This window comes from Dryobates pubescens, chromosome 3 (genome assembly GCF_014839835.1).
Source record: "Dryobates pubescens isolate bDryPub1 chromosome 3, bDryPub1.pri, whole genome shotgun sequence".
In the NCBI taxonomy this organism is placed as follows: domain Eukaryota; kingdom Metazoa; phylum Chordata; class Aves; order Piciformes; family Picidae; genus Dryobates; species Dryobates pubescens.
Genome location: NC_071614.1, coordinates 34,407,183 through 34,524,827, shown reverse-complemented (window position 1 = coordinate 34,524,827; position 117,645 = coordinate 34,407,183). Strand labels below are relative to the sequence as shown.

General features: G+C 38.2%; 2 protein-coding genes across 2 annotated transcripts; one reads left to right on the top strand and one right to left on the bottom strand.

Annotated features, from left to right (window-relative positions):
* Window positions 1-4,659: 4,659 nt before the first annotated feature.
* On the top strand, window positions 4,660-30,343 carry GFRAL (GDNF family receptor alpha like). The gene is made up of 10 exons (XM_054179945.1): window positions 4,660-4,689; window positions 7,865-7,999; window positions 13,683-13,841; window positions 14,738-15,202; window positions 15,890-15,946; window positions 16,666-16,993; window positions 19,335-19,594; window positions 22,458-22,556; window positions 29,040-29,121; window positions 30,087-30,343. Exons 1-10 carry the CDS (start codon window positions 4,668-4,670, stop codon window positions 30,172-30,174), a joined length of 1,695 nt encoding a protein of 564 aa, XP_054035920.1. The 5' UTR covers window positions 4,660-4,667; the 3' UTR covers window positions 30,175-30,343.
* Window positions 30,344-38,322: 7,979 nt separating this feature from the next.
* Window positions 38,323-108,509, bottom strand: HMGCLL1 (3-hydroxymethyl-3-methylglutaryl-CoA lyase like 1). Its single transcript, XM_054179944.1, has 9 exons — window positions 108,322-108,509; window positions 86,478-86,555; window positions 85,450-85,557; window positions 80,914-81,009; window positions 78,954-79,102; window positions 70,486-70,549; window positions 66,309-66,497; window positions 42,944-43,069; window positions 38,323-38,858 (listed from the first exon to the last, which is right to left on the bottom strand). The coding sequence occupies exons 1-9, from the start codon at window positions 108,436-108,438 to the stop codon at window positions 38,745-38,747; spliced, it is 1,041 nt and encodes a 346-aa protein (XP_054035919.1). The 5' UTR covers window positions 108,439-108,509; the 3' UTR covers window positions 38,323-38,744.
* Window positions 108,510-117,645: the final 9,136 nt, after the last annotated feature.

The window sequence follows — 117,645 nt, the reverse complement described above, 5'->3', positions numbered from 1 at the left end:
GAATCACTTTGCACTACTTTTTCTGTTAATTCAGCACAGTAAATACTACTACATTCGGTATGGAACTTTCACTTCAGATTGATTTGAGGACATTGCAGGTTAACTTTCTAAGCACAGGCATTCTTCTAAGACCAGAACCTGAAGTGCTGCAAGCCACACATATTTCCATAAGATTACACTAAAGAGTGTAATTTTTTTTTTTCTTCTTCAGATCTGGGTGCCTAAAAAGCAACACTTAAAACTTATGTAACGCTCACAGGTGCTATAAGCTCAGAATTCCAACTCAGGCCAGAATTCCTACTCAGAAATAGCATGTGTTAGCACCCCTGAACGACAGGCTATTTTAGCTTTTGTAACTCATATTAGTTCATAATGTTTGCGAGTGTTACTCCAGAGAATCTCTGGGAATCTTTGCAGTAGAAAACATTGGTTATCTTGCTTGCTTTCACAATTCCTCTCTCTCAGCTGCCACTTAATACTAGTGACACCAACAGTTAACAGATTTATATGCCAAGAAAACACAGATTTTTCAACAATTAGAATGTTTCTCTTTGGAAATTATAGAGGTGATAGCTCATGGGAGCAATACTCATACACCCACTTACCCATTTTCCATTTATGGGGTAAGCTCCCTGGCCTGGGGCTTCCTATCATGCATTGTAATTATTCTTCTCAAACCTTTAAGACGGTGCATCATTGGAGACTTAGTGTGATAGCCTACTGGTTAGAAAGATTGTAACCTATAACCTAAATTACAACCTCCCTGGGGCACGATTCTTGTATTTCAATGAAGATTTTTCACAAGGAAGGATAAGATGGAAGGGAGGACTTGTTTTTCAGTAAAAAACATTTCACAAAGAACACATTCTCACATGTGCAAGTGTTTCTGAAAAGCCAGTTATTCACAGACGAGTTGTTCTTTCATTAACCTATGTAAATACTTTTCCTAGGTTTCACGTTGACCTAATGCTAGGAGATGTACTATCATGACAGCTGTAGTTTTATGAAGTGCTTAATTACTTTATGGTTTTAGACTTCCCCAGTAGTTGTTTCACTTGACATCATTGCAATCACTTTGAGTTCACACTAGTGTAAAGTGAGAGGGAAAAACATAATTTCATTTGTTTGTGTATTAAAGGTTTCTTTTTGTATTAAAATAGGAAAAGGACAGTATACTTTTTCTATTCAAAAAGACTAGGGAGAAAAACCTAAATGAAAAGAATGTTTAAATGTCAAAAAAAAAAAAAATCATAGAAAATCTTATATTCCTATGTGTAAACTTAGTCTTTGAGTATAGCTATTACATCATCATTATTTCAAGAAATTATTTTACTTTGTCTCTTCAAAGAAAATCCAAATAACTGTGTGCAGCAATATTTGATAGCTGTTGCATCTCTTTTCCCAGTAGCAGGCTATTTTTGCTCTTTAGCCACAGAAAATACAGTATTCGTAAACTGTGTGACAAGTTACAGTTTTTCTACATAATTTGAAATGATTGCACAAGCAGCTGCTGAACTAAAGTGTTACAGAAGTGAGGGAATGGAATTTGACAAGTCTTCTAATTTTTTCTTTTGCTATAAGTGTACAAAAATTCAAAAAAGTTAAAAACTAGTATAGGACTCTGGCTGAAAAATAATGATCAGTAATCATTTAATTGTGCTATAAAATGTTGCCTCAACCCACTGCTGAAAAATGTTGATTATATCAAAATTTTGTAAATCTATACTTCCATTTCAGAAACTGTATTTTCACTTTTTCTTGAGCAGAGGGGAAGAAGGTAGCCAGCTAAGACAACTGTGTCACTATAAATGGGGAGTATGCATACTTTTCAAGCATAAAAGTTCACGGGGGACTGTGGAAAACCTCCAATATTTTCATGCTCTGTCAGATGTATTGCCCAGATCCCTGTGAGACAAATGATGGGTGCTGGTGGTAGCATGGAAAAAGCAGAAGTAGCATCTTTCTAAAAGGGGTTGAATACCACCTGCCAACTCACATTGCCTTCTTTTTGCTGCTACCTTAATACTAGTGGGATAAATGGTGTTAGTTAGTCTAAGGTGAGAAAAATCACTAAAGGTCACTGGTAGTTTTTGGTTCTTGCAGTCTTCAGTGACATGTTAGAAATGAAGGGTCTAGCCTTAATTTTCTCTTTTCTGAGAAAAAAAAATATCTCTTTTATCTTTTCTTATTTTCACTTAGATCCTGAACATTCTTAGATTTAACTCAACAGTAGTTTTTCCATGGAGGTTATAAATAAAAGAGGATAAAATCATCGAGAAATTATTCTGGGTTTTTCTCTGGCCAGACTTCTGTTGTATAAATAGCAAATCTTTGAGACATAAGTTACATGATCAGGCCTTATCTAAGATTTAAAATTCTATGAGCAGGTAGAAAATGTTAACTAATTCTTGCCAGCAAATATGGTTATCAAGCTAAAGATTTGCTAAATATGGTTATCAAATTATAGATTTCATTATTTTTATGGAAGAATTTTCGTTCCAAAGTTTCTGAGGTTTTGAAATAAGTATTTTTGATGAAAATATTCAAATGCCTTTTTTTAACATTATTTTTTATTTTTACAATATATGCAAAGTACCTGGGCTTTTTTCTTCTTTGGCTCAGACATATTTTCAGGCATAATTTCATCAGAAAATCTTCACAGGCATTTAAAATCTGTTGTCTACCTGTGTAAAGTAGCGGCGGAGTTTTTGCCAGTTCTAGGACCATATTTGGACACATTTGAAACTTTATTCAACAGGGTAAGATACTGAGAGCCATATGGATTTTAATGCCTTTTGTATGTGACAGAAATTAAAGCATCTTAAAGAAGCTTCCAAGTTTATTATCTATCAAAAAATGTCAAGCAAGGAATAAACATTTCTTATCCACTCTATAAATATTGAAAATTATCTGAAAGCTGAGCTTTAATTAGGTTTTGTTGCCTCAAGCTGTTTTGGTATTCTAATATTTCCTCTAGCTACTAAGGAGCATAGAAGTGGATTTCTCAAGTTTTCAGGGGGTTTTGCTTGGTCATAGCATCATTGGACACACTGGAGTTTAAATCACAGCACATTTGTCCCTGTATGCATAATTTTTTGTGAACAGCTTCACAATCCTGGAGGTCTGACATCCTGATCTCCTTCTCCTTTCCTGTTGTCACTCTAGTGACAAGCTTGTGCCATGCAGTCACAATGACTGCAAGATAATTTCTCCCCCTCTCCACCTCCTAAAAGACAATTTTAATTTTTCTCCTTTTTCTACTGGACTGCATAGAGGGTACCATCTCATTATTTGATAGTAGCAAAACTGATGCATGTCATTATTCTGGAGAGTGCTTTATAAGAAAGAGAGGGCACTAAACATTAGCTTTACTCAGCCCTCTCTGTGAGATGCGTCGCAATGTGCTGCTGCACATTACAATGGATTAATGCCAAAGTAAATTTAGTCTTCTAAAATTTGTCTCACAGCTAAAATTATATTACTCTTTCAGTCTATTTCTTTTACCTTAAAATAAGACTTTTTTTTTTTTTCCCCCCCTGGAAGTTGAATATATTGGATGAAACAATATTTTCTTTTATTTGCACACACAATACCAAAAAGACCCAAACCAACCAACCAAAAACAACCAAAAAAACCACCACCCAAAACAAAACAAAAATCCCAAAAAAGACTGTACTTAGCAACATTGGCATTAAGAGTTTAAATAAAGGCTGCAATAAATTAATTAAGTTAAAAATTGATTTATTTTTTTTAAGTATTTTCTGGATCTGAAAAAGAAGGCAAAATCTGCATTTGAGTACTATGTTGCTAATAGGGACAGGATTTTACCCTATCTCTTCTAGCTATGCTGGAAGTGCAGTGATGTCTTTTTGTTTTCAGTCTTCAAGGACCAAATACAACTAAAAGTGTTTTGTATGGAATAAAACACTTGTGAACATAAGGCTCAGGAGTAGCATGGGGAAATCAATAAGGATCTGTTGTTTACTCCTCCTTCCAGTGCAAAACCAAAGGGCATCCAGTGAAGCTAGCAGGTGTATGATTGTATGCTTTATGCTTCATTTGTTTTTTTATTAAGTACCAGACTGAGCTGATGATTTTTGTATGGCAAACTGTTTTTCAATATATGTTAGGGAATCTCCTGAAGTTAGATCTATAGTCCAATAAGGGTCTAGATTATTTCTTTGTTCCTTTGATCTGCTGCCCGACATGTCCCATAGCTCCTCTCTCTCCTTAATAGATCATGATCCCGTTCTATATCTGACTTACTGTTAGTTTGTCTGGATATCAAGCGGGAACTGAATGTAGGGGTAATGCCAGATCCCGTGGAAATTGCGTAAGAACGTTTCATCTAGACACAGTCCAGCTTGGTGAGTATGGCAAAAGGAGAAGTGAGAGGACAAGGAGTAACAACAGCAGCGAAAGACGCTCCCAGGGCTGAGGGTGAGGCGGAAAACTTCAGCCGACGCTCCGGACCGAGAAAGGAGAGCGGGGAGGGGTGACAGAGCTGCCCTGTCCGCCCTTTGCCGGGCGGGGCGGGGGCCCGGCGGACGCCCGGCCGCGGGCGGGGCGCTGTCCCCGCGGTGGGTGCTGAAGGGGCGGTGCCGCTCCGGCACCTGCCGCCCAGCGCGACTCGCTGGTCTCGGAGCTTCGGCAGCCCGCAGTCGGCCATGGCAGCGCTCCTCTGCCTCGGTAAGTGCCGCGGGAAGAGGGGAGGGAGACAGCCCCCAGCCCGGCCAGGACTCTCGTTTCTCTCCGCGCTCTTCCCTTGACGGGTTCCCCGTACAGCTCCCTCTCTAAGCTGCGTCTCCTAGGGAGCGTCAAGTGGGGGGGACCAGGTAGTTGTCGGGGGTTTGTACTAACCTGCGGTGCTGAGGCCCTGTGGCTTGGCTCACCCGTCTCCAACCAGGCTCCGGCCGGTGTCTGAAGCGGGAGTTAGGGCAGGGTAGTAGGGACGGCACTAGCAAGAAGTTGACCAGACGAGGAGACACACGGGATGCCCTGTAAATAACAGCCACTTGTTTGCTGAGTGGAGAGCATTTCATGCTGGCAGCGCTACAAAAAGGGCTATTAACATTTCCCTTTTTGTCTAAGTGGAGAAAAAGGGGAAATCAACAAAGCCAGCACAGAAGGAATTAGTAGAAGAGAATACATTGGGACAAGTGTATTTCAATTGCTTTTTTTCTTCTTTTCATCTCTCTACATATTGTATACATCTTGATCTCTAGCATCCCACTTCTCTAAACTCATATCCCACTGTAGAAAACATTCTGTAGGTATTTCTGCCCTAGGTTTTGTTACAATGAAGTTGTCCTTTAACACTTTTGAAATATATTCAAGTTACATTCAACTATAGTTTGCTTTTTGCCTTTGGAGATGGCTATCTTGGGGCTCTTACACTTGGTCAGAAACCATAGCTTGGTTCCCTGTTGTTCTTGGTTACCTGACAGTTAACAATTCTGCAGTCTTGGCAGATTAATTCCTCCATCACTTAGTTCTCTGCAAAATGGAGGTGGTAAAATGTTCCTCCCCAGTGAGCCAATAGATGTCTGTATAAAAAATACAAACATTTGGAGAAATCTAAATTCATATAAAATTGAATCCCTCTAAAAGTTTTAGGTACAAACTAACCCTGAACTCTTCAAGATAGGCAGTAGTGGCTGAGTGCTTCAAACACAAGAGTAAATAACTAAAGTGAATGACTAATGTAATAAACATTAACTTAAGCAATTGTATCAGCTACAGTGCACCAAATTCTGAAATCATATAGACCAATTTGTTTCATGTAGGCTTGCCACAGTGTCCTCTCTGTACTGCTGCAGAAAAAAAGACTCACCATAATATGGCATTGGAGCTTTAGAAGCCCTTTCTTAGACTGAATTAACTTCAATCACAGATTATGCCAGTCTTTGCAAAAGCACCTCCTCTTTTTGTGGTCAAGATAGGTTCAGAGTAAACACACTCTGAAATAATCCTACCAAAGGAGCAGGAGCTGCTGATCCTCTGCTCACTTAGGTCTACTTTGTCTATTCATTTTCAGCCATAGTTCTGAAAAGTTGTTTTAATGGGAGGAAAACAGTGCAGGGGCATTGTGCTTTAAACCCTAGTAAGATATGTAAATCTTCCATCATGTTAGACCTATAAAATAAGTAAATGGTCCTCCCCAAAACACCTTTTCATAATAAAGTCCCTGGGTGTGTTGTATTGCCTTATATACATACACACCCCTTTTCACCTGTAAGGTATTTGGCACCTTTTTTCTCTATCTCAATAAACAGTGAGTAATTTCACAATTACAAATAACAAACAACCTTTTGGGGACAGTCTCAGGACTAAAATGTTACAAGCATCCAAAATTGCCCTTACGTCTGCCCAGCTAGACATTCCTCAAAGACCAGTAGCAGGATCCATTTGTATCAATCAGCCTTCCAGAGTGACTGACAGACACGGCCTGAAAGAGTGTATCAAGCTGGAAATTATTGAGGTTATAACCAACCCTGCACAGATCAAGGAACTGTCAGGAATAAGCACAGTTGAGGAAGGACTGGCACCATCTATACTAAGCATATGTAGCCTTTTACACATCTCAGACACACTAGATGCTATTGTATCTCTTGGTTATAAAGTACTCAGCATTGCTTCATCTTTATCAACATGCAACCAGAAAGTGTTTGCTACAACAGCACTGTTATATCACAGGTAAGCATCATTTGCAGAAGTGAAATCACCCTAAACAGGGTAGTACCTCTAAAAGGTAGATTCTCTTCAAGATTATTGAGAGTCTTATTTGATATTTCATTTCTTATTTCTCAAAATGTGTCATTTGAAACATACCATTTCTCTGGATATGGTCTAGACAAGTCCTGAGAGAATATTTCATGCTTCTTGTAGATGATGTTTAAGGAATTAAACAGTGCTGGCAGTTCCTCAAATTCTATATGAACTTCCCTGAACATAAGTGAAAATAGGAGACTTGGTCTATGAGATGCTATGTCCTTCAATATATAAAGGAAATACTAGCATTAGGTGTTCAGCAGCTAGCTTGATAAGGCCTGAAATCATGTGTCTGAAACTTAATTTTAAAGAAAATTGAGACACATGGTTATCAATTAGAAGTTGTGTTACACTGGGAATGCTGATGAAAGAGCAAAACCCCAAATGATTTCTTTTTTAGCAGAGATTTCAGTTTTTCTACTGCTAAACCAGAGGTGGTGATGATTTAAAATTCTTTACCTTGAAACATCCATATCATTGTTCAGTTTCAGAACATTTTTATGCAATTAAATTGGTCCTTGGGTCCAAGAGAAGCAGGTAAAGACATAAATGTGGTAGTTGTTGCCAAGAGCAACGCATCAGTGAAGTAAAAACAAAGAAAGTGAAGAGTACTGTAATATGAAATAAAATCTCATCTATTATCTAACATTTGAGTAGCTGTCAAATCTCTTTCTCACAGTCTATTCAGAGGAATTCCTGTGTAGTTTCTAGCTTGACAAAGTTGCAGCCCAAATAAAATGCTCTTTTCTCTGAATTTTATGGTGTCTGTCTTTCTTAAATTTATTAAGGGTCTCAGAACTGCAATCATTTCTATGTATCTATGAACGGATGTCGTAGATAAGTACGGTTGACATAATCCTTGGGCAGAACCAATACAAAATATATCTCAAGGCAATTTCACAAATTTAAAACTCAGTTTTAAATTTTAAGTGTTGAAATGGAAGAAGTTTTATTCTGTTAAAATGTAACTTCATAGAAAATTTGAATCTATAGATAAATCACAGTAAATTATATTGCTGTAATCTAAATGTTAATGGAAAAGTATAGTACAATATCTGTTCTATTAGATGGTCATCATATTCTGTTTTTACAGTGTTGCTCATGTACTTCACAAGTATATCTACTGCCCAGACAACTGACTGTCTGAACTTAAGGCAACAATGTATAAATGCTGCAAATGGATGTGAAAGTGTCTGGAATGTTGTTGAAGATGTCTGCAATATTTCAGGTAATTCTTTATGGTGCTCACAGCTTTGTTTAGGGTTGCTGAACAGTTGCATACTCATAGTTTATCATAATGTTGTCATGGTAAGTGAATCAAGACAGCGGGTTTTCAAACCACAAATGATAGCAAGACAGTAAACTTCTGAAATCCTTGACAGTGGCCAATAATATTTTCAGTAACAGTCCTTTCAGTAAGGTAATAAAAAATTATGAACTCTGAACAGAGTCAGAATCTGAACCAACTCAAGAAGCCTGAATTCAGAAGGAATTGTGCTCTTGTGGGATCTTGTTAAATAAAACCAGCATACAGCTGTAAAAATGTTCCAACTTCGCTTTCCATAATTTGGAACTGTTGATTTGCCCCTGTCTTGAAGGCTAGGTTGGATGGGACTTCAACATCATCTAGAGGAAGCCATTCCTGCACATGGCAGCTTTGCAGTCTGTCTGACCCAGTCCAGACCAAGTGCTATGCAAAAGTGCAACAATATAAACACAGTCATTGCCCATCAGCTTATTCCATACATTGGTCCTGTTCATGAGTGCAGCTGAGCATATTTTGTTTCATAACTGTCATGTCTAGCAAATTAATTGTATAAGGCAGGTCATTGGGAATCTGAGGTATCTATATCTCCATGGAAAACTGCCTTCTCCTTATTTTGATATAATTTAAACAACACTAGCTGTGTCCTGATGCCAAAATCTGAGCCTCGATTGCATCAGAGTTGATGAAGTGAATGTCCCTCTATCTGTCTTGCCATCAGGACCCAGTCTGCCATTTGGTCTGCATGAGAAGCAAGGCATTAGGAGATGCTGCCTGACTTCATCCTTAATAGTCCATTACTAGAACACTCATCTGCAGTTTAAGTCACCTGAATGACTCTGTCTCTTCATTTGTTGCATAGATTTGAACCAAAGTGCCCCAGGTCACAAGGATAATTGCAGAAAATTCTTTGAGGGTTTCTTTTTCGTGTGTCCTGTTCCAGATATGTATCTGCTGTGCATAGAGTGGCTGAATACTTTAAAGAATGGACAAAGTAAATGAAAAATACATGATAACCTAGTGGTTAAAGCACAGCCCACAAAGGAACTGGGTTTCAGTTCATGTTCTATCAACTTTTTAAATACTGTATATGAAGGGGTACAGTTTCAGAAAATATGACTGCTGTTTGGGGGTGGGGCTGGAGGGGGAGTAGAACAAAAAAAGTATGCAGTACTCTCAGATTCAGGATAGCAACTTAAAAATGAGGTCCCTGGAACCAAACCGCTTCCCCAAATCAGGAGCATTTGCTCCTCTTACATCATTCACAGAGGTATTAGCACCAAGACTACTTGATATAAAGACCAGGATTTGTACTGTAGCCTATTCTTCATCATATCTTCCAACCAGACAAAGTGGGCCAGAATGATTTCTGTAGTCTCCCTTTTGGATTTGTTGTGTTGTCCCATAACGTGTGATTTACCTCACTTACTGTCTTATGTGCTTATCCACAGTTATTAATGGTATTTGCAACTGGGTCAGATAAACCTGCTGCAGTTAAACTCTTCCTGGTTAGTTTTGTATATGTATGTTTCCTTGGGATAGTAGCCTTTGGAAACACTCTCCAGCACTGCAGAGCACTCAGATATTTTGTTCAGTCTAGGAGAAATCATTCTAAAGGTGGTTACCAAGTGCCAAGATTCCAGAGGATGTAAACCTTCAGTCAGACAGCTGATGGTACCTCTCTGAGAGCCCAAAAAGAGAGTGGCAGAAAATCTGCCAGCATAATTGTTAGTGAGAATAACATTATACTATCTGTTGAGTACTCTACATGTGCAATACTAAAAACTTCAGGGATGAGCTGTATGAATGAAAAAAGTTAAGTAGGAACATGTTAGCTGGAGGCAAAAGGCAATAGGGCAAATATTCCTTTTGATAGTTTCTTGATGAAAAACCTAATTACAAATAATAATTATACCCCTGCTGTAACCACCAAGTTAAATGGTTACATTATCAGGACCTCCATCTTTTGTTCTTTAGAGCAGGTCTAGGAGCACAGTCCAGATGACTGCATAAGTCCTCCTAGCTCAGTCAAACTGTCTATAACTGCTTCCCTGCTACTACAGCAGCATTTTTGTAGCCACAGTTTGTAGTCCTCTGAGTCCAAAGCTTCTTTTAACTGTGCTATTGAAAAAAGAAAGGGGGCCCTGAAAATATCTGAGTCACCTTCCAGATCAGAATGGAAAAATGATGGAATCGAAAGTTTTCTCTTTGAAAATGTCAGAAACATTTCATTACTGCAGAATAAGGATTTTAATATTTGGATTCTGCTGCTTTTCCCTTTCTTTAGTCACTGATTTCAGAGAAAAAAAGATAATTAGAAATTTAGGAGCTTTGTTTTAACCATGAATATACATTTTCTTAATTTTTCAGAGCTGGAAACAAAAAAAAAAAGAAAAAGGAAATCTCAGATCACTTTAATATTAAGGAATCACTCTTTGAATTATGTTTGGAAGAGTTTATTTTTCTTAGAATAAAAGAATCATTCAGGTAGGAAGGGATTTCTGAAGATTGAGTCCAAACCCCTTGATCAAGCCACAGTCAGCTGCACGCCATATTCCAGGATGGTGTCCAGTTGGATTTTGAACATATCCAGTGATGGATCTAACCTCTCTAGGGTTAGATCACTGTTAGATGGCTCTCATTAGAGCTATTTTTTCTAATACTTGAATGGAATTTCTTGTACTTCAGTTTGCAATGCTTCTCTTGTCCCTGGATACCACTGAGGAGTCTGTCCCTGCTTTATTCACCTCCCTCTCATTGGGTATTTATACACACAGATATGTCTATTGTTACACTCTTGAGTCTTCTCTGCTCCAGACTGAACAATCCCCACTCCCTCAGTCTCTCTTTGTAGAACAGATGCTCCAGTTCATTAATCATATATGTAGCACTTTACAGCAGCCACTTCAGTATGCCCATGTTCCTCTTGTCCTCAGGAGCCCAGCACTGGACATAGAAATCCAGAGGTCATCTCACTGGTATTAGAGGGGAAAACCCAGTACTTTCCTCTGCAGTGTTTAGATGCAAATCCTGCTGAGATGACTGAAGTGCTGACTGCAAGAACTGAGATTATTACCATGGGAGTGTCAGCTTCTGCTCTGTCACACTTCTATCAGTGTTTCCATGTACACAAACTATGTACATATAAATAAATCAGATTATTAATAATGTCTGACAAGCATTAGGTCAGAGTGTATTTTTGTAAATGCCTTGCAAGCATATGTCTACGCTAAAATATATTACCTAGAACTATCAATGGCAAAGTAAAAATAATTGAAAACCAGCAATAAAATATTTTCTACTGTTCATCACATCTGAACCAACACTGTGTACAAACAATACTGACAACAGGTTATTTCTACACAGCTTTCAAGAAGCCAGGCAAGGGAACCCCATGAATCTGATGTGCTTCCTTATTTTTCTGTGTCCTTTGTAGGTTCTTAGCCCCACAACCTACTTTCCACTCGGTAGTTGTCAGCTGCTGTAGTCACTGAACACAGCCCCTGTACCTGTCTCGTTAATGTTATGAAGACAGATCACTTAAGAGAGGCTGAGGTGCTGCATAACATATAGTGGGATTTGTGTTTCTTATTCTCCAACTTCTACGCACCTCCACCCTTAAGGTGTCCTCAGAACCTTGAAGAATACAGTCATAAGTATTGTAAATTAGCTCATTTTAACACAAAGCACTTCTAATTTTTCTTGCTCTTGTTCTACCCTTGAAATTTGTCCTTCTGAATTTTCCTCTGAAATTCTTTTATTATCCCTTACTCGCTTGATGAGGTATAGAGTAACATACATACCCAGCAACCTCCATAGACTTCCATAGTTCCTATATCTTTCCACCCTATTTTTTGTGGTTAGGTAATGTCCTGTGTCTGTGACCTTCAGTAGATCTCCTGAGCTCCTTGACTACTGGTAAAAAGAAAGAGATGAGGGGTAAGGGTCACAGCCATGCTCTTCTTCTAAACACCTAGATGGCGAGTTGGAGATGGGGTTAGAGAGGTACAGGGAAGCCCAGGTACCATTGCCTCCTCATTTGCTGATAGAAGATGTGAATTGGGAGCAGGCAATGAGAACTGCAGCTCTTGCTGGATGTCCACTTCTACCAGTGCACATTTTAATATATCCCCAAAGGCTCCCTAATCATCAACAGTAAGTGGATAAGGGCCATGACACTATTTGCAAAAGGATTTTGGAGTAGTACAATGGAGATGTGCGCTCTGGAATAACTAATACTCATTCCTTCAGGCACAGGCAAAATGTGCTGTTTCCGCTTGCAGACCTTCACCTAGGCTGCTTTCCCCTGCTATTTGTGTCAACAACACATAAACGACATTAAAACTCTAATCACGTTAAATCGTGTCCATAGTGGCAGTGACACATGGTTGCTAGCTTTGCACTTCTATTAGAGTGCACAGTTTCTGTTGCTTCACAGTAATCACCAGGGAAGCAGCAAAGCAGGAAGCCAGATATCACCTTTGACAGGGCAGAGACAATAGCATATGGGCTCAGTTGGATTAAAATTATCCTTGTGCTGCCCTATGACCAGTCTGGATCTTGCAAGCCACATGCTCCTTATCTTGCATACGGGGAGATACTTAGGAGATGAAGAGAGGAAATGTGGAGGCTTGGGGACCTGCCTGCCTTTTTTGACAAGGTCAACTATAGCTTTCACAAAATAAAGCTTTCTTAAATGGTATTAAGCTACTTCTTAATTAACTTTCTAAAGCACCATTAAGTAATGAAGTACTTCTAAAAACCTTTGGTCCATAAAGTAGAGGGTTGATTGATTTACCTTTGCAGTACATACTCTCTCTCTTTACTACACATACAAGGGAAGTATGACCTGACAGCCTCTGTGAGTGACTTTGTCACTGAGTCCAAGCACACACAGGCTTGAAATTGGACTGGCAAACTAAGGCTTCTGCACATATTAAATATTCACTCTTTAAAATATTAACTTTCCCTTAGTTTTTGTTATTGAAAAAACCTGCAAATCAGAATATTCTTGGACTACATTAAATCTGTTGTCATTGTCAAACATAGGCAATGAAGTTGTTCCATAGGTCTGAGGGGATATTCAAATGGACAGGCTCATGCTATCCTCACAGGAGTGAGGGATCTGAACCAGATCTGCCACCCTTCAGGATAGGGTTCATATCACCACTACTACAGGACTGTGCTTGTCCTCCTACATTCCGTCTCTTATGCAGTTACCTGCACCATGAACTCCTGTCCCTGTACCAGGCACCTTGTTCTACTCATGACCAGGTCTCGTGTCTCAGTGCCTCAGTTCAGGATGTGTCCCTCAACTCCTGTGCACCTATTTCATTTGGTCTCTGTGCCTCATCTACCTAGAATAAAAGGTATAAGTTTTATGTACTTTGGAAATGAGAACAGAGGCAGACATGCTGGCGATGGGTTAGATCAAATAAAAGAAGGCAATATTGTAGCCAAACTTTATTATATCACTCTGAGTATTATTTCAAATTTGTAAATTCTGACAGGTTTTCAAACTAAATAAAGTTCAAACCATCTTCTCTTGGCAAAGCATATTATTTTTGTGCTTCAATTGAATTGTTTTATGTAACCACATCCCTTAAGTATTCATAAACATTAACAACATTATCATTTTAATGGTGAGTTCTAGGTAATAGATGCAAGGCAGAAGATACTATTGGATGTAATAGGATCATCCAGGTCCTGGCTGAAAAATACCCAGAATTTAAAAACTGCATCTGCACTACAGATAATTTCTGTAGCATCACAACTTTTCTTGGGAAACAGTGCAGCTTTAATAAAGGTAACTAAATATGTTTTAATTATAAAGAGTAAAGAGAAATACATAATTTTGTAACTCTAATTTTAACTGGATTCAGGTTTCTTTGTATATTTCTCAAAGCTGATAATTCTCCCCCCCCCCAAAGAAAAAAGTTTTGTCTTCTCTGTGATACTCTCCAACGTGCATACAAGAGCAATGCCACATCCGCTTTAAAATAAACAAAGCCAGTAAATGCATGTGATAAGTTCAAACTTTCTAAAGCTCATGCTCAATCCAGTGGAAAGCAAGAATAAAAATGCAATGTGTATTGAGGGCTGCTTGTTGCCCAAGGAGCCCTGAGCACCACTGGATCTGTGTTACATAGAGAAAGCCATGTCCAGCCACCTAGTGCATGGAGTGTGAGCAACTGGGGGTGCACAGGTGTGCAGTTGTGTCACACAGTATTATAGGAACATCTTCACTACATGCGGGAGAGGTTACTGGGTATGATAAACACAGCTTCATAAAGCTGCACGTAACATATAAAATGTATCCTTTTAAAAATATATTGTAATCAATGGGCCCAGCTCCTTTAAGTTTATTTTTTATTATTTTGAGAACTTGTTTCCCTTCAGAAAGCCTGGCTCTGTAACTGAGCATTACTTGGTATATGAAAGGCTCATATGGAGTTGAGTTGTTGCATTATACAGCTACCAGGACACAGTAAGCATGAGGAAGATTCATTGGTTTGCAAGGCTCTGAAATTATTATGTATTAGCATACAGCTCAGAAGGAAAGTAAGGCTTTTTCATTTGTTTCATTGCATTAAGACAATTATCCTTTTCCTGAGTTTTTTTTTCCTGTTTTGAGCTGACCAGTGACAATGCTTCATCTTCCATTTGAGTTATATCTCTGCACCAAATATTCTGTTTGTACAGAATATTTGGATACTTCATCAAAATCAGATACTGGGCTGAGTTTCAGGCAACACAAAAACCCCAAGGACCAAGGACGCCCAGAAGAATTAGAGAATGACTGCAATATTGCAAAACAACGCTGTCAAGAGGACCCTTACTGCTCTGTAGTGTACAAGAGCTTCCAGAGAGCATGCCAGGTGGGCATGGCAAAATGCAGGCTCCCAATGGTCAACCAGGTGTGCTTGTCAGCGGGGAAAGAATTGAGCAAAACAGTTCTGGGAGAGTGCAAGTGCTCAGAGCCACTTCAGATGAAATGCATTAAAACATGGAAAGAAATATTTAACAACCCTTGTTTACAATACTCTCAAGAAAGTCAAGCTTCAGCAGCTAGTGAAAATTATGACAATGATCATGGTGGTGATGATGACAATGATGACGATGATGACAACAACAGTGATGATGATGAGGAGGAGGAGACCTACACAGGTTAGTCATATTCCAGTAGTCTGAATGCTTTCTTACATAACAATAGTGTGCAGAGGCCTGTGAAAGAGGTTTTCCTGGAAACAGGATAGTTTTAAGAGGCTTATTAAGTTGCAAATCAATAATCTAATAGCAAAGTGGTAGCCTGCGTACAAATACTATTGTCCTTCAGTGTGTTAATTTGATACAATCTGATTCAAATCAGTCCCTTTTAGTATTACACTGTAACAAGAAACATTATAAAACCAGCAATAATAATCTTCTAACAGCAAAAATTGTTTACCTGCCTTGACTTTTACAGTGACAGTTAGTTAAGCTTAGTTGAGCTTGAAAACTGTGCACCAATAAACATTGTAAGGCCTTTTATTTATTCACAAGACATTTGACTTTATTCTGTGCTGAGCAGCTCTAAAAACTATTCTTGCACTCATGCTATCTCTAATTATGCAGAAAATATGTGCAGACATTGATAAACTGTGCTTTTATCCCCAAAATTTGTGAATATATGCAAAATGGTGTTCGAGTTCATTAACAAGCTGACAGGTCAAGGTTATTTGTTTTATTGGTTTGGGTTTTTTTTACTACTGATACTACTTATCAGTAATGCAGACAATACTTTAAAGTTACAAACTAAACTAAGAGATGATTTATCACATGATTTATGCCTGTATCTGTATCATTTTGTTCTAGATAATATTAGTACAGAAACAAAAAAACAATGGAGTTTATCTACTCTCTCTAAAAAATGTAAGTCTGAATTTACTTATGAATCCTAATAACTGGTTTTACCTTTGTTTTCAGATCATGTGCAGTATGTTTTGACATTAAAAGGAATACTTTTCATTCCATACTGAAGAGAAGGGAGTCAATAGATCCAACATATTTTCTGTTAAGCTACTGATTAGATAAGAATAATAGTAAGAAAATATCAGGTAACAATACTGATTCTGTTAATTTTACAGAGGCAAATCCCATACACATTTTTAGGGACATAAACATCTAAAACTTCTGGAAGGTTTATAGCATAAGCTAGAAATATATAAACTAGCTTTAAAAACACGTAAATGCCATTTATATATATATTTTTTTTCTATTACTTAATATGTGGCCTATCATAAAACTGCATGTTACAGGTTGCAGCAGTTTCAGGTGTCCACTAACCACTAGTTTCCAAAATCTGTAACATAACATGAAAAAATTTCCATCTTGCCAGTTTTCACTTTCTTCTTTTTATCTGGCCAGGGTAGAACTTGTAAAAGGGCCACTTAAGAAGGCCAAGCCGTGGAAGGGAGAAATATGAAGATCACACAATAGGCTAAAAAGCGGCAAGGGTGAAAAGGCTGAATTCATGTTTTGGGGAGTCCAACCTGTTTCTAATGGCAGTGTTGCAGGCAGGTTGACTACTAATCATCACTTGAGAAAGGTTTTCTTGTCATGTTCATTTAAAAAACTGTTGCTCTTTCTAGCATACACAGCAAACAGAACCTGTCTGGATGTGAACAAGGAGTGTGTTGAAGATGAAGTTTGTAACAAACAATTGTCCCTGTACCTTAAGATTTGCTCAGTAAATAAGAAGTGCAACATGGAAGAATGTCAAGGAGCCATAAGGTTCTTTTATCAAAACATGCCTGTTGAGATTGCCCAAATGATGGCATTTTGTGATTGTATCCATCCTGATGAATCCTGCCATAGAGCCAAAGAACTTCTTCACGGCAAGCCCTGTGCTGTTACTGCAGTTCCAGCCCCATCATGTCTGAATGTAATTCACATGTGTGAAGAGAATGAATTGTGCAGGCAAGTAGATGCAACATTTGCCTAGTAATGGGCTTCTGAATAAGGTTTTTATCAAAGAATTGTTATATATATGCCATATAGTTCATCTATAGCAATTTTGTTTTTCTGGGCTGTTTCTGTTGTATATTATCACTGTTGTTTGATATCTTCACAGATGTTTGCATCAGCTGTGGTAATTCCATGAGTAAAGTGAAAAGTTTCATTTTCAGAAAGATCTAAAATCTTGTGTGGGCTTTCTGCCTCTTTCATGACTCAACACTATTTCTGCTGGACAAACTATGGCATTGTGTATTTCATTACCACTTTCTTCCAAAAGCACCTGCCAGTCTGCCCCTTCGCCCTCTAGCAGTTTGCATACATTGTGCAGACTGCACAAAGTTTGTTTGTTTAAAGTAATTACCTCTTCCATAGCAGAGTCTGACCTGTTGTACACAATGGCCATATAACTAACTTGGCCCCTTCAGAAAACTGTTGTCTTATTCTTTTCATCTCAAGCATACTGATACTTGAAAATAAGCTCCCCTGACACATGCACAGACCACCAAACTCACAAGGACACTAACAGAGTTTTCAGCTTTGATTTTATTTTAGAAAATACACAACAGGATTAGTCTGTATTCATAGTTCTACTTAACTGTCACCATTTGTGCATGGTCAGTTTTGCTTTTCAGGGTAGTCAGGAGTTCCCTTGTGGATTAGACCTGAACTTTACCTCAAAGCTTTGCTCAAATTAACTTTCAGTCAACAAACCAGGTGGCCAAGAGATGCTTGCTGTTCTGTGTAGGCTATTCAGACTGATGCCAGTGTGAATTGCCCCTTTTTATTTCAAGAACAATTGGGCTACAAATGTACGTGTGTGCATGTGCATGTGTACACATGTAATGTCATAAGCAAGACTTGCTGAATTATCCATTATTTTGGAAACAATCACATGTCCTGCCTCTGACGATAAGTGGATATAATTGGCAAAATTAGTCTGTGAATTAAGACTAGCCATATCTATAAATCAGGAGGTGAATAAAAAGAATTCCATTAGCACAGGGGTGGCATCTGCTTTGAAATTTTGTGCTTGTGCAATGAAAACATTTATTGTAAATGTCCTAGATGGCATTGTAACAGTCCATGTTTTTCCATGTGACGTGCTTGTTACAGCTACACAATATCAACAGTACATTGATAGCCTAATGTTATGATTAAGGAAACAATCATTTAGTATACTAATGTACAATATAGAATGAAATTTTACCCTTTTTTTATCCCTTAATATTTAATGCAAGTGATAGATTGTGTTTTAATTAATATTTAGAGATTCCTCAGTTAACTTTTAATAGATGTTTCTGTTGTCATATGTAGTTAAAAGCCAATTTCATTCTAAGAGCAAGTAAACTGAAATAATTTAAGGTTGTTGAGCTGGGAAACAAGTTATCTCTTCTTGTATCATTAATGTCTAAGATTAAGTGAATTACTTATAATTTTTTGTGAGCCTTGGACATTTTATATTTTGTTAGGGGGGAAGGAGGGATTGGTGTTGAATATAGATTATTTTATGTAAAATAATTTGAGTATTCATTCTTCCACCACACTGCACAGCAAACTGATCTACTGTTTTGGTTTTCTTGTGATGAGTGGCCTAATTTCACTATCTGTGTTTCTTCTCTGAAGGTCTGAGATAGGATCACAGGATATTAGGTGTTGGAAGGGACCTCCGGAGATCATCAAGGCCAACCCTCCTGCCAGGGCAAGACCACATAACCATATTATCTAGTGCAGGCCACACAGGAATGCATCCAGATGGGTCTTGAAAGTCTCCAGAGAGACTCCACAACCTCTCTGGGGAGCCTGTTCCAGTGCTTTCTGTCCTTTACAGAGAAGAAGTTCCTCCTTATGTTGAGGTGGAACCTCCTGTGCTGTAGCTTGTATCTATTGCCCTCAGAGTGCAATGGAGAAGAGCCTGTGCCCTCTCTCTTGATACCCATCCCTCAGATATTTATAAACATCTATTAAATCCCCTGTCAGTCTTCTCCAGACTAAAAAGACTGTTGATATTTACACTGAGTTTTGCTGGACCTTGGGAAAATCACCACAGGTGCTCATTAGAAATCCCCTTGCTTTTTCTCAAAAACTTTTTTAGTAAAACCAAGTTTATCCTCAAATAACAGTTTTGCAGATTTCACCAAGAGCGTAAATCAAGGCAGAGTTTAGGCCAGCTGTCACTGAATATTGTTATTTTTAAAGCTTAATTGGCACCTTTGGAATACACTTTCTTTTTCATGATGATCCTTAAATGTCTTCTTGTGGAGTTTTCAAGCTGTCACTGTGTACTTCTGTTTTTTTCTACCAGAAAAAAATACACAACTTTTCGGTCAAAGTGTTGGAGACATGTGACCAAAAAATGCTACGGTGATGAAGCCTGTCTTGAAACTTTGATCAAGGGTGACATGCCCTGTTCTGCAAACCCTGATTGCAAAGCAGCCTATATCAGCAACTGGGGCACGATGCTGCGTGTGGAGTGTACCTGTCAGAATTTACCTCCTGCAGAGCAGGCTTTGTGCGAGCTCTTCCATCACATGCTTCACAGCAAATCCTGCTTCAGCGACTTACGTGAGTAACACATAATACTTTATAGGACAATTAAGTTCAAAGAGTATTAAAATGGTGACATACACTATATCTTCGCTACTGCTGATTTTGGCAAGATTTCTATCTTTGGGCTTTTAATTGTAATTAAAAAATTCTCTCATTTGGGGAAGTACATTAGTAATAAATCAGTAGAATTGACTACATGTCTCATTAAATGAATTTTCTGAAATAACAGTAAAATAATAATTTTTGGAGCCTGCAATACTACACAGATCAGAAAAGTTCTAAAGCCTTCATGTCATTGTCTTAATGTTGTACTTTTGTACAGTGCTTTTACAAACACTATGATATATTATGTGAGGTTTTCTTTCTTTTATTCTTGGAGTCTACATGTCAGTATAGCTTACACACATTTAGCAACAGGCTTCATTCCACAGAAAAGAACTTTGATGATTTAAAGAAGACGCTGCTGTGAATAGAGACTTCAGGATTTGGGCTTTAGTGGAAACACTAGGATTAACTCAAATGAAATATATGTACTTTCTCAGAACTGACTTCATGTGTGAAGTCAGCTAATCATTTTTGTCAAATATAGAAGACCATTCCAAGCCTTTATGAGAGAATTAGTGCAGTGAATGGCAATACAGGAGCAAATATTAATGTTTAGTCTGAATCAAGAGTGTGCCCTTGAAGCAAATCCCCTGTTTGTCCCCACTGACTGGGGTGATACCACATGGTGGTTCCACATCACTGAGTAGTTCCTGGACTCCTGTAGCCTAAAGCTGAACTTGAAGGCACAGATGCCACCTCTAAAATGTTCCAGCTACATCCAGCCATCTGGTCCATGGAGCAGATTAAAGACCAAAGTACCCTCTTCCAATCTGTCACATTAGCTATTTTGCTATGTAAATCCTCTTAGGGTATGCTACTTGTCAATGCATCATACGTATGCCAGTCATCTTCTATATGTAATTACATATATTCTTAACCCAGCTTGGGAGAGGTAAATGTATCTAAAGGTTTCAATGAAAGCCAATGACTATTGCATCACCTCATCTTATAGACTGTCTTTCAAAAATATGTATTAACTGCAATCATGCATTTCATTGAATGAATTAGCTAATCTTTTAGTTTTAGCAGCCAAAATGTTACCACTGATATGGGTGTAATTTTTTCTTGTCACTCAAAGTCTACCCAGAAATTAAAATCACGTTGCTGAAACATCACCCTTAAGCTTAGTTTATCACTACTAAAATACAGGCTCTGAGAAAAGTTGAAGAATCATATGCCAAGTTCCCTGGAAAAGTAATACCATAACATGGCTTAGATTTGAGACTGCACTGTGGTGGTGTCCTGATGAACCTTTTTTTTTTTTTTTTTAAATGTCATGTTTTGTGCATCTAATGGTTCAGGTGAGTGATCACACCATTGTGTGACTTATTCTTTACCTATAAAGCAAAAAAAAATGATGCTCATGCGATAATAATCATATAATTGCTCATCAGCTTTTGCCACTTCATGAGGAAGTCTCAGGAGAAAATGCTTTTTATTTTGGAAACTTCCCCAACCTAAGCAGGATCAAAGAACAGAAGCTTGTTTGTCCTGTGGTTAAAGAAATTCCTGATAGTTAAGAAGAGTTTGGGGATGCAGGGCCTTCAGATGAGCAAAGGATTGGCTTATACTCCACAGAATATTTGCAGTCTTGTGAATCTTGCTTTTGTTTTTTCAGATGTCTAGTTCTCTTGCAGCTAAACTGAAAAGAGAGAGATTATGGGTCCAATTGTAAGGTGCCATGTTATTTGCATGGCAATTAAGACATACAGAGTGAGTGCTCTGTCAAAGACATCTTCCAGCCCCTCCTGCAAACTCATTCATCTGGCCTTGATGGGAATTCTGGACAACTTTCACTGTCACATTGATGATGACTTTTAACACTGAAATCTTTCTCAATAGGCAAATACCCAGGGCTAGTGAAAGGGACTTTTGTCTATAGAACCGGTGTAAACAGACCTTCAAGTGCTGTCTACATCACCACACCTTTCCACTCTTCTATGGCCATGCCTTGTTGCAAATGTTTGCTCTTGGTCCTGTACTCAGAGGAGTAAAGCTTGCTGTGGGCTCAGCAAAGACAAAAACTGTGAGAAACTGGCTGCTGTATGAGACGTGAGCACAGCATGAACCACTGCAATGCTAATGACAGAAAGTAAGAAGTTAAGTTTCCAAAATATTTTAACTCTATGTTGTACTTTTGGCATTCATAGAAACATAAAACTACAAGAAGATTTAGTCCATTGCTATTGAGATGACATTCCAAATTGTAAACCTCAGTCTCTGTCACATTGTTTTCATTCTTCTAGGGAATAAAAATTTCCCATCTGGCAGTTCATGTGAGTGACCATACATGTTCTTTAGTTGTCATTTCAACAGAAGATATATATTTTCAAATTAACAAAATTATGCCCACAAAAAGGGAAGTCTTTTGTGAAAGAATTGAGAACTAGCAATTCATTTGGAGGATAAGCTTTGTCTTCTGGAAATTTTCTCAAACTACTACCCATTTCTCATCACTTCCTTATTGGTTCAGTGGGCCCACTTCTTTTGGTGGAGCTATTTCTAAAACTGTTTCTGTGAAAAGAGATTTTAAGCTGTCTTGAGGCAGGGGATATTTTTAAAGCACACTTGTCTCCTGTAAACTACAGGGGATGTGTAACCAAGATGTCAAAGAGAACTTTCATTCACTCTGTTCATTGAATATCAGTAAAAATATTTTAAGAGTTGCCCTTCCAAATTCTGTGATTCCTATCAAAATACCAAACAGTAATATTCACTTAAATTATTATCTTAAAATAATATTTTTAATTGGCATTTACTTTCTAATATTCAGGTCAGATTTCCATTAAGAAGAAAGGTTTTCACTGGGTAAATACAGAAATGCCAGGAGAAAAGCTTTCCAGATCACAGTTCCATTCTTCTTCAATTAATGGTGAGTTTGGGCATGTCACTTTATGATTTTAATTGAAATGCTCTTGAGATTTCCCTCATCTGTGATAGAGAAGACTAAAGGTCAGGTCCTTTGAGTGATGGGCTCATGCAAGTGGGCTCCATTCAACATAATGTGGAAAAATCTCTCTGTTTATCTTAGCTTATATAACAAAATAAAGATAATGAGGCTGAATGAATTTCTGTGATAAGTGGTTTTGAAACTGATATCTTACAGTCACTATATTATAATTGGTAAAGTTAATCTATTAAGCCCATGAGAGCCTGACTCTTCATACAGTCATTAGAGACTAGTAGTGATAACATGTAATACAAATTACTAGTTTTGATGTCACACCTACTTCTCTCCTATCTTTCTTGCCTTTTTGTGTCATAGGAAGCCACAATATGTGGTCTGAGAAGGGGCTTGAGTTATACTTCATCAGGCTTTACCTTCTCATGCATTAGAAGGGGACACAATTGCAGATCATTATATCCTGTAGGCTGAAGACATACAGCTGGTTTAATTTCCATGCATTTGCAGTAGTAATTAAGTGACACAAAGGATATAGAATTAATATACAAATTTTCTTATGGTTGAAACCATGTTAATTTTGTATTTCCTTTTGAAGGAAACTCCCAGTTATGGAGTGAGAACACTAAAGCGCTTAATTCACCAATATCAATGCTAATGAGAATGATGTGTTCTATCTTGCGTGGGGTAGATCACAATACTCTCTGGATTACTTCCCAGAACTGTTCATACCCAACACCTTTTAAAAAAAAATTAAATCATGCTTTGAAAGCAGTACAAAATTAAGGGGTTTGTATCATCTCCATCCTTCAGCTACTGCTGAAGTGGGCAACCTTGGAAGTATTTAGCAGATCATCTTGGGGGCAATCACTGTGCACCTGAAGGATGGCCAAGGGATCAGGCCCAGCCAACATGGATTTAGGAAGGGCAGGTCCTGCCTGACCAACCTGATCTCCTTCTATGATCAGGTGACCCACCTGGTGCATGTGGGAAAGGCTGTTGATGTAGTCTGCCTGGACTTCAGCAAGGCCTTTGATACCGTTCCCCACAGCAAACTCCTGGCCAAGCAGGCAGCCCATGGCTTGGACAGCAGCACTCTGTGCTGGGTTAGGAACTGGCTGAAGGGCCATGCCCAGGGAGTGGCGGTGAATGGTGCCACATCCATCTGGAGGCCAGTCACTTGTGGTATCCCCCAGGGATCACTGCTGGGCCTCATCCTGTTCAGTATCTTTATTGATGATCTGGATGAGGGGATTGAGTCAGTCATCAGTAAATTTGTAGATGACACCAAGCTGGAAACAGATGTTGATCTGTTAGAGGGTAGAAGGGCCCTCCAGAGAGATCTTGACTGGCTGGACAGATGGGCAGTGTCCAACATGATGGCATTCAACAAGTCCAAGTGCCTGGTGCTGCACTTTGGCCACAACAACCCCATGAAGCACTACAGGCTGCGGTCGGAGTGGCTGGAGAGCTGCCAAACAGAAAGGGACCAGGGGTTACTGATTGACAGCTGGCTGAACATGAGCCAGCAGTGTGCCCAGGTGGCCAAGAAGGCCAATGGCATCCTGGCCTGTATCAAGAATAGTGTAGCCAGCAGGAGCAGGGAAGTCATTGTGCCCCTGTACTCAGCACTGGTTAGGGCACACCTTGAGTACTGTGTCCAGTTCTGGGCCCCTCAATTTAAGAAGGACATTGAGATTCACAGTATCACAGTACCACAGTATCACAGTATCACAGTTCTTGAATGTGTCCAGAGAAGGGCAATGAGGCTGGTGAGAGGCCTCGAGCACAAGCCCTATGAGGAGAGGCTGAGGGAGCTGGTGTTGTTTAGCCTGAAGAAGAGGAGGCTCAGGGGAGACGTTATTGCTGTCTACAACTACCTGAAGGATGGTTGTCGCCAAGAGGGGGTTGGTCTCTTCTCCCAGGCAATCAGCACCAGAACAAGAGGACACAGTTTCAAGCTGTGGCAGGGAAAGTTTAGGCTGGAGGTGAGGAGAAAGTTCTTCACAGAGAGAGCTGTTAGCCATTGGAATGGGCTGCCCAGGGAGGTGGTAGAGTCACCATCCCTGGAGGTGTTCAAAAGGGGATTGGATGTGGCACTTGGTGCCAAGGTTTAGTAGTCATGAGGTGCTGGGTGACAGGTTGGACTTGATGATCTTTGAGGTCTCTTCCAACCTTATTAATTCCATGATTCTATAAAAATAGATTGATGGGAAAGGGATTCCTGAGACCTGTTTATCTATAATCAAGTATTTGGGTGTAATTTTGGCATTAAGATTTCTTACCTAAGAATCCTGTATATCATCTAAGTGCTCTGTGTAGCCACACAAAGGAAGGTCCGGGACCATCAGAGGAAGATTAATCCCAGCTTTTCAAACTGTCTTCTCTATGTCTTGGAAGTGTGGATTTCTTTTTGCTGTGTACAGGGAAAGCCTGACTCTTTAGCTGGAATGACTCAAGCAGTTAAATATCACAAGTTACAATGCAAGAAATCTTGCTCTAGGTGAGAAAATGTAAAATGTGAGATATTTCACACCTGTGACTAGTTCTGACAGCATACCTTTCCCGCCGAGATTCAGATAAACATTTGCAAAATGCAGCCTGTAGCCTGCTAGTTCTGTTCCCACTGAAGTCTGAATACTTTCCAAAAACCTGTCCTTGAACTCTTAACAGAGTTTTGGATCGCCTTAGAAAAATAAAAAGAATGCTGACCAGCCTAAGCCATACAATAAAATATTCCATCTGTTGGATCTGTCATGTATACTAGTTGAGAACTGTAAGCTGTAAATGTCTCATAGGAAGCCAAGTCAAGGAGAAGACTCTTATTCAGGATATCTACCTGATGATAAAAACCATATTGCAAATTGTTTCATATATCCAGCTGCCAAAGATCTAACCTGGTATCCTGGATTTGTATGCTAGTAAATGTACATTTCTCAGGCTGCAAAGGGAGTTATCATCTTTACAAAATATTTATCTCTACTGAAACCAAATCCCAAGAAGAATCCCAGGGTGCAGAGGCAAAATGGCTAAGTTGTCAAATACAACCTTTTGTGTGTTTGAAGATATTAGCTTCTTGTCTATTTTCTGCTAGGAAAGGAGATAGATTTTGCTCATGTCCATACAGCAAAATCTCAGAAGAATCTTTTACTTAGCTTGTCTTTGAGCGATGCAAGGATGTCTTTCACCAATTCAAACCAATGACTGTCTCTAGATGAACATGCTTTCCAGAACCTGTATTTCTTCAACTGTTTCTTAATTTTATAATTAAAGAAAAAAACACCTTACTGTTTAAAAACCAGCAAGATTTCTCCATTCTATTCAGTGGCATTGGAAAGCATGAAATTGGATAAGATTTGTTTTAGTTAATGTTTTATAATAAACTTAAACATATATTCATACATAATGGCAAATAAATAAAACCCTGTTCAGTTGGAAGCATGTTGTTTCAGCTTGTGCTGTGAATACAGGATTGTTTAGAAATCTTAACTGGATTTACACTCATTCACACACCCAGTAGGGGACACGCCAACCCAGTTGTCCGTGGGCTGATAGAACCCTCTTAAAAAGACATGATGTAGGCAGAGTCCTAACCATATAAAAGTTAATGAGACTTTTGCTGTAAGCTTAGATGAAGCCAGAATTTAATGTTGTTTGGGAAATGACACCAAAAAGTGATAAATCAAACACAAATTCCCCAGACTGCCAAGTGCTGCTGCTGACTAACTAATTACACACTTTCAGCCTGATTTTGACTTTATCTTATGCAAATTATCTCCTTGATTCTACAGAGTCACATAATTTAAAGGATTGCTTCCCACACTTTAATTTGAAAACTGATTCATGTGTGAAGATAAGCATTTACTTTCATCAGCATCAGCTAAAGTGATTTTTGTCTGGAAGAGAAATCTAGAAATATGGAACTGTTACAATGTTCTTGGGAGAACTGCTGAAATTAATCTCATTTTGTCTTAAATTGGAGTATCACCACACTGAGAATCTAGATAAACAAGACACAGTTTATATATAATTACACCAGTTGTTGTGGGAACTGATATGAGTTCAGCTCCAGAAACGTTAATTAGTAAGGTATGAAACGTTGCCAACCCGGCTGTTTCACAAACATAGAAAAAAGCTTATGACAAACTGCATGGAACCAAGAAACCTCTGAGCACCATCCAGAATTGATCTGTTTGATAAATATTCACAGCCATTTCACCAGGTATACATAACCAAACAGATTTACATAGAAGTGTACTCCCACTAATTGTCCTGCTGCTGAGCCCACAGCTATCCTCTACCAAACTTCATCACTGGAAATGTCTGTGTGTCTATATAAACAGCTCCAGGTAGTGTTTCAGTGGAACCTGCAGCCACAGTCATTGCATCCCTGAGGGTCTGCAGCACATCCTAGGAAGGGAAAGACATGTACCTATCAAAAAACATGAACAACCCAACAACATTTTTAAAGGTAGATGATCAAGACATTCAAGTACTTAAACCAGAGAGAATACATAAATTGAAGAACTAGCCCTTCAGCCACAAAACTGTACCCTCTCCTAGCCTTACAAATTCCCTTAGTTCTCAGAGGCAGGAGAAAATGCATGTCCTCTAGCATGATCTCATCATTAAAATCTTTCTTGTGTTCCCCACAGAACTGAAAATGTTATAATCACCATTTCTTTTTAAAAATAAATATTTTGGCAAAATGCTGTTAGCCTGTTCTTAGCAATTCATGACTGTAGCTCCTAATAATTTTCCTAGGCTTGTGGTAAGTGATGTACTTAAAAACTCCCATCCATTTGCCTTAAATATGTGTGAACCTCACTTTCTGCTTCAAAAAACTAGGAAACTTTTACCCCTACAGCTGCTCTTCCAGTTGTAGAAAGTTTTTAAACATCACTGAGTGTACAATTAAGAGAAACTAAAAAGCCTAATTTTTCCCCCTAAAATTCATCATTGTAAAGAAATGTCATAACTTAAGAGGAGGGCAAACTGCTGATCTGTTGTTTAATGTATGACATAAACAGTCCTAAGACTGAGATGAACTTTGCCTCTCTTCCTTCAAAAAAATTCAGCACATTAAATATTTTTTGATATCTTTGTGCATTAAGTGGTATGTTCACACTTTGCAACTTGTGATAGTTCAAGCATTGCTTTCACTTTATCTTTTATTGGAAAACTTGACTTTTAGATAGCTTTTTGAGAAATAGTAGTAATAATAAAACCCAGGCCGCTCCAACCCCCTGCTAAGCTCCAGCCCACTGCTTGCCTCATTGTCGAATATATATTTACTCTCTCTTACTGGAGCTATTCCAGTATCCATATTGTCTGTGTTTGTGTTACAATATACACTACGTTTGTTGCATATGTGTAGCGTATACAGAAATGTCTCACTTAGGATCTCTGTGTCCATATGCACAAACACACAAAAACACACCACATATAATATATATACAATATATAATAACTTATAACTGAATCAAAGACAAAAATGTGGTCTTCTCACAGCCCAGCCAAGTGCCTGGTGATGACTCCATCCCTTCTTCATTGAGTATTTCACTGACAACATAAGCTGGAGTGCCTAGGGAACAGCTAAGGCTGTATTTTGCCATTTGAGTTCCTGTATAAACAAAACATTTAATTGTACAAACACAACCGAATCACTGCAACAGGAAAGTAACAGAAAGGTCTTGTGTTGGAGTCCTCTCCTTAAGTCATCTAACCCCCCCCATCCTAGGTTCAGGGCTTATGTTACACTCGAACTGAAAGTTTTTCTTCAGAGTATTTGAACAAAAATGATGGATTCATTCCTCCAGGAAAAAGAAGTTGATCTTTATTTGGAAAGCAAAAGTTGAAATAACTTCCTTTTTTTTTCTCGAGTTTGAATTTTTAGCATGCAAGTCACTTAATTGGCTTCTTGGTGAGAAGCCTAAGAGAAAAAGAAAACTTCATGGGCATGGGGCCCAGAAACAGTGTTATATCCCATTTTACATTAATTTTATTCTAGATCAAGTATTTCTGCACATTGAATTTATGTTACTGTGAAGAAGGAAAAGAGATCTAGCAAACAAGTAAGAATCAGGTCTTCTGTGTTATACAGACTAAAATGAACATCTTAAAATCTACGGGGAAAGTGCTCCAAAATATGAACCAGAGTAACAGTCTGTTGCAGTTCCCCTGGAATGGAATAGAGTAAAAGATAATGCTACACATATGCAGTGGTTTTTGGAACTGGTATTTACTAAAAGGAGTCTGAAGGTGATTTTTCACCAACTGGCAAGGAAGGAGTTATTCCTACCATCGGTCTTTTCCTTATTTTAATTATTGGGGTCAGAATTGATTGCTAATTTAGCTTGCATATGTTGCATTCTAATCCTGATCTCAAATCTTATTCTTATTACTGAAGAAGTAAAATCTTCAGATCTGTTTTCTTTTTTTTTTCACTTATAGGTGAAGCAGTCTACATTATTGCCTATTCCTCCTGCATAGTTCTCATCCTAGGAATAGTCCTGCTGACTCTCCTAAAGATCAGGTAATTTGACAGAGATATTAATCATTGATTCTAGGAAACTGGAAAAGCAGAAAATAAAATGGTTTGACTTAGTTAAGAGGTTGGTACTGCAGTTGTCTTTAAAAGCAGTCCAGCATGTCCCAGGGATGGAAAGAACTGACATTGCGGGTGTCAGCAAGAAACGGTGAAATATGATGCCTATCTACAATGCCCTCCATTCATGCAAAGATCCCAGGCTTCAGGAGGTTTCATTTCCTGTCCTGTGGCAGGGGAAGGTGAAATCTGAATTCAAAAATTCTGTGAGGCTACCTTCCTAGTCCTGTAGCAGGCAGAGGTAATGCAGAAAGGAAATGAGAATATTCAGCATTATAACATATTTAGAAACTGAACTGTGAATGCTGCTTTTGTAGTTAATATTCTTGCCAAACACCATTTCTGCTGATAGGATTCTGTAAACATTCCCACACACACAGTATGAGAAACTGCCCATACACCAGTGCTTGGTAAGAAAACAGAAATGTGCATTCACTTAGTCAAATGAACATGGCCTTTTCTTAAATGATGCATTTTCTTGGACCAAATTAAATGGCCAGATTTCAAGAATTACACTGTCAGATGATAGGTAACAGAACATGATGTAGCAGGAGCTATACATAGTGGGAGGGATATTGAGTCAAATTTCATTATTCAATTCAGAGGCAGATCAAAGAGAAATCATGCAAAAAAATGCAAAAGTATATATGGAAACAGAGGCTTTCTCTTTAGGTTTGTAGTTACAGGAATATCAGCATATAAATAAAACTCAGCTTTAAAGAACATAGTGGATGGAAGAAAGAACAGTACATTAATAATGATGAAGGGAATTATTTTATACCACAGTGTTCATCATAAAAAGAGAGGAATTTTGCCACTGATTTCAATTAAGCTGAAGTTCAAACCAAAAAGCTATATAGTTTGTTAAATACATGCACATTCTTTGTTTTCAGAGCCTGCAGAACAAAACACGAGTCAAGAAGTCCCTCACCAGACCATTCTTCTGAAACATTTATGGTCCGATATAAAAGCCACAGATGAACTACTCTGCTGCTCATGCTTTTTAAGGCTATTCTTGAAAGCCAGTCTGTTGTACACATGCCATAATAAAATACATATTAGAAAACATACTATAAATTATGGAATTTTATAGTTGAGCATACAAAAGATTTTTATATTTATTAACAGATCTTAAACCTTTCACAAGCTAAAAAAAACCAACCCACCAACAAAAAAACAAACAACAAAAAACCACCACTGTACTCCCTCTCTTTTGTGTAGATTTACAGATCTGTCCTGAGCTGCACATTTCCTCCATCGTTAGATGCACATGATAATGGTGCAAGTGCTATATCAGTATGAATCTGCCTAGCACAGCAGCCTTTAGAACTCACCCTTTTTGATCTGGATGCACCTGGAGGAAAGGGAAAAAAAATCCACCCAGAAACATTTTAGAGAGCTGTAAAAAAATCCATGTATGGTAATTTTTCATACTATGTTCCTAGGTGCCAAGTACCTGATGAGATGTTTGTAAGGCTGCACATGCAAGCAGACTATCTGTAGTTCGATGGGGGAACATTTGTGGGGTAGGAGGACATCAGGATTACAACACATTTCAGCAAAAAAGGGAATTAAACTTCAATTATCTGGGCTACTGCTTTGACCCCAGTAGCTTGTTGCTGAAAGTGTTTTTTCTTTCTCCTCTGACATGTTTCATATAAATGAGTAAGCCTTGCCAATTTGAATATAGTAATTTTATAAAGCATTTTGTGTTTTGGATGCCCAGTGGAGACAGCCACTTGCTTGGGGCTGAAGCAAAGTGCCTTCTCAAGAGAGAAATTATGACCCATCTCATCATCTGTGTTTCCTATTAATTGTCTCTGGGCAATACCTGAAGTGCCTAATTCTCCCTGTGCACTGTGCTGGGAATTAATGGTCCCTATAACACCACTCTGGATCCTACTTTCTGGCTCTGAGTTCTTCATTTCTCCCTGTAGACGAGTTGCTCTCTAGATTTAAGCTTCTGTTTACTAGCAATTAGTTGCCCTTGTTGAATCTTTGTAAAGATCTGGTTCTAGACAGCACATGATAATGGACTGGCATTTCTCAGACAGCTGTTACTGTAAAGAGCATATGGATTGCCTTGCCATGATAGCCTCTGATGAATTAATTTTATTTGTAATTTCAGTAATTTGAATTTTGTCTAAGTTTTCATTAAACTTAACTCACACAACAAATGATAACAAGAATGAAATACTCATTCTGCTGAATTCAGCTCCAGTTTTGACCCTGAATGATTCAGATCTAGGGCTAAAAATGTAGGATGTGATCAGAAGAGCAGGTATCTGTACTCTGCAGTATGACTTTTGCTTCTGGCTTTGGTAACTTGTGAAATCATTTAGTGTGACAGCAAAACCTTAGACGTGCAATTCTATCAAGGAGAGTTTTAGACATTTTAAACAACTATTACAAACATACATTCTCTTTTTCTTTCGGATCTGCATAAAACCAAAAATTCCTTCTTGTTTTGCAATCAAATGCTGTCTCCTTACTAAATTAGGCTTTGGACAAAAAGCCAAAACCAACCAAACAAAACAAATTAAAAAAAAATCATCAGAAAAGTATTAGTCTGTTAATCAAAACAATCTCCTTTATTAATCTATCAGTTTGTAGCATTTAGTTTACTTCCCAACATGTAGGTATTTTGAAAGCAGCATATTAATATTTTTCACCTTATAACTGTGATGATAAGAAGTTTCAAACTGAAAATACTGTTGAGAACGTGTTCTCTTCCATGTCAGGTAAAAATGTTTCTTTATAGAGGAAATATACACAGGAAGGAAACCCTTTACAGTATCACAGTATCACAGTATAACTAAGGTTGGAAGAGACCTCAAGGGTTGGCTTTCAGTCTGACTTCAAAAAACAGTGATGCAGTGCTGAACCTTCTGCATTACAAAATTGTAAGAGCTCCATTTATATTCAGATTTAACTAAGTCTCAGTAGTAAAAACATCTCTTGTAACTTTCTGTATTTTGGTTTTCTAATATATTTACATACTAGGAGCAATGCTTACATATGTGCTTAGACATACCTGTGTGTATATAAAATGTCTTTGAAACTGAAGGTGTGTGAGGTAGGCTGAAGTACAGCATGACATTTAGGGGCTATTGTGCTTCTGTCATATTACAGGCTCTCTGCACTACAGCTGACTTTAATGTTTAATGGAAAAGTACATTTCTTCCTTTATTTGTGTAAAATGCATTCTTTTCATTTCTATTTCTGAGTGACTCTGTATTCTGTCAATTGTATCTAGGTGTTAATTAAATAAAGGAATTTCTGCTGGAATGATCATTATTCAAGTGATCATGATTAGCCTCCAACTGCTTCATGAACAGTTCAGTGATGGAAGAATAAGTAGTACCTTTGTAAGAGCATTATCACTTATACCTTTTTCCCTGAAGTGAGACATCTGCACCTAATTTTCAGCTGAAGAAGATTGTCTATTGATGGCATGCAATTCCCAGGACATAGGTGATTTTAGGTAAGGAGATGGTGTTCATCCCCCTCCCATTGCAGCTAAGACGTCACAAAGTGAAGAAATGAAGACTGATCAAGCTAGAAGAAGCATAAATTTAGTCACATAGCAGTCTTATTTGAGAGGGAGAATACTGGATTCTGGCTTTTTATTTCAAGATTGGGTATGTAGTTTATGAAAAGGCTGTTTCAAATTAAATGTGTGAAGAGTTTTTGAGACAAGCATGCAGGACTAGCTGTTCCTTATGCAGTACTGAAGCTACAAGGCTGTAAGTCCAAGTCTACACGTCTGTCTTGCCACAGTGAGTCTTGAATTCCTTGAAGGGTAGATTCTGCTCAGCAATCTCACCTGTTTGTGAGGTGACAGAATGGGCTGCTTGGAGAGACAGATATGGACTCTGCCTTTTCAGGCTGTTGTGGTAATCGCATCCTGGTACTCTAAGGTAGATGTCACATCAAGTGAGTAACACAGAAGATGGATGGAAGCAGATCCAATACCATCCCCATGATAGTGCCTTAAAAGAGTAAGCATCATTGAGTTCTTTCAAAGAAATTACTGTGGGTTTCTTTCTACCAGGGAAAAATACAAACTGTTGGATTCAAGCTATGGAGGATAACTTAAGTTGAACCACTTCAGCTGTAGCATGGGGAAAAGAATTTTACTGTTGACCTTCCCAAGAAAGTTCCCTCATCAACACATTGATGTTTCAGACCACATGCTGAAGTCACTCATTGTGTAGGTGGGTCTTAGAAATCACTTAATCACAGCACAGATTTCTGCTCTGCAGTGGAACATCTGAATTTAGATAATGCCTCATTGAATTTTTTGACTCCTATCTCCATTCCTGGCTGTAGCTTTTAATGTTTAGTTAATGGAGGGAAGAAGTGTTTCCCTAGTAACTTAGAAGAGATTTGACAGCTATAAAAGCACACAAGAACAACCAATAAAAAGGTAATCCTAAAAAAATGCACTCCAAATGGATTACGAGCTACAAAGTCAACACAGGCGTACATGTCACAGTGACAGCTTGTATTTGCTAATGCCTATGTGCGAGCTGGTTAGTCAGAGCTGCTGAATCTGGCGTAATACATGAGCATATCAGTTTCAGTAAACACTGAGATAGATTTTATTTCAGCTTTAACACCACATTTTGCAAAATCACAACTGCATTTAACCAAGAGGGTACATGACAATTCCTTAACAAGCATATCATCTCCTTGACATCAATTTCAAAGGGCTACGTTGACTTTGGCTGTAGTCCTGCCTGCTGTGTTATTGAAGCAATGAAAATCAACACTGCCTTAGAGCAGGACCGTAGAGAAGAATAAAAAGTATAAGAACATTCACTGATCAGCAAGTCAAAAACTGAAAACCAAGTGCCTTTCATTCACTTCTCCAGACTGTTTCTTCTGTTTAGTCAATTCTCTGGACAATTTGTAACCAATAAAGAGAACTTAAGGAAACCTGAGAAATCACAGAAAAAATCAATGGCAAAGAATATTCATTTTCAAATGATATTTCCACCGCTTAGAAATAACTCTGAAAAAAAACCCCAACCACCCAGCAGATCTTATACATTCACACTAACTCTCTGGACAAATATAATTTCATTTCAACAGCACTGACCCCAAGCATAGGAATTTTACTTCACAGACTTGCAGTTTTCATTTTGTGACTCTGTATTACAATAATAAAACTTTTATGAACTCAAATGATGCTATTAAGAAAGGAAAATTAGCCAAAGCCTCTCTGGACTTATTCACAAAACCAGAATATTCACTTCTTATTTCCATAAACTCTGATTACACATGAAAATGAAGCATTAAAGTGCTGATCCAGAGCCAAGTTGCCCTAATACATAAAACTTTAAACTACAAAGTAAGCTGCTTCTGGAAGATACTAGTACTATCCATGTTTGGGATCCATGTCACTGCTGTCTTCTGAAAGGCTGTGAAGAACAATTATACCCATTCCAAATCCAACTGATCAATGCCTCAAAAAAAGCACATCAGCCATGCCTTTAGAACAGCATAATATCTTGACTGGCCAAAGAAGCCAGCATTTGACTTTTTAGCTATTGCAAACAACATGGGAAAAAGAAAAACTTCTGTGAAAGTATTAAAGAAAGTTCCAGCAGTATAAAGTTGGTCAGCTGTTGAACCTTTACAGGCTCATACACAGGCACAGACCAAAGACCATCCTGGAAACTCCAGATGGCATACTCCATGACCCTTTCATAAGTAAGATGATCTCCTGCTCTGTGAGATCTCAGCAATGACTTTGATACAGGAAGCTACAGAAGAAAGTCTCTAAATCATAGAAGTAAGTATCTTGCTATATCTAATTTGTCTCTGACAAGACTCAGTGAAGGCAATCAGTAACTACTGCTCTCCCACATGCTCTGAGTTTATGCTCTCCCCTTTTCAGCATTTACAGACAACCACCAGCAAAGAAGACAGGAAGACAGGGAGGCATCACCCCACATACCAACAGTCTGATGATGATATTCAGCACTCTGTTGATATACATATATAATTTTTATATTGACAGTGACAAGAACACCTGCTTAGGGAAGCCAGACACCTGGATGCATGCCTTCTGCAGCCAGGGGGTTACTTCAGGGTGAAGTGACAGCAATGTACTCAGTGGGAGACACTGATAGGGACTAAAAGAGCAGGCACCACTAGTGATGGTTCACTCTGAATATAAGCAAAAAGCTTTAGAAAGCCAGAAGCACTGGAGAGCAGCAGCACCATCCCATGACTGGCCATGTTAATGAAAGGATGAGTCTCAACTGCTTTATTATGTGTGGATTCAGATGCTGCCTATGTGATTGATGCATGCTTATAGCAGAGCTCCTGGATTAGCCCTTGATCTTAAGGGCAATATATGCCTAGTTTGTGAAGCAAATGATTACACACTAAAATGCTCTGCATAGTCAAAGTGATGCCAACCCAGGAAATCAAAGCAGCAGTACTTTATGTGCCTAACAAATTTTAGTAGCAAGAACATGAGATGTCTCAGGATCCTCAGTCATACTACAAGTAAAGGAGGATTTTATGGGGATTGTTCACCTGGACCCACAGACCTAAATTCATCCCAGGTGGCACTTTTGGCACATAAACATTGGTTTTTGTTGAACCTGGCTCTATATTTCCTCCTCCCTTATAACAATCCTGACAAACAATCTATTTGTCTGTGACCTCCACCCTGGATTACTATAACTCACTATGTGGTTGAAGCTGAACGTGAGGTTAAAGAACAGGTTCCAGATGTGACTGCTCATCTTTTCCAATGCTCACATCATTATAGAATAATAGACTTGTATTTAAGGCTCTCCATAAGATCCCAAGTAATTTCTAAACCAGACTCAAGGAAGGGAGGAATTTTAGGTTGTTCATCCTCATGATTTAATAGGTACACTGTTTCAATGCACAGGGAGAACTAAAAGCCTTAGAACTGCAAACCGGACAGCCCAGATGCTGAGAAATCTAGGAAGTACTATGCACAGGGGCCAGAGAGTAAGGGTCTCCTAGTGCCAAAGATAGCAATCCTTCATGGGACTTAGGAACACAGACATCTAGAAATTCCAAAGAACTGAGCAGACCCAGCTCTTTTATTCCATAGTCTATATTCTACATAGGTATATTTTGTAACAGAAAAGTTGTGATAGTAGTGAAACCACCTAGTTCTATCTAAGATGTTGTAGTTCGTGCACTTACAAAAAAGGTTGGCAGTATCAGTTCAGTTCCTAACATGGCTGACGTTTGAAGCCCTCACCATGATCTTCAAGGAAAAAGAAATTCACTGTTGCAGAGATCTTGTTTTTTCTTGCAATCTTTCTGGTCTCAGGAATTTTCAATTCCATCCTAGTCAGTGGCATAACTTCATCCAGATTTACTAGAAAGTGCATTCTTTTTTAGTTGTATTTATCAACAGCTGTTAGATCCATTGATTAGGATGCCAAAAAAGTGCATTTGAATCTCCCTAGGCTAAGTAGCAAGCTAATCTCAGATAAATTGTTTAGTCCAATAGTCAGGCTAATATTGAAAAGGTGGTTTGCATCACAAATATTTTTTTTTCAAGGAGAAGCTCAGTCTTGCTTATGTCATTTAAACATGCTCAAAGGATCTTGGGTAGAAGAAAATTCATCAGGAGAACTGCATACTTCAGCTTAAAATTATCAAATGCTGTGCCTACACAAAATCAAGCTAAAGAGGAAATTGTATTGCTAAACAGGAAAGTATTACAGTTGTGGTTAGTCGCTTCCAGGGATAAATGGCACCTGAAGTAGGAAGTCTTCAGGATGTCATTTCTAGTACCTTATTTAGGCTTAACTACTAACTACTAATTAATAGCCTGAATATAGTCTGCTACAGCACTGCTACAGATTCTTCACTGCTTCACTGGATCTAATCCATTACAAAGTGTTTAAATCTGTGAGTGGTTTAAGACGTGGTTTATTTTAGTTCATGTTTTGATATATGAGCCACAGTTGCTGCTAAATAAAAATAACCCAGATGACAAATGGGAAAATGAGGACAGCGCATTTTTTGTGCTGATCCAACCGTGCATCCAGAGCAGGTCAGGCAAATCAGGGTGTTCAGATCTTTAAGAGTATCTGTAAGACTTCTTACTAGATACTGCAGTGCATTTTAATATTTTGGATTGAGAGTCAAGATATTTCCTGCTTCACCTGAACACATTTATTTGCTTATTCTTTGTCTCCTACCATGAGAAAAGTGAAACAATGAAGTCTATATTAGTTTTGACTATCATTACAGTATAAACAGGATAGAAGTTTTATATCAAATTTATAGCTTTGAGTTACCAGCCATGCAAAGTTTGACTTTCTTAAGCTATGCCAATTCTAAACTACAATACTCTAGTATTGTAGGCAAACTGCAACTCAGCTGTAACTTGGCAGAGTTGAGTTCCAGAACAAAATTATTCATCCTTTTCTTTCTTTATATGCTATCTTTCAATTTCTTTCATCTTGTGTTTTCCCAATATTTCATATTTTGGAGAAAAACGCAGAATATGGAAAAAGATCATAGCCCAGAGTTTTAGATATTCATGTTAACAGGGTATGTTCAGAAAAAAGTATAAACCAAGCTTAGGTAAGTGGAAAACTACCCAAGGATACTACACAATCAGCCAATAACAGTACTGATGTCTCAGACTGAAAAAAATGACAATATATTCACAGCACATTTGAACAGCTTATAAACAGGATAAGGTTCATCTTTGAATTTGTACATTATTAATGTCAAAATGATAATGCAGTTCACTGGCATCTTCCCGAACAAAGACATTTAAAAGAACAGCGAATGATTGTTGAAAACCTTGCCAATCTTTAAATGCTTCCTATAATTAGGTTTTAATGCAATTGACAAAAAATCAACTACAACAAATTAAACATATGTAACAAATAAGGAAATTTGCATTATATTTGGAGGATCTGGAAGACTGCCATTCACCACAAAGTCTTGGAACAAGGTTAAGTCATCCATAACCCAACAGATGTTAAACAAAACAAAAATAAAAAAGTGTTATTGCTAAAAAAAAACAACCAAAATCTTATGGTGAATTTAGATTTGGCTCCCTGTTCATAACACAATTGACTTCACACACAAAAAAAGCCCAAAAATCATATAAATAAAACACACAATAGAATGGCCACACACAGTGTGGGATCACATAAACTACTGCAGATATTTGTACTGTCCTAAAAGTCATCTTGACTCAAAATTAACTATGTGTTCACTGCTTCTGTGCAGTTTTCCCAACCCCCTCCACCCCAAAATTTAATTTCAAACTTGATAGAATGTCCTGATATTTATGCATTTGTATAATTACCAAGTAGGGTTCTCTACTACAGTCACGTATTTTTACTTACAAATCGGACAATTCACAACAAAGTACTGTACAATAATTCTTCCCATAATAAAAAGTTATATATGGGTTCTATTTTGGTTCTTTATGGAACAGTTTTTTAACATTTGTTTTCTTGATATAAATATCCTTGGTCAAGGTAGATGAGAAATGTTATTAAGCTGCAAAAACATTCCATTTAATTGATAGCTCCAGTACTGAAGGAAGCTAGTGCAACTTTGGAGTTTGTTGTCTTGTTCAAAGCTGTACAGATGAAGTTTCCAGTTTCCATCACTTTACAAAGATTTACTCCCTAAAAAAGAGGTGAAAAATGTTAAGAATAATAAATGCACATGTTAAAAATGCTTAAACAACAAGTGTGGTTTTTTGCTTCAGTGTCTAGTTTTTACAAACATAGGACCCTTTCAGAGATCAGTAGAGCTACACTGACTTACACAATAGTCAGAGCTTCCAAATTCTACCCCTTTGAGAGTGAGTCTCATCCTAACAGCAGTGGAGCAAATACTTGAGTAATATCTTTAGAACTTGAAAGAATCTTCAATAACAAGTGGAAGTTGGGAAAAAAACCCCACCAAAAATAGCTGTACTTATTTAGCATCCAACAAAGGCTGGATGAGGCTCTAGCCAACCTGATCTAGTGTGGGGTGTCCCTGCCCATGGCAGGGGGGGGTGGAACTAGATGATCCTTGTGGTCCCTTCCAACCCTGACTGATACTATGATGATACTAAGAAACTTCACACCTGTAAGTACACCATGTGCAGCTCAGGAAAATGGAGTAAAACCACTTGTATTGGCAGCTGAGTTCTGTGAGAAATGGGATCCTGCATTCTTTTGAATAAATATAATCACAGAACTTGTAGCTCTACCTTTTAATGGCTATGAAATATACATTCAACAGCATAGTGATCATAAATTAAAAATTACCCATAAATTAAAGATTACCCTCCAGTGCTTTGCCTTGTGTGAATGGTAATGTTGAGTAAAAGTAACAGAGTGTGTTTTTTTATCAAGCTGCACAAACCCAAGCGTAGGTGATATTTTCTGGCTCTAGCATCAGCAAGTGCTCCCTTAGTTCAGGGTGAATCCTAAGCAATTTTTCTTACTACTGTTTATTCCAGACTGACTCCTAGTTTTAACTCAGGTGCACAGGTTTTTCTTGAATGAGTTTTTGCTGATTTAAAGTATTGGATTAAATGGATGTTTTCAAAACATAGGTCCATATTATTTGTACATTGCAGGAGTATGATTATGAACACTGCTCCGGCCATGCTATTGCTCTGTTCAGTGTACCAGGGGGTTGGGGAAACTAAAGTGGGAATATTTCGGGAGTAACTAGCTTTGATGCTGAATGGACTAGAAGAATTTTTTTTTTTTTTAATGGTTGGAACCATTTCAAATAGGTTAGCACACCCACAGGTCAAATATGCTGGCAGAGAAAAGGCTTTAAACAATTCTGTTTTTCCTGTGCTGGATTGGGTAAAGTTCGGGTTCACATACATCCAGCCACGTTTGCTCAGTCCGGGATGCCATGCTGACTCGGTGAAATACACACAATATTTCAATAAACTTAAATGAGTCATTCTGACAAGCAACATACAATCCACAAGCATCAACAGAAACCCAAGACCCACATAGCCAAGCCCAGGGAAGTTGGTTTTCTTCTTTCTGAAGTGTTTGCCTCTGACCAAGGCACCAAGCTGGGGTTCTGTGCCACAGGCCTGCATGCCGAGATCTGACCCATAGCTGCTTGAAGGAGTTGAGCAGGGGCTGCCACTTTAGTGGGTGCCAACATGCCACATTGAGAACTGACTCCTTCTTGAAGTAATTCCTTTCAATGCAAAACTACAATTCATGTTGCTAGCACAACTGAACACAAAATTGCAGCTGCAAAATGTTCCTTGAGCAACCAACTGTTTTTTTACTAACATATGATATCTATCAGTACTACTCAATTGCTAAAATGGAATCAGATCCCTGATTAAGTAGGGGGGAAAAAAAATAACAACCAAACAACCCTTCATTATTAATATCCTGGATTACTCATGTATAGTAAAAATTCTAGAGTTAGATTGTATAAATGATCCAAGCACTTGCTTCAAAGACTGGAATTTAGAAGCCAGTGAAGATCCTGCAGGAGGGATGAAAAGGAGAACTTTGAACTACCAATACCCTGAGCAGTCACACAAAACTGGGAGAAGTGTGTCACTCAACATTAAAGAGTACAAGATGTATTGCACCTGAAATACACTTTCACAATACTTATGAATTTATGCACCATGGTTCAGACCAAGACCTGACTTATATGCTTAGCTTTAATTGCATCTAGCACTCATTTCACATTCTACAGTAAACTTTCATTTGTGGAATTGGCTAAAAATGTTAAATGAGAACAGAAATTACTTCACAGAAATGTAATCAAAAACATTTTTAATTTGAGAAAAAAAAAAGCTTCCAAGTTTCCAATCAGCTCTGGTATTTAGTACCACCTAAAACATAAAAATAAAAGCATGATTTTCAGCTTATTCTGTTTATCCTCTATTGGTCATTACTAAGGTTTAGTTTGTAGAGGGCTATTGTACATAACACAATCTAAAAAATTCTTACAGCGTCTGTGCATTTCTTGATAGGAAGAAATGAGAAACATACCACCATAGACATAGCTGGTAGGTAGATTTTGGGAGATGGCAAAATAACCCCCCCCAAACTGTACAAAACTCCCATTTTCTCAGTGTAACACTGCATAATGTGATATGTATTGGTAAGGAACACATGTTCGCAGTTCACATTCATTAAATGGAATACAAGCACCTCTGCCTTTTACATTGTCTTTCTTACGTAAGTGTTGTGAACCAAAGAAAATTACTGTGAGGGCACAAACCCCAGCATTTGCACACATGACTCACAGATGGGGATGGGAAAAGAGTACTAACAGGTGTTTGTATGGTTCTTGAATCAAAGTGATACATATTCAGAAAGATACTCAGAAATCTGCTTAAGTGTACTTGGTAACCACTCCATATGTCCAGAATTATCCCTTGACACCAAGGAACAAAACCAAGAAACACAGACACGTACCTCCAATAGCAATCTTGGGTACCTCCAATCTGCAAACTTGGGTAAGTGCCTTAAGTCAGAAAAATCTTCTGCCAGAAAGCAAAGCCCTTTAACTCCCATTGACTTCAATTAATCAGTTCTCATTCAGTATTCATAAATACCAAGTCTATTAGGTTTCAGAACTTCAGTTTTAGTGTCAGTAATGTAAGGCTAACAGTACCTCACTGTTTCTCAGAAAGGCTTACTATTTGCCAAGCAATTTGAAGGTATCACAAGCACAACTACTTTACTACAATTACATGGGAACCATGTAGAAACTTTGTTTATAGAAAGTACATGTTCCCCTGCAATATTTCATAAACAGTAATGATCTACAACATAATTATCTGTCCATGACCATGGTACAACCCATAAATCTCTTCGTAGATAGGCTCTGCTAGAAAATTATTTCACACATTACTTTTCGATTCATTTTACATGTCACTGTTTGGTTATGTATTCTGAATTATTATATTGATGTATCTAGTCAATCTGAACTCAGTTGTGTACCCTTAAATATTGTCTGTCCATCCAGGTAAAGTCACTGTACTGCCTGAGTTAGTTACAAACTCATTATACCACATTTCCCGAATAAGGATGACCAATAGAGTATATTCTTTGGAGAAGTCAGTGTTACTTTGTTTCCAGGAATACAGAATAATTGATATACAACCAAGACAGGGATACTAAACTTGTGCTCCTGAAGCATGAATGCTCACTGGTAAGAGTCATTAAAGTGCAACTCAGTGCTGCTTTGCTGGAAATAAAAATGGCTGTGAAGCCTGATAACAAGCAATGCATTTTTTACCATTTTGACATTATCTCAAGTGGATACCCACAAAACAGCAGTGCTTGGGCTCCAAACACCACCACTTTTTTCTACTTTGGAACCAGAAAAATTGACTAGAAATTAATAAGCACTGTCAACCAAATCCAGAGCTCTGTGAAAAAGGCCTACATCCACTCATTCTTTCCACTGAAGAGCTGATCAGTATTTTGAGGCAAGGTCTACAGTAGTGGGGTTTTTTTGTGGTTACTGAAGCAGAGCAATTATTCAAAGTAGTTACTCCTCATAGATCCAGCTAGGGAGAGGGGGGTCACTCAGATTGGTAGCAAATACACAAACCAGTTCATCATTCATGTTATGTGTCAAGTCATGTTAAAGCACTATTTGCAAACAGCATTATTTGCCTAATATTTAATTACACAGCACAACTAATTGTCAGGTAGAAAAATATCTTTGTTTTCCATAAGGGGTTAAGTAGGAAGTAAGAATGTCTTACTGTATTGATCCCCAGACCGTTTAGCATGTATATCACATCCTCTGTGGCAACGTTTCCACTAGCACCTTTTGCATAGGGACAACCACCTAGTCCTGCAACAGATGAATCTACAACAGCAACTCCCATCTGGAAGATAACAACACAAAAATGCAACATTAACATGGAGTATTATTTATAATTGCTCACAAGTAGCCAGTGATACATATTAGTTACCAGGGGTATAATACACATTTCTGCCTCCCAGCCCTCACTGCATATTTGTGACTCTGACAGTTGCCAACTCTGCCCAACAGGTAATACTATATTTTTTTACAGGATAAAGCCTGGTCAGGGAGGGAAAGGAATCAAGTCTGTGAGATCTTGCACACTCTCCTTTGTATGACTGACCTTTTTTTTCTGTCTCAACATGTTTGTTATGTCATCCTGGACATTGGGTTGCTCCTGTTAGAGAAAGCTCTTCAGACTTCCCTTTGAAGGAGATTAGATTCCTTGGGAGGCAGTTTAGGCTCTAGTGATAATCAGAGGCAGGCAATGATATCAGGAAGAGGCGTTAGATCTTCAAAGACACCAGCTTCTCTCTACCTTAAGCACAGTAGAGGATTTTTCTCCCCTCAGGCTACTTTAGGCAGATATACACCAAAAGTTCAGAGATGTCTGGCAGACCGAATCAGAGTGCAATCACAGCTCAAATTCAGGACAGACATTCCTGTGCATGGGTGAGTTTTCAATATTCCAACTCTGACTCTGGGTTTGGAAAGACTCGTGGCTTAAACTATGCCCATTAGTCACAAGTAAGAAAGATCAGTTTAGAAGCCGGACTGTGCACAGTGCTGATCTCTGTTGCTCTCCTTTTAAGGGACCTACCTGGCCCTGCAGGCTAAGCTGGAAGCTTGAGCTTCTCCTTCACAGCCATGCATACAACTAGCTGGTAAGGCAGGCAAAAGATAGTGTCCTGCATACTGCGGTCTAAGGCCCCTTTCAAAACATACCCATTATTATTTTTTATTTTTAGTTCTGAAATAGACTTCCCTAATGGTTTGCTGTATTTGTTCCTACTTTTAACAGTATTTTCTCAGGTTATCATTTGCCTTACAGGCTCATTGAAGTTCCAACATTTCAGAAAGGCAATAATAAAGAATAATCTGATTAATTGTTGTCCTGTTTCCTGTCTTGAGATAGGTATATTCTCAAAGTCTGTAATAAAAACCTCAAAGGAGCCAAGGTGCATAATTGTGACAGGCTTACACAATGAGAGCCTCTAAGAAGGGATATTGTACCATAAAGTACACTAATCTGTGAATTATGGAATGAATCACAAAAGTACATGTTTCACATTTCAGTCAGTTGTCACACACATTGTTTCTGTAACCCACCGGTCAGAAAATGTGTTATACATCACATCTGTGTCCAATACACACAGGATATGCCTTTATGATATCTTTCAACTGGAAATTCTGACTCTTTTTACACTAGCTGCTAAGATTCATACATTTACTCTGGAAGTCACTGCTTTAAGCTCCACAGTGACAGGCTTGCAAGTGTCCCTGCAAAAACACACTCAAGGCCTCTTGGTGGAAAGACTTAAGATAAAGTGAAGGTCTGGGGAAGAGAAAAGGTAGACTAACATGGAGAAGTGTTGGTATGACACAGTCACACATCCCACTACCATGCCTGCTATCTCAGTCTAATTTTAAGATCTCTATCAGAAATTACTGTTTTGGTAGAAGTCTCTTTCATGGAGCTTTCCCCCATCTGCTAAGGTTATGTCCTAACAGCTAGAGCATTCTTCATGATGTACTTATTTTCAGTAATTTTTACATGGGGATGAAGCTATAAGCAAATAATGTGCTGAGATACCTTACCACAGCTGTTAAACTCCCAAGGCAGATCAACAGACTCAGGAAGAGCCTTGGTAGCACATAAGCAGTCACTGTCTAACCTTAGTGAATTATGTCATGAAATGTTTGTCATCCAAAATAGGGGAAAATATCAACTAAATTGTGCTTGGTGAAAACAGCCAGAAAAGTTCACCAGGTCAAAGCTGGGGAGAACCTTCTTCTGTATTACTATCATTAGCCTGCTCCAGTCCTTCATAGGGCACTTCTGTGAGAAAAAAATATCCCATCACAATATAGTGCCAGCATTAAAGGCAGGTGTATTCTGAAGGCATTGGATATAGATACATGGTAATTTATTTACATGCTTGTACAAACACAGGAGATGCCACCATAATTCTGCATTTGCAATGCAAGTCTCATAACATTGGGATATGTGTTATTGTTTGTCAAAAGCATTTGTGAATACATGGTGGAGTATGGGATGACACAAAAACGTGGAAGTAACACGAAATACATATCTTTGTCTAAGCACATCACAGAATTCTCAGGCAGACTCGTCTGAGTTAATGCAGACTACTTCCACCAGACACTGGAGTAAGCTCAGTCAATTTAGTCCAGTGCAAATGCAGGAAGATAAAAAAATGGTGCTTTATGCTGGCTAAGCAATGACAGCAGTAACCTCCAGATGATGGACAGTGATAATTGCTTTGTCTGCTAAACCATCTACTCTTATGGCCAGATGGAAGAGAAAGTCTAGGTACAGCTTTACACTGGTGATATCCTAGTGTGGCAGCTTGCACCCTGGTATGGGACACATTGCTTCCTAGATGCAGTGCATAAATATGTTTATGTCTTTATCATGATATATTTGCCATTTAAACATTCAGTCAGTTGTAAACAAAGGTCTTGACATGGCGTATATAATATAGCAGCTGTGACTGACCTCCAAATGCAACATGTTTCAAATCAGTGCTCTTATAATGCAGTGAGCCAGTGAGCCAGTGTTTCTGCCTTAAGATACTGTCCTTTAAAGTTCTCTTCATATCACTTCTGATAAGGTGTCTACTGCAACATAGTGCTATTTCAGCAGCAGGTTCAGCTGCATCTGTCTACTCTTGCATGTGGTACAGGTAAATACAATGTGTTTTTTGTTTCATGTGCAGAATCACTGCAGCCATCTCCAGTGTGGCCCCATGCAAAAAGTCCTCAAAGAATCCATACTCCAAGCCCCAGATGTTGGAAAACATCCTTCAGCAGCACTGCTAACTAATTTGGAGGTTAATATTACAGCCCAGCCTGTCCAAGCACTGAGTCTGAAACAGCACCTAATAAATAACTTCTCTGCAAGTTTAGGCAGCTATGAAGCTGTTTTGCTTTTGCAGCCATGAATAGCATATGAGGCTCTAAAAGAAAAGCTAAAAATTGACATAATGTGTAAAACAAGGCCTCTTCTTTCGTCCCATATCCAATATTTGTCAGGCTTTTACAGGAGATAATGAGTTTCAAGCCTTTCAGCAATCTGAGTCTGCAAAACATTCACAGTCATTATGAGATCTTTAAAAAGCCCATAGTCTCGTTGTCACTTCTTGACAGGCACTAAATTGTGCTGAAACTCATGAGAAGTTGCACTGCAGCTATTTCGTAGTGTATGTCCTAGACAAGCACTCACCAAGCTGTTTACGTATGGATGTGAGTAGGGGTGAACAATGGTTTGACTTCTGGGACCACGTAAGTGCCCCAATCTATTTTGACACTTGCAGAGTTTTGGTAATTGCTAAATTTCTGGCAGCAGCTCCTGAACACCTCCCAAACTTTATCTTTGGCTAGCCTTAGCTTACTCTCCAGAGAAGGCAGAAGACTTTTTACTCCTGTCCCATGCTTATCTCCCTAATTCCCTAATAAGAGAGCAATGAATTAAATTCACCACTTTTATTAAATAGCCATTTTTAACAGGAAATAATTATTGTCAGTGAATAATAAATGCTTCATGTTTCCTAGCTTGTTTTACTACCTTTCTTACTGTTGTTTAAACCTTGTTTCATCTGACAGAGGGTTAACTTTGTCCCTCTGAAAAACGGCAAGTTCAGCATCAGTAACTTCAGGGATGCATGAGGTATAAATCAGAAGTTTTAAACCATCTTATATCTTATACCTTGTATCTTATAAATTAGGATTTATATTTCTTAATGATGAGATTTTGAAACAATAATATTCAGGATCCCTGGTATGTATTAAACAGGAAAAAACATGCCTTAAAGATGGGTGCATGTAGATATGACCAAAAAGAAAAAAAATCACTGTATTAGTTCAGCATTTGTTCAAGGAAGGGAGAAGGAAGGGAGGAAGAAGTAAAATAAAGATCGATGTATGTTAGGTCAAAAGTTGTCCACAAGGCAGTATAAGACTAATGCTATTTAATCCTGCAGCCCTGTCAGCGCCTAGCTGGCATTGCTGGCATGGTACTGTCGCATTACTGTGTCACTCTGCCATCAGCCTGCTACCCAGTGTTACTTGGCATGCCATCAGGAGAAATGCCTTCTTCTGTGGACATAGAGGTAATAATAGAAATATAAATAACTCTGCCAGCAACACTTTTGTGAGCTGGTTGTGCCCACAGAGACCTTTCCCTGAGCTACATTATTAAATTGTCTAAAATCAAGGCTTGCTACCCACCTCCCTTCCCCTCCCCTCACCCCTCCTCCCCCTGCACCACCCCCCTTTTTCAATAAAACAAATGCATGTAAATACAAATTATTCTAGTATTTGAGCAACTAGAAACATACATTTCTACATATAAAACAATAAAACAGGACAACCTCTTTCTGTGGGAACCCCTGAAAGGTAACTGTATCCCAGCTTCTTTTTCTCTCCATTCATTAAATATTAATGCATCACAAAATAAACTTCTACTTTGCAGAGTTAACTCCATCACTACTGACCACAGGGTGTCACTGTAACATTAAAATCTATAATTCCCCAGTTCATTAACTTAGAGAATTAATACTTCAGACAAAAAAAAAAAAAAAAAAAAATCTTTTCTCCTGAAAGAGATTGAGATGCAAGCAATTTGTGGGCAGATGTGCTGAAACAAACAAAACCCCCACGAAACCCACCAAACCAACCAACCAACAACAAAACCCACACCAAAACCCAACCCCAAAACAAATAGGTAGTCAAAGAATTCTTTTAACTTATGGCACACATCTTGCCATATTGCTACTGAGATATTCATTATAAGCAAAGATGGCAATTACATCTAGAGTTAAAGTTCCATAACACTTTCCACCATAAGGCTCTACTTTCAGCTGTTTATTGCTTTATCAGCCTCTAACTGTTGGAGCTTATACTTCCCATGCCTCACTCCTGTTACAGAAAGCTTTAGTGAAAAATGGGGTTGGCATTTCCCAGAACAAGTTTGGGGAAAGAAAACCACTTTGTTATGTTAATATTCAATAATTCTAACATGAGCTTCTTAGAGGTACCCTTGTAGCTTGGCAGTGTCACATTTGGCACAGAATAAATACTGATTTTAAGAGATTATATGGTCTGGACATAGATAAGAACTTAGGAAAGTTCCACTTCATTGTCAGGAACTTCCCCTCAACCTCAACAAAGAACTGTGAAGTAATTTCTGTGAAATCGAGTTGGAAAATCTCTGTCTCTGGCTGACAGTGCATCATCTACATAGAAAGCCTCTCAGCAGTGTGCTCAAGCAGCTGGGATCTGTGTTGGGGATCCAGTTCTCCACAAAATGTTTATGGATGGTTAGAGGGAATCACTGCCATTACAGATGAGACTGGTTTTGAGATTTGGAAAAACTTGGAAATTCCTAATAAAAATTCCAGGCCATAAAATGACAGCTGGGAAGTAGGTGTTCACACATCACTACTACCACTGCTACGCAGGCTTATTTTGGTCCTGCGTTGAATACCTGCACTCTTGTTTACAAGGCACTAGGGTTTGCTGACAATTCGAGTTTCCCCCCTGCAGGGGGGGCAGGAGACACGTTTCAAGGTTTTGTTGAAACTCGTGAAGATGCGATGACCGCCAGAGCATTGAGTGACTTTCCAGTCTCCTTTTCTTCCCTCCTCAAATAACCCAAGACATTGCCAGATTTCCAAGTTCAGCTGCTGTTGACTTGAAGTAAGCAGTTATTGCCTCAAATGCTCTTCAGCAGAAGTTACTGCTCTCAAATAAACCTCTGGCGGTTTAAGCTTGCTTGTGAAATAATCTGATCTAAAACTGCAGGATATTCATTTTATCGATTGAAGTTTGAACACAGTCAGAAGACCTGTCAAGCAGGTAGAGCAGAGAAGATAATAATCTTGGGATCTGGTGGGAAAGGGCAACTAGAACTAGAGAGGAAAGGCAAAGGGCAGCTTTGGGGTAAGGAGGGAGAGAACCACCTAAGTCCAGAGGTGTGACAACTGCACAGACTTGTCTGTGCCCTACATGCAGTCAGGAGACAACCAGGTTTTGTCTCCTGCTACATGCCAGTGTAAATGAATAAAAATAAACTGCGGGATTTTAATGCAAAAGGAAGAAAAAAATATTACTTAACCTTAGGGTAACATTACTGCGGTTTGCTCTAGGAGTGGAAAATTTTGCTGGGACTGTTTAGAACTGCTGACAGTGAAGGTTCAATGAAGTAACAAAGTTACTTTGCAAGGGATGGCTCAGAGAGGATAAGCAGAGTCAAGATCTGCCCACTAAAATAAAATGTCTGAATCATCATAATGAACGAATTACAGGATATTGTCTGAGAATGGGTTGAATGAAGGATGCAACCACAGGTAAAAAGCAATGTTTCAGACATGTCTGAGCTCATCATCCATACAACATGTGTGGTCTCCACAGTCTGAAACCCAACACTGGCTCCTTTGTAGGGAAGCTGAGAAATCTCAACGAACCAGTGTGGATGTAGGGACCCCAGCATGACATCAGGTGTTCTAATGAGTTCATTGAGTGTCTGAAAAGGTATACTAAGGTCAGCCTCTTCTCTGTTTTTCTCTGTGTAGCCTTCTTTAAGGAATGTTAAGGCAGACTATAGGTGAGACTGCAGTTTAAGATGTTTGATGTTAAGATTGATGCCTGTTTAGTTCTGGTACAGGGACATTTCCTTCTACAACTAATTCAGCTTCATTGAGTGCTTCCCACCTCTACTGCACAACAAGCCTCTCATTTAGAGTGAAAACTCCTGTTCAGATAATAGCAAGGTTTACTATTATTCCCACTCACATCTTGACAACTAGACCATACACTTTTTTTCCTCCTGGATATGATAGCATACAAAATGAGAGAGCAGTTGGTAAATATCACTTAAGCCGAGTCTGTCTTGTCTCTGACACATACCAGAATTTCTGTTGAAGGTTTTGGCTACTATTCCAAATACAATGACCATAAAAACGTGTTAAATGATTTGTTGCATATTACCATTTGAATTTCATGCTTCCAAAGCTTTTCCTCTGTTGTCAGTATGTACGCCTTCCAGAAAGTTGCTCAGGTTACTGTTGTAGCTATTAGAGTATCTTCTTTCCCATTTCACCTTCCTAATAGGACTGAAGCTAGACCAGGGTCTAACTTTCCCCATCTCCCCCAGTAATCATTCCATCACATGCATTCAAACACAAATACAGAATCATAGAATCACAGAAATATTCAGGTTGGAAAAGACCCTCAGGATCACCAAATCCAACTGATAACCCTACCCTACAAGGTTCACCCCTAAATTATATCCCCATGTGCTACATCCAAATGACCTTTAAACACATCCAGGGCTGGTGACTCAACAACCTCCCTGGGCAGCCCATTCCAATGCCTGACCACTCTTTCCATGAGAAAATTTTTCCTAATGTCCAGTTTAAACCTACCCAGTCACAGCATGAGCCTGTTCCCTCTTGTTCTATCATTTATTACCTGTAAGAAGAGACCATCCAATAGTCAAGCAGTGGTCCTTTCCTACCTGGGGCTTAGTTTATTTCTTTACTTTTCTTCTAAATAAATGTCCTAAGTATTAGGTAATTTGGAACACCCAGGCAGTGAAACACAAAACTCCTGTCTTTGGTTTCTTTTTTTTTCATTTGAGACCCAGACTGCACTGCGCTTCACAAATGCATAGCAGCATCTAAATGGAAGGTCCTGCTGAAGCTTATGTTTTCAGTGACTCCAGAAACACAAAGATAGCGGTGGGTGCTGTGCACATCCTTGAGAAGTCTGTTCCCACTCAAACGTCATCTTTGCCTCTCCACTTTTCAATTAAATTTTGCTGTACTCTCAATCTCCTGAAGCAAGAGCAAAATATAAAGCCCCAGAAGCACAGTTCACTTCCTAGAAGAGTCTGGTATTTTATACAGATCCAGATCTCTTGACTCCCCAACTGCATAAAATGGACTGGACTAATTCTTACTTTACTGAAATTGTAATTCACTGGCTTGAGCAAGGGCATTGATTTAAAGACTGTATACTAATTATTAGTTCTAACCTGCACTTGGAGTTCATAGATGTGATTCCTCTTGCAGATCTCACTAATAATCAATGAAATATCAGAATTAAACAGTCAGAAAGAAAAGAATCTATCAGAGAACTAAAGTCTGGTTTAATATTTTAAATGTTTTTACAATTGTAATCTTTTTGGGGGGGAAAAAAAAAAGGGCAACAGCTTTTTTAATTCCCAAGGCTAGTTATTTTGCAAAATAAGATACCTGAAGTTTCCTAAAGGAAGTCAATGCTGCTTAGAACTGAAAAATCACTTTGAATTTCATCAAGTGTATAAAAGTGTTATCTATATGCACTGTCTTACTTGTTCAGATTAATTTAAGATGTACTACAAGGATGTGCAAATTTTTGAATTCTAGTTTAGTTTTTCCATAATCCATGGTGTCTTCTTCATGTTATAAACCACACAGTACATGCTTTATACTTGAAATACATGTTCATAGCAGTCATTTCCTAATGTGAGAGATTCCTCTTCTCATTTCTGGATATATATCTCACAACAGAAAGGAAGAATTGTTCATCCTGCCTCAGGCTGGAGAGATGTATGTCTCCATCATCCACTACCACTCTATATCAGATTGAAAGTCTAGGTCAAAAATAATTTGTGCAGTTAACACAGTTAAATAAAACCCAGCCCTTTTATTTAGATATAACAACTATTCTGAATCTCTCTTAATTCTATTTTCATAATCCCCTGAGCGAAACGATACTTTATTCTATTTTAGTACATAGGATGTAAAAAAGTTCAGACATTCTGCTCCCCAAGAAAAGCAGATTTCTAAGACGTATGTTAAACTACCCTTAGGAAAAAAAAACCACAAAACTCCTGGCATAAATTACATCATCTGAATTACACAGGTGCATATCCATCTTCCTTTATAATTGGAAAATAAGACCTTCACTCTCCATTCAAATAATTCTAACTTATTTACAGCTAGATCTGGAGACTTAATATTCATCATCACAAAGTATAAAGCCAAATGTCCTTTTTATTCAGGAGCACCAAAGATTAACAGATTAGAATGTTTTCCACATGTCCATTTTACTGTCAAGAGAATATTAAAGAAGTTTTCCAGCTTCCGCAGCTCAGCCAGATGTCAATGGATCCCACAGTGAAGCAAAATTGGCAGAGTAGCCTTCTCATGACCCCAGCATTGTTTTATCAAGGATCAGTTTAAAAGTATAAAGGGCCATTTCTTGCTGAGATCTGTAATGTTTTTCAGCCCTTTTCCCCTGCAATTACACAAAAGTGCTGACTTTGTTGAACTACTGATATGCAGTAGTATTTCTTATGACTTCTCTCACACTGTGCTATAATTGCTGTTTGTGTTGGCACAAGAAAAGTACCACATCTTGTTTCCACTGTACATTTCCGGACTTCGGTTTCAGTAACATCAGTGTAGGATATTGTACTGGGCATATGTTTTGTTGTGTAAACATTAACTGGTAATTTACCCTGTCAGTCTCCATGGTATGTCCTCTAATTACCAGAGGCTGAGGGGCTTCAGATGGATATGTTATAAAATATCTACAGTAGTTACACTGCTTCTTTTTTTTTTTTTCTCCACTGGTATCTGTGTTTTGAAAATCATTGCAAAGAAATACAACATAATCAAAAAACATAAAACCCAACAACAAAACCAAAACGCAGTCCTTCTTGCACACCTCATTCTTTAGAGGAACTAAAGACTACGTTCTCGGTTAGTTAAGAAGAAGTTATGGCAATATTGCAGTAGACATTGCAGTAGAATAAAGTGCTATAGATATTTCTGGTTTTGTTCAATTTGATTATTCCCTCTTACATATTTTGGAACCAAATATATTCATTCTATTATTTCTATCGGTACTTTTCTTTTCTTAAAATCCATTCTCACTAAATAGTCCCTAAATTTGTGAACAGCTATGCCCATGCTTCATCTGATTCAAGACTCCAACAAATGTATTTAACAAATGGGACCACTAAGGTCTTGTTGGAAAATGTAACATCTACTGCAAAGATACAGAATCAAGGAGTAACCTCCCTTTAAGAGGTTTGGAATATATGTTTTAGTCATTCACCTATATAATTTCAAGGAAGCAGAACTTTCAGTTTTGTGCTAAAATATAATGTCCTGAGTAGAATACCAGGATGTGATTCATAGAGTCATAGAACAGTCTGGGTTGGAAGGACCTCCAAAGGTCATCTAGTCCAACCCCCTCAGCAGTCAGCAGAGACATCCTCAACTAGATCAGGATGCCCAGAGCCCTGTTGAGCCCCACTTTGAATATTTCCAGGGGTGGGGCCCCAACCACTCCCTTGGGCAACCTGTCCCAGTGTTCCACCACCCTCATAGTAAAGAGCCTGTTCGTAACACCCAATCTAAATCTGCTCTTTTCTAGTTTGTCCTATTACTAGAGGCCTTTGTAAAACAGTCTCTCTCCATCCTTCTTGTAGGCCCCCTTTAGGTACTGGAAGGCTGCTAATAAGTCTCCCCACGGCCTCCTCTTCTCCAGGCTGAACCACCCCAGCTCCCTTAGCCTGTCTTCACAGCAGAGGTGCTCCAAATAGTGATAGTTAGTAGTGACGTGACCAAAGATGATGTAACCAAATAGTACATGTTTTTGGACATCATAAGTAAGAGTGAATCTTAATCTCAAATAAAGTTTTCACCATGATTTTCATCATAATGAAGGAAACTATTAAAAAAAAAAAATAAAAGAAAGAAAAAAGGTGTGACAGTTTATCAGCTTCTACTACTCCATTACAACTGGATCAATTTTTTAATATTCATCACACTGCAGTGTCTTATCACATTATAACACCTCCAAAGGAATTTTCTCTTATAATACATTGAATAATTAAGTGGTAGCATTAAGGTTGGAAACCACAAATGTAAACTGTCTTGCAAATTTTTCCCCTTATTCTGAATAATTTTCTAAAAAACAGAGTTGCAAATTGCTCATCCAATGTATGTCAACAGTAAAGCCAGAATACTTTTGTTTATAAATGGCATTCAGTGTAGCATCTTTTGCTATAGACGTAAATTATATTACCTTGCTAAGTCTACTTTTACTCTGTCTAGTTTATTCTTTAGAAGAAAAGATACTAGATCAAATTACAAATTATTAACTATTCTTGCAACTCAGTGCAAGCACAATCTCACTGTCATGACTATAGATCAGAGAAAAATGTTTCTTTCTGTAATTGTTTGCTTCATGCATTCAAAAGGACTCTGTTAAGCAAATAACATCATTTGTCTCTGACAATCTGTCACCATATAGCACTTGCACTAAGCAGCAAAGGAACAGAAAGTATACAGGAAAATATGCAAACTGGCAAAAATTATGGACTGTATAAAAGTATCATTCATTTATCTTTCAAAATTATCAGTAAGTTTTTATTTATGAAAGCCTGGCTGTTTCAATTTGTAGTGAAATATTTCAAAAGAAAAAAAAATAAAAATAAATGATTAATTGACTCAGGAGACTGGTTCAGTGTTGCTGAACAGTGCAGAAAGATACTTTAAGTACTGCATCAGCTTTGGTTTCTGTCTTAACTGAAGAGTCATCTTTGACTTATTCCACTTATGCAAACGGTCACTTGTTCTCCACCCAACACACTCATTTAGGCTGACATTTAGAGCTGGAAATTCAGTCTGTCTATCACAGTATCAGGATTTTCTGCATTTTAATCTACCTTAGAAAACACCCTGAGGGCTTGTTTAAAGCTGTCTGATGTATCTCAGCAATTGGAAGTAACTCTCCTTGTTTGCTGGATGATAACAAAATTGGTTCCAAGCATCCATAAGTATGCAAGGCCAGAGGTTTAGTTCCACCCCCTCAGCACAGCTGTCTGCAGAGCTGCCCAAAAAGGAAGGAAGCATTATCCTGTAAACACTGCACTTTCCTACTGGAGACACTGGGATTTATGATTTCCCAGGACTGTTCCTGCCATGGAAAATCCTCTGACCCCAGCTTGGGTCTGAAAGTCAGGTTTTGTGCAATGTCCTCTTTTTCAGTCAGAAACTAGAAAACTACTTGCAAATAATGAAAGGTAATAAAAATAAACAATTCTTTCCAAGTGGGAAGCACCGTAGTGATTCTGTCCTTATTTTACATGTGTTAAACTTTAAGAAAAACCATTTCAGGGTAAAAGAGGGGAGGAGGAGTCAGTTCCGTTGAGCAGGAAAATACACATCTAAAAGCCATTTATCTTCTAGCTGGTGTATACAAAATCACAGCCTGTTTAAATGTCCTTAAAATGTATCCTTACCACTCTTTTGAAATTTGTATTTGAAAATTGTTTTTAAAATTATGTCAAAATGCTGGATGTTATTGCTGTCACTGCACCACATACCTTTCTAGTGTGTAGTATGCAATCTCAAACCAAAGAAAAAGGAGTAAGACTGTAGCACAGTCAATGAAGATTAGCTGAAAGCACACAGCTACTGGCTTACGTATAGGTTCTCTAATAGACATTATCTAAAACTACCTATCTTTGAATTATCACCTAATCATAGGGACAAATAAGTAGTCTAATGAATACAGATTAAGCATTAATCTAGAACATTAGTATTAATCTAGACTATTTTTAAAAGACAATATAGAAACTTAATTTTCATTGGCATGTTACATGTCAGTTACAAAGGCTGGTCAATATTTTCCATCTTCAGACTCTATGGTAAGCTCCTTAGAGCTTTGCCAAAACTTAGCTGAAACAGTTCAGCATTTTGAACAACTTACATGTATCATGCTAGTAAACAGTCATGGATTACTCAAGTTGCCATGCCCCCATGCCTTGAATCAATGACATGCAATGTTGGGAGTCCCACCTTAGGTGTAGAGATGGATGTGGTGTACAGATGTTTAAAGGAGACCTAACAGCTCTGCCAGCAGCATACTCAGAGCTGACACCTCTAAAATCACAGCTCTGGAGACATCCTTGAATGACCATACGGAATGTCAGCAAACATCTCTTTTGTGCTGTTAATACATCAGATCTTGTGCTCTTTTGTGGCTATATATGACCAACAAACAAAACAGCATCAGAACTGGAACTCAATTGCCCACTGTGTGTAGTTCTTGCCACAGTCCCTTGCACAGCTTTGGCCTGGGTGATGTAGTGCTCCACTGAACAATTTCTGGCACAGTCCGGGAATTAGCACTATTTAGGGATCATTCACAGTTGTCAGCCTGGAAGTGTGGCCCTTGGTTTGGAGGGTAAGAATTTGAGTTGATGGATGCAAGCTTTTTGAATCAATTGGCCTTATTGCCAGAAGGGCCAGAACATACTGAGATGGGAAAACTTTAAAGCAGTTCTATAGCAACTGTAGGAGTGCAAAGTCTATTCAGACTTGCAATCTCATATCCCAGATTAATACGATAGCTGACGAGACAGAAATTGATAAAGAAATGCATGCTATGGGAGGGGTGCTGAGATGGGAGAATGGGATAGGCTTGCAAGGATGGAGAAGTTCTGAGATGAGACAGTTGTGTAGGATATCTGCCTGTGGAAATCTCAGTTAATTTGTTGTGGAAGATGGAAGGTGGGAGAGACAATACAAGACATCGCAAAAACAATAGGAACAGGTAACAACTGCAAAGAATTAACTTGTCTTTCTGTGAATGAGAGAGTGCCTATGTGATGCTTCATGAGACAATGCCCAACATTCAGGCCAATGAAAACTCTTCATTTTCCAGAAACTTTTCATTTTATGAACTGTGTTTTTCAGAAACTGAATCAAAAATTGTTGTAAAATAACAGTTATCAGTACAATTAGTCATTTCATCACATCCACAGCCAGCCATGTAGTCTCATGTAAAAAAATCAAGCCAAAGCAAAACCAAAACACCAAAAAAATCCCCTACCTTTTTATGCAGGCAATTCAATGAGGCACAATAGAAATATGCATGGGGAATCTGACACCAGAGTGCCCTCAACAGATTTTTTTTATCCATGCTACAAATCAGTGTCTTGTTTTCTAGTACTGCGTTTTCACAACTCCTAGAAGTACTAAATATTTATTTTAAAGTTGGCCTAGCATTTTGCAAACTATTTTATACTAATTTGTTCTACAAACACCTGAAAACCTGTTTTGAAATGCCTTCTATAGATTTCCAGCATTTGGAAGTAATTTGTTTCCAGTAAAAAAAAGTCTGTCTGTAACAGAAAGAGCTGGATTACTGCCCAGTCTGCTTCAGAACTGGATGATGCTGACTTTTGCCCATTTAAATAGTTAACTTCAAACAAGACACAGTTGGGATGATAAAAGGAAGTCTGTAAAAGACTATTGCCCTGGCCATGTGGACTTACAGCTACCAAACAATTACTAGGAAAATAGTGAAAGAGAGGAAAAAATAACATTAGTGCCAGGGAAAATACTAGGATTAGGTGAAGGTAGGGGCACAGTGTCTGTATACATTAATCTTACTTCCTTCCAGTGAGCGGCCAGCAGAATATTTACTCTGTTTATGAACTGATGAGGGCAAAGGATGGCAAAAAGGCATTAGAAAGGAGAACACAGAAGAGGGAAGGTAGACACTAGCAGTCTGCATGGAGCATTATCCTCAAACGCACCTATGACATGCTGGCATTGTGTCTAAATTATATTCTGCACTACTTTGTCTTTATCTTGTTTGCAAGCACAACTTTGTATGCCTCTTAATAGATGGCAAAAGGGGAAATAAGGCAGAACTGGCCTCTAATATTTTCATAATAATTCCTTCTCCTTTTACAAACTATGGTTCCATACGTGACAAGTAAAGACTCACTCAGCAGAACAGAGTCTGATGCAGAAAACCTGAGAATCATTTAAAGTAAATTCTCATGAAGTTTTACATGGGAAGAGGTGTATCACAAGAGGAGAAAGATGCACAGCAAAGAAAGCAATACTAGGAATCCTTTTAGGTACTCATTGGTCAAAAATATCAGTATGGTTTAATGCTTCTAGATTTAATCAATCAAGCTGAAACTGAAATGTACCACCTACACTGACGAATAAAATGTGCAAATGAATGCCACTTACAGGATTGAGAATTCAGAATGAAAGCATTTAAAATGTGATAAAGAAAGCTACAATAAAACAATATTCCAAGAGGGGAAGGAAGTAGAAGCAAAGAGGATGCAAGCACATAAGAAGAGAAAAGAGCATAGAATATTTAGGCCAAATTCCTATAAATTCGAAGCTTCAATGCTATCAGAAAAGAAATTATATCTGACTTTAAGATAGGAAGCTAAAAATATTCCAGATTTTATTTCTCTAATTGCTGTAGTGATTTCTCCATTCACATTCCATTTAGACTTAGAATGATAAATCTGTACAAACTTGCAGAGATATAAAGAGAAATGTGAAGATTTCTGAATGAAGTATGAGGTTTAAAAATGTTTGAAAAGAGTTGAGGTTTGATTGTAAGCCAAAGGGAAGCGGTGTCTACTGCTCCAACTGAACCCTAGTGAGGGATTTTGGAGATGAGAATAATCTATAACTGATGAAGGATCTCTTTGTCTGATTAGTATCCTGAAACAGACTTAGAGTTGAGGTTTGATGGTTCAGTAACTAGGGTTGAAAGCTTCTGAAATTCAATCATCATATTAAAGCAGCTAGAAAAATGTAGATTTCTACTATTCATTAATTATTTACAATATACTAAGTTTCATTGAAAACAAACAACAACAAGAAAACCCAAACAAAAACCAACCAAGCAAACAAAAAAACCCAAAAAAACAAACCCACAGAAGCCTACAAGCAACTATTGGTATCTATATGTAACTATATCTTTGCCCCAGGAACTCTGGCAACTATTTCAGTATACAATAACAAATATATTCCCTTTCCTATTAAAAAAAAAAACAACAAAAATCTCTGTTTAAAAAACATAAAAATCAACTTTTTTTTTTTTTTTTTTTCAGTTAAAGTGTAACAGTTGTAGTAATAGCAATGAGGAATCTGTTTGTGAACTATCAGACTATCAAGTTTTTCTGAAAGGTCAAAAACTTTCAGCTTTTCAGAAACTGCATACTATGCATGTTCTGGAAAAAAAAAAGGCAGTGGAAAGCATAAAAATAAGGTTGCTACTTCTTTTGCACTGATCTGATAAAAGAGCAGAGTGGTACTGCCTGCTCATTTGCTTGCTTTCTTAGAAAAGACACAATACTGGAAAACATCTCTAAGATTCTCAGTATGAATGCCTGTATTTTAATTTTCTTCCCATATGTAGGTCTGATTTACTCATTTGTGCAGTATGTTTTTTCATTTAAAAAAGTAACTAGGTGACTGCCTCGTAGTAGCAGTATTATTTGATAAAAGCCAAGCGTTTTTCGGCTTTCCTAAAGCACAACATTCTTAAGCTTTTTTCACAGAAACCTTGCAGTCTGTTTCCTTTTGACAATTCACCTGCCAATTTCCCCTAACTTATCTGATTTCAGATACATAATATTATTCATAGAATCATTGAATCATTTGGGTTGGAAGAAAACTTAAAAATCATCTAGTTGCAACTCTACTGCCATGGACAGATCAGGCTGATCAGAGACCCATCCAACCATTATCTGTCTTGTTAGCTTCCAATCTTAAACAGTTCTGCTCAGTCTCTTCTTTCCTAATATCACATACCCTTCAGCTCAAACATCTGATTTTTTTAATTACCTAAATGTGATGTTGTTTCTATGAGGAAAAGGAAATTAGAGGAAACAAAAACAGAAAAGCAAACTGAAGTTTTCTAAAGTGTTTTGCTTGAACAGCTCTTTTAGTTTGCTGACTAATTCCATAGTGTTGGGTTTTGTTTTCCATTTCAAATTCACAAAATACTTAGGAAGTGCCTAGGATAAATTAGTTCCTAGAGAAATCCTAGAGTTTCCAGAGAAATCCAAAAGTAGAAAGCTCTAGGAAGACCTTTACTTAACATAACATGTTGTAATAAATAATCTCTTGCTTTACATAAAGTTATGTGTATTTCTACACTCAATTTTGATCCCAAGCTGTTTCTCTTAAATGTTTTAAAGTACAGATTTATACTTAAAAGAGATTTATACTTAAAAATTGTGCTAGCTACCCTGTTTCTCACAATGGAAATCCAAAATTTGAAATATTTAATTTCTACAAGTTAAAACAATTGCTCTTAACATGAACATTATGGTATTTCAAATTACTCATTTAAGCAGGAAAGACTAGGACCCACAGCCCAATACTTTGCAACCCTGCTGACGGGTACTTTCCAGCTTGAAGAAACTTTATTTCATAACTCTGTTTCCTGCCATTTGGCCAACTTTCCACTTATTACATGTCTCCATGCCTTAATATTAACTTTCAGTGCAGAACACTGTAAATTGTTTTCTGAAAAATCAAAGCATACGATGGCCACTGTATATCCTTCGTCTTCTTTGGCAGTGACTGCCTCAAGGACTCCAGCAAAATACTGAAGCGTGACCAACCCTTCCTGAATCCCACACAGCTACTATCAGTCAAGCTGCATTTTCTAATGTTTCCATATCTGAACACTGAAACTACTTTCTGGAGGTCTCTGTTAAGTCCTCTGCAGTTTCCTAGCATATCTTTGTAAACAGTGGAGAAAAGTAAACTTGTGAAGTCTGCAGAAATCTTTCCATTTCTATGAGTTTCTCAAAATAGGAACGCACACATAGTAACATTTTTTAAAAGATCCCAAAATATGTGCACGCTTCATATGACAAATCTTTCCTATCCTCACAATTCTTCAGAGTGCCAGGTTGTGCAAGGCAAAGTAAATGCAGTGTTACAGACCGCAGATCGTTTGACTGGGCTTGTATGTTTTTTGATCTTTTGTCCACACAAATACTTTAGCTATTTTAATCTCAAAATCACATTCTTTAACAAACTTAAAATCTATCCAGGTTCTAAAATTCAATTTTAAAAAGTAAAAAAAAGATAAAAATCTAGTCTTCTTGAAAACAATAATTCGTACTTGTCCAAGGCGCTTCCTATGTAGGTATTTTTTTTTATTTTTTGTTTTTTACATTTCATGAACTGAAAGGGATGAGCCTTATTCCTGTTTTACAAATCAAAAACAAATTGAAGAAAAGTGATGTGCACAATGACATGTCAAATTTGGGAAAGATAAGCCAAGAGGTTATGGTTCCTGCCTCTTCTCCCTCATTAATTTCATACCGTTTCCTCACCACTGGGTTAAAAAAAACCTCCCAGTAGTAGAGCGTCAACATAGGATCAACACTATTGTGACTATTTTTGTTCTGTTAAAAATTAGTTCAGATGTAAATGATTTCCTTGCCAGGCAGTGGGTACCCCAGCACATTGCTGATAATAAAACATATAATAAGAGTGTTATTTAACGTATTATTCAAGCAAGAACTTTGGCAGACCACTACATTCGAGTTCATTTCCTCAGTTACTACATAACTCTCCAAAACCTTGTATTTTTTGATTTGTGTAGCAACAGAGAAATAGGGCTGGACTGCCTTCCTCAGCTAGAAAGATCACATGAGAAATTCCTAGCTCATGTCCTTCAGGCTCCTGGCCATTGTGAACTCTACTCCTGTGACACAATGATCCTTGTGAATTAATAGAATTCATAGAATTCAGCATCTATGTTTCATTCCTGTCCAAATTCTGGCACTTAAAACGTATCCATATCAATGCCACAAGCTTTTGTGATAACTTATTCCTTACTACACAATTAAACTGGATGTACAAAAATATCCACATCAGTTACTCTTTCTAGCATGCACCAAAGGTGCTAGAATTATTTAGCTAATTGATGAAGGGAAGATGTCAGTAGCCAGCCACTTCTATTTGTCTTGTTTTGTTAGTTGTTTTTTTACAGGGTTTATTTATCTTTAAAATGCATACATCTTAAAGACATTAATGAAATATTTTTCAATATATTAAACTCCCTGTAAGAGGACATATTCTAATGCTTGTAATGAAACATGTATTCACAAATATGGATTTTGTAATCCAAACCTTGAAAGTTTCATTAGAGGCTTGCTAAGTTATGTTTCTGGTACTAAAGTTAAGATTTTATTTCAAAATTCCTTTCCATAGAATCATAGAATCAATAAGGTTGGAAAAGATCTCAGAGATTGTCAAGTCCAACCTGTCACCCAAGACCTCATGACTACTAAACCATGGCACCAAGTGCCACGTCCAATCCCCTCTTGAACACCTCCAGGGATGGTCACTCCACCACCTCTCTGGGCAGCATATTCCAACGGCTAACAACTCTCTCTGTGAAGAACTTTCTCCTCACCTCAAGCCTAAACTTCCCCTGGCGCAGCTTGAGACTGTGTCCTCTTTATCTGGAAAACAGAAAACACTAATAAAAAGTAATTTCATTGGGAAAATCATCAACCTCATTGATCTCATTTTGTCTAATAAAGTGGAAAAGATTACACAAGATGGTAAAAAACCTTGTTCCCTGTAAACCCTTAGAGTTTTATGGTTGTTTTCTCTAAGTTAGGATTTGATTCCCATACTGTAGGGATCAGTTTACATTAATGAATTATGATAGTATTTGAATTTGATAAAGTTCTATGGGAATACCTTGTGATGGTATGTACCACTGCCGGCCAGAACTCCTCTTTGCCTCTTAGCACATTCTTTCTCATGTCCAGATATGTGCTATAAAAGCAGATAAAGCTATTTTGGGCAACTACACAAGCTATGCAAGAAAATACTTCCGTAACACTTCCCATTAAAAAACTTCCCCTTTCTTACTGGTTCTGTACATGTTACAGGAGTCAATTGTCATGGTAACTCAAATCTTCTCAGATCAATGGTTGACCCAACTGGGACCTCTCCAGCACAGAAGTTTTCTGACCCATCTTTTTACCCTTCTTTGGAGGTCTGTAACAATTTCCTATAAATGTTTTACTACTTCTTTTAGCTACATTTTGTATTTGTCACATTAGCGAACAAATATATGTAATTTTACTCAAAATACCACAAGCTCTGACTAGATCTCCACATCATTTCCCACCTTACAGTTTTGTCTCTTTGGTAAATTTCATACTCTTGTATTTTTATGTTAAACAATATAGCCAAGGGCCAGTAATGATTCTACTTTATATGTTTACTGTTTTGTTCTAAAGCATCACTTCATGTTCCTCACATTTTTGCACAGTTCCTCTTCATAACAGTGGACTGCCTTTCTCTAAGCAATGCTTTCAAAATATCTTATTTACTTCAAGAACTTAAAAAACTACTTATCCTTTAAAAGTTGGCAAATGTCCCTCCCATCTTCCACTACCTCCTATCCTTTTGCTAAAACAACACATGTAAAACTGAATACTAAAATTACAAGACTACTTCCCTGCTAATTTCTTATACAGATACAGCCTGTCAGTTCTAGATGACTTTGGATCAGCCCCAAACAAAAGAAAATATTCTGGGTAGTGTAATCCTGAATGGAATAATGTGATCTGTGTAAAAAATCACTTACTGAATCACCAGCACCTCTCTCCTCTCCTAGGAGATCTCCCATCGCAGCAATGCCTGAATTAGTGCAGAGTGATTTGTGGCTTTCCAGCTGTCATTCATAAATTCTTAGGAAATACAATACACAATACAATAGTACTCAGCCTGAGGTTGTAGCCTGCAATGTCTTAGGAAGAGCATAATTTGCCATTCATAACAAGGCCAAATGCTGGGTCCTGCGCTTGGGTCACAACTCCATGCAAATGCTACAGGCTTGGGGCAGCTGGAACGCTGTGGGGCAGCAAAGGGCACGGTGCTGTTGATCAATGGGCAGCTGAATACAAGACAGCAGTGTGCAGAGGTGGCCAAGAAGCTCAGCAGCATCCTGGCTTGCATCAGGAATAATGTGGCCAGCAAGAGTAGGAAAGTGATCATGCCCCTGTACTCAGCACTAGTGAGGCTGCACCTCAAATATGGTATGCAGTTTTGGGCCCCTCACTACAAGAATGACAATGAGTTGCTGGAGCACATCCAGAGAAGGGCAATGAAGCTGGTGAAGGGTCTGGAGAACAGGTCTCATGAGACGTGGCTTAGGAAAATGGGGTTTAGTCTGGAGAAGAGGAGGCTGAGGGGAGACCTTACTGCTCTCTACATCTCCCTGAAAGGAGGCTGTAGTGAGGTGGGGGTCAATCTCTTCTCTCTTTAGGTTGGGTACTAGGAAAAAGTTCTTCATTGAAACAACTGTCAAGCATTAGAACAGGCTTTCCAGGGAGGTTTTGGAGTCACAATCCCTGGAGGTGTTCAAAAACCAAGAAGATATGTCAGTTCAGGATGCGGTTTAATGGGCACTCTGGTGTTGGGCTGATAGTTGGACTTGATCTTAGAGGTCTTTTCCAACCATAATGATTTTATGATTCTATGATTACTTGATTCATGTATCTTTGGCAGAGAGGAAAGCACAGTTAAGCATGACAGCAGGGGAAAGAAGTAACCTGGGCACTCTGATCTGCTGGTTTCAGCACTTCACTATCCCAGTGACCTGTAAAAGTTGCTCTGTTTTGGACAGAGCATTGCTTAGGTTGCGATATACCACTAGCTGCCTCATTTATTTGACCAGAGACCAGAAAGGATGTTGTGACATATGTCCTATGTAAAGATCCTAGGGCCTGGGGAACCTACTTTTGGAGTGGGCCAAGGAGCTGCTTGCACAAAGCCAGTCAGAAAGATTGTGTAATGCCTGATTCATCAAGGACTTCTGACAAAATCTATGACAAGTTCAGCTCAGCCAAAAACACTGCACCTTTGGACATGCACTGTAGCAGAACTTGAGTACATAGAGAAGTTTCCTGGTGTGTCTCAGGCACCCCTGGCTTCCTAGCAATCTTGAGAAGGCTGCAAAGGTCTATGGCTCTCTGGAATTTCCATGTTAATTAGACTGATCTGCACATTAGATGCCTAACAAATTTTCACCCTTTAACTCTCACACAGTTGCTTTAAGAAGCAAATAAAAAGCAGGAGGTAAACCTAAACCAAGAATCGCTAACAACAGATACTGGGGTTAACAAAGCACAGCCATCTCTCAGTGTTTAGTAGGCACCATGACAACAATTATTTTAAGGAAGGATTTGAAAAATAATGCTTCAAGTATTTTTATGGTGAACTCCTCCTATGCTCAGGGGTTTTCATGCTTTTAGCTATTACATCTGCAACTGAAGCTAACTGTGAAATTCGGAATTTATTTATCCCATGGTACATACACACTCATTTGCAACGGTGGAAGTGAGTAAGGGTCAATAGAAACACTGTGAGTAAAAGTTAGAACCTTTTTTGCCAGATTTTGTCATTCAGACAGAGATTCCCACATTGAAACACTTCCCTGCTCTTTCTTGCTGCTTTTATCACTAATACTGTTAACACAATGCTGTTATTTCTAAACAACATAATATGAGCTCTGCCAAAATACTAAGTCAGGACAAACAGAAGTTGACCTTAAGAATGGCTGTTTGAATGTCAAGGAAGCAGAAGATGCCATTAAGCATAAAATAGAACAACACGGCCTAGGATTTGTAAACTTTGGATTCTGGAACATTTAGTGAAAACAGGTCTCCTTAGGAATGCATGCACACATTAAGATATTTTTCAAAACTGTATCTTTGTAAAACATACATTCAAACTTGTAGTCTGTTTCTTGCATTGTGTCCTAGTCTTAAAAATGCATATTAAAAAAGGGAAAATTATCTCTTAAGGAAATTAATAATTTCTGATGATTTAGACACAGATTTGAAAAAGTAAATAGGACATAAAGTTGTTGCTAATCTTATTTGGAAGGCATAATTGATAGATATAAAAAGATACATAAGAGATGTAACAGTTATAATATTATCTAGACTACTCTGTCTGTATATATAATTACCAATAATTTAGATTTACCCACCTAAAATCAAGCTGTCATGATGCATTTTTTTAATGTTTAGACCCCTCTGTAAAACAAAAATTTTACTCCAGTGAACAATGAACAAGCAGATGAACGTGCCTTTTTCCTTTTCTAGTAATTTCTTAAAGGCTGGAATATTTACTTTTTAATTGTGCATTTGAATTAAACTAAGACTACTATTCTCATGCCTGTAAAATGAGAATCTGAGTTACCTGTATGGCTGTGAGGATATTGGCTAATGCCTGGCCATACGTATCATGACAGTGAACAGCAAGAGCACTCATAGGAATTTCTTTCATAACAGCTTCCAACATTCTTTTCATACTTCCAGGAGTCCCCACACCAATTGTGTCCCCCAGAGAGATTTCGTAACAGCCCATACTGTACAGCCGCTTAGATACCTGTTTAGAAAGACAGAAATTGTCAGGATGAAAGAATATAAAATATATTTGAAAGGGCACACTTCTGTACAGGTTTCAGGTTTGACTCACCGAGGTGGATCTATGTATGAGAAACCCTGTTAACTCTTGAAAATTGTCACCCAAGCAGAACACCCTACAGAGCCTCTCTTTTAAAAAAAATTATAGTTCTACTTCTGTACGAGGAATAACCAGCCAAGCCAAATCCATCAAAAAACTTCCATTTTGACTCTTCCACAGAATCCAAATAAGCAAAATTTTACACTATGAATTAAGTTCTTGTCAAGTTCTTTCTCAGCATTTTCCTCTCTGGGGATTTCCCATCTGTTTGGATATCTCCATGTACTTTTCAGCTTACAAGTTGTGAAGGATGAAGACCTGCCCTTTTGTTTGCTTATTACACACAGCTTAACTAAGACACTAAATAATTACAGAAAGCCTGACTTTGCTTTCTCTTGGCGCTGAAAACATCAATGAAAACTGAGCTTTTGACATGTTGCATTTAATATTAATTTTTGTTTGCTTTTCATAAAAGCAAACATTAAAGTACCAACAAAGCAAAATTAAATTAGCACTCTATTCTCTAAGTTTCAAATTTTTCTTATTACCAAAAAACTCCTATATAAATAGTTCTTACTCATATAAGTAGATTCCTAAATGTTTCTTTGATTTTTTTTTTGAGTTCTTTTCATGAGTGAAATTTTAGGTCCAGCTTTATAATGTTTGTGTCTCAGAAGCATAAAATTATGTTTGCACCAAAAATATTCTTTTAGAAACCGAATGTGGGATCTTTCCATTTCTTTTGTTGAACTTATTTGGAAAGCATTTTGCTTTATTTGCAGTTGTTCATTATGTTTGTCCCCTTTATCATTCCTCACTGTGTGTCAGCAATCCCAAAAGGCCTCTACACTTCAATGAACTCCCAACCTGGAAATTAACTGTTTAGAAATGAAAAAATGCAATCTCTTTTCCAAGACATCTTCAGTTGCAATGCACTCTACTGTTAAAGTAATTTCAGGACTTCGTCAATGGAATTGCTGTGATTATGTCTGAGGAAGCTGACAAAGTGCTGTACCAGCAGTCTCGGAAGTGCTGGATTAATATTGCTGTTCACTTAAGTCAAAGAACAGCTGAAAAAGAACTTGAAGTTGTCTGAATCATTCTGCTTGGAGCTTGGAAGCGCTATGACTATTGTAAAGGTAGTAAAACTTTGTGCTTTAAAGTCAAAGAGCTCCTGGTTCACATCAACATAAATTCAATATGTATTTTACAAAGGGACATTCACCAGATTACAAAAAAGAGTCTATGTTGAGGCATATTTTTATATCATCAGCATAAGGCAGGTGTGTTAACTGGACTACTGTTGTAAGGAAAAAAAAAAAAAGATCATCTGCAGTTAGTGGTAGATTGCCTTTAGTTAATCCCCAAATGTTTTGTGTAAGATTGGGGTAAAAGGAGCAGACTGATTTTTTTTCTAAAGTCTCATGTTCTTTTTCCTGAATGACTCAAAGTTTTTCTAGATGACCATTTCAGCTTCTGAAAAGAAACTTCTGAAAGATGAAAGCAGGCAGAAAATCTGATAACAAGCTGAGTATCATCACTGACTTGGCATGATGTGACCTTAAACTGACCCTTAAAAAGAGATCTATATTTAATTTCAAGAAGAATGTGCATGTTTGGATGCTGAATAAGCGTTTTTCATACTGGATCTTCTACTCTGTCATAGTAGGAGGCAGCCCATGAGTTACAGTTTTCTAAGTTTTCAATGTGGATTTTTGGGAGGTGGGTGGGGGAGAACAGTTTTGCCTGTGCAATCAGAATGTGATGATGAGATTGCAGCTTTGTTCATTGAACAGAGATGTGTTTTACTATGCATAAGTCTTGTGCCACATGAGTACTGCCCTGACACCAAGCATTGATCAAAATGGGAATTGGTGACCCAACACTTCAACCCCCTAAACATGTGAACAATTCTACTGTTGGAAACAATATCTAAAATTATACCATTAAACTCAATACAAAAGGTCATGATTACATTACAGATTATTTTAAGCATATGACAACATAAAACCACACCGAAGTCTGTGGTGTAAGAGAAACTTTGTAATAATCCAACAGCATCCAGACAATAATAGGCACATTTGCTGTGCAGCCTGCATGCTGGACAATATTGATATGTATTCATAGCTCTAGGTGAAAAGCAAGATAAGGAGAAAAAAAAGGCGGCATAAAGATAAAACCAGCTAATTATATAATTAGAAGATATGGAATAACACAGTTCACAACCACAGGAACATAAATGGCTAAACAGTGACTTAATTTCAAGAAAAAGCAGAACCATGCATCTTATTCTAATAGGTGAGAAATGTCACTTTTTTAAAATACAAAATGATATGGATATACAGGTAAGTTTCTAGATGCCTGAAGGCATCTGAAGTGTGCCCTTACCAGATAACTATGTATAAAACAGTTATGTACTAGTAAACCAGAAATGCATGTAGTCTTTTTCATAAGCCACCTCTTAAATGGTTTTGCTTCAGTTAAAAAAATTTTGCTTAAAAAAAAATATACAGCAGGTCACTGCCATTGACCACAGAAGAGACTACCTAAACCTTTCAATCATAGCTGCTGATAGCAATGCAGTCAAGGGAGTCACACAATCCTACTCTGATGCAGTTCTCTGAAAGGGCTTAGCAGCATGGCCAGTAATTTTGATAATTCTAGTTCAGCAAGGAATGAGTGCGTGTGTTTATGTAAAACCCATTAACAGCTAATCAGATATTTCCACATAAATTCCAGTGCTTGTTGAATCAGGGCCTCAATAATTGTAATGAGGCAGTTTTTATTCTTAAACACATATACAGTGGTGCACAGGTACACAAGAACACACTTAACTAGGATGAAGACAGAAAATAAAATATCTGTGTGAGTAAAAGTTTGAAGGTTTGGAACATTAAGTAGCACTCCCACTGGCAAACTGAGAAAGTCTTTCTGTGCAAGGAGATTAGTTAAAAAAGAAGCAACACATGGAAAGAAGCCTATTGGGGAACATGATATTGCAGTTAGCAATTTACTAACAGCACAGCTGAATCTGTCATCACCACTCTAACTAAAGCTGTGTCACTTCTAACTTCCACTTCATGTTAAACTGAATTAATTTAGAAATTCTCTGTACCTTCCAATTTAGCTGTTTTTTCAAAGAGTGTGCATGCCTGCTGTGAGAGAAGTCTTATCACAAATTCCATCTGCAATGTATACTAGAAGATGTAGAAAAACAGGACCTGAAAGCCACACACACACAGAGCACAATATATCAGAGAAATGTTGACTAGCTGCTAGTGCTACAAAGAAAAAAATGTGGTTTGGAGATTCTGCTAGATCACCAAAAGCAGGTGATTAAGTGTAACAGAGAAGACAGGTCTTTCTCTAGGAAGAAAGCCAGTGTGTTTTACCTTGTGCCTCTTGAATTGTCTCAGTTTTTTTCTCTAGTGTTCAACAAAATTGACGCCCAATGACATGACACTTGCCAGAATCATAATATAAGAGGAGTGGCTCTACCAGCTGACAGCACAGTATGCTTATGCCAGCATAAAATGGATTTAAAAGCAGATATCCCTTGCAAGAGGTTGTGCTGGATATCATCTCCTACGCCATCGTCCACTGAGTAAGTGTTCATGTGAATGAATCTATTTCTTTAAGCATTTCCTTAACTCCTTGTTGGGAGGAAATAGCACATAATATTTTTCCACATGACTGCTAGCAATCTAAACACTATTTTCCTTAGATTTGACAGAATATAGTTGAGAGAGGTTATGCGCATAGTTTTAGTATTAGCTATGCTTTGTATTTGCATTCCTTAAATTTTACCCCTTTAAGATCTTTTTTAGCATTAAATAGAGAACATTACTCACAGACATTTTAAAATCTACTTTTTATTCATTAAAAAGACAAGCCAGAAGATCACTCTTACCTCTGCCACTTTAGCTGGTATGATGTTTCCCTCATATGGGCAGCCCAATGCACATGACACATACCTACAATAGAAAAAAACATACACAGATACTTCTCTTTGATACAAGCCTCTCTCTAACCATTCATGTTACTTGAAAAAGGTTCAACATAATTTTGAATATTTAAAGCAGTCAATGTAGAATAAATATTTGAATGAAAAGTTAAAATTACATCAGATTAAAATAGCAGGCTTATCAATTTTCTTTTTAGATCGCAGAAGCGAGATTTATAGCTTTATGCCCAATGTATGTCACAATTTGTAAAGGAATGGCAATGCAGCCAAGCTAACACTGCTGCAGTAGACCTCCATTTTTCTTGTGTCTCCTTCTGAAGTTGTAAGAGGCATCTCAAGTTTTGCCTTGGCTGATCCACAAAACGTATTCAGAGGAAGAAATCATTTTCTTCCTTGTGCCAGTGGCCCAGATCACAGAGAGCAACAGATGGATACAAGCAACTTAAAACAAGCCCACCACCTCATATATGATTTTGGTGAATGGGGTACCTTTGACCTTTTATCTCTGTACTGGCATTTCTGACCCACAGCACCTGAAGGATTACAGCTCCATTGCTTGCTTTAGTTTAAGCATGCCTTGGGACAAGAAGAAAATCAGAAGCCAGACTGTTTCTCAGCAGCTATCAACTCCACAAAGCACAAAAATTGAAAGCTACAACCAAGCCTTCATTGTTCAGACTTAATGCTGTGTTAGTGCAAAATTTGGTTTAAATTTCCTTTTTTCAAAAAAATTAAGAGCCATGAAATTCTAATTAAATTTTGAATTGTTTATATTAAATTGATTAGAAATGGGATAAAATTAATGAGAAACAGACATTCAAAATTAAAATAAGTGTGGCTGTGGAGGGATTTACAACACATTGAGGGGCAGGCAGAGCCCCAGTCCCATTGAGAGGGTGTTCAGCTGCTTAATAGAGCAAGAACCTTCATCAATTCCCCATCATTCCCTTTCTCTCAACATTGAAGGATATAATGTAAAATTATACACTGTATAATGCAAACAGGATTGAACAAATGCCAGATTGTATGTAATCAAGGTCTGTAAGGTAAAGGATGCATTGTTTTCTTAGCAGTTGAAGGAGAAATTGATTGATAGAATATGAAATTAGGATGAGTAACAAGCAAAAATGAATTGTGAAAAAAAAGTCAATATTTTAACGCATAGAACATATTCCATGCCTTATATGAAGGTATGGTGTTGGCACACTGGAACTAGCAGTAAGAATGAAGCAAACCTTGACCTTAAAAAGAAATTGATTAGCCTTGACGAAGCAATGGAAACAAATTTTACTTCTACAAAAGTGGTTGGGTCCATTACATCCTGCTCAGAATTTTAGTCCAAATGCCTATTAGGCATGATTTCAATTATCTGTATGTCATTATGAAAACCAGGTTTTTGAAACTTGGCCATGGACTTCATGAACTATCAGCCCCAATTTAAATGACACTGTTTAAATTTCAATGTTTATGTTTCAAAATTCTAAATTTGCTTATCTACATTAAAGATTAAAAAACATAGCTACTGCTAACAGCTAAACATTACCCTGCTTTTCAGTGACACATATCTCAAACCCCACTCAGGATAATTTAACTTTTTTTTGTTTAATGCATGCACAGTTTTTCAAATGAAACTAACCATGAAAAATTTCAGACCCAAAGGACTGCTTTTTGCATAACAGTGCAATGCATAGAGCTAGTGAATACACAGACTTTTACTGGAATTATTTTTCAACATCAGCCACAGCACTTGTGAGCAGGAACAGGACTAAATATAAAATAAATGCAAAACGTACAGTACTTATGCACACATGCTCCCTTTAATTACATTTATCTTTACATGTTCCTAATGGCTACATGTGTTAGACCAAGAAGATATGGTAGTGGTAATGTGGCATGAATGACATCTGGAATAGAGTAGGGCAAACAAAAGTAAAAGCAGGCCAAGAGGTATCTAGAGAACAAGGGGATACTCCCTGTGGTTCACACCAGTGAGCAGAAACTTGCCTGAGCTCACATAATTCAGCTGGGCCTGCTGGGGTATGAAAGTATGTAGTGACCTGAGGAATCTGCTTACTACAATGTACAAATCTGTTTAAGATTATGAATTCTGCATGCTTACACCACTCTGACTAGATTGACATTTTAAAGAAAGAAAATATTATAATCTATCTGGGCATTTGCTATTCAATATTAAACTGGAGAAAACAGGGATTACTGAAAGAACTTGACAGGTAAAGAACTTACCAGAGAGAGAACAAAGTTCTGTAGAGAATGAAAGAACTGGCTTTTTAAGTGGAGTTCATCAAGGATGAGCCTGGCAGAATTTTATCTAATATTTTCATTTAATGAATTGACATAAAAAGTAGAGATGTGGTGATAATGTTAAATTTCTTGGAACTGTAAATAAATAAAACAGCAACATTGGGATTCCATGGAAAAGGACAGGAACAATAGAAATGGGACTCAGTTGATGGCAATAATAAAGGAAGTGAGGTATAAAAGAGTAAAATGCACTCCAAATGTGTATCAGGTATAGAGGGCACAAAATATGAATTCCATTTGATAAGGTCTTGCTAGATTGCCATTGAAAATGAGAGATAAAGTACAAGACATTTGTAGAAAAAGCAATGCAAGCTGGAACAGATGCAGGCAAGGGCTGAATACAGCTAGCAGGGGTGCAGAGAGCCTAGGATATGAAAGGAGAAAATACAAACGTCTCTATGAAAGAAGGATAATCATATGTCTGATCTGTGCGTTTGCCAAAACATCTAGACTTCAGGCAATGCTGGGTGGGATGCTTTGTAACTGCATTTGTGTGGTTCCAAATTAATAAGCTTAAGTGAGAGAACAGAGGTTTTGATAGGAAAGTAGATCTGTTCTCCACAGATACATTTGGCTGTTACATTTTTTTGTTTGTTTGTATGAAATAACTTATAAGGCGTTAAAGGCAGCCAAAGCATAGACTCAAGACCTCCACTCACAAACCTCCAAAATAGGAAACAACTTTAAAGAACATGCTGAAGATCTGCTTAGAAGGCAGAAAATTAACAAGGCAGGCACAGAAAGCAACAAAAGACATAAGTTTAAAGAAGAGTCTGGTCAACTGCAGCAAACATTACTGACAAGTCAAGAAGAATGAGAATAGACTACTGTTTCTGAGATCGTGTCATCAGGGAGTTTGGTGAGAGCTGTTGCAGTTTCAAGAGAGGAACAGAAGCCAAAGTGTAGGAGTTATAAGAGGGAATCAGAGAAGAGGGTCTCCAGACAGTAATTATAAACAGCGCCTTCAATGAGCTTAGGAATGAAGAAGAGATAGGCAATGAGATATGATATGAAGAACTAAGCAGGGTCAAAGGTGCAATTTTTAAGAGGCAAATGCTTGCTTATATTGCAGTGGAAAAGAGCCAGAGGACAGTGAGAGGTTAAGAAAGAGAATATGGGAGGGGAGAAATAAGAGGAAAAACAGAACATGGGGTCACTGGGGCAAGTGGAAGGGGTACAGATGGAAAGTAGACAAGAAACTCCTGCTGCTCTGACAGTGGAGGAGAAAGGATTAGGGAAGGGGAGGGAGAAGAGAGTGACAGAAGGAATAGTGTACTGTAACTATTTTTCCTTAGGAGAAAAAGTGAGATCTTAGGTGAAAAAAAGCAGCAGAGGGAAAAAAGGGAAGAGCTTGAGCAATGAGTTACAGAGGCAACTGGGATTTAATTTGGGGATTCAATTAAGTGGGACAATACAGCTGTTTTCTGAAAAGATAGAAAAAAAATATTTTGTCACAAAAAAGGTCTCTTGGTCCCCAGAGACACTCCTTGATATGAGAGTAGAAGCAAATATCTGAGAGTTTGCAAAGCAGACTCTGCAGTGGAAGCATTTAATTCTAAATACATGCTTAAATGTTTGCTGAATCAAGGCCAGACATTTTAGTAGCTTAACTATGTCTTTAGCATGCAATGAAGAAGAGTCCATGCAACTAGCAGAGGAAAGAAAGACCTGTAATATGTGAACTTATCTCTACAGCTGCTTTAGGAATACCTGGGTAAATACTGTTTTGCTCACTCATGTTCTGTGAAATTAGAATAGAATTAGAATTTTGATAAAAAGAAATACTCTATTTGTTTCAGGTAGCAGAGTTCACCCAGTCTCTTGCCTGTTTTACAGATTTCACTGCAGGTGAATACTATTCAGTCTCCTAAATTGTTTTCTTTGCATATAAAACAACTGAAAAACAACTTTACTGTGTAATATTTTGGACAAAAATTCTGAACAGCCTCTGGGGATGGGGAGGGAGAAGGAAGAGGAAGAGAGTTTTCAATTTCTTCCAGTAAGCCAGAACCAAATTGCAGTGTTCGACAAATGGCATTGACAGTATAAGGTTGCCACGATTAAGGTTACCAAGAATGGCAATGATCACACCAGCCCAATGACTGTGGAGTGCAAAATATAAAACAGTAAATGACCAAACTCTTCATAACCAAAGTGTGTTAAAAGGAAAATTAATCCAAGCAGAAACTGAACTCCATGTTGTAATCAGCCCTTTGTCAGCTTGTTTCAGCAAGAGTTCCAGAGCCAGAGCCACAGCTGCTACCACAGCTGGAAGCACCAAGCCTCCTGAGAAGCCAGTTGCAGACTCAGATGCTGCTGTTTCCTGTTTATTATTATAGTGTAAGTTCACATATAATTTACCATGTTCACTGCAGATGTATTTATTTTTATTGGATGTTCATGCTAAAATGTATATGCCTATCATTTGGTGAATTCATAATATTAAGGTTGATATATTCTGTCTCTTTGCAAAGAAAGCCATTTGTTAACAGGCAAACTTGACTGTAAGGACAGGGGAAATAGAAACAAGAGAAGAATGAAAGGAGATTCTTCCAAAAACATAACCTCCATGCCAAGCCCAAAATACGTAAATAAGGATTATTTTTTTTTTTACATTTAAGAAAAAAAAGAGAAACACCATTTCCATGTATTTATAACCAGTTGTGAGTAATATGTATGCTATTCAGAGTAAATTTTATAGTAAGAATACATTTCTGTTTCTAGAATGACCAGAAAAACCAGTTACATTGTGAACTATGTTCCAGAAAATAACTTCTCTATAACCAGAACAAAACCATTGATACAATGAAGGGCCACTTCCTCACTTAACTTCTAGTAACTATGTCAAATTATCCATCAGTAACACGCTAGAAAACACACTGTGTTTCATACTAACATTTCAAGTCTTATATTACACTACTTTTTAAGAAGAAACACAGATAATTTTTACTTCCCACAGGTATCTTTTTTTTCCCTTTTTTTTAATAAATAATAATAAAAAAAGGCAGCTCTGCTGGCCTACTATTTTCTACCTGGAGTCATGAAAAAAAGTTGGTATAAAGCTATTCAAAAGGAAAATTTCTCCTCTTACACAGTGCAGAGTATGACAGAGTTAATATAATGGCTCCCACATCCTTTTCTTAACCTGTCCCCATTACAGAGAAATGCACCAAGCCCCCACATTCCAGCAATCTCCAGCTTCTCAAACTTCTCCTGGGGACTGTAACCAGCTGGCTTAATACTGTGTAAGCCTGTAATTTGTTTACCATTCACATATAATCTCAAATATAGGCTTACTTACAGTGAAACAAAGGCATTATATTGGTTTTACTTTCTAAAGAAGTGATAATGGTATAAATCACCATATTATCAATACAATTGTTTCAGATAATCAGGATGCTTCCATATAAACAAAACAGACCAGCATTATTTTTTGGAAATACTTGTTGTAAGGTATATTAAAATAAAATGGATGTGTTCTTCCACCTGTATTTTTTTTTGTGAAGCAAATTCAAGTATCACTAGCACAAGATAAAGATAACTACAATTAATTATTTCTCTTTAAGTTTCCAGTATTTCATGTCATACCTTGTATATTAGCACAAAAAATAAAAAATAATTCTTTCTTTTAATCAACAAGGAATTATATATGCTGTAACCTGTAACCTTAATTATAATATACTATAAGTGGTAATAATAATAGTATTGCATGCAGTCATTTGTTTGTTATATATCATAGAAAAAAATATTACTATATTTCAAGTATATCAACCAGCATTTGAATTCTATACAAAGGCAATTGTAATTCTGATACATTTCAATATGCTTTTACTTATAATGAACTTCATCATACTTTAAATAATTACATACAGCAGTTTAGAAATAATGCATAATTAATAAATGAAGCAGTACTGAAAGCAAATGCTTCTAAGTTATTTTACAGCAAACATTTTTTCTAACACTGTTTTTCTAACACTGAACTTCTAAACATTTGTATACACGTTCACATTTGCACATGCAAATAATTCAAGTGGCCTCGCAGGAAAATTTTCAGGACAGGGATAAATACAGCCTTAATTGCTGGTGATGAAGAAGAGGGTTTCAGTGGGGTAAAAAAAAAGATGTTACCTTTCACCTCTTATATTCCTGGTCAGTTTTTATTATACTATATGGTACTGAATATTTCAGAGAAACATAGTCTGACTTTATTTCACAGGACATGAAGTAGGAAGGTGGAAACACAAGTCCTTACTTCCTTATTGTTCTGTTGTACAAATGAAAATTTATTTCTGTATCTTTTTAAATCGTTGGCTATATTAACTTGGAAGAATCTAGCTTAAGCAGAATTTACTTAATTTTTTTTTTATATGTACAGCAAAAGTACATTTAAATTAAGCACAACCCAAGTTACTAATTGCAAATACCATTTGTCACAGTTTTCCATTAATCTTGGCTGTTAGGCTTCAGTTTTGATCACTGAAAAAGATGTGATATTTTAAGAGTACCTGAATTACATGTTAAAATACGCAGTTCTAAAGCCAACAGTATTTTGTGTCATTTCACATGCAAAATATGCATAGAAGTAATTAGCTGACCACACAGTTTGTAAGTGATTTGGCTCAGTGTCTTCACAGAATGTCCCAGATGTTATTGTAAAGTTTTTATGTACATAGAAAAAAATTTAAAAAGAATCTCCCCCTTTATGCTGCTAATAAATAGCCTAACTTCCAAGACCATGCACAATATTTCAATTCTTCATAAACATTTGAACAAATTTAGTAAACATTTAGAAAGCTGTGTACTGTGCTACAGATTTTAAATGTGACAGCTAACAGCATAAATTTTCTGGATGATAATCAAGTCAATGTTAGGGCAGCTGTAGCAATAGTAAGACACGCAAAAGCTTAAAGACTAGTTTCAACTGTTTGAGTGCATTTTTCATAGGATTCAAGGATTGCAAATGATTTATGCTCACTATATAAATTCTAAATTGCCAGTGAAAACAGGAAGTAAAATGTGAAGCTCTTAAAATTATTTTTGGAAGTATTTTTCAACAATACAAATAAGGAGTTAGGGCAAGGCACCTAATTACCCATTTCCTGTAAATAAATAACATTTTAAATAACATTTTTATAACATTTTAAACAATAATAGTGCTTTAGAAAGGAAACAATATATATAAAATATATTAGCATGTTATTACCTAAGTAATTCAAACAAAACATTTAACCTACAAAATTTATATTAGAAGGCAAAACACGTAGTCCTAGGAGCTTCCTTGAGCAAAGGCTGCGGTTCTAAATACTGAATGTCAATTGATGAAATACATAACATCCCATCCTTTTGTTCCCAAAAAGCTGGGTCTGAGGTCATTCAACACAAACTCTCAATTTCCAACACTGTCAGTTTCTGCCCTTGCTTGACACATCTATGCGATGCTTACAGGTCAGGATATAAAGCATAAAGAACACAAACCTTTGCCACAAACCTTTAATTGTCTCAGCATTTAGATAGTTTTGCATGGGGTTGGGATACAATAATGACATTTATTGTATCTGCCACTAAAAGCAAATATGGGATCTTAAAACAAGATCATAAATTGCAGGCTTTGACAATTAATTCTTTTTTGATTGTTTTATCTCCAGGAAAAAAGTCACCTTGAATGTACTGAATGCTTCTGTGAAATCTCTAAGTTTTGTTCTGATTATCTTTTTCCACACATTTTTCAATTGAGGAAGAGAAGCCCTGTATATCATTAAATATAATGTAAAACTCTAGAAATATTCTAAAGGTACTGCAGTATTTGAGAACTTGTGAACTACTTCCACTTGAGTCCTAAAGTCCTGTTAGCAGTGCAGGGTATTTTTTTTCAAGGTGCAGGCAACAGTGTTACAAGTTCTCAGGAGCACAAAATAAATTTTATTCTGTCATCTGTGATGATAAAAAAACCCAACAATAAAAATCAACACAAAAAGAGACTATTTCATCTAAAATATAAAAATTTGGTAATGTACTTTTCTACTGGCACAAAAAAAAACTCCTGTAACAATGACTCCAGTAACTCTGTATTACTTAAGAATCTTCATATTTACCCACGCACTGGAATATTCATATTCCTTGCAGATTTAGCAACTTCTTCAAATCTTTCTATGCTTTCTTCAATTGAACAATTAATATTCATTTTGCTAAAAGTTTCAGATGCTGCGCCAAAAACGGAGACCTCTGTCGCCCCTGCTGCAACCTGAAAAATACATGTCAATAAAACCAAATCATAACACCATATTAGTATATTAGATTAAGCATTTAATTCTCAAAGTTAGAATGTATTTAAAATATATTTTTTAAAAAAGGAAATGAAAATTATAACACACAAACACTAAATCAAATCTTTAACTCAATGACTATGGCATATTTCTTACCTCTTCTTAGCAATTAGGTAAACATATTTTTTAAGTGATAAATGATAGAGGTACCTGATCTAATGGAGCATATCCCTGCTCACTGTATGGGGGTTGGACTAGATGACCTTTGGATGTCCCTCCTAACTCAAATCATTCTATGATTCCATGTAGGAAATCACCTGAATCAACTGTGAAAATAACAGTGACTGATATTTACATTAATTTTTCAAAAAAAGGAGAAGATCATATAACAACTATGAAATACTTATCCTCTAGAGAAAGCCTGTTCCTCCTGAATGCCAGGAAGTCATTCTCATGCTAGGAAAGCTCTGTGCCTACATGTACCTAGAGCAGTAACAATAACCAAGAGGGATTTCCTTGTTAGAGCCAACTCTAGGATCAAGGGCTCCACTGGAGTGGGTGTCATAGCCAATGTGGGTAATACGTGTGAGTTTGTTGAGCAAACGTCTCAGAGCAAATACAAGTCTAGAAAATGTGTAAATGTGGTGACTTCACTGAAGGTGCAATTAGCCTGAGCTTGTACTCAATGCCTCAGTAAATCAACTAACATGAGACAAACAACAATGCTGAAAGCCAAATGATAGGAGAAATAAGCTTAGGAGAATAGCTAATTCATTAATTCTCATCTCAGTGAGAATAATACTCTTGTTCTATAAAAAAAGAATGGAGCTTCTTGCTTTACTCTCTGCTTCTGCAGGATAACATCTAAGCTTCAACAACCATTACAGGAACAAATATCATTCCAATTAAAAGAGAAAAAATAGCAGCAAGTGCTCAGCAACCACCCACAACTATTTCTACATTATTTTCCATTCCTTATGTCACCAAGTATGGTGTAGAAATACAGCAGATTTATTTCCACTCACACAAGCCACCACTGAAAACAAAATTTGCACTACAAATCTAATTAATGATAGTTACCAGGATCCTGTTTTAACAGAGATTTCCTATGTAGTAAGAAAACTGGATAGAAACTGTTGCATAGACTACAACACAAATGTCCATCAAGCAGTATGCTTTCCAAACGTGGCTTGACCAAAGCATAAAGGCATGAAAAATTTTCAGAAAACATAAATGTGCAAAGATTCAAATAGCAAGTTACATTTAAGATTGAACTGCTCCAATTTTTATTAATTCCAAACACTTTGAGCCTGTAGTTTTGAATTTTTATGTTGTATGAACTGAAACCATTTAAACTTTCAAACCCTAGCAAAATGAAATGCAGAATTTAAGAAATCTAATACAAACTACAAAGCATTTTCATTTAAATGACATTTTCCTCATCCTTCTTCACTTCTCTCTAATAAGAAGACACATTTCAGCAACTTTTCTATGGTCAAAAAGTCAACTAAAGAGAAGGAACTGTCTTTCTCTTTATATACAAGCATCATTTACAGGAACTTTCAAAGACTGTTTGATCAATACTTCTTATTAAAATATTAATACAGAGAGCGTAACACCACTATGTGTATGTATTTGCCAATTTTTCACAACAAAAAACTTCTTAATGAAAAAAAAATTAGCTTTGCTCTATCAGGACAGGTTATATGACATTAAATAGCTAGTTTATGGTACTGAACTGTTAGTATCTGCAATGTGAAGGAGGTAATTATTGTATGAAGGCACTTACAGCAGCATGAAAACCTTGAAGATTAGGCGTGAGAACAGGATATTCAACTCCAGGATGCCGCTCAATGCCCCTCATTACTTCTTTGTGATCTGCCATCTAAAATATATACATAATTTATATTGATGAGCAGTTATTTTCTAATTTTATGCAGCTAAGTAAGAAAAAAATTGGCTTAGATTGCACATTTGCCTTCATTAGGTATACCGTTAGTGATAAACTGATACTGTACAAGCACTCTTATTTTGGATTTTTTACAGGTTTTCCAGTTCTATATGAATATAGAATTTGGGCTAAGATTTCTAGTGTTTCTTTTTTTGTATATCTGTAAATATGCAATCTGACTCATAACTTGATCAACTGTTACTGCAACTTTAAACTTATCTCAGTGGACTCAACAGGACTGACATTTTAAAACAATCCAAATCTTGAAAACTTCAGCACTCTGATAAATGTGACTTTACAACCTTAAGTCTAAGTGCGCTTGAATTACTCAAAACTGTATCAGTATATTTGAAGATTAATCAGAAATCCATCCTTAAGAATATAGCAAAATCCAGTTCTCTTTTTAGTCTAACAATGAGATATACTTTAACTTTTCTTTCAAAGGAAGAAAATAATTTTTTCTTACAGCAAAGGGCAAAGACCATTACTTCATACAAGCATTTGTTTTCTTTAGCCTCCCCTCACCAAAGAAACTGCCTTTTTAAGACATTCTTACTGTTTTCTAACTTAAGATTAACACTACTCCATGCACAAATCAAGATGATAAATCAAAGACTTGTCCATGTAAAAAACTATAAATTATTTAGACATGCACATTTTCTTGAAAGAGGTGGAAGAAAAATAAGTTTATTTTTAATAGTGTGCATGCCTAAAATTAGTATGCAATAAAATACATCCTTCCTATTTTATGTCTCACAGACTTTGAGTTTTAAAAATTAAGACTGCATTTAAAATATTTTCATAAAAGCAAATCTTCCAAGAAAACAACATGAAATTGTATTTCTGATTCTTTTTATACTAATGAAAAGTCATTTTAGGAGTATTTTATGAAAAGATTATGAACTACAAAGCTTTTTCTTGCATTTCTGATTCTTTTTATACTAATGGAAAGTCATTTTAGGAGTATTTTATGAAAAGATTATGAACTACAACGCTTTCTTTTCAACAGATATTGACAGCCTTTCACTACCACAATTCTAAATATGTGATATTGAATTATATCTGATTATTAAGTGGCAATACTACTGGCAACCTGGAATCTTCCTGTCACTAGTTTCCTATTACAAAAATGAATGGATTAAAAATACCAGAAAAATGCATGTATGCTTCCTCAAATGTAAGCCCAACATGCATCTACAAGGAAGTGGATATATGGTATGAGAAGCGTCCCATAACCAGACACAACTTATTTCTCATCAGGAAACAAGTGATGGCACAAGCCAACTTTTAGTAATTGCTTCCAGATAAACTAAATCAGTGTGACCACTTCACGCATCTGATAACTTCACAAAAAACCCCACATTTGGCAATGCTTCAGTTTTTTAAGAACACATTTGCATTCCTTAATTCTGTATAAATTGGATCTATGTTTCCTGGGGCAAGGAATAATGTTTGAAATTAAATGATTAATTAAATGGCAAATGCTGGAACTAATTCCACACTTCAAAGTTATAGCCTGACTTAAAACATGCTAAAAACCCAAAATGACAGTATTTCAACCAGTATAAAGCTGCTAGATACAAACAATATGTGTTACAATTGTCTCATTACTATTTTTCCTGTAAGTAAAATCTCTTTGCAAAATATATTGCATCTCAGAAGATTTTAAATTGCAATACAATAATTCTTTCCCAAATTTCTTTTAAAATAAGCTTTCTAATGGTAGGTATTTATAAATTATGGCCATTTAGGTTATAGGTGTGGGATCCTGTTTTATATGGCACCTTGCTACTGGGGAACCTTTTCTTTCCGCTTTTTTTCAGTAAAACAATCTCTGCCAAAAAAAACAGTGGAGCAGAAACCATAAGAGAGATTTAAAATACTAAGAAAAGAAATAAGTGAATGAGCGATCTAAACATAACCATGAATTCTATTCCCATGACCTATGAAAAGAAGAATGAAACAAGCAAAGTCAAGACTGCACTCCCTATCAGAGCAGCACAATCTTATCTTTCAAATAAGACATTTAAAACACAAATTAAGTCATTAAAATAAAGTATTCAGACATGAATTTAAGATAAAAAGAGATTGTTCTTTTTTCCATAACTGACAACCCTGTGCTAAATTTGGTGTTTCTAATAGCTCACAGGAAAAGGAAATCATTAAACAAGAAAACAAGAAACCCACCTTTGGTTTAGACTTTTCCTTCTCATTCTTAAAACCCACATTACTCACTGTTGCTGTAACTGCTGAATTTTGATGGCACTGGGAAAAACAGCCTGTTCACTGTTAAAACACAATATCATTGCCACTATACTGATACCAAAAAAAAAATATCTTCATTATCAGTGCTCTCTTCCCCTTTCCTGGTGATCCCAAGAACACTGAAATTAATTAAAGGAGTCCCTCAGAGTGCTGTACAGGACCAGCACAGTTTGCTCAGTGAACTCATGAATAAGAAAAAGTATGATCATATTATGGTTTTCTGTGATGAAAGTCCAGACCCAGGATGTATTCTCAGTTTAAAAATGGACAAACGGCATTATACAATATAACAGTGTATGTAACAATGAATGCAAAATATGCCACAATATATGTTTAAAATTGAAGTATTTCCTCAAAATAAGTACTTTCACGTTTCATGTTGTGAATAACTTGTGATTTCTTTACATGTAAGCACTCAAATGTGTAAACAAGTGTGAGACTTCTTGAAAATTAGTTTAAATTACATGGACAAGTATTAACTTATTTCCTTGCTTGCACAGAACAGCTAAGTTTGCACAAATAGGAGCTATATCATATGCTTGAGGATTAAGCATGAATTTACAGTGTTAAATCTCAGATGAAAACCTGGCACTTTAAATGGCAACATAATCTTGCTGCTGACTTCAGAAAAGCTAGGATTTCTCCTGAATTGTATCAAATGTAAACATTAATTTTGGAAAAACAATAAGCAAATTATGATTCATCGTAACTCAGTATGACTGCTGATAAAGTGCCAGAACTCCAAAACAACAAACATGCCTAACTACTACCAATACTACATATACAAAGGTCTCAGATTTAGATCCTCCAAACATACTTCCAAATGTGGAAAATGAAATGTTATTTAGGGAAAAGTGTGTGGAGGGGGGAAAGGTATGCTACCTTTCTTCATTACATTGATGACTACTTTGAAGAGTAGAACAAAGGTAAGAACAACACTAAATTATATTAATGACATGTCATCACCCCAGTTCTTTAGTTGCAACTGAACATTCACATAAACACAAGTACTTTCTTTGCCTCTATTCTACAACACAACATTAACATTGATTGGAAAGTATTTTCTCCATATTATTAGTTGCAAAAAGTCACTGCCCTGTACTCAGCAAACTCAAAATCAGGACAGAATCTGCAACATCTCTCCTTAACATCCTTCAACATGTGTTTGGATAAATATTTGTGTGTTTAATATTAGATTAATGTTTTGAAAAGGAGGACTGCATGGTGGATAGATACACAAAAATGTACCAAGTGCAGTGGGAGTGGTTGGCTTCAGGGAAAAGTTTCCATGATTCTCCACATAATCTGCACACCTGGGGGTCTCTACTGTATTAGTTTGGTGCTAGGGAGCACTCCTGAGAAGTTTACTCAGTTTGCACGAGCCCTGTGCATAGACATTTTCCTGCCCTGATTCTAGGGATCTGAATTCATGCTGCTTCCAAGAGTTTATCTTCCTGAGCACTCATTGATAAAAAGAGAGCAACCTGAGAAGGCTCAATCAGCCTTGGAGCTTGTCACTAAACCACTGGAAAGCAGATGAGCAGAAGTTATGTCAAGAAGTCTTAATGTGGTCTACCCTTCCATTTCACTGAACTTCACAGCAGCTTTTAAGTTGTCATGCATTCTCCCTTCCTGAGAAACAGTGCAGCTGCACAGTAGCAGCCAAACCTGTGCTTGGCCACATACCTTACTGACTGGATCTTGACCATAACTCCCAGACTGTGGATTCACTGCAGTATGTCTACTCTTGGCTGACCTAGTTACCCTCTCCAGATCTGCTCTTCTCTCACAGGCTGCTGCACTGCCCTTTAATCAAAAATCTTCCCCTTCCCTACTAGAGCAATCTACTCTTACTGCTGCTAAGTTAGGAATGTAACCAGCTTTCTGCACAACTTCTTTTGCTTCAGTTAAGTCTACTTTTTAATAAATACCACAGCTTCAGCTGACCTGAAAAAGTTGAGTAAACAACACCTGACAACAACATCCAACTTTACAAAGAAACATGATTTCTCTACCATTCTCCTGTACAATTCTACAGTCTATACTACTGAAAAACTCCACTGCATGGAATGGCATTTACTCTGAAATAGTGGTGATGATTTTACATACCTGAGGCACCCATTTGGATGAAACAAAACTGGTCGCTTCTATTGCAGGCAGGCCTGTTTTAGAAAGCCGGTTGATTAACTCAATTTTGATATCAGTTGGGACTATCACCTATGGACATGGAGACACAGTAAAGTATTTCATATGGTAAGAAACTTCTGCAAGTGAAATGTTCTTAGCACATAACTAATATTTACTTTTAAAAATAATGAACTGTATTCACACATTACACCATAACTATACTGTTCCCTGACAGTAGAAAGATACTGCACAAAGAAAGCACTAGGCAGTCAGTATTACTCCAGTTTTTGTCCACCACAAAAGAAGGAGGAAGCACTTCTGTGTAACTGGTTAGAGGTCTGGCCTCACTGTTAGCAACCAAACACCAAACTAGCAAAGAACTAACAAAGGAAACAGTAGCAAGAATAGTCCAACTGGAGAAAAATGGAAGAACAAAGGTCCACAGCTGAGGCAGAGTAATTCCATTCTGTTAATACTGCTAATATTTTCAATACCCGTACCAACAATACACAGGAGCTTATCCTCCTGTTTGTGGACACACATGACTCTTTTTATACATATACTCTGTTTTACATAGTATATTTTAATTTTCTTCCATGCTTCCCTACCACCCTTCAGGGAAAGAGTAATTTTTAAAAAAAGTAATTTCTGAGGTTTGTTCCTATGCCTGTTCAGCAGTAAGTATGATAACATGTATTGTACTATTCTTACTGTAGTAGCAGTTGCAGCACAAACACATACTATGAAGGTAGTCAGTATTTCATGGAGTTTACCAATTATGTCATGACAATGTTACTGACTGACAAGAGAAATTCCAGAAAAAGAAACGGCAGTTGAGTAACAGAAAAGTTCATTAACCAAGCACAGAAAGAACTCATATGATTTAACATCTGGCTAAACAGTAATATATTTTTATTCTAGTATAAAAAACAGTTATTGTGTTTTACACAATGAAAACAACAGTGATATCCATGAGAAACACCACAAATGAAAAAAATTAAAAAATTTACCCTTTCATTTTGTAATCCATCCCTTGGCCCAACTTCTACAATCTTTATGTACTCAGGCAGTCCAGATGCTTGAGATTCCTGAAATAAAAACCAATACTGAAGCACAAAACAATGACAGTCACCAAGATGAAAAGTACTGCTTGTAACTTGTCTTCTCATATGATTCTGAGCATAGTCATAAGCCTGCTCATGGCCTTTAAAAATCCATAAGAACATGTTCTACACCTTGAGCTAGGGAATAAAAGTTAAAAGCAGAAATTATCCATGTGCATGTTCTACTACTCCTCCGAGGCCACAAATGTTTATTATTAAAATGTGCATAAAGCCATAAATGAACATTGTGTTTCACAGAGTGAGAAATATTCTCATTTCAAAAAAGCTTCCCAACAAATGATCCAGTCCTCCAAACATCTAACCAAATATTCTCCATTTAACTGAACAGTTACTTCTCTGTAAGACTAGGCTATAAATCTGAAAAGAACAGAGCATTCAACAAATTCTGAAGACAGTATTAATGAAAGATAAAAGTAATTCCTCTGCCTGAAGATGAAGGTTTTAAAGAAGGATTTAAAAGAGAACATGGTAGAATTCTCCAGGTGTAAGAGCAGCTCTGGAAAGGCAGGAGGTTGACAGTGACAGGAGGAAAGGCAGTGGTAAGGTCAAGGGGCTAAGGAGAGCACTGGGAGCTGGAGAGGGAGGAAGGAGAAATGAGCAGAAAAGCAGGTGAACGGAAATGAAAACTTCCTTTTTTATTATTTAGCTGCTCTGTTATTGAACCAAATTGACACGTGTGGCAGTTAACGTACCCTGGACCTTTCAGTCCTGAAACAGTTCAGAGCAGTTGCTTAAACTGACCCCTAAATGCTGTGGTCAAATAGCTGACTTGGGGAATGCTACCCACACCTACAGGAGCAGACAGGAAGGATGCAGGCAGTCTTGCCAGGAGCTCTGGAGCCATTCTGTTTTCTGCATGGCACTGAGTACAGAATCCAAGCCAGTGTCTCCATTCAAGTGTTAAAAATCCATGCTTGGGTTAGTGGGAGTTACCTGCAGAACAGCTGCTCCTGCTGCACTGATCACCTCCCCTGAGAGTTAACCACCATGGGAAGCACCACTCAGCCCAGAGGTAGCAGCTCACCCAGACACCAGAAGTCACTTCTAGGGTGCATGAATATGTCCACTAATCTCTCCACAAACAGAGGAAAAAGCCATTTGTTATCCCTCCCTGGCTAGTATCGTAAGGGTTGTTCAACCAAATGGCTGCTAATTTCTCCTCACGGTAATGGACAACAAGGATTCCTACAACACCTCTGGTTTTTCCCTCCATTCTCAGTGCCTGTGGATAACAGTAAGTTCTCTGCAACACATGCCAAAATAAAATCTGTATATTTCAGAGCATTTACTGTGCATTTATCTGAGCCCAGTAAAAAGAATGGGAAACAGCTGTACAGTATCTATTTGATCACATGGAACATCTGGTAAGTTGAAACTCTGTCAGTCTGTGAAAAGCCCACACTTGCTGACAGTATAAACCTACTTAAATGTGAAGGTAAAACTCTCACATCTGCTGCATATTCTCTAAGTTATTTTCACAAATATGGCACTGCTTCAGCACTATGGGCATAAATCTGGGCTATTTCATGATTATCAGATGCTTCTTGTTACAAGACAAATGCCACAACTGCGCTATGAGAAAAGCTGTGACTGGAAAAGTAAAATAGATTATGTGAACCAAAGCTTAATTTAGAACATGAAAAATGTCCATAAAACTTCAGTGGCAAAAATGTTCAATTTCTAGGCCAAATCCTGTAAATCCTATTCAGTTCCTACTGTGATAAAACTTTTGCTGAAGTCAAAGAGCGATCGACCTGTCTTTACAGAACAGTTCACACAGCTACAGCATGGGCAGTAGCCATTCACACAGCCTTTCAGGGGATACCTGTAGCCCTTGGATTATGTAGGGACAGAAGTTTGGAAGGGATATCGCAGAAAGCCATTCAAGTACTGATTTTGTTCTCCATCTCTGATATTACAGGCATACAATCTCTTTGAGCCATAATCCAGGTCATTCATCACCTGATTTTTTTCTATAGCCTCTCTATATATCAGTCAGTCCCAACTTAAATTTATTGCTCTTCAACACAACGCTGAGAATCATGCATGAGATGACTTTCACAAGGAACACGATAGCGAGAAATCAAGGCAGTAGTACAGACAAATCCTTGCACTCTTTGAGCTGATGAATTAACAGTTTAGAGTAAACATTTGTCTCTGAGTCCAGTAAAATTTTGCTGTGCATTGAATTTCACTTAGTTTCATCACTGATTGTTTCTGCTTTCAAGGTGACTCAGTTCCTCCTGTGTGACTTCCAGTGTGGTACTGACAATGTCTCCTGTCTTCCTGTCATCAGCAGATCTTACCACCTAGAAATTTTCTGGTGAAAGTATCTGGACAAACACCTTTGCCTTATTGTAACACAACATACATCATCTCAAGAAACGTAGGTTAGTGCTATGGAAGTGTTTAAAAAACAAAGATAACATGAGGAACTCCACCAGCCACTTCTCTTTAGTCTACTAAATCTGCTTTCAATGTTACCTCTTATTTTCTCCTCAGCCAGTTTCTTACTCATCTCACAAATTCTGTTTTAGCCATCCTTCTCCCCAGCATAACTAATGGCTTCTCTCATGCTGCATTGCTGAAACTCAGATACCAAGCAAGTGTAAGGGAAGTAGAATACTTAGGTTCAGGCCCTCTGTACTGTTTATGCATTTTACAGTGCATAATCTTCCAAGACATTGGAAGATAAGTACTTGACAATGCTGTTGAGAATTAAAAAAAGAGACTGCTTTCTTGGGAATTCTTCTGATCACAATGCCACACTTGCAGAGTATCTGGACAGCACTTGAAACACAGCTGAACAAGATAGCTGAGCCACCAGTTACATTCTGTGCCAGGCTCAATGACACGTGCATTCACTAGGCAAGCTTAAAATTCACAGAACAGACTGAAGCCTTTAAGCACTTATGCTGAGTTTAAACATTTCTGTTTACTGTCTGATTAGACCTTAACCAGGACTCAGAGTTCATGAACTGAGGGATAGAGTTCCTCAGACTCTTAACTAGAGGATTCCAAATGTGCACCAAGGTAAAACGAAGGACTTTCACAACCAGAATGATAAACTCACACAATTTCTACACCTTTAAATATGGCATTAAATGGTCTACAGATAATAAATAGAAAATATAAATAAATAGACAAATTCAAAATATGTTTTATATTTGAAGAGAATCTTAAAAAGCTGAACTTTACAGAAATATATAAGTACTTTCATTAAGCACAAAATGTGTCAGGTAAATATCTTCTTTTTTTCAGACAAAACAGAATTGTATTATACAAAGTATTTTTATGCAACAAAGCACAAAAAGTAGTTACAGTTGATACTTAGAGGTGAATGTTTATTGAATTATATAGTGGCTCGGTTAAAAAGTAATGACTACTAAAGTACAATGTTTGAAATATCAAAAAAGGAAATAGTTGACATAAAAGACTAAGAGCCTGGAAAATTTGTGTTTCCCATGTACCAAGCCTTGCCAAAAGAGAACAAAAAGCATATAAAACCACACAAAATAAAAAAAAAGCCTCCCTCAATTCAGAATGCAGCCAAAGAGTCCTTAAGGAAAAAAAAAAAGGGAAAAACCATGCTGTTCAACTTGAGACACTGAATGCCAAACTTCTGTATGGAAACATTTTCCTTGAGTTATAAATAGCTGGAAATTCAAGTTTATTATAGAAAACCCTAGTAACCCTTAATTAGAGCAGTATAATCTTCTTAACATGACCATAAATGTAATCAAATTAAATAAACACAGTTCTTTTAACTACTTCTAGTAAACGTGCCGAGGTTCCTTCAGATTTTTTTAATCCTTCAGATTTTTATTCCATGCAGCTCATTCATATGGGCACTAACAGCACTGGCAAATATTACCCTGAGCTGCTCAAAAGTAGCTGAAAGGACCCAAAAGCAAGGGAGAAGAATCTGGAGGTTCAACTTGTCTCAATATTTCTAACCAAAGATGAGGCTCTGCTTTTGTTTTTCCACAAGGTGGTGTGCTGGAACAGAGGACAATTGAACAAAAGTAGGTGCATCTCCTACAAGGAAGAATTCAAGAAAGATGCTTTAAACAAGGATCACCATGGAGGTGGCATCATAATTCCACAAGCATGTGTGCAGTGACATGGACAAACGCCCCAAAAGTGGGACAAGGTTATGAGATAGATAATATGATTGCTGGAAGGAAAACAAAGAAAACAGTGGTCAATCTTCTGAACGCACAGATGTCTCTGAACTTTACAAGGCATAGTGGAAATAAACAGGAAGAAACTAGAATCTTAATGCACAATTAAGTAACAATTGAAAAGGTATTGCAGAGATTTGTTTATCTAGTTCACACTACTGGAAGGCAGGCATAAAACATCATTCCCAAGTTAACTGGGGGGAAAATGGGTAAGATTCATCTGTGAGATATAAGTAATATATAGGAGATATTCAGAAAACACATTTGCCTAGAATCATGTTCAGTCAGCTCTTGAGTAGCTCCATGAATGGAGACTCCTGGGTAACCTTCTCCAGTGCTTACCAGTGCCACATAATAGAGGCTTCTCTGATCTTTATATGGAGTTTATTGTGCTTTACTTGATGTCCATTGCTGCTTTTCCTGTCGATGACTTCATATTCTTTATTCGCCACACTAGGTATTTGTTCATATTGATAAGATACCCTTGAGCCTTCTTTAAGTTAAACACCCACAGCTCTCAGCCTCTCCTCATACAACAGATGCTCCAGTCTATTAATCATCATCATAACCCTTTGCTGGATCTGATCCAGTAAATCTATGTCTCTCCTATGCTGGGGATTAAATTTACAGGTATTATTTTAGTCCAGCTCTTCAAATTTAATTTGAATGTGCTTACAACTTCTATTAGAGGGCTTGTGTGAGTTCATGAAAGAGTGCTGATTACATACATTTAGGAGGTTATTTGAACTGATTGATAATTCACCGTATGGCTTTCTATTGCAAAGTAGTAGCTCTAACATTTCTACTGTCATTTCCACTAATTATGAATTAATCTGCTAGTACACTTATTGTAGGGTTGTTTACAATAAAATACAAGTAATTCATATGAAAATGGAAGAAATGGGATTTTAAACACAGGAATTCCACTACACTGTAAATGCTTAGGCTGATGAAGTGGAAATAATATTTATTAACAAATAGTAACAAAGAAATATTACTTTATTTAGAAATTAGAAATTAATATTTGATAAAAAGAATTGTACCTATTGAGCAGAGTTCTGATGAACCGACAGTTCAAAAGATAACAAATTACATTAATAGTGAATGCTCCAGTAACTGTTAAAAAAATGTGTCTGTGTAAAGAATAATCTTCTCACACAACTAGAAAATTCAACTCACTACTAAGCACTAATACAGAAAGAACTACACTACTCAAGAACATAAACACCAAAAATATCATTTATCTATTGCTATTCCTTTTGGAATTCCAAATCTACAGAAGACAAGGTTTAAGAGCAGTATTCAGCTCAAGGTTATGAAACCTCAGCTCATTCCTAATGAATATGTATCTGGAGTTATTTTGGAAGACTTACATGTTCTGGCCTCCAAGTGCAGTTCAGGAAGTGCATGGGTCCTACTTTGTCCATTTACTGTAGGTCTCATTTCAAATCTCTCAAGATGTCTGTACACTGCAGGGCATCTTAAATGGCATGAGACACATCTGCTAGATAACTGAACTGACCTTAGAAATGTTGCCCCTCATGCAGACGTCTAAATTTCCATTGCAGCTGAAGATTTATTTAATATGGCTGAGTGCAATAAAGAACAATCCAGGTCTCCTGAAGTTCACACCTACTGGCTGATGGTTTCAGTCACCAGGTTTATCTAACTGCTTGGAGACTGACTGTATGCCACTCCAGAAGGAAATAGTCCCTTGCATTTTACAGTGTGTACAGCATATGCCTACCTCATAATGATGTCTCATACATCCTATGTGTTTCAGATGGCACTAGGCACCTATGTTTAGGCAACTCACTTCTGGCTAGAACAGGAATTTCAGCTGCCGTAAACACTTATGTCTTAACTTAAATGCCTTAATCCCAAGCAGCCATCTGTCTCAGGTGACCTATACATCATACAATGAGTTACCAAAAGAAATCAGAGGAACTTTTGAGTTCTTCCAAGATCTCCATAGGCAATATATTGTTTGTCATTCTACATTAAGTGTTCACCCTTCCATTCTGATTCCCAATCCATCCCTCTCCTGCATTTCATCTTTGCCTGTAAGATCTTCCTCACTGAAAAGAATGGAATGCATATAAATACACAGGAGGCAGAAAGTAACATTACCCCTTGTAGTAGATCATTTAAATCCAAAATATACCCTTAGCACCTGAAACATCAATCATTTTCCAGGTATATGAAAGGCAACATACTGCATAGCATATGGATATTTAAGGAGCATCAGTCCAATAACAGACTTCAAATTCCTGTTTCAGAGCATCTCTTTGGAGTAACTGGTATGATTTCTATTCAAGCTATGCATTACAAGCAGTTTAGATTAAGTTAATTCCTACCTCCTTGTTTTCACAGAACTGATCTGTAAATAGCATATCCACATTGATACAGACCTTGATCCATGGACTGACTTCCCAGTTTTACACTTGAACTTCTGTCATCACTATGGACCTGCCTGATGGCCCCTGATTATCATCACAGGAATAAAACTTTAACTTAATTCACTGACTTGCAGTCCCAGCTCTAACCTTGGAGGTCCCTTATCACCACAAACTTGCCCAAAGACTAGGAGTCTTGCTTGAACCCATTTGCTACCTCTAGGGTCACCCTGTTCACCTCACTTAGCTACTGTAGGACTGGTCCCTGCCTGGTGACCTGACAGCCCTGTTGCCATCATCAGGCCCACTCCTTTCAAAAACTGCTGGCCCTTGCTACTCACTGACAATTGAACTGAGAGAAATTTCTTACTCAGGGGTTGATTGCAGCATCTGATCCTTACTCCCTGACATCCAGTTCAGATATATACTCATTGGGCATTTCTTTACCCCAAGTCATACATGTCGGGAGAAGAATGTAGTCTATTTCTATTTTTGGCCCTTTTTATCAATTGTTAATATAGTTGTTAATGCCTAGCACTGTAAACAGAAGTATTGTTGGTGGAAGCCAGTAAAATCACATGTTGCAGATTAGAGCAGCAGCAGTTATAAGCTACATCTGAAAGTCAGTGCTTTGTATACTAACTGTCTCCCACCCTGATTCACCATCTCCTGACTCAGTGGAGGCTACAGCTATCAGATACTCTGAGAGTAATCTCAAAGGACAATGTCCTGTTCAAGCAACAAAAAAAAATACACCCAAATCCAACAGTAAAAGAGCCCTACCTGATACACAAATGCAGCTCTGCACATAACAGAAAAAAAATGAGGCACGATATACAGCTTTGGTAAATCACTTACTGATCACAGAGAAGCACCAGAGGGGTAACTAGGTGTGCAAAACAATTTCACAGCACAGTATCCCCCAGGTCTTAGCACAATGTATCAAGATGTGGCAAAGCAAATAAATAACAACTTTGATTTTGAGGTCCAATACAAAGTAGCACCTTTTCCAAAGGAGCTAGAGTTTAAAACTTAATACAATCTCTGCAGGAGTCTAACAAAGGGAAAATATATATATAAAAATGATGTAAAGATACTTACAGATCCCCAGAAATCTTTCCCTTTAGTAAACACAGGTAAGAAAAGTGAACATCTGAACTGCATAAAGTTACTCATTTTAAATTGTGAATATCAAAAACTACTTCTGGGAGCAACTGCAAACCTTGTCAAATTCTCTGCCATGATGTTGGATGCTCTGGGGGAAAAAAAAAAAAAAGGTAGCATTCCAGGGCAAATAGAAGGATAAAAATCAAGCCCAAAGACTATTTACAATCTTTGAAAACAGAGAAATCACTTCTTTAATATTCATGACTTTATTTTACATAAAATCATTCACAACCTGACAAACAAATAAAAATATCAAATCTGTTCAAAAAAACTGATATCCTGTATGAGTCTGAACTTTCTGAATTATCACTGATGACTTGTCATCCTCCAAAAAACATTTGTTGCTATTTTTGACAAGTGTAGACCATGTGGAATCACAACAGTTTAAACAGCTGACAGTTCATACAACCTAAAATCAGAAAGGTCACATGGTAGCAGAGGTATAGACAGCCACAGACAACACAGGTAAGATTTGTGTTGCACAGAATGATAGTATGGTAACTAGAGGCCTCTGTTGCTAGTAAGAGAGACAAATACAACCAGTCCCTTTAGCAAAAATTAAAAATGTATTTTCAGTCCATGGTGCATACATTACCTTTTTCTATTTCCCTAAATGCTTCCCTTGGCTAACAAGCAGCCTTTCTCCATTAACCAAGTTGATTTGCAGCCAAATCACTTTCATCCATAACCCTATCTTGGTCAAATCCTGGAAAAGCAATTATACTCTGCCATCTGGGCTGGATGAAAAGGATACAGAGAACCGAGATCAACAGCGTATTGATGACACTGGAGCCAAAACCTCCCACACTTTCCTTTACTATTATTTATGGTATATAGTGTTTTACAGGCAAGACTGAAGAGAGAATTCTAGAAGGCAGAAAGTGTGGTGTTTTTCCACACACAGTGAAAAACAGAGGCATGATCATCCTTGCAAGACCAACATGTGAAACTAATTTGCTCTTTACAACGCTTTGGGATATTGGCAGAGGGGCAAAGAGGAAGCAGGTAAACAAATACATTGACAAGCCAGCCCATCCACCCTAGCAGATAAGTTCCTTTACATACCTCATTGTCAATAAAAGCGAGTTATGCATAGATATGCATAAGAAATCAAGCAAAAAGTTGGAAATACATCAACTTTTCTCAAACTCACCTTCTATATACAAAGTCAGTGCCTAAAAGACCAAAGAAATCTTTAATTTAGGTACAGCTGGCCCACGCTGTTTTCCAAAGCTCTCTTCCCAAAAGACACTGATAAAAATGACAGTAGTTTAATAGTTATTTATTTAGCCACTGTTGGCAACTCATCCTACAGGAGAATTTTAAATTATTAAACTCTTTAGAAAAAATAACATCTGCAACGTATTATTTTATGTCACAACAGTAAGAAGGAAATTATGGTCTCTTGAACACCACACCATTCTTGATGCTATAAAAATGTTCCATTTTCACATCAGAATCAGTCATATGTGAGCATATTTAAAGAATATATATTTTTGGCCCATTTAAGTGATAATCATTAAAGCTATTGGCAACTTTTCTTATATAAAATTGGGGGGGGGAAGACACAATGCCATTTTTAAAATAAACATTTACAAATTTGTGTCACTTTTCATGAGCTTATTAAAAGTGCTCATAATATTATGTCACAGCTTCTGCTGAACTGGTCAAATTTCTAATTTATTACATTGAATAGTAATGCAATAAGATTTTAACATGTTCTTATCACACAAATGAGAAAACAGTGCAGTGGAACAAGCACAAGAAAATGGACCAGGACTGGAAAAACCAAGACAAAAATAAAATTAGATCCTATCATTTTCAACTATTTGCAAACAAAATGAATAATGAGATTTCCTAATTTTTTGTTGCTTCCACTTCTAAAATGCACAAGTTTAGGAAGATTTTTTTCTGCCTCCATATTCTAGATAGTAAGTTGTACAGCAGAGGAGAAAGAAATGTGTGCAATAGCAAAACTGGTAATAAGACCAGTGTGTTAGTGTTAGCTAAGCACAAAACAGATAAGAAATACTTAATAATATTGCCATTACCTGTATTTTCATTTTACTATGACATATAATCTTGACCAAAGTATTGTTCTAAACTCTGACGATAGGTAATAAACTTAGGCACTAAACAGCAATCCAGCCATACCATTCACTAAGCTCAAAATATCCCAAATGTTCTTAATGGCAAGAACCATTTAAGACATCTGAATTTATGTGTTCTAGGTATCCCAGTAAAGACAGTACATATATTCACATATGCTGTCTTGAAGTTTCCTAAGCACAGCATGTAGGAGAGGACCTGTGCCAGTTTTGGTAGCTGCAGATAAAGTAGGGTATTATAGGGCATCTTAAAGGGGATCAGTGATGAAGCATGGCCAGCTCAATCAAGCTGCTTCTCAGCATTGTCAGCAATGCTGAAAAGTGTACAAAACAACTCAGCAGTAAGGAACACAAGTCAGATGGCTAATTACAGGCACCTAGTGCATTTGAGATGCATTCCAGCTGTTGCATCAGACGGCACAGCTCCCCCATAAATCCTGAGATCTGCTAACCTTTTAAGACATCTCAGCTACCTTAGGGCATCTCTCATGGCACTAGAAAACTGTGCTTTGACAATTGAATCAAGTCCTAACAAACAACAAAACAGCAGGGAGATGTAATGGGTTGGGGCAGATCCCCTCCCCACCACAGGCAGAAATAACGACTCAGACAAACGGATTGCAAAAGTGATGAAAGTTTAAATAGAAAGCAGTGAATGTTACAGAGAACCCAAAGCGCAGTGACAAAGAAAGATCCCAAAGCAGACCCAGAGGCATCCCATCCCATTCCCACCTGAGGGTACACCCGAGACCCTCAGGGCTCCTTCTTCCCCCTCCCTCTGCTGGGCTAGTCTCAGCTGGCCAGGCCTGAGACTGCCCATCCCCCCGTGGCCTTGGGCCTAGCCAGGCCCAAAGCCAGGAGACATCTCCCCCAGTTACCGGCTGGCGGAGGAGGAAGAAAAGAGAACGTGCTAGACTCCGCACTGGATCTTATAGTGGTGCAAAGAATTATGGTAGGGAATACACAATTTCCTGTGTCCATCCCTCTGGGCTGGACTTCTGGACACAGGAAGTGAACACAGCAGGGGGGCACCCAGCTCAAACTGCAACATGCCACCCCTGTATTTCATACCATAATCTCTGCACCTAAACACATCATCAAATCAGAAATCTTCTGATGACATGTCCGGCGAAGTCCACATCTTCATCTGGGCGTCCACTCAAACAGTCTCTCATTCAGGCTCAAGCATCAGTCCATTCCAGTTGTTCTTCCTCATGTGATGGAGCCTCCCAGCGACGCAGTCCTTCTCCTGCAGTGTGAATTCCTTGTGGACTCCTTGGGACATCCTGGTCACCTGGAAATACCTCACAACTTCTCAGCCAAGCCTTTACTCTCCTATTCAGCGGCAAATTCTCCACCCCTGGGGCAGGCCAGTCGGAACAATCTAGCTCCACGACTGCCTTTTTCAATCCATCCAGGGTGCCGCAACCAACCGCTTTCACGCGGACCAAAGCTACACGGATGCATGTCAGAGGCACTCCGCACCCCCCGGCTGGGCGCTCGCGTACCGAGGCAGGACAGCATCCGGCTGCACAACCTCCAGCCCCGGAAGAGGGAGGAGCTGCGCCACAGCCCGCTGAAGAAGCAGGGAGGCGGAGCCAGGTGCTCGGCGCCATTTTCGGAACACGTCCGAAAACGCCAGGGAAAGATTTACAGCTGCCGCCGCCGCCTGAACGCAGCCCGGCTCGGGCGGTACCGCCGCCGCCGCTTGAACGCGGCCCGGCCCGGCCCCCGCCGTCTCTGTCGCCGCGATGCAGAGTCCGAGTCACCTCCAGCAGTCGCTTGCCCGCTCGCCGCGGGTGTCCGCTCCCCGCAGCGGCCGCGGGCCGACCACGCTCTGCTTGCCGCTGCCCCTCCTCCGCTCCCTGCCGCTCCACAGAGAACGAGGAGAAGGCAGGTCTCGCCTTCTTAGGCTACTTGAGCACTCTTAAGCTACCCTGGGCAGAAAGTCACAGAAAGAACCACCCCTCGCTGTTCCCAAACAACAGTAGGGGCTTCCATGCCATCAGCCACGCACCAGCTATCCTTCTGCAGCCCACAGGAGTTCACACAGTCGCCCCGGTAACACAAAACCTGAGCCCCAACTTTCCAAACCCAAACCGACGCCCAGAACTAAATTTAAACTCTCCATCTTTTGCAATCCGAGCTGCAGTTGGCCCCACGTTGGGCGCCAAAAATGTAATGGGTTGGGGCAGATCCCCTCCCCACCACAGGCAGAAATAACGACTCAGACAAACGGATTGCAAAAGTGATGAAAGTTTAAATAGAAAGCAGTGAATGTTACAGAGAACCCAAAGCGCAGTGACAAAGAAAGATCCCAAAGCAGACCCAGAGGCATCCCATCCCATTCCCACCTGAGGGTACACCCGAGACCCTCAGGGCTCCTTCTTCCCCCTCCCTCTGCTGGGCTAGTCTCAGCTGGCCAGGCCTGAGACTGCCCATCCCCCCGTGGCCTTGGGCCTAGCCAGGCCCAAAGCCAGGAGACATCTCCCCCAGTTACCGGCTGGCGGAGGAGGAAGAAAAGAGAACGTGCTAGACTCCGCACTGGATCTTATAGTGGTGCAAAGAATTATGGTAGGGAATACACAATTTCCTGTGTCCATCCCTCTGGGCTGGACTTCTGGACACAGGAAGTGAACACAGCAGGGGGGCACCCAGCTCAAACTGCAACATGAGACAACAGTCAATTGGCAACCACCAGTTGATTCCTTGCTGTATAGTCAACAGCCAGCTGGCTTAGAAGCTTAACTTTCTGTTTTCATACCATTCAGGCAAAACAGCAGGGCCAAGGAAATTGCCTATCCTCTCTCCTTTTTCCCCAGTAAATTCTTTATGTTGGCTGTTTTGCTTTATATGAAGCCAATACATAGTTCAATTCAAATTATGTTTCCAGGCTTTTAAAAATTCATCTGTGATCAGCTGTGGAGTCTGTTAAATCTTTTTCCTAAATCCCAGTGTTCCACATGATATACCTTCATCACTTACCTTGCTCCCCCATCTCTCACATACTAACACCTCTATTTAATCTCACCATAACTGCTTGCATTAAAAGTAAATCCTAAAGCCACATACAGTTCCTCTCCAGATGCTGCTGTTGAATTATTTCCCTATGGATTTCACCTAACATTCCACCAATGTCCTCTGGTACTTGCATCCACTCATCTTATGCATTTAAAGCTCTTACTTTTTTTTTTTTCATGAAACTCATAAACTAACACCTTTATTCCCATACAAAACAGTTAACATCTGTGGGAAGAAAGAAAAAAAAAAGTCAAAAACACACACACAAAACAAATTAAAAAATTAAAACCAAAGCCAAACCAAAAAACCCACCAAAAAGCCCAAACCAAACAACAACAAAAACAAACAAACAAACAAAACAGCCAGACAACTAAGAAATGTGTACACAGAACAGTTTTTTACCAGTACACATTTTAGCAGTTTTGGCATGCAATAAATCTGGGCTTTTCTTGCAAGAGCTGCTGAGAATCACTCTCATAAGTATATATATAATACAAATAATAAATTCAAATGTAATAGAAGGATTAGAGTAACTTTCATTCATTTACACCAAATCATAAAATAAGTCTCCATTTAACAAGAGCATCACCTAAAAATACTATCAGCTACAACAATCTGACAGTAAGCATAATTTCCTTCTTACCATTTGCAGATTTTTTCATCTTTTGCAATATTAGAATTTTGCCCCAAACTGTGATTGAAATCTTTCCCATCAATAATTATATACTAGCCCAGTAAATGCCTGAAAAGTCATGAGCTGACTACTTCCAATATCTTAAAGAATAGCACATATTGTACAGCAGTACACATTCTCTAGCAAGTTGACAATACCATGCACCATCTCCCTACTAAGCTGACAATACTATGGACCATCTTTAATAGAAATTTTTCTTTCATACTTCATCTATCTTACTGTCTCCCATAATATCCTCATAGAAAAGTTTAAGAAATGCAGCATAGATGGTTGGTCCATGAGGTGGATTGAAAACTGGCTCGACAATGAAGTGTTGTCATCAGTGGCATAGAGTCAACTTGGAGGCCTGTGGTCAGTGGGGTTCCCCAGGGATCAGTACTGGGTCTAGTTTTGTTCAAGATCTTTATCAATGACCTGGATGAAGGGATTGAGTGTACCCTCAGCAAGTTCCCTGATGATACAATACTGGGGGGGGGGGGGGGAGGGTGTGTTTCACACCCTCTCAGGCTGTGTAGCTATCCAATGAGATCTGGACAGGTTGGAGAAGTGGGTGCAGGCAAATCTCATGAAGTTCGATAAGGAGAAGTGCAGGGTCCTGCATCTGGGGAGGAATAACACCAGGCACCAGTACAGGCTAGGGGATGCCCTGCCCCCACCCAAACCAAACCAAAACCCCACCCAAAAAAACCCAAAAAAACCCCAAACAAAACAAACCACCAAAAAAACCCCACGACCACCAAAAAGTTTTATCATTAAAACCGAGTTAAATATTAACTTCATTGTAGGTACACAGCATTTCCACTAGAGAGATGGCTATTACTAAAAGTTATTAGTGAAATAAAGATTAAAAAATTGATTAATTAGGAGCAGTAAATATCTTGCAATATGAAAACAACTATGTCTGACCAACTGGTAAATCTTACAGTAGTCTTGTAAGGTACCTGTGACATTTGCTTACACAAAATAAAAGCCAGAAGAACAACAAATTGCAAATAAAATTCTTTTTAAAACCCGAGACAAAGATAATCAGAGAGTCATAGACTCACAATGGTTGGAAAAGACCTTTGGGAACATCAAGTCCAACCACTAGAATGTCTTAACATATCATATATACAATACATGGCAACCATAGCAGCAAAAACCTGTTAGGAGAGGAATAAAACACACTATATTATTCTAAAATTAAAATAAACATATCTGGGAAAATACTTCCATCATGTGTGTGTAGCAATTAAATTTGGACTTAGCTGATCTTAGGCAAGTAACTTACATTCACTCTCAGCCAAGGCAACAAGAAAATGAATTAAGAAGAATGATCTCAAGATGTATGAATTCTCAAATGATGATTTGACACATGGAGTGTCTAAAATTAATAATTTTCCTTGAGCTGGCAAAAAAGGAAATGAACCTCACTGTGCCCATATGTAGGCTTTGAAGGAGATGTAGGTGGGACAAGTCAAAAATGGGACTTCACCAAAAAACAGATGTTGGGTTCAAGCAGAAATTTCCTGTGCCTTTTCTTTTTTTTTAATTCCCAAATTTGCAGAGCAAGATCTGTAAAATCCTTTACAACATTTCCAGCTGTATTATAAAGTTCTAAGATCACATAATAATCCAAATACATCACAAATCTGTACCAACTTAAAAAGCTTATTATCTTTCCACTATTTACAATCCAGTGGTGCAAAAGAACTAAAAGTCAGTGACTCCATTTAGGTCAAACTTTATTATTAGCCTCTTAATTTCTAATATCCTGTTAACACCCTTAGCAAACCAACTACTTAGCCTTTTCAGACTTTCTCTCTTCAACGTTTTATCCACCAACATTCATGAGCATTCTGCAGCATAAAGTACACCTGGTTGAAAAAAATGGCCTAACTCTACTGACTGGATCTTCTAAAGGGGAAACTCCTCTTAACTTCAAAGAAAATTTTGGAAAGAGCTCTACACTGAACTGTCTCCATGCCAGTTAAATTCAGTGGGAGTGTATTTTTGTGTTTTATTTACTACCTTCAGTGTCCCTATGTATGGGATATAATTTATCACCTCCAAAGTCATCAAAAAAAAGATACAGCATGCTAATACAAGCTAAGTATCTTATAATTTAATTTAAAATTATAATTATAGTAATCCATTCCACTTCTCTATTTACATTTTATAATAAATTTATATGCTTTGTATCTTAGGAACATCAAGAAAAACGTTTTGGAATGTGCAACAGAAAAACAAAAATATTCCAATTTTTGTGATGTATTCATTAAGAAAAAGATCTGTCTACTGCTTTCTGTATTGACATGGCCTCTACCTACATGTAGAGGAATATGAAGGGCTGGAAAACAAGAATTTCAAAGTCTTTTAGTGTTCAGTTGTTTAATCTTAAATTACATGAAGAACAGAAAATCTAAATACCTAAAGTTCAGGAGGAGGTGAAGGAGACAGCAAAAGCAGGATACAAGAATTGTGCCCCATACAATTAATGCATTTCCTCTATACTGATTTAATTATCTTTAAATAACATCATCCTAAAAAGTCAAGAAATAAGAATTCTGCAGAACAAAGTTCAGAACATCAGTTTCTCTTTTTCCTCTATTAAATATATGCTTTATATGCAATTTTCAGCAGCAAAAAGGAAAACTGAGTGTACATGATGATGCAGTTCTTGCATGTGATAATTGTCATAATAAGGTAATACATTTGCAATATTGCTGACAGCATTTTTTTATAATATTTCTTAAACTAAACAAATTAAATAAAACATTTAAATAATCTAAATAGTTATTCAAGTAGAGCCTGCAAAAGTGAATTTGTTCTTGGAATATATAATTACATGGAGATAAATGAACATGAAATATAGCATGTCTCAAATCAGATGCTCTGAGTGGTAGTGAAAAGATTAAATAAAACAGGCATGCTTTCTCTTCCCATGTAGCATAACACCATATACCCCATTTTCTTGAATCAAGAATCAACCATCAAATATAAGAAGTGGCTGAGACAAGCATACATAATTGTCATATGGACTGTGGGTTTTGCTGTTATTCTTGAGATAATTTAAAAATAAATTTGAGAGGTTTCTAGCATATTTCTATCATTAAAACAAGATAATATACCTAGCAAAATATAAAACGGAAAATTAAAACTGCAAAAGTAAGACACCTGTGTTTGTTATTATACTTATTTAGCATGTAGAATTTGTGTTCTTCTCCAGTTAGAAAACTGACAACAATGTTTGCTGTGCTTTTCAATGATAATACACTGAATAACTGTTAATAATTCTGGGTATTGTAGTGCACATCACATCTGTGACCATAATTCTACAAAATAACAGCACATATTAACATCATTTAGATAGATTTACACCTCAGAGAGTTACAGCCACATTCAGCAAAGCAAGAGACTAGAACGCCCTAGTTTGGGTTTGAATAGAACTAGTTATCTTCAATGATTCTACCTTTCAGCTCAGTCTTTCTAACTGCACTTTATTCAGTGAACAGCCTATTTTCACCATGTCCGCTTCTAGCTGTGAAAATGCTCAATGTTTATAATTACTACCACAGATTGGTGTGCAAGGTCACTGCTAAATCTTCTGTACCACATCAAGGGTGCAGAAAGTAAAACACTGCACCTGCATGGAAATTTTGACAGTTCAGACGACTCTAAACTAACCAACATGGGACTTCATTGCAGGTACATTCCATTCAATGTAAAGCTGAGGGATCAAAAGGCTCAAGCTCTCTTCTTCAATGGCTGGTGTCTGAGGAGGACTCTGTATTTAACCCCAATGCATGTGTCCCCAAATCCAGCTTCAGAATTCAGGTCTTGAATCCAGTTCCCATCTGCTGCTGAGCCCAGTGTGGGACTTCCCCAATGCCTGCCCACAGCATCAGTGGTGATGGTGATGCAACTGCTACCAGGAAGGCTGGGCTTCATAATGGGTTTCTATATTTCCTTTTAGTGCTAGTATTTTCGTTATTTCAGTTTTCCAATCCATAAGTCTCTCTCCCTTATATACTTTCTCTTCCCCTCTGGCAAGAGACAGGGGTTAATAGAGAGCATCTGTCACTCGCTTAGTGGCTGGAACAGCCCTAAGCCTTGACACTAGAATTTGGGTTTTCACTTCTTTTTGCTTTGCCTGTGGTAGATGTAGGCAGCCCTCACCAAACTATATTATACTCCAAACTTATTATATCCCTTAGTACACCCAGAGAGTGGTAAACTAAAACACAATGGTTTAAGAGAAAGATGCTTATTACTTAGTTATGTTTAGCCACTGCCCTTTTGTAGGGTAGGATGCACTCATTTCAAGTGGCAGAAGATGAATATTCACACTGAAGTTGACACTCTGACCTTAACTAATGCTATTTTTTCCAAAGTATTGTAAGCCATGCAATGCAATTAAAAAATGGATTTGAAATCATCTCTATCTTGCATCATTTAGATACTTAGTCATCTCTTCCTTATTATATAAACTTTAAAATTTCTTAAGAATCCAATTACTTTCACTTATAGGGAAACAACCTCATAAAATCTTTTCTCTAAACCTAAACCATATATTATTCACTCTCATTACTTTGACTAGAGAGCTATTAAAGAATGTTACCACTTGACACTTAGCTTTTACATTTCTACTCTGAATTTAGTATAGACAGATTATAAGCATTTGCATGTAGTAATATGTACTACATATTCCTTTATTCAAGAAGCTCTTGCCTCTTTTTCTATCAGGAGGAAAATGATGGAGAGCGGCTTGGCCAGCTCATCTGCCAGCTCTCTCAGCACCCTAGGATGGATCCCATCCGGTCCCATGGACTTGTGAGTGTCCAAGTGGCTCAGCAGGTCCCGAACTAATTCCTCATGGATTTCCAGGGCATCACACTGCTCCCCAACCCTATTACCTAGCTCAGGAGGCCACTCATCCTGGACTCTTACCTTGCTGTTAAACATTGAGGCAAAGAAGGTGTTCAGGACCTCAGCCTTTTCCTCGTCTTAGAATACATAGAATACATAGAATAAACCAGGTTGGAAGAGACCTTCAAGATCATCGCGTCCAACCCATCAACCAATCCAACACCACCCAAACAACTAACCCACGGCACCAAGCACCCCATCAAGTCTTCTCAAGTCTTCAGTCGCCATGTTCCCCTCCAGGTCCAGTAAGGAGTGGAGGTTCTTCTTGCCCTTCTTTTTAGTGTTGATATATTTGTAAAAATGCTTTTTATTGTCTTTGACAGAGGTGGCCAGCTTCAGTTCCAACTGGGCCTTTGCCTCTCTAATTTTATTCCTACATAATCTAACCACTTCCTTGAACATACCTCGAGAAGCCTTCCCCTCCTTCCAAAGGTGATACAGCCTCTTTTTTTCCCTTAAATCTTCCAGGAGCTGCTTGCTCATCCAGGCCAGTTGACCTCCCCGCCGACTCATCTTTCAGCACATGGGAACCGCCAGTTCCTGTGCCTTCAAGAGCTCCTGTTTGAAGTAGGTCCAACCCTCCTGGGCCCCTCGGTTCATGAGGGTTGGTACCCAGGGAACTTTACAAATAAGTTTCTTAAAGAGGCTGAAGTTTGCCCTCCGGAAGTCCAAGGTGAAGGTTCTGTTGGTGCTCCTCCCTATCACCCTGCATATTGAAAACTTCGCTATCTCGTGGTCACTGCACCCTAGGCAGCCTCCCACAGTCACATCTCCCACCAGCCCTTCCCTATTGGAGAACAGCAGGTCAAGCAGAGCCTGTTCCCTGGTAGGCTCACTTAACAGCTGTGTCAGCAGGCAGTCCTCCATTCGCTCCAGGAATCTTCTGGACTGCCTCCTCTCTGCTGAATAAAGTTCCCAGCAGATATCTGGCAGGTTGAAGTCACCCACAAGGGCAACATCTGATCATCTTGAGACAGCCTCCAGTTGTTTGTAGAATAATTCATCAGCCTCCTCATCCTGGTTGGGTGGTCTATAACAGACTCCAACCAGGATGTCAGATTTGTTGGGCTGCCCTCTGATTTTAACCCACAGACTCTCAATTCCCTCATTTTACCTCAAGTTCTGTGGCAGAAAGTGACTCCCTAATATACAAAGCCACCTCTCCTCCTCTTCTCCCTCACCTATCCCTCCTAAAGAGCCTGTAACCCCCCCAGGGTAGCACTCCAATCGTGCGTGTTGTCCCACCAAGTTTCTGAGATGGCGACTACATCATAGATGCCCTGGTGGACCAGGATCTCCAGCTCCTCTTGGTTATTGCCCAGGCTGCGTGCATTGGTGTACATGCACTGCAGCTGGGCTCCCGACCTCTCAATTGACCCTACCTTGTGACCTACTCTTTCCTCTGCAGAGGGACCGATATCCTCACCCACCCCCTTCAGACCTAGTTTAAAGCCCTCCTAATGAGCCCTGCCAACTCTAGTGCTAGGACTCTCTTACCCCTTCTCTTACCCCTTCTCTCTCTGCTTGGCCATCTTCCAGGTCTTAACACTAGATATTAAACAAACTAGAGCCATTTTACATTTCATCTCTATTTTCCTGACCACCACCTTGCAGTGATGCAAGATCTAACTTGTTCCATCTTAGAATTCTAGGTCTTGAACATGACTAACCAAAATAGAAGCCTCAGATACAGTCTTTTGTAATGGCACCTCATTTCCCTTTATGATTAGAAATACTTGATCTATCTAAGGATGTAATTTGATTTTTTGTTTTTTATTTTTAACAGATGCACTGTATTGGCAGCTCATACATCCTCCTATGACTTGGGAGTATTCCAAGGATTTCCTCTTCTTCAATTGCTTCTAGATGATAATGTCCCAGTTTCCAGTTTGAATTATTAGTCTCAAAGTACCTAATCATCCTGTATCATTGAGTTTTATCCCAGTCTTTTACACCACTTCTTTTGTCATCCAGCTCTTCCCTGCTGTGTTCTTTGCATATTCCTAATGCATGAAAATTCCATTTTAACCTATATGAAAATAACATTAAGTCTGTAGGACAAGACCAATGTCAGTGACTCTTAGATCAGCCAGAGGGTCCCTGCTAGGCTAGAAGACAATCACTAGCAGCAGATGAACAGCCAACCTTCCTCTCAGCTGCTCAGTCTGAGCTTTATACAGAATAGAATGCAAAGTACATTACTAATTCAAGCAACCTCTATCACTGTGGAAATTTCTCTCATACAGCAACATCTACTGCCACCTTCTTTCTAGGCAGACTCTAGTACACTTCACAGTTCTGATATAAATCCTTGTCTTTAACAAATTCTCCTGTAGCTAAAGCTCCTATTTAGTGAAATTAATCAATCTTTCAACATTGTGAATGCTTCACATCGACAAGTTCCTCTAATGTCCTTCCAGATTTACACAGTCTTTTCATAAAAGCCTCCGGTAGCTTTCCCATATTTTTTTTTTCTTTTCTTTCCAAAGCCATGGCCACTGCTTCTCACCCATTTTCATCTAACCTCCTCCTCCACTCCTCAGCAACTCTAGCCACTCTAACATTTCTCTGTAGCTGACAGGAGGGTGAGCCACCACCTTCACCCATCCTTCCATGACATCGCTACTCAGAGCACAAAAGGGGGATACAGCTGTTCCAGAGAAGTGACAGCTCTGCCTCGCACGCATATGTCTGTAATGCCTTTCCACACAACAATAGATGGGCTTACCACACTCCAGCTTGAGAAATACAGTGTCCAGGAAGCAAGGGTGATGCTGTGTCCTTCCCAAAGTGTGCTTCACTACAATTCTATGTCTATTCACAGAGTGGATAAGAGGTAAGGGGAGGCACACGAGTGGCCTTTTAAACTGTCTCCACCTTGTTCCCAGCTCCACTAGAGAGATGCCCACCTGTTTGTGCACTATCAGTCAGATGTTTTCTAAAAAGTTGTGTTGTGTTCTTAAATACTGAGCAAGAAAGCGGCGTGAGGATGACAAAGGTCCTCAATCCTCCGTGCACACCTTTACACTCGGCGTGGCCGGCGGGGCGCCCCGGGAGGGGGACGAAGGTCGAGCACAGGCAGCAAGCAGGAGGGGGCGGCAGGGATACAGGGTACGTGCGTTAGGGCGAGGCGGCGGCGGCGAGGGGGCGGCAGCGGCCCTTCGCGCCCGGTGGGCCCCGGCCTCCCCCTGGCGGCGGCCGCGCCTCGCAGGGCCGGTACCATCCCATCCCTTCAACCCCGCCCGGAGATACCTGCCCGGGGTGCGGCACCGCAGGCGGCGGCGCGACCGGCTCCCCGATCCACAGCTGCTCCTTGAGGAGGTGCTGGTAGCTGAGGCAGTGCTTCAGTGCCGAGGGCACAGTGCCCATTGCGCGGCGGAGGGGGGCCCCGGGCGCCCGGAGCCAGCGTAAGGTTGGCACAGCCTCCCTGCCTGCGGGGACCAGGCCGGCCCGCGCCCGTCGCAGCCACGGGCTATAGCCCGGCCCCGAGCAGCGCCTGTGATTGGCGGAGCGCCGGAGTCCGCCGCACCGGCAGCCCCGCCGCTCCCCCTCCCGCGGCTGCTGCGGCAACGGCGTCTCAGCGGGCCGAGACCCGCTCGCCGCCAGCAGCCGCTGAGCTGGGCCCTGGCCACAGGAGCGACCCACACGGAGAGGGCCGCGAGACTGCCGCCGTTCAGAACTTCCCCATCCTCACCTAGAGGATTCCCGGCAGTCGCCGCCGGCCGTTGTGCCGACTTGGCTAGCACCACAGCAGCCTGCCGTTGCGGAAGGCGTTGGGGGAGAACCCCTGAGGAGATTCGGAGGGCCCAGAGCTCGGGGAGCGCAGAAGGCATGGACACAGCCAGCCGTTCTCCCCTACATCCCTTCTGACGCTCCGCGCACCCGGGGGAAACGAGGCCCAGCAGAGGCTTTCCACGCTTTTGGCAGAAGGGTTTAGGGGAATGAGGAGCAAGCAAAGGGGCCGGACTGCTTCCAGATCAAGACCGCTCGCCTTCCCTGGGATCATGGGACTGCGCGAACGGTGCGGTCCTAAGTGCCCGGCTCATTTGGCCGTTCAGGTGGCAGCAGGCCCTTGAAATGAGGCTTTATATACAGGCTGAAGTGTAATTTTCGTTTGGGTAACAGAAACTTAGAATGTAGCAAATGGAAAACTTTCCAGGTTTTAACAGCTCTCAGAAGCAGTAGGTTGTGTTTTGTCATCTCCTTCAGCATTCAGGGTGTCAGCCAACTTTCCAAACTGCTCTCAAGCGAAATACCGTGTGCATTGGAAGTTGCTTCTGGATCATTCCTTTTCCGGGGTATTGCCATTTTATTTATTTTTCCACTTTTTTGCAAAAGATTATCAGGTTTACAGCCAAGTCTCTGTTTGAGTCGCTCACAGACATAAGACATGATGCTCTCAGAGCAGCATCTTCTGCTGTTTTGCATTTGAAGCTCACTCTTCTGCACATCCGAAATTGTCCTTTTGAGTGCTATTGTAAACCAAAACTGCATGCCTGTTAATCAGCTGGGAAATCTGTGGTTTGCAAAGGTAATAGCTGTTCAGAAATAAAATATGTAAAATACAATACAAAATTTCAAATTTTGCTGGTAGTCATCTCTCATTTCAAATCTGGCCACAGAAAAGTGGTTTCTTTACTGATCACAATTTGAGGCAGTTAGTAACTTCTTGTGTGCCTTCTTCCAGTAAATTGTGAATTCAAATTTCTTATATTTCCATAATTCAAAATTCTATTAAGTTTACCTTACATGCTGACTCTGGGTACTTGCTTTGGTCTTTTTACCTGTAAAGCTAGCAATAAACTGTACAAAGGCTGACCAAAAAAATAAAGCCTTTCTCTTGTCTCCCAGTGAGGGACAGTTTATCTATGACATGGTACATGTGAAGAGAAAACCATTATTGAGATTAAAACTTCCATTTTGCTCTTTTATATACATTTTGTGACAAGTTGAAAATAGGGTGTGAAATGTAATTTTGAGGAAGATGAGCATGTCTATATACAAAGCATACCTCTCTTACCTGCCAGACATGTTCTTAACTCCAGTACTGAAGTCAAACTTCAGATTGCCCTTAATTGTCCTTCATACACATACCTCTGGAATTAGCTTTATTAGAACCCTCTGCAGGTACCTTAGCCTTTGCACAGCTATCCTCTGCACATCAAATCCCTCTTCATAACGTTGTTTCTTTGTCTGTCACAGTTGTTATAAACATAGCTATAAAACATACTGCCAGAAGTGAATCGTGTTTTTACAGGGATTGAAGTGTCAGTGTGCTCTTCCACCCTCAGTGTACTGTGAACATTTTCTGACACAAGCCTGCTTTAAGGCTCAGAGTGCCACCAAATTGTGGAAAAGGAGCATCTTTATCTGAAATTCCAGTGGTGTTGAACAAAGAATAAAAATATGACTGTGGTACATTGTAAAGTAATCCCAAGTAAACTGGGTTCTTATGCAACAGTTTTCTGTTGCTTTGTTTATTTTTTCTGCAGTAATTCTCCTTCTCCCTGAAATTAGAATTTGTTTTTCACCCTTGCCAATTTACCACTGAACTTTTCAACTAGTGCTTCTAATTCCATGTAAGCAATTGTTTCAAAATCAAGAGATAAAGAAATACATTCATCTGAAATTCCCTTGTTTCTTCAGAAGAGGACATGTTAATTTATCTATCAAAAAAAAAGCACTGTGTGTTAAAAGTTTCAAAGCTAAACCAAATTGTTATTTCTAAACAAGAATCACATGGGATAACACAGTGTGAAAGCAGCTCAAAGAAAAGTATGTCTGAGGCAGGCGTAATCGTGCCAGTACTGTTCTTTGTTTGTAGGGGCTACAAAAGTTACTCCACTTTATGAGTTAACATGAAGGTAGATACTGTACAATATGCTGTTTAACCTTGTCTACTTTCAGTGGTAGTACCAGTGCATTTACTGATAGAAGCATTTGCAAAATCATTTGAGGAATAATGGAAAATCTGGCAGATCTTTCTATAACAGCACATGGGCCTCTCGTGGTCTGGATCTTTATATGCCCTGTGCTGTTCCTTATTTTGATTCTGCATATTTTTTGTTCAACAATGGCATTTTGGAACAACTTCAGTTTACTAGAACACATGGAAGGACTCAGAAGTGTTTAGTGCTACATCAGGATAGTGAATAGAAATTGCACATGACTGGCTTTTGGCTTTCTATCCAACTCTTAAAGCTATTTATCATTCTGATACTCCTCTGATTTATCACTGTCGTTGGCTCACACTGTGTTCTGGTCAAAGTTTTTAAAACACTTATTAAAAGGAATGCTTTTTGTTAAAATAAATAATCCCTCATAAAAGTCATCCCACCAATCCTACCAGATGAGGAGAACAGGCAAATTCATGTAATATGCAGGGAAACTTCAAATATTACAATGAGAGATGTTCTTCTTATTGTTCCCATGCAATTACACAGGTAGTTGGCAGTCAGATTATTAGGAGTGGAAACATGGAGCTGTTGGATTTTCTGCAGTATGACACAAAACCTTGGCCAAGAAAGGCATGATAAAAATAGGTTGATGTTTACAAGCATCTAAAAGAAACTAAGAAAGTTGTTTAAAGAGTGATTTGATGACAGCAAGAAGGACAGAATCAGAAGCAAGGGAGCTATTCATACTGCTGATAATCATAAGTGCCAAACTGGCAAGCAGCCAAGGTGCCTACCAGGCAGGGATCAAAGACACATATGGTGAGTCTCAAACAACAAATAATCCATAGAATTCTGGCAAGCATTGCAGGAATAATATACTCCAGCCCTGACAAAGAAGATGAGGGCTAAAGAAAAAACAATGAGGCTACCAATAGTGGATTGTACCTTAGGGAAAGCAAAGCTTTCATCATTTCAGTTTTATTTGAGAAAAATGCAGATAACTTCTCACACATGGTGGGTCTGGTTGATCTAAATTGATGGGAAGTGTAACACAGTGTTAAAAAAGATTCTTTACAGTTGTGGCAGTAAATCAACGTTCCATTAACAGCAACATCATTCAAAGACGGCATTCTTCAGAGGGTTAGTAATAGATTTGCTTTGCCAATAGATTTACTTTGCCAAAGTAAGGCTACACCTGGCATTTTGAAACAGATACAATCAAGGATAAAATCCAAGTTATGTCTTGCCAGATGCTGGATCCTGTTCTTTTCTGTTCTTTCAGTCTATTCAGTCAGATGGCAGGGGGTTTTGCCAATTTGATTACAATGTAAAACAAACTAACAACAACAAAAAACCATTTTCATACTATTAGACAACATTTAAATAGGAAAAGCAGGAAAATCTGTGAAGCATAGTTTTGTAATCACGATAGTTGTACATCTATACACAGTCATAAAAGAAAGGGATGCATCATAAGCTATGTTATAAAGGGCACTGCCTTTTACACTGGTAAGAGTGGTAGTCTGACGCTCCTTAGGTTTATCTCCAAAGTACCAATGTTACATAGCTAACACATAATTGTTGTGAGGCACATCAAAGACAGCAGAAAATTACAGAATTACAGAATCACATGGTAGTTTGAGTTGGAAGGGTCCTTTAAAGATTATCTAATCCAACCCACTCGTCTGAATTCTGCCTCTGAACTCTGCCCCAATCCAGCCTGGATTCAACCTTTTTTGCACCAGGGAGACCACAAATAGGTGCCATTTTCCAGCAGAGTCTCCAAAATATGAAGGGACCAAGCTGGTCTGAAATTGTAGCAGAAAGTATGTATTTATGGAGAGCATCTGAGGTATTTTCATAACTGATAAAAATCCTGATGAACTGAATGTGTTCCTTCTCTGACTCCACAGTTTAGACTTAAATTTCTTCCTCTCGTGACCTGACCTACCACTCAGCATTATGAGGAGAAACTATGAGCCAATTCTTGAATGGATTTTCAAGGTGCTATTACAGTATTTAAGAAAATATTTCCTTTGCAGAGCAAGTATTTTGGCTACTGTTACACAGAGTGCATTTCCATCTCTGTTTTCCACATAAAATCAGTCAGTATCTCCCTCTCCTCTCTACTCAGTCTTTTCTGCCAGTAAATACCAATGTGATTTCTTATATAGATTATAAGGTGCAATATGCAGTAACCTCTGATTTCCTTCATCCCTTTATGTTATTAAGTGCCAATAAAATAATATCAATTGTCATTGGGATCAGTTTTCTTGTGCTTGTGGACCCCTTTACCTCAAAGATAAACGTAGAAAATATTTACTGAATAAGGAGATTCTGGCACAACTTTTATACTGCATCCGTTTCTTCTCAAGTATACAGCGTTTATCAGAGTTTAGCCAAACAGCTCAAAACAACCACCTGGCAAGCGTATTTTCACATCATTCTGGGGATAGTCCTTTCCAAACAGGAAAAAGGAGTTAAGAACTTGCACCTTTTCTGTGTTCTCTTAGTGAGTGTGCTGGTTTGAGCTTTAACTGGAGTTTAAAAGCTCAAATGGTAACAGATTGAGATTCCAATCTATAAATTTGAATATATAATTTCATTGAATACTGCAGGAAATTTTTATCTGTTAAAGGTTACATGATAATAGGTTTGAGGCAGGTAGATAAAGGGAGAACTAAAGAGTGTGTCCCTTCAGCAGAGGATGCAATTTTGGCATTAAGGCGAGGGAAGAAGACAGGAATTTTTCTGGTGAGCTTAGAGTGTCCAAGGAATTGTGTATTCAGCCAATGAAATCAGAAGAAAAATAGAGATTGATTAGTTTCTAGCTTGCTTCTTGGTGATTTTATTACAAACATTCAGATCTGATATACTAATGTCTAATATACTGATATCTAATATGCACTTTCTCTATTTCAAACTTTTCCAGCAAGTAAAAAAGAATTAGGCATTATCTAATAAAGCACTAACATATGTAAATGGTATGAATCCAGAAGTTAGATTTCTCTGCTCTTTTTGGTTTTATTCTTCTAATTGCTAAGTTAATATATAAAAAAAAAAAAATTCCTAGACATACCAAGAATAACTGTTTGCAGATGGCTTAGGTATTTGCCATATAACTGTTTTTTTAACAATTACTTGGGGTACTCAGCTGCTATGCCCTTGGCATTAAATTGTTCCAAAACAAAAGTAACACTTTAAATTCTAGTATAGTGACCTTCCTGTTGCTAGAATTTGTCCATTTCTTCTGTCATCAACAGTGCTCAACCTAGGACCAAAATTAAATGACAAAGAAGTCCTCTGGAGCAGTATAAACTTGCCTAACTTGGCAACCAAACAGGGAAAAAGGCAGAGGTTGTACTGAACAGGCAAAGCAGAGCTTATGTTTGCGAGTTTATGTTTGCACATAAAGGATGTGCTTGCCAAGGTAGTCTACTCATGTTTAATGTGGCAGTTCGATGGTTTTCAATTTGCTTCCTATCACTTTGTCTAAATAGTGCATCTTTAAAATACATGTTAAATTTAAATGCATATCCACAATAACCGAATGTAGTTTTAAAATTATCGACAGAACAAAAGCTTTTGGACATTACTAAATAATGAAAAATAAATTGAAGTAGTGTGTACTGTTGAATAAAACCAAATATCACATGCACCATAATACAAAGTAATCTGAGATCATTGAGTAAATATGTGCATCATTTATTTCTCCGTTTCTGTTTGTATTTAACTTCAGAGTCAGATTGCAGTTTTTAGCTGTGTCCTGTGATCTAAAATCCTCTTTGGTAGCATGCATAAATTAGGACAAAGAATTGTATTTTTTGGCTGCAATAGCAAAGACTGAACCAAGCAAATAAATACTGTAACTCGAGAGGAAAGGCTAATATAGGAAATACTGAAATGATACTGGCAGAGATTCCCTTTTCAGCATAATGGTAACAACCACATGATAAAGTAAAACACTTGGAAAAAAATCTAGAGTTTTACATCTTCTTTCTGTGTCTTCATCACTAATATAAGACGTAATCACATAGAAATTATTATGCACTACTTCATGTTACCATGGCATAGTAATCACTTTCTTGAGACCACAGAGTCTCAAACAAAACTATATCTCTAAGGTTCATCTTGGGGGGGAGAAGTGTGGTGGAAATTAATTTTAAATTAAAGTACTGATGTCATATTGTGAAGCAGAACATATTATTATTACCCACAGTGTTGTTCAAGCAGTGTTCTGTGAAAGAGAACAATATCTTTTTTACACAACGAGAATGTAAAACACGAGTTACCTCTAAAGCAAATATTTGTATACCAGGATAAGAAAGGATTTGTTTCACATAGTAAATCTGGAGTGTTTAAGGTCTTTGTGTCAGCTCATAGAATTATGTGGTAACACAAGAATTAGTGATTTGCTTAAGAAGACTCACAATTTTATTATCTTTCTGATTTCAAAGAATGGCTTTAAAATACCTAATACAACATGGTACTGGTTTTGGTTGGGATGGAGTTAATTATTTTCATGGCAGCTTGTATGGTGCTGTGTTTTGTATCTGTGATGAAAACAATGCTGATAAAACACTCGTGGTTTAGCTATTGCTGATCACTGTCAAATTCTCTATTTCTCCATGTCCTCCCAGTGAGCAGGCTGGGGCTGGCCAAGAATCTGGGAGGGAACACAGCTGAGACAGCTGACCTCAACTAACCAAAGCAACATTTCATACCATATGACATTGTGATCAGCAATAGAAGCTGAAGGAAAGAAGGAAGATTCAGGGTGACACTCAGGGTTATGCCACTTGTCTGTCACAAGTAACTGGCACCCATGATAGAGTTTTGCTTTCCTGGAGATGGCCTGCAATAACACCTGCCTGAAGATGGGAAGCAGTGAGTGAATTCCTTGTTTAGCCTTGCTCACACATGCAACTTTGCTGTACCCGTTAAACTGTCTTTATTTCAACTCATGAATTTTCTCACTTTTACCCTTCCAATCCCATTTGGCTGTGTGGAGCTGAGCTACCAGCTGTGGTTAACCCACAACAAACAGATGCAAGTGTCTTACCTGCATGAGACTGCAAAGGATTAAAATAAATATGGACAGCTGTGGTGGGTTGAAGTCTCCCCCCCTAACATTAAATTTGCCAGACCAGCTCAGTTGGAAGAAGATAAAAGCTGTATTTACAAGCAAAACTACAATCTACAATGAAATGCAATGAATATGTACAAAATATACATTATTTATAATAGTTACAGGTATTTACAATTATTGAACAGCACAAGGACCCCCCGTGGTCAAAGATCAGGGAAAGCTAATAGCTTCTCCCTCCCTGCCCCCCCTTACCCCTTTGTACACAAAGGAACAAGTGAAAGAGCAGAGAGTTGTTAGAACTTCGACAAAACAATGGAGCCAAGGTCAAGCAAAAGCCAGCAGAAGCACAGTTAGTATTCCCCAGAGCAAAGAATCAAGAAGAGAGAGATTGGTTTTGTTCAACTAGTTTAAGTCTATTATCTCTTCCAATGGGATTGTTTAAAATTATCATTATTTTCCTTTTTACACCCAATAGTGATTTATTTACATTTTACCACTTTCTGTTTGAGATCTGTGAAAATTTTTAAAGGCATAGCCTAAAACTATCACAACAGCAGTAGTCAAACTTCCTACTTTAGGCATTTCATTTGGGCATTTTAGCATTTATGAGCCTTTAGAGAAATTTATGCTGCCTGATCTGCATTTTTCTGCAGTCAGTGGAGAAAGCAACGTGTCTGCATCACCCTCAGGGAGTTATTTGGAGCAGCGTAGCTACAGACTTGCTTGTCCACTGCAATGAAGAAAGCTTAGATAACTCTTCTAGGCAGTGCACTATTTCCACATTTTGAACAGGTAGACATGGAAGTTTGTGGCCAGTGAGAAATGTCAGCCACAAAGGAATAGCCAGGAAGTCTTGGCTCAGAGTATGAGAAGCCTTCAGAGTATTGAACACACTCCTCCCATTTCCTAGGAGAGAATCCTAACTGCCAAACCAAATGTTGACACTGGATCACTGTACAGTCAGGAATTTGAGTAATAAGGAATTAAAAACAATGCATAGAATATTTCAGTAAGTTATATAGTGTTACAGTTCTGACTTTGAATTTTAGGTATAAAAAGGTTTTTTCCTCTCCCACACATACAAAACTTCTATTAAAATTGTTGAGGTGTTTTGCACCATATTAAGGAACATAGTTGGAATCAATGCTTAAATTATTATGAATCAGGTTTGTAATTCAGAGCACAAGGAGAGACCTAACAAAGATGTGTAGCATTAATGGAATAGTGTGAGTTCTTATACTCCTCTTTAAGTGGGCCATTTGAGCAACAAGACAGAAAGGGAATAGGTCACCACGGAGCTCTAGAAGACCCAACACAGACAGAAGAGACAGCATTGTAGCCACAGAGGCAGTAGGACTGCTCCAGAGCGTGACAGCCAGGAAAGCAAGCTTTAACTTCCTTTTGCAATTGGTCCCAGAGAGACTTTGGCTCTTCAGCCTCATTAATATCCATTTCCTGCTCCTTGCCTTAATGCTGTCACCACACATGTTCATGAGATAATGAACTTGTGTTCCCACATAAACACAGGGGTGTTTACCCGTGGTACATCTGTGCCTGAAGTAGTGACCACTGTATTTAAGTTGCCAAAGC

Bases quoted from the DNA above. Each gene is read 5' to 3' on its own strand.
- GFRAL (XM_054179945.1), top strand. From the start codon at position 4,668: ATGGCAGCGCTCCTCTGCCTCG. The intron at 8,000-13,682 runs GTAATTCTTTAT...TTTAATGGTGAG, and splicing joins AGATGTCTGCAATATTTCAG to TTCTAGGTAATAGATGCAAG. The intron at 19,595-22,457 runs GTGAGTAACACA...TCTAATATTCAG, and splicing joins ATCCTGCTTCAGCGACTTAC to GTCAGATTTCCATTAAGAAG.
- HMGCLL1 (XM_054179944.1), bottom strand. From the start codon at position 108,438: ATGGGCACTGTGCCCTCGGCACTGAAGCACTGCCTCAGCTACCAGCAC. The intron at 66,498-70,485 runs GTAAGAGTGATC...CTTTCTAAACAG, and splicing joins TACCAGCTAAAGTGGCAGAG to GTATCTAAGCGGCTGTACAG. The intron at 38,859-42,943 runs GTAAGACATTCT...CCTCTTTTTTAG, and splicing joins ACGGTCTGGGGATCAATACA to GGAGTAAATCTTTGTAAAGT.